Source organism: Manis javanica, chromosome 1 (assembly GCF_040802235.1).
Source record: "Manis javanica isolate MJ-LG chromosome 1, MJ_LKY, whole genome shotgun sequence".
In the NCBI taxonomy this organism is placed as follows: Eukaryota; Metazoa; Chordata; class Mammalia; order Pholidota; family Manidae; genus Manis; species Manis javanica.
This window is the reverse complement of record NC_133156.1, coordinates 89,801,138-89,920,814: the sequence shown is the minus strand read 5'-3', so window position 1 is coordinate 89,920,814 and position 119,677 is coordinate 89,801,138. Positions and strand designations below refer to the sequence as shown.

Sequence of the window (119,677 nt, the reverse complement as noted above, 5' to 3'; positions counted from 1 at the left end):
CATTAAATTAAATAGAATAATTTTGAAGAGCTGTTTGACAGTCCTGTTAAGGCTTGAAATTTTCATTTAGAGACCCTGTAAGAGACCTTAAAGCCCTGCAAATTGTCCACTGTGGCCCTTGCACATTCTTGTCCACCACAACTATTGCTCCCTACCCTTCCTGATAGAAATCAAATTGCCCAAACAATGGGTGCTTATCTGCAGAAACAATTCCTCCTTCACCAACTGCTCCAGGAACTAGTTAAACTTGCACTGAGACTTCTCCTGTCCTATATTTTCAAATAAAACTTTAGTCTAGTAATGCTATGGAAATGTGCAAATGAGTTTATTAAAAAGTTAATTCTGTTTTTCATTAATATATTGAACACTTAAAATATGCAATCCAGGCTAGTTATTGTAAAATCTTTCAATTGAAGTTTGATACTTCTAATGGTTAGACTCAGGTTATGGGCTTGTGCAGAAAATTCACAAAAGGCCTTGTGAATTTGACTTGCCTTATTATTTGATCACAGTTTCTCCACTATAAAGTTATAATTTTACCCTTGGAATTAATAATTATTTTATGAGGAGATACTTTGAGAATATATATATATATATATATATAGATATATAGATATTCTTAAAACTTTTGCTAATTAATTTCAGTATTCACTGATGCTTCATGCTTCAGTCATTATTAGGATGATTACCAAACAGTGATTTTCTAATTTCATCATTCCTTGTATATTTATTAGTTTTCTTTCTACTATAAGGGGAATTTGCCTACTAACCCATTTATTTGCTTATATCTGTGAATTCATGGATTCTTGTTTTAATCAAATGCTGTAATACTTTACTTATTTCAGTGCTCAAACTTCCTCTGATTTGGCCAATGGGAGCCCCTTTAGTCTGGCACTTGTATCATTTTGGCATGTTCTCTTTAATCTTTGAGCACTCCCTTACTTTTTGGTACAATGAAATATTCTAGTTTTGTATTATCCTTTTCCTTCCCAAATGTGGAATCAGTCATTTCTCCAAGACACCCTGTTGCCTTTTAATGGAGAACAGCATCTGGAAACCAAGAGCTGTGCTAAAGGTGTGCTCTTTGCGAGTGGGCTATCATTGTTTCTAGGATCTCTCACCAAAAGTAGGAACTAGATATACACACATACATAATATACATTTACACAACTATATACTATATTGATTCATGTGTTTGGCTATAAAGCCATGAGTTCAGAATGACTACTTCCAATTCTATTTTCCCCCCTTCCATAAGATTATGGGTAGTACCACTTGTCACTACCACCAGCCTTAAAAAGTACTATAGTTTTTAATTCTTGCCAATCTTACATGAAAAATGGTATCTCAGGATAGTGTTTGTTTTTGTTTTTACATTTCTCTTATGAGTAAGTTAAAAGTTGTTTCTTATTTTGAAGGGCCACTTTTACAACATTTTTGTGAATTTGAATTGTCTGTCATTCTCAATTGGGATTTTGGTCTTTTCCCCTCAATTTTAAGAGTTCTTTATATATCAGAGATGTTACCTCTTTAACTGTGTGTGTCACAGATATTTTCTCCCACCTTGTCAATTGTCAAATATTTTGTTATGGTGTCCTTTGACATGCTAAATTTATTTATTTTTATTACTTGTGGACATCAGGGCTACTGATTTCTGCATGGTAATTTATATTCTGCCAAATATGGAGGGTTTTTTTAAATGTCAAATTCATCAGTATTTTCTTGTATCTGGATTTTGAGTCATAGACTTTCCTTATACCAAAGTTATACCATGTTTCCTTCTGTTATTTGTATGGCTTCAGTTTTCACATTTAGATCTCTTATTCATTAGCAATTATTTTTGCATATTATGTGAGATATGATTTCATCTTTTTCCAAATGGTTACCAGGAATCCCAGCACCACTCACAATGACATTAAAGAAGTCCATTTTTTCCCCAGTGATATGAGATGCCACCTTTATCTTATTTACTTAGGTGTATTTCTGGGCTTTCTGTTCTTTCCCACTGGGTCTATGTGTTGACTCCTGCACTAGTACCATACAGTTCAGTTACATAGGCTTTCCAATATGTTTTAATATATGATAGGGATAGTGACTCCTCATAGCTTTTGATTCCTAATGTTTTCCTGGATATTCCTGCATGTTTATTTTGTCATAATAACTTTTAATATCAACATGTCCAGCCCCATAAAATTTTATTGGTATTTTTATTGGGATTGCATTAAAATTTACAAATTAATTTAGGTATAACTGAAATATTTATGATAATAAGTTGACCTATCTAAAGACAAAGGTTGTCTTCCTTTTATTAAGGTCTACTTTTGTGCCTTTTAGAAGTATTTAAAATTTTTCCTCGTATCACTTTTGTGATTTTCTTGTTAAATTTATTCCTAAGTATTTTATCTTCTCTGTTACTATTGAAATGGGTTTTTTCCTACCATTATACCTTTTAACTGGTTATTATTTGTGGACATGAAAGTTACTGATTCCTGTATGATAATTTATACTCTGCCAAATATGGAATTATTTTATTGTTTTAGTTAGTTTAATCATTAATTTTTTTAAGGGTTTTCCCAGTATATAATATTAATAAAAGCCATTCCAATCAGAAGATGCAAAAATTGGGACTGAAATAAAGGCTACTCCAAACTCACAAATGGGTATAAAAATTGTTAGGTGGGATGCTTGGAACTCGAGGTATACTTTTTACATATAAAAGATACTATGCATAATTACCTGGTTGCATTCTAACCCACACAAATCCTATTTAGCCTGTAGTTAAAATTTAGGAATAAGGAAAAGACCGACGATCCATAGAGGAACATAATTGTTTACAGAAAAGGAAATGTAAAGGTTATTAAATATATGAATAGATGTTCAGTATCACTCAAAAAGAGAAATACCAATTGAAGCCTCAGTAATCTACCACAAATAGCAGTGATAATTCACTACTTTGGGTGTATAAAGAAATAAGCCCTCTGATAACATCAATCACAGAAGTGAAATTTGTATAATCTCTGAGGGGATCAATTCTGCCTATCTGTTAAAACACATGTATACTTTAACCCTGCAATTCCAGTTGTAGGGATGTATCCTTCAGATACAATGTGGGAAATATCATATGCATGAAGATACTCATTTTCACCTTACTTTTATCAGAAAAAGGCAAATAATAGGGCCCGCTCAAATTAATTATAGGCTACTCAGTAATCATTTAAAAAGGCAACAGGGAATTGCAGACAGGGACAGGATAGTGACTAACTTTCACCATATCCTTTATGCCTACTAAATTTTAAACCCTATGCATATATTATCTATTTCTAACAATATTATTGTTAATAGTAATAACAATTTAGACAGAAAGTAAAATGCATCGTAAGTGAGAACAGAGTGTCAAAAATAAATACCCCAATGACTATGTGTATAAAGCCCAAAGGCTATGCACTAAGATAATCATGTAGATGCTTTTGTCATGCCTTTTGATTCTCTGGTTTACAGGCCCCCTGGTTTTTGGCATGGTACTAACTGGCTATAAGCTCTGTTCAGAAGTCAGGATAACTATTTCAATGATTCTCTCAACTATTTTGTTTCTGTGTCATTGAATATGATAAATACTGCTTACAAAGTCTAAGCAATTTTAAATACCTTATCTCTAAATGTTTAATAGTTAGGGTAGAGATAAGAATGGCACAAGGTCTTTCTTCAGAGAGAAAACCTTAAGTTCACTAACTAAATGTGGTAAATTGTGGTTGTTAACTCATTGCTCCATTTCTACCCTGCATAGTTCAGAAGAACAAAGACTTGACCATCAGAAAGAATACCCAAACTTTGTTACTTGAGATGCCAGCTGTTAAATTATTTCCACAATACAGTTAGTTTTGGAAACTAATCTAGGATGGATTTGTTTCTACCATATCCAGTTAAGGGGGAGGGGGGTCTTCTTAAAAGCCTGTAAGGTCATATACTGGACTTACAGATGAGTGTTCTTGATGTCCATTTACTAACTTCCTATTGTTGCCAGTAGTTACATGCATAAGGTATAGGCAATAACTACTATCATTGCTAACTGCTATTACTGCATTAAGAATCATCAAGGTTTCAAGCATGTAGAAAGGTAATTCTCTGTAAGGAGCATCTTTGTTTATTGTTCATTTAGTGTGTGTGTGTGTGTGTGTGTGTGTGTGTGTGTCTAGAGGAAAAGGGTGAGATTAAAAAATGGAAGATTTCTTTTAGCTCTAAAATTCTTCACATTCTTCAGATTTCTAAAATTGATAGTCTGGGTAAGAATGGCTACAGCCGACTCAAACTGAAACTCCTTTGACCCCCCTCATCCTGCCCATTGCTTATCACCTTCTACCTCTAGATATGACTAGATATGAATAGAGAGTAGAAAATAGTACCACTCATATAAAAAGATTTTGGCACAGCAATTTTTGGTACACAACACAGTATACAAAAGTGTACATAGGTCAGTGACTTCTCACAACGTGAGCACACCCATGCAACCACCACAGAGGTCAAGAAACAGGATGTTGGCATTGGATTTTGTCTCATTTCTACTTTCTTTTCCTTATTTTTCACACAGCTTGAGCCTTAGTATTCACACAATATTTATTACATGCAACAGCTGAACTGCATTCATCTTTTCTGTATTGAACTTTTTATGCTGAATACCAATTTCATAAACAGTTCTATGCTCTTTCCAACCATGCTTAAATATCTCAAACCAATGTGAACAATGTATTAAAAAGTCATATTGTATGACCAAAAATATAAGAACCTTCTCTTACTAGATAAGTGCAGTTAATTCAAGTGTTTTAAAAAGTGAAAAATGTACATAGTTGTTTAAAAAGTTAAGTTAAAAAGGCACAGAGTGAAAAGTTTCAACCCCTCCCCAGGAATACTTGTGTTACTCTTCCAGAGATAGTCTACACAGATATCAATACAACTTAAATATTAAAATGTTTCCTGTTTGAAACTAAATAACACATTGCAAATTGTAATGCACCATCTTTTAAAAAATAATAATGAAAATAGCCATTTTAAATGTGTCAGCTCATCCTAGGACCTCCCTCCATCCTGGTAGCCATGTTTGCATCTCTTGACCTGACCCCTTCGACCAGGGCTGAGCGGACTGCATTAGTGCCGTGTGTTAGTTATCGTCAGTTGCTATGCAATCCATTTCATGATCTTCCTCTCTCTGCTCTGATAACAGGGGTGCCAAATCCACAAAGTACATGTCCCAGGTTCCTTTACCTACTTGGCTCACAATATTTGTGTTCCACTCTCTTCATTAAATTAGTAAAAGAACACAATTGTTTTTTTTTTTTTTTTACTAATCATGATGAAATAAAATGAATAAGGATGACCAGGAAGAAATGCAGAGTGAAAATTTTCTCCTATTAAACTTTGTGCTTATAATTATGCCTGTAAAAAACAAATAAAACTAGAAATTAAATACTATTGTTCAAAAAAAGCAAGGTTTTTTTAAACTATATTGATATATTTTTGAAAAAGGAAAATACAGCTACATAGTGGTCTCTTGTAATAAAATGTTCCATTGTCTGTGAATAATAAAGTCACCTTTTCTGTTTTTTTAAGCCATAAGCATTGCAGTGCCCTCACTGAAATTTGTCTTCTTCACATACTGATATTCAATAGGCAGTGTAGCCAAATGTGTCCAGTGTTCTTTGCACATAGTCGGTTGAAGAATATTTTTTAAGCTTTTAATTTCAAGTTTCTTTTACATGAGCAACAGATGTACAAGTAGTTAAGAAAAGACTTGAATATAATGGTAAGTTGGGCAGCGATTCATAAAAATCTCCTTTTCCAATAAACTCCAGAAATTTAGTATACTGTCTTTGTTTCTTTAGGAGCAGTTACAGCGAGTTTCAAGTGTCTCTGTAGTTGAAAATTTTCCACAATTATCTGTATCAGAAAATTCATCACATATTTTTATTACATACGGTAAAAACTTCTGAAATTTTTCTTCATCTGCTCAAATCAGAGAAAAGGACCAAATGATAACAAACTTTGACATTATCTAATCTATTCTTTAGAACAAGTACCCAAAAATTGGTGAGAAAGGTTGAGGGACTCAAACAGTACTCTGCTGATGTCTTCTAGCAATGGGAGACCAGCTTCTTTTGTTGGCATTCCTTGAGATTTTGATTATGTGCTCTAAATAAATGACTTTTCCCTTAGATTTTTTTATTGCCTAGTTAATTGCCTTCTCCACAATTTCTGGGTACTGCCCCTTTGATTAGAGTCTGATATATTTCTTTTGTATATAATTTGTCCAATCACTAAAAAACTACTTAGATAACTTAAATTATACCACTGGTGTAGGATTATATTTTCTTAACCATTTTGTAATTTTAATAATGAACAATTTTAAAGAGAAGAAATTTTAATTTGAAAAATACTATTCAAAGAGATACTTCATGTATGAACTAAAATTTGCACTTACTGAACACAATATCACATCTCACGATTTGCCCTGTTTCATAATAAACATAATAAACATGTAATCTTCAAGTAATCATGAAGAATGACAGAACTGAAAGAACTCAGCTTCTGCTTCTTTATTTTTACCATCACTCTGCTGTGTTATTTCTAATCCACTGTTAAAATGTTAGATAACTAGCCGAGTCTGTGTTAGGGCCTATGGTATTACTAGTTCTCTCAATTAATTTTCATGTTTATTAAGGTAATAAACAATGTTTATTAAGTGATAAAAGTGCTAAGTTGAAGTAGATAGATTATCAAAACATCAGTAATTACAACAACTAAAGACTCAGACTAAAAAAGTGTTCGGTGGGGAGGAGGATTTGCACAGTGGAATAAGCAGAACCAGTAGTGAATGGTGTCACTGAGCCTACCTCCAGACTTCCTGCTACATGACTTAATAAATAATTGCCTAAACTGCTGTTAATGGGGTATTTTCTTACTTGCACCTGGAAGCTTCCTAACTGACACCATTTATAACTACCTTATTAGGAAGCTGCTCGTGGACACTGAGATTTCATGTTCCCTGTCTCTAACTCCTTACCTCCTGCTCATTTTCCAGTGCTGTCCGGCTTGTGTCTTCACCAGTCCCCTGAAATAGTTCATGCCAGTGACACCAACAATGAGTTGCTTACCTGAGGGGCACTTGCCAGCCTTTAATCTTACCTGATATCTCTACCTTCTGAACTTTTGCCCTCCTCTCTTCCTCAAAATGTTCTCTCCCCTTGGCTTTCATGATACCTGTTTGTAACTAATTAATACCTGTTTTTGTTTTCATTGTTTTTTTTAATCAAATGTTTGATTTCTCTAGTCTGTGAACTCCACAAAGTCAGGCACCATGTCCGCTCACTGCCTTTCCAGTGCCTGGCCTATAGTGAGTACTCATCAAACATGGGTAGATTAATGAACACTTTAGTAAGGAGAGCAATTACTGATGGAACTTTAAATACAGGAAAGGCTTTAGTAGATGATCCTGCAGGCTGTGCTTGGTTCGTAGCAGAACTGGGAAAAGCAAGGCTTCTGGCTTTCAGTTCAATAGTCTTTTTCCCACCCCACTGCCTCTATGTTTCATGGCATCCTAATTCTTCCCAAAACCTGTACCTGGAGAAAATATAAGTAATGCATTACCCTATTATAATTCATAATGTAGCTTCTTAAACTACTGAACTTTTCTGGAGATTCATTAATGTTAGGGAGAGAAGCAAAGGCAGGATAATAATTTGTATATGAAGATTCATCAGAAGAAGGGAATAATTAACTTGAATTTTGATTCTCGGCTTTATTGAGATTTTGGCTAAAAGATGTTATAAGTATAGCTGAAACTTTCTTCCTTTTATAGCTGCTGTGTTTCCTAATAATGCCAGCCTTTCCTTTTGTTCGATTCAGATATGCACAAAATCCTTTCAGTAAAATTCCAGAATTGAATCTGTTGCTATTTAGTGTTCCACACAGCATACTTAAAAAAATTTTTTTTCCCCTCTAATCTTTCCCATCACTAGAAAAGTAGAAAGACATAGATTAGTTAGAATGTGAACATTAGCAACGTCACACCCATAAAGGTTTGGATAATGTGCTGTCTGCAAAGTGCTTTTGCCGTTCCAAGCAGCTTCCCTAGCTCAAGGCAAGAAAGCACCTGTCACTCACCACCACATTCCTGAGGGCACTTTTCTCTCAGCTGCAGACACAGACTTCTGCACACCACTAGAGTACTTTGAAGCACACTGGTTTTTGCTCTTCACAGCTGACTCTAATCCTGGGCCCATTCCTTTGAGGCTTCTCTCAGCCTATGATTCACTTTCCACAGCTAGTGGTTTTAGGGAGGTTCTTTTTAAGTCTTCATCTAAGAAGTGGGTGATAGGCCATCAGGAGCTGAGAGCTTCAGGAACTAGTTTCTCACTCTGTCAAGAGGACTCACGACCCCCAAGGCTTCAAGGATTCACTTTCTGAGCTTCTTTTCAACTTCAGCTTTTAGTGCTAATCAGTTTAGCACTAAACTCTGATGGTTCATAGTTCACATTACCACAGGAGGAAATATGGCTAAGTCAGCTCATCTTCCTGTGGCCAGGTTGGGCTGCAGGTTGTTGGTCAGCTTACGGATTGGCTGATGCCAAACCTGGTACTTGCACCATTGTCGGCAGGGGAAGTGCTGTGGTGACTAATAGTTCCCCATACGACACAAAGGAAGGACTAAGAACACCTTCGTAAGGAAATCAGGAAGTAGACTTCTTTCATATTGTGGGTGTGGTTTCTTTAAACATTTAATATTCATCTACATGTTCTTTTTGTTGATCTGTTTTAGCCCTATATTAACTGCATGACATGAATGCAGCATTGTACTTTCATTATTGCTTCTTGTTATTATAGTATCAACAAAATCTGAAAGAGTCTATTTTGAAGAGGAGGAATCCAGAGATGGAAAATAAGTGTCTTAAGATTATAGGGCTACAAAAAGGCAAAGAATGAGAAACGGGATCTCCCAATTCCCAAAAGCCTTTAACCAGCACCTAATAGCAGAACTGAGATGCAGGGTCTGGATAATTTTTTTTAGATATAACTGACAATACAACATATTTCAGGTATACAACATAATGATTTGATAAATTTGTATACACTGTGAAATGATCACCACAATAAGTCTAGTTACCATCTATCACTGTACAAAGTTACAATTTTTTTTGGTTGCAATGAGAACTTTAAAGATTTACTCTTAGCAACTTTTAAATATGCAATATAGTATTATTAACTATAGTCACCATGCTGTACATTGTGTCCCCAAGACTTATTTTATAACTAGAAGTTTGTGCCTCTTGACCCCCAATGCTTCGTCCCTTGGCAACCACCAATCTGCTGAGTTTTGTCTGTTCATTTGTTTTATTCTTTAGATTTTGCATATAAGTGAAATCATATGGTATTTGTTTTTCTCTGCCTGACTTATTTCACTTAGCATAATACCCTCTGGTTTCATCCATGTTATTGCAAATGGCAAGATTTCATTCTTTTTTATGGCTGAGTAATATTCTGTTGTGTATATATACACCACATTTTCTTTACACATTAATCCAACATTGGACAGGTTGTTTTCATATCTTGGCTATTTTAAGTACTGTTGCAATGAACATAATGGTGCATATATCTGTTTGAATTAGTGTTTTCATTTTCTTCAGATAAATACCCAGAAATGAGATCATTTTTGAGGAACCTCCATACTGTTTTCAATAGTGGCTGCACCAAGATAATATTCTTGATAATTAGGAAGTGTTTGTTGAAAAGGGGGCTTCCCCCTTTTCCCATGTTAAAGGATATACTAAAGAGAAATAATTGACAAGTTAAAGAAGTCTAATACTTTATTACTTTTATCAAACATTTAAACTGTAAATTTGGTATCTTTGCAAAACATAGAAGTTAAGAAATTACTTTAAAATCTATTCTAATTAGAGAGTTATGTTTTATAGGCAGCTTTATACACCAAGAAAAGTTCAATGAATGTGTAAGAAATGTGTGTATATAAAAAATTATAAATGGTAAACCACTTTTTAAAAAAAACACTGATTCATTCAGTTGACTAAATCCAAATAATATCAAGAAATATATCGCAGAATTATTTCTAAATGGATTTTTTCTTTGTTGTACACAGTACTAAGGGCAAAGCTGGCAGCTCCTAAGCTCTTGTTTGACCTGCTTTGTCAAATGCTTTGTGAACTGGTAGTCAGAATGGCACATTTGATGTCAACTTGCATTAATTTTTCCCCAAAGAGAGGTGTTCAATATTCAAACTGTGTTTCTACTGGCACAACCTACTTATGCTTCAGCTTCATTTTGGAAGGTTTACAAGTACTGCTTCCTTTGGAAGATTCTGTAATTTCTTTTCCAATTTCTCTTCTAAAACAACCTTTGAAAGGAGAATAATGATGCCCCATAAAATTGCTTTCAGGGAAATCATTAAAAAACTAATATTTCAGAGAATTGAATAAAATATATCAATATTAAATTTCACTATTTGCATCATAGATATGTGATGAAAATTTAGAACTACCCCTTATTCAACTAATATTTCCCAATAAATTAAATCCATCAACAGTATTACATTTGTATTTATATAAAACATAATTTATTAACTTGCTTTCAGCTAATAAGAATCATAGGCATATGTCCTAAAGCCATAGAACATCCTCTAATTCTGTTATAATGATGATTGTATACCAACAGCACCTAAATGGTTTCCTGATTGAGTTTCATAAACAGCAATATAGAGTAATAAAAACATTCATTTAAAATTTCTTGATTTGAAAGAATAAGTAAATCACTAATCCATTGTTCTTTCTTGCTTAGGAATTAAGAAAATGGTTTTATTAAGACTCTAAATCAAGATTTTAATGATATTGAAATGAATTCTTCATCTCCCCTATTCCTGCAGGAACCAATTATACTTTCGAGTACAGTCATAAATCAACCAAAATTCAATTGCCTTTCGGAAGGTCTTCTTCAAATTTTGTCCCTCCCACCTTTTTTCTGAAGCCGGTTTCTGGTTGGTTCCGTCAATACCAAGGGTTCTTGTATGACAGTTGCTGGGTAGTTTCTGCCTAATAGCTCAACTTCCATTTGTTGTCCTACTTTACTTAGCTCTACAGGGACATACGCGAAAGCCAGACTCTTCTGGATGCTGTAACTGTAGCTTCCAGATGTCGTGTTGCCGACTACCTGAGAGAGAAGACCAACAATCCTCAGCATCTTGGTCACAGTTTTGAGCTCCTTCTCTCCAGAAGAAAACACTTAAAATATAAGGTTCAACTTAAAATCTGAAAGTTTTACAATATGTTCTCTGTGGGGACAACACCAGGAAGAAAACCACTTTTTTCTTAGAAGATTAACGAAGGTTCACAAATTATGAAAAATAATTCTCAAAGTACACATCTATATTAACTTTGATATTTCTCACTTTTAAATAGTAACCTGGCTTCTTAATACCTGGCACTATTTTGCTCTGTTTCAGGCTAAGACATCTGATAGGAGGGAGACTAGAATATTTTCACTTTAAACTTAAAAACAATTCTCCTCTATCATCAAACTAGCATGGCAAATAAGGATAAAAGGTAGGAATACCTAAAAATCCAAATGCAAAATTAGTCAACGGTTCCTGTTTGAGTTTAGAAAATGGCCTGTCAAAATAGTGCAGAATTAAACTATTTATTAAGATATCAATAATCAATGTGAGGTAAACATTCTGTATGAATAGATAGCATTTAACAATTCCTGGCAATTGCTAGGCACTTACATAAATGTTAATTACACCTTCTCTAGCTCTAGCGGGTATAAAACATTTTGCTAGACATTCTAGAGAATAAGTAGAGGCCTCATGCCTACCCTCATGAGCTTCCAGCCTAGTTGAGGAATTAACAGAGATACAAAAATACATAACCAAGAAGCCACAGCAGTAAACATAAGTAAGCCAGGATTTTCTCTACATTTTGAAGGTGGGTGGAATTAGTTGGGTAAAAAAGGGGGATGAAACTTTCCAGGATGTTGGACCCATGGACTTCAGCAAGAACCACCAAAATTAGAGAGGACAAAATAGGATAACTTCAATGGCAAACCAGATTAAAATACTGAGTAAGGAATCAAGATTGAGGAGATAAAAACAAAAATATCTATGTAACAAGCCTGGCTAGAAAGTAAGAGGATTAGTGGAAACCAGATCTAAAGGTAAGGATGAAAGAGAAGGAAAAGCAGCGTAAAATGCAAAAAAATTATGATACAGAAATGTCAGGTTAAAATTCCACATTAAAAAAAGTAAAAGGAAGACAAAAGCAAAAGATGATATATAACTGCACGAATCCTTACAGCCTTGCTGACTAGCGCAGCAGGCTGCTCAGAGCTGTTACTCAGAAACATTCACGGGCATGATTCTGCCTGGTGATCTTTCAGCTATCTCAGCAAAGAGCCTGCCAACAGTCTTATTATAGCATGCCTAGTCTTAGGTGCTAACACATTTATGAATTAAACACAGACTCCTATCTCTTTAGCACCGGTTTGTAATTATCTCAGTGAAACCCCAAATCAGATATCATTTCTGAACTTAATATGGTGAGAACTGGTTAATTAAAATAAACAAAAACAAAAACACAAGAAAAACCAATACAAATGCTTTTCATTTTCATTCAGCATTCGTAAAAGCTTCTCCTTGACAGATTATTAACCACCAAAGTACTGCTGAGATTAACACACATGCTTAAAATGGCTTTCCTACTGTAGATCATAATTAATTGATATACGGTAGGGATTTGGGTTAGGGAGGTTGGAATTTTAATCATTGACTTTTGAAATACTTTCTTGGTAACCTTGGTTTCCCTTCCCAGTCTGTAAAACAGACATCTGCTCTTGCAGCCCTGGGAAAGTTAACCTGACATGCGTGGGCATCTTAAGAAAAACAGGAAGAAGCCTGAGCAGGTCTCGGCCAAACTCCCAAACTCACTGGGTCAAAACCCTACAGTTAGTTCTCAGACTGCAGGCACCATTGCCCCAGGTCTTCCATCTCTCAAAACCCCAGGAGTGATTCATCCTACAGTTATTTACTCATTAGTAACGTAAACAAATAGCATATTTATTTTGTGAGTGCTGCATTAATAATATTTACTGAATGTTTCACTTTCTGCTAGATTACTTCATTTCTTCTTTAATTTCTAATACAGGGGTGAGTAGCCCAGAGTACTTTAGAAGTCTGGCCTTTCCTTTTATTTTATTACTAAATCTCCAGGAAAAGGTTTCCCCTACCATTAATTTTATACTGTTGTACCTTAAAATCTCCCAGTCAATTAAACTCATTCCTTCTTTTTGCTCAGTGAATTGCAAGAACGTGTCTCTATCCTCTGCCTAGTGGATTCTCATTCTCAAGTCCTTTGTTAAACATTGGCCTTCTTTTTATCAATGTAAGCAATCCTCATTTATTTTCAGCCTTTTCTCATTCCTCTTTTAAGTAGGAGGCTTGAGGAGGCCTCTACTGGCAGCAGAGAATATGGTAAATAGCCTTTGAGAGGAGGTAACGTAGTTTAAGTCAGATGATACATTGTGTTTCTTTGGCTGTTCCTGTGTGTTTTAGTTTATAAGTAATGAAACAGAAGATTTGCTAAAGTCTTCAAAGCCTCTTCTTTAAAACTTACTCCTCAGCAAAACTGCTTTTGTTAACTCGTGAAAGCACTTTTCATGACCACCCTTATTTTTAAAAATTAAACTTTATTTAAAATCATAATCCCTTCCTCCAGCAGTGCCCATCTCCCAGTAGGACTTCATTTTTCCCCAGGGTACAAATCACCCTTGGGCATGCCATTTATTTTATTTATTATGTTCATTTCTATCTCTCCCTCCTCAGGAATGTAGGCTCCATGGGGGTAGAGATTCTTGCCTGTTCTGTTCACTGCTGCATCCCTAGAACCTAGATTATCATCACCATATAGTAACCACTCAAATTTGTTGAGTAAATGAATAAATTTGTACCACCATCTCTAGCACTGAAAATATTTGCAAGAATAGGATAACAGATACCAAAGGCAGTATAAATCCATACAGTCAGGAAATAAAAGCAAAAAGCATTTCATGTCATTCCAGACTATAAAGAGGATCAAAGAGGGTCATCTGCATGATAAAATCCTAACTGTACTAAACATCAGAGAGCAGATACGCTGATACCAGAAAATTTAAAGAATATATTATTAATAAAGGAACCTATAATCGGATTAACAGCTCTGTAAACAGATGGCATATAGAGGAAAAATATAGCATGTAAACTCAGGACACAGATACAGCAAAAGAAATAAAATTCAGCAATGAAACTTGGGTGTCTAGGATCCCCCCTAACCCTGACCCTATTTTGATGTATAATTGACATGCAACACTGTGTAAGTTTAAGGTAGGTTTCCAGGTTTTTTAACTTTAATTTGGGTATCATCATATTGAAGATGGCTAAAAATCTGTCAGTTCATCATGGCTGATGTGGGGTTGTATAAAAAATACTGTAACATAACCTCTCTATTCCATGGCCAAGTAAAACAGAAAGTCAGTGGAAGGGTGCGCATGGACTGCATTACAGAATAAGAAAGTTGGATGAGAATAGAGTGAAAAATGTAAAACGAAAGATGAGGGTAGGGAAATAGACTGTTTTTAAAAAATTACTAGAAGTAGAAAGAACCTTAGGCATTAAGTTATCCAGTGGCTTCATTTTATGGATGAGAAAACTGAGGCCCGGAGAGGCTAAGATCAGATCAAGTTGTTAGTTAACAATGGAGGTTGTTATCAGTGAAAATTGCGAGCAAATCTGAAGTTGAAAGAACTTATGAAGAAAAGAGAGCTGAACCAGAGATTCCGGGCAGAAGGAGGAAGGGGAGGCAGTGACATAGGAATGTGGGGTAGGAATGGCTCAGATAGAGCAAACTCAGCACGATTAAAAGGGAGGTGTTTAAGAGACAGCTTGACGAGTGACAAATCTGGGAAAAGTCTGTTGGCTTCAAAATGTCTAATAACATCCATGGGCTACTCAAACGTACAAGAACTGTGGGCATAATTAAGTGCTAAAGAATTCAGTAGGGCATCAGCCGAGACAGAAAAGAGCAGATTGGAGTACTCACCACAGCTTAGAAGAAAGGACCAGCATTGCAAAGTCCATCTATACCTGGGTCAGAAATCAGCTCCATCAGTCACTAGCTGTGTAACCTCAAGCAAATACTTCACCTCTCTGAGCCCTAAAACCTCAGCTTTAAAATAGGATGATCATACATATCTGGGAGGGGAGTTGTAAAATTAGATGACAAAGTACATGAAAAATACTCAGCACATAGCAGGAATTATGTAGATGTTAGTTCTAATCAAACTGACTAATGCCTCAGCTCAAATGGCCATTTCTTTGCTAATCCAAGGCTGAGATTTGAGGCCACTGGCTTTCTCCACCTCTAGGGCTCTTCTTGCTGCTGAAGAGGTAAGAGACATGGAAATAAATGATAATTGGTTGCTGCACATGAGAAAAAAAACACTGACACAGAATCTCCGAGTCTCTGGGTATTGACAAGCAGACCCTGTTCACTGCAGAACAGCTGTTTACATGAGCTTTGATGGCCCTGTGCCTGCCCCATGGTCTAAGCTGACCATCCTGCACCTGCCCAATAACACCAGCCAAAATGCAGCAAAATCCTGAAGCAAACTGAGTTTTACAAAGAGTCATAAAAAGTGGAAGAAATGAGTTAAATTGGGAAGTTACCTGGTTTTATTTAACATCAATAGAGACAATGAAAAATAACATTCCAAAGTGAGAAGAAGGTAATTTTACTCTTCTTGAAGAACCAAATAGTTTCTACTTTTCACTTTATTCTCTAAGGTTCTACCCTCTACTGTCATAAATGCTTTCATTTGGAAATTTTTTTCTGCTTATGGAAAAATTTTTCTTGCCAAGGTTAGAATGCCCTCTTTCTGAAATTCACCTGAGAAGTTAAATCAGAATGCTAAATTCCTTATTTGCAAGCCATTTCTTACATTCACCTATATGGATGTGGTGAGCAAATAGATCATTTTACCCTCCAAATCATACTTTCCTTACTGTGCAATGTATTTCCGGTCCTTGGGTTTATTTTCTTTAATCAAAGCATATAGCATTTTTCAAAAATAAGCATTTCATTTTCCTTTCAGTTGATCTCTGTTTCTTGAATATCAGCTCAGAAATAAAAATGTATCATCCCACCAATAGATAAATAAATATCAAAAAACTCTAAAAGGAAACAGAGAGAAGGAAAGTTTCTGCTGCAGAAGAGCCGCAGTGGCCCCAGGCCATGCGCCCCTCAGCACTCACCTTGCCCTCATACCAGATGCTTTCATTTCCCTCGGGATCCACATCATCCGTTGCCAAGGTGAGGCAGACCAGTCTCCGTTTCAGCCCCTCGGCTTTAATCTGTCTCAGTGCTTGCTTTCCTATGAAGTCGGCTGGCTGCAGGAATCCAAGATAATGATGATGAATGAATGCTCAGACACTGTGACAAGGTTAGAGATGCAAGCATTTAAATTTGCCTTTGCTATTTTTCTTGCCAATTACACATTGAATAAAAATACAGATTGGATCAAACGTCTAGACAAATATTTCTTAGTCCTCAAATGACAGTATCAGCCACCTATTTCTTCAGAATAGGTTTGACTTAAGGTAATAACTTGTGATAACAATTTTTCCAGAACCACCTAGGCAGAAAAACAAGGCATGGTATTGCGGTGGTGGATTATGAAAGTGACCCTTGTGTATAAGGCTCTGTAATGATTTTGGACAAAAGTGCTGGCTAGCAGTGAGCAACATACTACTCAGTTTCTACCCAGAGTAGTCTTTTACAAGGGAAATTCACTTATTTAAAATGTGATGTCAAACAACCTCAAAATGCTACATGCTTTTTTTCCTTTGTAGTAATAGTCCGGGGAAAGTATTAACCTATTGGGTTGTACTCATTAGTTCATTCAGGAAACATATTAAGCTCCTACTGTGTGGAAGGCATCAAGCTAGGCCCTGTGTGGGTTAGAAAATCAAGACACAGATATTTTGATCAAAGAGCTTATTCTCTTAACAGTGCGCTTTTCAATTTATTTTTCTCCTTCCATGCAACACATGACAGATGACATTCCTATGCCTAGTATGCTCCCCTGGGCACACTCAGGGTTATTCCCAACATAGTGCACGTGAGTGAGAGTGACAGGGTTACGGGGATAACCTTGAATCAATTCTTATGCATTAAAAAAAGTAGGAATCATGCGAACTTCAGGATGTTCACATTTATTAGTAACACACCTTACAATGAACAGGTGGGCAGTGACTCCTCAGTGGAGATACTTAGCTAATAAAGGAGAAAGAAACTCTACCCAACCAGAAAGCCAGGAACACTTGGTAAGTTTGAAAAACTAGTTAGAAACCAAGAGCAACAAGAGTTCAAAGGCGGGAAGGCTGACCCAGGCAGAAGGGCCTGGAAAGGCTTCCATGTTAAGTGTGCCCAGACAACCAGCTCCCATCTCATGGGGAAAGATGGGAATTTGTGATACACAAATCACATCTCTGTGAATGAGATTTGGTTAGAGATTACAATGTACAAAACAAACTTCTTGAAACAGTTCTCAGAAACAGACTGGCTAATCTTTGAAACAAAAGAAAGGAAACAACACCTTTAATATCTTCATTGGCCAAAGAAGAAAGGAAACATTTCACGACAAAAATGTCCTCTTCCACCAAAATCTAGGATTTATACAGCTTCTTCTGTGCACAAAACATTTAGGATTGGCTGTAATAAGTCTCTTCCACCTCTTGGTGAGGTGACACAAGGGGTCCTTACACACCCTCGGCCTGAGGACGTCCCTCCTCCCCAGTTCACTCCTTTACTGACTCAGAACTTCTGGGATAAGCCCACAATGAGGTAGGATTTCTATGAATGTTGCAACTCTAAACTGTTGACCTGCACAAGCAGCTAAAGAAAATTGCCATTGGCCAAGGTTATAATAATTGCAAAAAGAGATTTCAATTCCTTTCCCTTCCCCTGTAAGGTCCAGATGGTGAGAACTGACTATAAAGCTTTATTACAAAGCCAGATAAAAATTCAAAGACGACTGGACCCTATGCGACTTCAGACAGAACTACTGGGGCGAAACCAAACAACAAACCCACAGGATGAGCTTGATTCATTTGAATTCACATGTAGGATAAATTTCTGATACCAAAAGTCATAACAAACTGAAGTTCATCACCATTGAAACATGTATCTAACTACAGAAGAACTCTATGACAATTTTTTTTACTATCTTTTTAAAAGAACTTGCTCTCATGGATAAATGACAACGAGGGGTGCTCTGAAGATTTCTTGTCTATATAGAAGTCAGTAACTACAGTAGAAACAAGCCACACTTAATTGTGTGGAAAAGCACTTACAACAATACTGAGCAGCCAGTGCACTACACAGTGCGATTTGAGGAGTGACAGGAGATCCAAAATAGTTTCCTTATCGCCTGTAATGGAATCTGATCTTCACCATCAGCGATTTATTTAGATCTTGAAGGTTTTGGGTCTTCCTGAGTCCCTACTGAAGAATTTTCTTCCAAATATTTACTCAACTGTTATGCCCTACTGTGTATCAGATCTGTGTTAGGCAGCGGGAATTCAGAGCTAATAGAAGGTGGTCTTATAGCTTCTGTGAGGCCCCCGAGGAGTTGTGACCACTTCTGTCCACATAACAACATCTCCAATATTGAAGTTTTCTCTCCTCAATGTTTTAACATATCAGAGGAAAAGAGCATAATTTGGGGTTACTCAAAATATGGTAGAACATGACACACAATAGCATACAAATCAGCCATACCAGCTTGAAATATGACTATGTTGTTTCCATGTGCTCCAGGAGAGTGTAAAAATCACAACATTTGGTAAATTTAAAGCGAAGAATGTCTAATGTGTGGAGGCAGAAGTGCAAACAGCTGCCATGGTAGGGGTACACACAGTCAGACTCAAGGAGTGCAATGGGTATTCTTCAGGGTGGCAGGATGGGGCTGGGACAGCATCTGTCAGGAATAATTTCATAGAGGAAGTAGCTCAAACTGAGCTGTGAAAGATGAGGTTCATAATGACTATTGTCTGCATAGCCTTTTCCAAAAGTCCTTGAACTTCCCTTATTATTTTATCTTTACAATAACCCACAGAAGATGGATTTGGGGTCTAAAAGAAATGAATTAACTTGGTTAATCAGCAAAGTGGGTAAGAACCAAGATCTCAGAAATCCCAGACCTGTTCTTTTCATCTACTTTGAGCTGCCTGCACAGAGCCACTTAAGCCAACCCCTGCCATACCTTTTGGGGGGCTGTGGTGAAAGCTGGCTACCATCAAAGCTTTCAGAAATGGGTCCTTTTTGGGGTGCTGGAAGAGAGTAATGGGGCAGGCAGTGGGGCTGGGGGTGGGCATAAGATGTGCTAGAAGGGAAGTCTAGCAATTCCTTTACAAAATTCACAACTTTACCAAAGTCGAAGCAGGAAGAAAAGGCATCAGCTAATCACAAGAAACCAGAAAAGGTGGGGTGTCCCCTTTAGAAGAGAATAACTAAAATGATATATTCAGCAAAAAATAAATAATATTAATAAATAATATTCACAATTAAGTATTTGGTATGTGCCAGATACTATGCTAAGTACTTTATATTCATTAACTCATTTTTAATCTTCATGGCATCCCTATGAGATAAATAATTTTACCTCCACTTTATAGGAGAGAAAGGCCCAACAATGCCAAGACTCTTTCCTGAGGCTCAGTTACATGGGTACATAAATCAGCACCTTTAGATTTTATCTATGTTTAAATGACTGTACCTATCATTGGTAGTATTTAGTAAATACTCTAAAGAATGTTTCTGTTAAGTTATTTCTAGGTAGCCTGAACCTATTTTGAATGACATCCATTATTTTACACAATAATATTTTTGTAATATGTGATAGGATTTTAAATGAAATCTGACATCTATATCTGTACATCCCTGGATTAGGAAGTTATTTTACCAACAGTATCATCCTCAGACATGAATGAAAATAGTACTCTAACAAACAACAAAACTTAAATAAAAGTAAGGAATACATACTTAAAAATCTGCCCCTCAGAGACACTTCTCCCCTCCCAAGCTAACCTATACCTGACTTGGGACAATTTAAAGTGGGACAGTGGTGTTTCATCCTCATTTTACTTGGTTTTCCTCCCAAGACTGTAGATTTTACTCTAGCATATAGCCATTACTTATAAATTAAAGAGGAAAATGTGTTTAAAGGTAAGTGCTGTGATTAAAATTGTTGCTATCGGGATGACCCGAGAGCAGAGATATATTTCTTTAATGAGTCACTGCAAAATTAACTTATAAATACCTGTTAACATCTTTGAGAAACATAAATTTCTAGAGCATTAAGACTATAGATTAAATATAGTCTTGACTTATGTTTTTCAATTTATTAACTTTATAAAGTAATAAAAGCCATTAAAATGACCACTTGTATTACATACTAAATATAACATCCACTTAGATGAAAAGATTAAGATTTTAAGTGAAATATAATTACTTGTCTCTTATTAGCTCTATTAAAAGCACACATATTAATTACAAAGAGCACATGGAAGTGAAATAAAATTAAGCCAGTGTGTTTTTTATCAGGATTCTTAGGGCAATGGAGGGCTCTCAGATGGGCAAAGTCAAATTTGAGAGCAGCAGTGGAGGGAAGGTTCTGATATGGAGACTCAGGGTAGTGGAGTCGCACAGACCAGGAGAGAAATGATTAACACCTAGTTTTGGACCATACATTTGGAGTCCATGTATTTGGAGCCAAAACCCATCCGAAAATTCAAAGAAGTCATCAACTGAATTTGATTTTTTGGCCAAAATCCTTGTAAACTAAATATCATATAAGGTTCCAAAGACATACGAGAATCGGTGTAACATCCTGGGTCCCAAGAAAGCCCCCCAACTTAGGTACCAGGCAGAGAACTGGTTGTGGAATCATGCTCCTGAGTTTCAGGCATGAAGAGAGTTGTGCAAACACTCACTGGTCACCAGTTACTGTCAGTGACAGACTGGGAATGAAAATCCAGGTGACAGACCTCTGCCATTGTCCTTCCATACTATCCTGAAAAGTTTCTCATTTAAAATGGGGCTCAGGGATGATCATTTAAAAACAGTCCTGATGAAAATCCCTTTGTAAAGCATGTGGCCATTACTATCCTACCGTCTATGTAAGCCTATGGAAATCTTAACTTTTTTGGTCATCGTTGAATACCAGGAGCCTTTCTCACAGTCAAACGGATAAAAGCCATATACTGGATTCAGTATTTGGAGGAACAAAGCAACTGATTCACCATCCCATCGAGCCAAATTATACCATTATTCATTTTATATTCACATAATCAGAATTATAGAAGTTTCTAAGCAGGCAGAGAACTTCATATGAGAAAAATAAGGCCCAAATTTAATGGTCTTGCCTAAAGTGACAAAGTGAGTTAGCACCAAATCCGGGCTTTTCAACTCTTGATTCCTTTTTCACTATGCAGGTCTTTGTAACATTCCACAGACATTTATAATAATCACAATTTCAATATTTCATTATTAGCAAAATGTTAAATTATTATTTTAGCAACTCGAGTCTGTTATTATTGGCTGGAAATAAATACTCCCATATACATATAGTTTTCATTCTCTGCTCTTGGCAAGGTAAAAGAAATAATTCATCTAGCATTTTTCTAACCAAAATGATTTAATCAGTTTAGTATTCCTTCTCAAAAAAGTCTTTAACACAAGTAGAAAAGTGACTCTATTAGCTAAAAGAGGTGGGGATAAACAGAAAATATCTTAAATATTATTCCCAAGCCAGACCAGTAATTAGGTTAATTAGCAATCAAACCAAACTAGACTTTTCAAAACTAAAATAGTCCCCATTACATGTGTTTTATGAATTTTACTAGATTCAATATTAAAGAGAATATTTATTCTTCAGTTTCTGAGGCTAATGATTCAAAGGAAAACTGGCACTGACGTGTGGCATTCTCAGAGGTAGTTTTATGTTTAACTTCATTAGCAACACTTAAAATGTGGAGTTTTCATAAGAGTATTCATATCTCTAGACCAGAGTGAAGAACAATTGCTCCATTTGGTGTTTGAAGAATAGCACTCAAGTCTAAACACAAAGTAAGTAATTATTAAAGGAAATAAGAAAAACATGAAGAAATGAGGTTTCAATAGGGACCTAATATCCTTCTTGCTGGGGTGTTCAGAAAACTCAAAGGATTTTATCTATAGCTGCTTTTTTCCTGCAAGATTTTAGATTAAATTAAAAAAGTTGAAGGGAACTAACATTTATTATAGTGCCAAATGTTCTTTACCTCATCTAATACTTAAACTTAAGACATAGACTATTTTTTGCCTTACAGATGAGAAAACTGAAGTGCTTATAGGTTAAGCAACTTTTTAGTTTTTAGAACCAGTAAGCAGCAGAACCATGATTCAAACCATTCAGCAAATACTTACCTGTACTAATTATAACTCACAGTGCTGGCACTAAGAATTATCCACTTCCAGAAGCTCACACTGTAGCTGAGGGGGCAGCCAGTATTATGGGGGGTGAAAGTACGGTAGAGGTAAGTACAGGGTGCTGTAGAAGAGGGGTTCCCAACACTCTCCTGGCTTTCACTGCCACCTCTATGTGAATGATCCAAATCCATACTTTCAGAGCAGAGGGGTCCAAACCACGTGCTTGGCTGCTGTCTGATACTCTCCATTTTGCTGGCCCATAATACCCCAACTCCACAAGCCCTTTCAACCTCCCAGTCACATCTCACCTGTGTTTCCTAGTTTCCTAGTTTATTAATAATATCCTAGGTACCCACTCCTTTCACATACAGTCCCTCATGTGGTCTCCAACCTACTTTCTTAATATTATTCATACCTTTCTTCTCCATCCTATGAGAACTGCCTTAATTAAAGCCCTGGATTCTCTCCACTGGATTTCTTCAATAATTAGGAAAGTGTTCTCCCAGTCATCAAGATAATTCCCTCTTAATCTGTCTTCCATCACCACAGTGTCACTCCTTACTCAAATCCTTCAATGGCTTCCCAGTGTTTCCAGGATACACTCCAAATTCCTTGGTCTGGCAGAACCTTCATGATAAGGTACCAGTACTTCTCCAGCATCACATCTTGACACTGCTTTCAACAAGAAACTATTTGCTTGGCATCTGCTATGTGCCAGCCTTGAGCCCTGAGCTAGGTGTTGGGGATAAAATGGCAAATGAAACATATTTTTATTGCCACAACCTGTACTCAAGAAGCTTACATTCCATTCAAAAGAAAAAGAAACAAAATAATTGCAAGATGTAACATGTCCTATAAGGACATAACTGCAAAATTTCTTTTAAAAATTATCAAACAAAATTCAACAATATAGAAAAAGATAATGCATAATTACTAAGTAGGTTTTAACTCAAAAATGAAAAGTAGGATTAATATTTGAAAATTAATAAATGTAATTTACCATATAACAAAGTAAAAAAGAAAAACCATATGATTATCTCAGTAAAAACAGAAAAAGCATTTGTCAAAATCTAATATTCCTGATTTAAAAACAAAACAAAACTTTTAGCACTGGGAATAGAAAGGAATGTCCTCAACTGGATAAAGAGCATTTATAAAAAACCTACATCTAACATCATCCTTAATGATGAAAGCATAGGTGTTGGGGATAAAATGGCAAATGAAACATATTTTTATTGCCACTCAATGCTTTCCACCTAAGATCAGAACATGATGTGGCTGTCTGCTCCCAGCACTTTCATTTAACTTTAAGTTTCAAACAGTTGAAGTTCTAGGCAGTACAATAATACAAGAAAAAGAAATAAAAGGCATGCAGATAGAAAAGACAGAGAAAAACTTTATTTTTAAACAATATGACTGTGTAGAAAATTCAATGGAATCTACAAAAAGAACTACAAGTACTAGAACTATTCGGTGAGTTTAGAAAAGTTGCACAATACAAGATCAGTAAACAAAACCAATGGTTTCTATATACAACAAACTTAAAATTAAATTAAAAATACCATTTACACTATCAAAATATGAAAAATTTAAGGATAAATCTGTAAGAAGATATGTAAAACTGTCAACTGTAAAAATTTTTGAAATTACAGATTACCTAAATAAATGGAGAGATACACCTTGTTCATGAATTGGAAGTCTCAAATCGACCTATAGGTATGATGCAATTCCAATAAAAATCCCAGCAGCTTTTTTTGTATAAACTAAAAAGCTAATTCTAAAATTTGTGGAAGTTCATGGAAATTCAAAAGACACAGAATAACTAAAATAAGTGGAAAAAAACCCTATGTTTCAGAGGTATCACAATCTGATATAAGCTACAGTAATCAAGACAGCATGGTATTGGTATCAAGAAAGACAAATAGATCAGTAGAACACAAAAGAGCTCAGAAATAGACAAAAATATATGGACAACTGAATTTTTACAAAGGTACAAAGGCAAGGCAATTCAGAATGTAGTCTTCAAATGGTGCTGGAAATAATTGGATATCTATATGCTACACAACAAATTTCAATTCATATGTCACACAAACATTAACTAAAAATGAATCAGAGAGTTAAATGAAAAATAATGACAAAACCACTAGGAGAAAACAATAGAAGATCTTTGTAACTTTGACTTAGGCAAAGATTTGCTAGATACAACACCAAAAGCACAATCAATAAGAGAACAAATTGATAAGGACTTTAAACATTCAAAAATTTTAAAATTGTGCACTTTGAAAGTACCTATTAGACAAGTGAAGAGACAGAAATCAAGGAGTGGTAAAAAATATTTGCAAAGCTTGTGCCTGATATAGGACTTATACCTAGAATACATAGAAAACTTTTGAAACCCAAAGAAAAGAGAAAGGAAAAAAACTACAAATGAATAAGAGAGTTGACTAAACAATTCACAAAAGGAGAGATAGGAATGGTAGATAGGCACAAAAAAGATATTCAACATCAAGTGATTAAGGAAATAAAATAATGATAAGAGGAGATTGGCTTAAAGATGGCAGCATGAGAAGTGAGATAGAAACCTATTCCCAAAACCACATACAATATGAAAATAGAGCAAATACAAATAATCCTGAAAGGACAACAGGAAAGAAGGCTGTGGAAGACTGTCTACACCTAGGAAACAGAGTAGACCTCTTGGAAAAGGGTAAAGTACCAAAGCCTTGATCTGGTGGGACCCAAGCCTACCCCCACCCCAGCTCACCAGCAGGAGGAAGAAAAACAGAGTGGGAAGGAGGTGGAGGCCTAGGACTGCTGAACACCCAGCCCTGGAGATCGGCTCTGGGAGCATGAACCTACATTATATGGTCCTCTGGAGATTAGTGGCATTGGAAAGCTAAGACAGGCAGAATATATGGAGAAACTGAGATTCCAGCCTCTTGCGGAGAACAGGTACCCACAACTGGTTGCTCTGAGATAAAAGAAAGGTGGGCACTCTGAGAGATTTCCTAACAGCAAGAGGGCTGCTAGAGGGGCAAGGATTGCACAGAGTTTGCAGCTCAAGAGAAAGAGCAGGTGGACAAAATTGTCCTGGTGCACTCTGCCCATAGGGTTGGGAACTTTGAGGAGCTTCAGGTGCTCCATTCCCCTTAGAAACACAGCTATGAGGACCCCCACTGCAATATGCAGCCTGCTGCACCCTCCTCCCAGCCAGCAACAGCTTGTAAACCAGATGCCCCCACCATTGTGCCAGGCCAGCCAGCCAGCAGCCCCACCAATGGCAGCTACAAGTGCATGGTAGAGAGGCTCCTCCCTGCAAGTTCAGCCCACTGACTCTGGCAGTAGAGGCAGGCACTACAGCTGGGAAACAGGAAAGAGCTCTTTCCCCCCAGCAGGCACCAGGGCTGCTCATTGGTAACCCCCACTATTGCTCCAAGGGTTCAGCACCTACAGAGAATAGAGCTTTTGTGCACTTGAGGGCGCCACATACAAATATGAAACAACAAAGGAACCTGCCTCAAACCAAAATCTCACAAACACCACACAGAGGACCAAGTGAAACTGAACTCACCAATCCTTCTGAAAGAGATTTCAAAAGAAAAATGAGAAATATCCTCATGGAGCTACAGAAAAATATTCAAGAACTCAGGGATGAATTAAGGAATGAGATACAAATGTTGAAGAACACAGTATCTGAAAGGAAACATATAATAGGGGGATTTAAAAGCAGATTAGATGAAGTAGAGGAGGCAGTAAATGAAATAGAAATAAGAGAACAGCAATACAAAGAAGCAGAGGCCCAGAGAGAAAAAAATCTCTCTAGGAATGAAAGAATATGGAGAGAACTGTGTGACCAGTCCAAACGGAACAACATTTGCATTACTGGGGTACCAGAAGAAGAGAGAGAAAAAGGGATAGAAAGTGTTTTTGTGGATGCAGTTGTTGAAAACTTCCCCAATCTGGGGAAGGAGATAGTCTCCCAGTCCATGGCAGTGCACAGATCTACCAACCCAAGGGACACAAGGAAGACAACACCAAGACATATAATAATAAAAATAGCAAAGACCAAGGATAAGGACAGACTATTAAAAGCATCCAGGGAGAGAAAAAAGATCCCATACAAAGGAAAACCCATCAGACTATCATCAGACTTCTCTAAAGAAACCTTACAGGCCAGAAGGGAGTGGCATGACATATTTAATGCAATGAAGCAGAAGGACCTTGAACCAAGAATACTCTTCCTAGCAAGATTAACATTTAAATTTGAAGGAGGGATTAAGCAATTTCCAGATAAGCAAAAGCTGAGAGAATTTACTTCCCACACACCAACTCTACAGTGTATTTTGGAGGGACTGCTCTAGAGGGAAGTGTTTGTAGGGCTAAATAGCTGTCACCAGAGGAAATGAAACCACAGTACAGAAAGTAGACCAATTAATTACTAAGCAGATGCAAAATCAAATCAACTACCCCCAGTCAGTCAAGGGATAGACAAAAAGTACAGAATATGATACCTAATATAGAAATAATGGAGGAGGAAAATAAAAAGGAACCTTTAGATAGCTTTTGTAATAGGATACTAATGAGTTAAATTAGACTCTTAGATAGTAAGAAAGTTACCCTTGAAACTTTGGTAACCACGAATCTAAAGCCTGCAATGGCAATAAGTACATACTTCTAGATAATCATCCTAAATGTAAATGGTCTGAATGCACCAATCAAAAGACATAGAGTCACTGAATGGATAAAAAAACAAGATCTATCTATATGCTGCCTACAAGAGACTCACCTCAAACCCAAAGACATACACAGACTAAAAGTGAAGGGATGGAAAAAGATATTTCATGCAACTAACAGGGAGGAAAAAGCAGGTGTTGCAGTACTTGTACCAGACAAAGTAGATTTCAAAACAAAGAAAGTAACAAGACACAAAGAAGGATGTAACATAATAATAAAGGGGTCAGTCCAACAAGAGGATATGGCCATTATAATTATATATGCACCCAACACAGGAGCACCTACATATGTAAAACAAAACCAACAGAATTAAAGGGGGAAATAGAATGCAATGCATTCATTTTAGGAGACTTCAACATACTACTCACTCCAAAGGACAGATCAACCAGACAGAAAATAAGTAAGGAGACAGAGGCACTGAACAACATATTAGAACAGGTGGATGTAAGAGACATCTACAGAACACTCCACCCAAAAGCAGCAGAATACACATTCTCCTTATATGCACATGGAACATTTTCAAGAATAGATTATATACTAGGCCACAAAAAGAGTCTCAGTAAATTCAGAAGGATTGAAATTGTACACACCAACTTCTCAGACCACAAAGTAATGAAACTAGAAATAAATTATGCAAAGAAAACAAAAAAGCCCCAAACACATGGAGGCTTAACAACATGCTCCTAAATAATCAATGGATCAATGACAAAATCGAAACAGAGATCAAGAAATATATGGAGACAAATAACAACAATAACTCTACACCACAAAATCTGTGGGATGCAGCAAAGGCTGTGCTAAGAGCAAAGTATATTGCAATACAGGCCTATCTCAGGAAAGAACATTCCCATATGAACAGTCTCAACTCACAATTAATGAAACTAGAAAAAGAAAAATAAATGAGGCCCAAAGTTAGTAGAAGGAGGGACATAATACAGACTAGAACATAAATAATAAATAAAATTGAGAAGAATAAAACAATAGAAAGAATCAAGGAAAGCAGGAGCTGGTTCTTTGAGAAAACAAACAAAATACATAAACCCTTAGCCAGACTTACCAAGAAAAAAAGAGTCTACACACATAAACTGAATCAGAAATGAGGAAAGAAAAATCACTATGAACACCACAGAAATACAAAGAATTATTAGAGAATACTATGAAAAATTATATGCTAACAAACTGGATAACCTAGAAGAAATGGACAAAGAAGAAATGTATAAAGAAGATGTGGTACATATACACAATGGTATATTATTCAGCCATAAGAAGAAAACTAATCCTACCATTTGCAACAACATGGATAGAGCTAGAGGGTATTATGCTCAGTGAAATAAGCCAGGCAGAGAAAGACAAGTACCAAATTATTTCCCTCAATTGTGGGGTATAACAATGAAGCAAAACTGAAGGAACAAAACAGCAGCAGACTCACAGACTCCAAGAAGGGACTAGTCATTACCAAAAGGGAGAGGTGAAGGAGGCTTGGTGGGTCGGGAGGGAGAAGGGGATTGAGGGGTATTATGAGTGGTACACATGGTAGAGGGTGCTTATGGGGAAGACACTGTGGCACAGAGAAGGTAAGTATTAACATCTTTGGCATCTTACTACGCTGATGGACAGTGACTTCAATGAGGTATAGGGGGACTTGATAATATGGGAGTATATAGTAATCACAATGTTTTTCATGTGAAACTTTCATAAGAGTGTATATCAGTGATACCTTAATTAAAAAAAATAAAATAAAATCATGATAAGATACCACTATATATTTCTTGGAATAACTAGTGTTAAAAAAACTGACCATAACAAGTGTTTGGTGAGGCTATGTAAACTGGAATTCTTATGGGCTGCTGGTAGGAAGGTAAAAAATAAAACGGTACACACTTTGTAAGACAGTTTCTTAAAAAGTTGATATAATATATAATTGTCATTTTATGCAGCTATTCCACTCACAGGTATCTACCCAAGAGAAAAAGGAAGGCATATATCCATAAAAATAATTGTACATGAATGTTCATAGCCATTTTATTTATAATAGCCCTGAGCTGGAAAGAACACAAAAGCTTATCAACAAGTATATAAACAAATTGTGCTATTTACATACAATGGAACCCTACTTAGCATAAAAAGGAATTATTGATACATGTAACAGCACATGAGTCTCTAATTATCCTGGGTGAAAGAATCTAGACAAAAAAAAGGTATATATTGTATGATTCCATTTATATAAAACTAGAAAATGCATCAAGAGTGTAGTGTGACAAAAGTTCCTTGAGAATATGTGAGTTGTAGGGAGGGCGGGAAGGTAGGGATTACAAAGAGGCATGAACAAACATCTGGGGGTAAAAAATATGTTCACTATACTCATTGTGGTGATGGGTTCACAAGTGTATACATGTATACTTTATGTCAATTTACTGCATGTTTAGTTAAGCTGTTAAAAGAAAAACAATCAAAATAAAATAGGTTGCACCTTGTATGCAGCACCCCAGGAACCCCAGCCCATGCCCAGTTTGGCTCCAGTAGTTCCACAAGGCCACAGATTGTGTGGAGTGTTCCAGAACCCCCCAGCCTGAGTCCACTTAGTTCCAGCCAACCTGACACGGTAGCCCCAGCACAGAGCACTCAAAGTAACCCAGCCTGTACCTACTACAGCTCCAGCCGGCCAGCCAAAGCTTCCAAGCACAAACAGTCTACACAGGGGAAGTCCCTACACAAACCATTCCTTCAAGACTGGGAGAGGTAGCTCTTTCACCTCATACATAGAAACAGTCACAGAAAGTCAAACCAAATGAGGAGTCAAACAAAATATGCTTCAAATGAAAGAATAAGACAAAACTTCAGAGAAAGACCTAAATGAAACAGCTAATCAGTCTGATAGACTTAAATGTATTGGTTATAAAGTTACTGGACTTAAAAGAAGAAAAGATTAATTCAGTGGGAACTTCAACAAAGAAATAGAATATACAAAAAAGAAAGAATCAATCAGAGTTGAAGAGTACAATAACTGAAATGAAAAATACACTAGAGGGAATCATAGCAGATTAGGGGATACAGAAGAATGTATCAGCAGTCTGGAATCCAGTGTGGTGGAAAGCACTCAAGCTGAACAGCAAAAAGAATAAAGAATTTCTTTAAATGAGGATAGGCTAAGGGACCTCTGGGACAATAATAAATGTATTAACATTTGCATTATACAGGTTCCAGAGGAAAAGAGAAAGGGGTGGAACACTTATTTGAAGACATAATAGCTGAAAACTTCCCTAACCTGGAGAAGGAAACAGACATTCAGGTCCAGGAAGAACAGAGAGCCACAGATGAACCCAAGGAGGTCCACACCATGACATATAATAATTAAAATGTCAAAGATGAAAGATAAAGAATCTTAAAAGTCACAAGAGTAAAGCAACTAGTTACACACAAAGGAAACCCATAACACTATGAGATGATTTATCAACAGAAACTTTATAGGCCAGAAGGGAGTGGAATGATATATTCAAAGTGCTGATAGAAAAAAAAAAAACCCCTACTACCAAGAAAACTCTACCCAGCAAGGTTATCATTCGCTACTGAAGGAGAGGTAAAGAGTTTCCTAGGCAAACAAAAGGTAAAGAAGTTCACCACCATTAAACTTAGCCATATATGAAATATTAAAGGGATTTCTTTAAGCAGAAAGGAAAAACCATAACTAGAAGAAAATTATGAAAGGAAAAATATCTCAGTGGTAAAATCAAATGTATAGTAAAGGTAATAAATCATTCACTTAAAAGTTAGTATGAAGGTTAAAAAACAAAAGTAGTAAAACCAATTATATCTAAAACTTAAGGAAATCACAAAATAAAAAGATGAAAAGTATGACATCATATACATAAAATGTGGAGGATAGGGAGTAAAAATGTAGTGTGTTGAATTTGTTCAAAGTTAAATGACCAACTTAACATAGACTGCTATATACTTCAGATTTCATAGCTGAACCTCATGGTAACCACAAACAAAAGACCTATAATAGATACACAAAAAATAAAGAGAAAGGAATCCAAGTATAAAACTAAAGAAAGTCATCACTCACAAGGGAAGAGAGCAAGAGAAGAAAGGAACAGAGAAGAACTACAAAAACAACCAGAAAACAACAAAATGGCAATAAGCACATACTTATCAAAAATTACTCTAAATGTAAATGTAAAAAATTACTTGGAATGTAAATGTTCAATCTAATGACATACAGTCACTGATTGGATTTTTTTAAAAGGCCCATCTATCTGCTGCCTACAAGAGACTCACTTTAGATGTAAAGACCCACATAGACTGAAACTGAAAGGGTGGAAAACAATATTCCATGTAAATGGAAGTGGAAAAAAGCTGGGGTAGCAATACTTATATCAGACAAAATATACGTTAAAACAAAGACTGTAACTAGAAACAAAGAAGGTCATTACATAATGATAAAGGAATCAATCCAGCAAGAAGATATAACAACTATAAATATCAATGCACACAACATAGGATCACCTAAATATATAAAGCAAATATTAATAGACATAAAAGGAGAAACTGAAATCAAATGAATATTCATATTTGACCTGATTGTTTATAGTTCATATTGCGTGATCAAAACCAAAAGTTTCTGTGATGACTGCTCTTGTACTACTCACCATCTAAGAACTTATTCACTATGTAAGAATTTGTTCACCATATAAGAACTTGTTTGTTATGCTTCAGAAGATTGGAGACTGACGAGAATTAGGCTTGGGGTGGATTAATGATTGTGCATTGAGCATTGACTCCCCTATACAGAATTTTATTGTTGTTAACAACCATTTGATCAATAAATATGAGAGATGCCCTCTCAAAAAAAAAAAATTTTATCAGAGATATATCCCAATTTTGTCATAGACTATGAAATGATCTTAACAGACCATAACAGTTTCATCAGCAGAAGTATTCTTCTCAAAGTTAAATATTATCAAAAATTATTTGCAATCTTGAATTTGTCAAGAGCAACTCCATTTTGCTTTCATTATATCAATTTGAAAATAAAGTTGCTAAAAGTATAAAATTTGAAGGCATAATAAACTTGCAGAAAGGCAAACCAAAAAAGTCTATGCTCAATCAAGATATTACAATAATATAGTATTTTATTCATTTTTTATATAAATTATGACATCAAAATATTTTTTACAATTTTAAAACTTATGTATCACTATTCATTCCTTCTATTATATTTCTTAAGTAAATATTTTTAAAGGTAAAATCTTCATATTGTACTATTTGTAGAAGTCCTTTCTTTTCAATTCTTGAACAAGGGTCCCATATTTGCTTTTTGCAATGGAACTTAAGATAGTACAACATGTTTCACACACTTCTGTTTATTCAATTATCTGTATTTTATGATTAAAATTTTCACTTATAGGCCAAAAAAATAAAAAAATAAACACAACAATAAACTGCCTTTCACTCCTAAAAAAAAAAAGGAGAAACTGATAGTAATACAATAATAGTATGGGACTTTAACACCCCACTTACATCAATGAATAGATCATCCAGACAGAAAATCAATAAATGAATTCGACCATATAGACTTAACAGATATATACAAAACAATCCATCCAAAAGCAGCAGAATACACATTCTTTAAAGTGCACATGGAACATTCTCTAGGATAAAGCATGTTAGGCCACAAAACAAATCTCAGTAAATTTAAGAATATAGAAATCATACCAAGCATCTTTTCCCATTATAACAGTATGAAACTTGAAACCAATTATGAGAAAAAAACTGGAAAAAAACCTACAAACACATGGAGGGTAAACAACATGCTACTAAACAACCATGGTCAGTGAAGAAATCAAAGAGGAAATAAAAAAATATATGGAGACATACGAAAATAGAAGCACATAAGTTCAAAATCTTTGGAATGCCACATAAGCATTTCTAAGAGGAAAGTTTATAGCATACAGGTCTACCTCAGGAAACAAGAAAAATCTCAACAAATCTAATTGTACACCTAAAGAAACTAGAAAAAGAACAAAGTCCAAGGTTGGTACAAGGAAGTAATAAGGTCAGAGTGGAAATAAATGAAACAGAGCCTAAAACAATAACAGAAAAGATCAATGAAACTAAGACCTGATTCTTTGAAAAGATAAACAAAATTGATAAACCTTTAGCTAGACTCAGAATAAAAGACGGAGGATTCTAATAAAATCAGGAATGAAAAAGCAGAGTTACAGTTGATACCATAAAAATATAAATGATAAAAGGATTACTATGAAAAATTATATTCCAGCAAGTTGGACTATGTAGAAGAAATGGATCAATTCCTAGAAACATGCCATCTTCCAAGATTGAACCAGGAAGAAATAGAAAATCTGAGCAGACTGATTACTAGTAAAGAAAGTTGAATTGATAATCAAAAACTCTCAACAAACAAAACTTCAGGACCAGAGCACCTCACGGGTGATTTCTAACAAACATTTAAGAATTAATACCTATCCTTCCCAGGCTATTCATAAAAATAGAAGAGAAAGGAATGCTTCCAAAGTCACTCTACAAGGCCAGCATCACCTGAAATGAAAACCAAAGATACAAAGAAAGGAAAGGGAAGGAGAAAGAAAGAAAGGAGAGAGAAAGAGAGAAAGGAAGGGAGGGAAGGAGGGGGGAAGGAAGGTAGGAAGGAAGGAAGGTAGGAAGGAAGGAAGGAGGGAAGCAAGGAGGGAAGGAGGGAAGGAAGGAAGAAAATTACAGATCAATATTCCTGATGAACCTACTTGGAAAAAAAATACATGAAAAGGATCACTCACTATGACCAAGTAGGATTTATTCCAGGTATGTAAGGATGGCTCAGGATCCACAAATCAATGTGATACACCACAATAATAAAGAATAAAAATCATATGATTATCTCAACAGATGCAGAAAACATTTGACAAGATTCATCATCCATTCATGATAAAAAAACTCTAAACAAAGTGGGTATAGAGGAAACACACCTCAATATAAAAGCCATATAAATGAATCCACAGCTAGCATCACACTTGATGGTGAAAAAACTGAAAGCTTTCCCACTAAGATCAGGAGCAAAACAAGGATACCCACTCTCACCACTTTTATTCAATATAATATTGGAAGTCCTAACCACAGCAATCAGACAAGAAAAAGAAATAAAAGATACCCAAATTGGTAAGTAAGAAGTAAAACTGTCACTATTTGAAGATGACATGATACTAGATATAGAAAACCCTAAAGATGCCATCAAAATACTATTAAAACTAAATGAATTCAATAAAGTTGCAATGTACAAAATTAATATACAGAAATCTGTCACATTTCTATATGCTAATAATCAACTAGCAGAAACATAAATTAAGAAAACAATCCCATTTACAATAGCATCAAGAAAGAATAACATACTTAGAAATAATTATAACCAAGGAAGTAAAAGACCTGTACTCTGAAAGCTACAAGACATTGTTGAAAAAAATTGAAGATGACACAATAAGTGGAAAGATACCATGCTTATGGATTGGAGGAGTTAATATTGTTAAAATGTCCATATTATCCAAAGGGAGTCACAAATTCAATGCAATCCCCATCAAAATACCAAAGTCGTTTTTCACAGAATTAGAATAAAATACCCTAAAATTTGTATGGAACCATGGAAGACCATGAACAGCCGAAGGAATCTTGAGAAAGAAGAACAAAGCTGGAAGTATAATGCTCCCTGATTCCAAACTATACTACAAAGCCATAGTAATCAAAAGAGTATAGTAGTAGCACAAAAATAGAAACATAGATCAATGGAACAGTATAGAGCCCGGAAATAAACCCAGACTTACCTGTCAATTAATATATAACAAAGGAGGCAAGAATATATAATGGGGGAAAGACAGTCTCTTCAATAAATGGTTCTGGGAAAACCGGACATCTATATGCAAAAGGAATGTAACTGGACCACTGTCTTACATCATACACAAAAGTAAACTCAAAATGGAAGAAAGACTTAAATATAAGACCTGAAGCCATAAAACTTCCAGAAGAAAACAGAGGCAGTGAATGAACTCTTGGCATCAGCAATTTTTTTGCTGGATGTCTCCCCAGGCAAGGGAAACAAAAGCACAAAGTAGACAACTGGGACTATACCAAACTAAAAACTTCTGCACAACAAAGGAAACCATCAATAAAACAAAAAGGCTAATATCTAAAATATATAAAGAACGCATACAACTCAACACCAAAAAAACCCCCAAATTAATCCAATTTAAAACATCAACAGAGGATCTGAACATTTTCCCAAAGAATACAAATAGATAGCCAACAGACACATGAATAGATGCTCAACATCACTAATCATCAGGGAAATGAAAATCAAAACCATAATGAGATGATAATTCATACAAGTCAAAATAGCAAGAATCAAAAAGACAAGAAATAACAAGTTTTGGCAAGGATGTGGAGAAAAGGGAACCCTCATGTACTATTAGTGAAAATTTAAATTGGTGCAGCCACTCTGGAAAACTGTATGGAGGTTCCTCAAAAAATTAAAAATAGAAATACCGTATTACCCAGTAATTTCACTTTTGCATATTTATTCAAGGAAAACAAAATTGCTAATTCAAAAATATATATGCATCCCTATGTTTACTGCAGCATTATTTATAATAGCCAGGATATGAAAGAAACCTAAATGTCTATCAATAGATGAATGGATAAGGAAAATGTGACACACACACACACACATATATAATGAAATATTACTCAGCCATATAAAATGAAATCTTGCTATTTGAGACAACATGGATGGACCTAGAGGGTAAAATGCTAAATGAAATAAGTCAGACAGAGAAAGACAAATACCATACGATTTCACTTACATGTGAAGCAAAACAAACAGAACAAAAATAAACTCAGAAATACAGAGAACTGGTGGTTGGTGTAGGAGTGGGGGATGAGGAAAATAGGTGAATGGGATAAAGAGGTACAAACTTACAATTATAAAATAAATTAGTCACCGGGATGAAAAGTAGAGCCTACAGAATATATTCAATGATATTAAAATAACTTTGTATGGTTGACAGATGGTAACTATATTTATTATGGTGAGCATTTTGAAATGTATGTAATTGTCAGATCACTCTGTTGTACTCCTGAAATGAAGTGTCTTATGTCAACTGTATGTCAATAAGAAAATTTTAATAAATGTATAAATAAAATAAAAATGAAACCAATGGGTAAAGATATAAAGAAAATTAATAAAAATTAAAATAAAAGCAATCTGAAGAATTACTTGAATTCCTTCCTAGATCATGGTTTCCCTAGACTTCCAAATTATAAAACAGTCAGCTAACCAACATACTTGATTAAGCTTTTAGGGTAGACATAGGGGACTGTTTCAAAACAAAGTTGCATATATATGAGGATAATTATTTCATGGCTGTTAAGTTAATATGCTCTCATAGATGCTGCAGGAATGATAAACTATGTCTCAGCCTAGGTTTTACTTCCTTCTTTCTTTCTTTTCTATCCTTTCTTTTTTTTTATCATTAACTGATGGAAATGAAAAAGAGAATAAGAACGGCTTAATTAAAATAACAAATTACATGGTTCATATAGATAACACAGCACCAATGTCTTCAACCATGCTGCTAGCATTGTTGGGCAGCTGCATCTGGTGAGGTCTCTCCCTGTGCACTAGGTGAAACCTCAACCTGGATGGGGGAGGGTTCTTGACTCTGATCAAAAAGAATTCTCAAACAGGTCAGACGAGTGTAGGTGATAAATTCATTAAAGTGAGAGTAGCAACGAATGGCAACAGCTGTGCAGTCAGCAGAGCGCAAGGAAGAACAGAGGGAGGAAAGGGAAGCTCATTGAACTCCTACTCAGCAATGGGCAAATCCCTTGCCAACTCATCACCTGGCATCCAGTGTCCACTTGAATCTTCCTTGACATGGGAACTAAGCCTCTACCACCCCAGGATTTGGGGAAGTTGCAGGGCACTGGATGGAGTGAGATTCTGTTCTCAGAACTTCCCAAAGCAAAGAAAGGAAATTTTGGGCAGGCAACAAAAGAGCACGATCGTACAGCTGCAGTACTGTCCAGGTTACCCAGGTGACGAGAACCTGCAAGTCCAAATCAGAGATCTCAGTAGCTGCCCCCCCACCTGCCTGAAGGAGGGCAAAGAGTGAAGACTTGTGCTTAAGCCTACAAAATTGAATGTAACAGCAAAGTAACTATAAGAAAATAGTAATTTATCCTCCATTTACCCCATGGTCCCAAGCACATAGGCCAGTGAGAATTTTGCCTGGGTTTACCCCGCCTTATCTCTAAACATCCCAACCCTCCCCCAGGGAAACAGGCCTAGCAGATCCACCACAATAAAAGGCACAATGCTTTGTACCACGCAGCTGCTCCCTCTCTCTCTTTCTCTACCCCCCCACCCCCGGGGGCAGCCACTTTCTCTTTCAGATAATAAAATCTCTTGCGTGGGCCCGTGTCTCCTGAGTCATTCTGGGTAAGGAGTGTCGCAGTGAGATACCCTTTCATTGGGGCCATGACTTCGGATGAAGCTCTCCCATTGACTTTGCTCTTCCTCTGGGAACCTAAGCTGCTCTGGGAACCCTCACTGTTCAGTCCTCCTCCATGGGCTCACCATCCATTTCCCCAGTCACTTGTCTTCTCACCCAACACCGGCCTTCGATTTGGTGAGCCTCCCCTTCATGGTCAACTTAAATGTCCCTTGGGAACCTGGGAAGTGACTGTTGAGTGTCCGGCACCCCCAAGGGCTCCTCTGGGACAGGGGTACTCCCAATCACGACTTTCACAGTCATGGTTGATCCCCATAGTTGGCCCTTCTCTGCCTCCCCATGGTGAGAATCCTTATTCACTGAGGCCTGGTCTCCCTTTATCTACGTATCTACTCTACTCGTAAACTGCTGGTACCAGGTACCGAGCCTCCTCGGTGTTTTTGCCTCAACCCCGCAGTTAGAGATGGCAACAACCCCCCTAACTGTGCCTGGTCTTCTCTGTGACCTTCTCAATTGCTCAGGGATGCCTCAGTGACTTCTGAACAGTCTCGTTCTCACCATGGGATCTGGTCCCTCGGTTCCCTCAGATTCAACACTAGGGTGCTTACTCAATAACCTAAAGCCCCTCCACCTCACTCCAGACCTCAAACCTTTTCTGCTTGTTCACTACTGTAATGAGATCTGGCCACAATATCCCTTGGACAATCAGTCTAAGTGGCCCCCAAATGGTTCTTTATATCCTAAAATTCTCCACAACTTATACAACTTCTGTGAGCATACGGGCAAATGGAAAGAAATCCCATATATCCAGGCTTTCTCCTACCTCTGAACTAAGTCCTCTCTCTGTCCCCCCTGTAATCCTAAACACCTACTACTTGCCTTAAAGTCCTCATCCTCCAACAAACTAGATCCCACTTCATCTTCTGATTCTGACTTTGACCCCGCTGACAAATCCCCACCCTACCGACACCAAATCCCCATGGCACCTCCTCTTTCTCCTCCTCCTCAACCACCCAGTCCGCACAGTGCCGCCACAGAAACTGCCCAGCCTCCTCCCCCTCAATCCCCACCCAGTTTCCCACTACAAGCTCCCATCAGGGGTGGGGCAACAACCTCGCCTCCTCTACCACAACCAGTTTCCCTCCCATCCTGAGATCCCCTACCAAGTCCTCCTGTCACTTGTTCTCAAACCCAGATCCTAGCCCCACTACGGGAAGTAGCCGGTACAGAGGGTGTCACCCGGGTGCATTTCCCTTTCTCTCTCTCTGACCTATCTCAAACTGAGAAAAGATTAGGCTCTTTCACTTCCAACCCAGCTACTTATATGAAAGAGTTCCAGTGCCTAACTCAGTCATGTGATCTTACCTTTCATGATATTCACATGATCCTATCCAACACACTTTTGCCCGAGGAGGGTAGGCGAGTCTGGGAACAGGCTAGAACTCATGCTGATGAGGTTCACCAAACTACTCCAGCTCATCCAATTGGTGCTGAAGCAGTTCCTGACCGAGACTCTAATTTGGACTATATACGGCAGGGGGAGTCACCAATCAAGATCAATTCATCACCTGTCTCATGGCGGGTCTCAGGAAATCAGCCAATAAGGTCACTAACTATGAAAAACTCAAGAGATTATTCAGGATAAAACTGAGAGTCCCTCTATGTTCCTAGACCGCCTCACCAAAGCTTTTACAATATACAAACCTAGATCCCGAGACTCCAGATGGGAGACAATTATTAATGACCTACTTCTTCACCTGGAGTTTCCCTGACATTAAGGCTAATCTTAGACGTCTAGAGAAGGGACCTTAACTCCTCAGGCAGAAGTCCTGCAGTGGCCTTCAAAGTATATTGGAAGAGATGAAAGGGCCCATAAACAAAAATATCAAATGATAGCTAAGGCCTTTCAACCTACACCAACCACTGGTGCTCAGATATCCTCACCTCCTAGGAAGCAGCCAGGAGGAACTCCTGGTCCATGCTTCAAATGTGGTCAAATGGGTCATTGGGTCAGAGCCTGCCCAAATCCCCAGAAGCTCCCCGGTCCATGCCCTAAGTGCCATCAGGAGGGACACTGGGCTGTTGACTGTCCTCGCACACTGAAAGGTGCCAGGCCATCCAGCTCTAACACTCCACACATAGACCTTCTAGGTCTGGCAACTGATGATTGAGGGGGCCCGGGACTCCTCCACCCGACCACTACCATCACTGTACAGGAGCCCAGGGTAACCACTGTGGTAGTGGGTAGGCCCATCTCTTTCCTTTTGGACACCAGGGCCACCTACTCAGTCCTGAAGGAGTTTTGGGGACCTACCTCCTTCTCACAGTCCTCTATAGTCAGGGTAGAGGGCACATCTCATCAACCTTTACAAACTCCCATGCTTCACTGCATCTTTAGAGGCATTGCCCTCGCTCACTCCTGTTTGGTGATTCCCCAGTGTCCCATCCCCCTTATGGGAAGAGACTTATTACACAAGGTTGGAGCTTCCATTACTTACATTTCCAGACCACGCCTCAACCCCAACTCGCCTTCAATCCCACTTTTACTCGCCCTCCAACCTGCTGCAAGCCCACCTCCCTCTCCTTTTCTTCTGTCACCCCATCTGGTCAACCCTGTAGTCTGGGACACCCTCACCCCCACTGTCGCCACCTACCCCCCAGTAATTTTCAGACTTATAGACCCTGCCTCTTTTCCCTCTCAACCTCAATTCGTGCTGCCCATCAAGAGTTTACTGGACCTGCAGCCAATTATCCAGGAACTTTTATACAAATGGCTACTACGACCAGCCAATTCCCCTTTCAATACTCCTATACTGGCAGTTAAAAAGCCTAATGGTTCTTATAGGCTTGTCCAAGACCTAAGAATAATTAATGCAGTTGTTGTTCCCATCCATCCTGTGGTCCTTAACCCCTATACTTTATTGTCCACCATCCCTGCTTCCACCACTCACTTTTCTGTCCTTGACCTCAAAGATGCATTCTTCACTATCCCCCTCCATCCCGACTCTCAAAATCTATTTGCTTTCACCTGGACCAATCCTGCTACCCAGACTTCTACTCAATTGACCTGGACAGTCCTTCCCCAAGGCTTTAGAGATAGTCCCCACCTTTTTGGACAGGCTCTAGCACAAGACCTCAAATCCCTTACTCTCTCGAGCTCCACCCTCCTTCAATATGTAGATGATCTTCTCCTGTGCAGTCCCTCCCTACAAACCTCTCAACAGGATACTATCTTCCTTTCAAACTTCCTCTCAGAACATGGCTATCGGGTTTCACCCTCCAAAGTTCAGCTGTCTGCCGCTCAGGTCACATACCTGGGAGTTCAGCTCTCCCCAGGCTACAAGGCCATTACCATAGACAGGAAAAAACTTCTCCAAACCATGCCCATTCCAAATAACAAAGATGAAATTCTCTCTTTCCTGGGTCTTGCTGGGTTCCTTCATTCATGGATGCCCAGCTTTTCACTCCTGGCTGCCCCCCTATATGAAGCATCCCGAGAACCTCTCGCTGAGCCCCTCTTAACATTCGTGTGGCTAAGCCCTTCTATAGACTCCAGCTGGCCCTTCTACAAGGCCCCGCTCTGCACTTGCCTGATCTCACACGTCCCTTTTCTCTATATGTCTCAGAAAGGCAGGGCTTTGCCCTGGGAGTTCTGGGACATATGTTAGGACCCTCCTTTGCCCCAGTTGCCTATCTTTTCAAAAAACTAGATCCTACTATTTGGGGATGGGCTCCTTGCCTGCGAGCCCTAGCAGTGGCTGCCGTCCTCATTCAAGAATCCAAAAAACTCACCTTCGGGTCAACCACAACTGTTTTCTCCCCTCATCCTCTTTCTGAACTCCTTACCTACAAAGGCCTGCAGACTCTTTCCCCTGCAGGATTCTATCACTTCAGGTAGCCCTAGTTGAAGACACCTCCCTCAATTTCAAAACCTGTCCTCCCCTTAATCCCTCCACTCTTCTTCCATTACCTCCCGATCCACAGGCAGGATCACACCCCCCTTCCATAACAGTTTACAAACTCTAGATGAACTCCTACCCTGTCCCTCCCACATTCAGGAGGGTGCCCTTCCTCAGGCCACATATACCTGGTTTACTGATAGCAGTTCCTTTATCCATGAGGGTGTTCGATGGGCAGGATATGCCATTGTCTCTCTGGACAAAACTATTGAGGCAAAGCCCTTACCTCCTAACACTAGGAACCAACAAGCAGAACTGATTGCCCTTACCCGAGCCTTCACTTTGGTGCAGGGGTCCTCTCTTACTATCTATACTGATTCTAAATATGCTTTCCATATCCTGCTATCCCATGCAGCAATCTGGAAAGAACGGGGACTCCTCAACACCAAGGGCAGCTCTATCACCAACGCCAAACACATTATACCACTGATAGAAGCCTCACATCTTCCAACAGCCATAGGCCTAGTGCATTGTCACTCCCATCAGTCAGATCAGTCATCCATCTCCCTTGGTAACAACAGGGCAGATGAGGCAGCCCGAAAAGCAGTGTTAGTCCTTATAATAAGTGCCCTTGTTCCAAGCCCTAAAAAATCCATTTCCGCAACTACTGGCCCGCCTTCTACTGAAGCCATACTCTCCTACTTACATCACTTATTCCACCCTAACCTCCAATCTTTACAACGCTTTCTCAAAACTTACCTGCATCTTTCTCATTCAAAAACTGCCTTCCTCAAAACACTCACCACTTCATGCTAGATCTGTCAAAAAATTAATCCCAACTCACCTTCTCGACTACCTACCTTTCCTACCCATCAAGCACAAGGGCTCATTCCAGGGACTGATTGGCAGCTCGACTTTACTCATATGCCCCCAGTAAAACGCCACCGGTATCTTTTAGTACTGGTAGGCACATTTTCAGGATGGGTTGAGGCCTTTCCCACAACTAACAAATGAGCCCAGACTGTCTCCAACGTCCTACTGTCTGAAATTATCCCACACTTGGGATACCTACTTCCTTACCATCAGACAATAGCCCCAAGTTTATCTCTCAAATCTCCCAAGCAACCACTAAAGCCCTTAATATTCCATGGCATTTTCACATCCCCTATCACCCACAATCTTCAGGTAAGGTGGAAAGAACCAACAGAACCTTCAAATCTATCCTTACTAAATTATCCCTGGAGCTCCACCTTGACTGGATAAAACTCCTCCCCTTGGCCCTACTTCGACTCCCGGCCTTGCCAAAAAAACCTGCTACACTTTCTCCTTTTGAACTCACATATGGCCACCCCGCGCTTCCTCCAGGTCTCAACTCTGAACCTCCTATCCTTCCTCCTCATCTTGTCAACCCTTTACTTCAACACATTCGCTCTCTACTCTGGCTGACCTTTATACACAAAAACCTCAAGACCCCACTTCTCCTACTTTTTTTTATCACCCAGGAGACTCTGTGCTCCTATCCCCGCCACACCAAGCAACACCATCCCTAACTCTCAAATGTCAAGGACCATACACAGTAATCCTTTCCACCCCAACTGCAGTTAAACTCCAGGGTCTTCTCCATTGGATACACAACTCCCACCTTAAGCCGTTTGTCTCCCCTTATTCCCCTCCCACCAAATCTCCCACAGGTTCCTACTCCTCCACCCTGACAGGACCTCTTATTGTCCGCATTTCGCAGCACTCATCTCCACTTCCACTCATCACTGAAGAAGTTTCTGCCAGCACAGAGTTCTAAGACCTCCCTTACAACCGCCATGCGTCATGCTTCAGGATTGTTACCCTAGTCTCAACAAAAACAGATTGTTGGGGGCTACCCCAAGAGTTTCTGGTTTGGGGGTGTGGGGGTAAAACTGCAGTACTTCCAGAATCTCTCACCTGGCTTTAGTGCATCTGCATACCAATAGGTGTTTTCCAAGGGATGGAGAGAAGTAGACCATCTACATATCAACAGGTAATTACAAGGGCTTGCAAGGGTTTATCTGGACCAGAGAGGAGGTTGGGTGGGGCTCTCTTCTGCTGCAGCCAGGTCAAGAGAGACACAGGGATGACTGCTTGTAAGAAATAAAAGGGTTTCTTAACTTTATTTCTCCCTTTGACTGATTTCGGTTTTAGAGATATTTTGCCCGAGGATTTTCCCCCCAAAGTTGCATCTGGCAGTAGTCAGCAGGACCTCTGAACCCTAAATCTGTCTACATGGGTGCAACCCTTGGCTGGGCTGCCTCTAGAGATAGGGAGGAGGCCCCAGTGGCTGCAGTGGTAGAGGGTGCAGCTTTATTTGGGAACCCCCTATATGTGGGGCTTCCAATTGGGGAGCCCCTAGTGGGGAATTGATCTAGGGTAAAGCACCTCCTAGAATGGAGACACCAGAAGCTGCAGAATTAGTCCTCCATCAGATAGAAGATTGCTTAGAGGCCCTGAGTGGCCATGTAGCAGGTAGCATTGTCGTTAAGATAGTGGAAAGTGTTATTGAGGAGAGAAAGAGGATTATCAAGGAGAGCGAGAAGATTATTGAGGAGAGAGAGAGAGAGGGTTATCGAGGAGAGAGAGAGACTTCGACAGGACAGACACACTTCAGCATCGCTTGGAGAAGCTAGATGATGACCTATGGATGCCCTTTAGGAAGAGAGACAGTTATTGAGAGGACGGGTCATGCTTCTGGAAAATTCCTTAGCAGCAGTGAGGGGGGGACAGCAGGAGAGTCCATGTTGCAGAAGGTCGTGGGGGAGGTGGAGGAAAGAGCGGTGCCTTCAGCTCTGGAGATGGTGGGGGAGGTGTTGGGAGAGGATGCGGGGGTGGGGCTGAGGGCTGATCTGTTGCCAAGGCCACCGCCAGAGACACCAGCCTCTCCTGTATTAAAGACCCACCCAATTGTAATTAAGAAAGTAAAAACACAACAACCACAGGCTCCTGAGTGGGAGGAGCTGCCCCCTCTCCAGGTTGTGGAGCACTCCATAGTCCACACCTATACCCAGGATGAGCTGGTGGACATGAGCATCAGGTATTGGCAGAAGCTACTGGAACCTCTGCCTACATGGCTTTTGCATCTCTGAGATATGGGGGTGCAAAACATTGCCATGTTGGGTTCCGAAATGAGTAGACTGGCTTCCCTGATGATTCACCCTTCTCTCCTGCAGCAGTTGCAAAGTGCTCGTCATACCTCAGGGAATCGGGTGCTTCTGGATTGGCTGACAGCAGCCATCAGGGCAGTTGGCCTAATCAGGGTGATTTACCATACTTACCCACTAGCTGGAAAATGTATGCAGAGCTCCAACAGGTGTTGCGGGATTTGGGCATGAAAAATATCATCTATAATATGGACTCCCAGGGCCCTGATGAGGAGTTGTTCACTGTAGGAAGAAGAAATCTGGTGCTCCGTACAGCTCCTCCATCCCTCTTTGGGTCTCTAAGGACTTTTCTTGACCCCCACATAGGGCAACCCATAAGTGAGGCTACTAGTACTTTAACACATCTGGGCAAGGTTGAAACAATAAGAGCCTGGAAGGAAGTACAGGCTATGACTGAAAGGAGAGGTGCAAAAGGCCTCATAAAGGTCTTGAGGATCCAGATGTGGGTTGATTTGATAAAAGCTGGGGTAGCGAAAGAAAAATTTGGTGGGCAGCCCAATAGGATCTTATTAGAACTGTGGCACCAATTAAGGCCAGAACAGCAGTTTCAGCCACTGAGGTCCAGGACATGGAAGCCAGAGGCAAAGCCCCATGTCTGGCCTGTGTCCCTGCAAGACTTCCTGGGGGACAGTTCTCAGGCTCCACCTGGGCCCTCATCCCCACAAGATGATGATTGGGCGTCACAGTTCAACTGAAGGAAGGGTCAAGGCCCCCACCTTGGGGGACGTGCTGGGGATCAGAGGCCACATGTAGAATTAGCAATTCAGTGGTCCCCTGTGAATCTACAATGTGTCCTGGCACTGGTGGACACAGGAGCTGAATGTTCTCTGATTGATGGCAACCCTGAGCATTTTCCTGGGATCCCTGTTGTGATAGATGGCTATGGGGGTAAAGCAATTAGAGTGGAGAAAGCCCAAATCCCATTGGAGATAGGGCTTTTACCCCCAAAGAAGTACACTGTGTACATTTCTCCTATCCCTGAATATATTTTGGGGGTAGATATCCTGCAGGGCCCATGGTTACAGACCACTGCAGGTGAGTTCAGGCTGAGGGAAGCCTGTGGTAAAGGCAGTATTGAGGTAAAGGCTAAGCACCCACCTGTAGCTCTGCCTGTACCTAGGTGAGTGACAAATACTAAGCAGCATAAATTGCCTGGGGGGCGCAAGGAAAACTGGAGAAACTCTACAGGACTTGGAGATGATGGACATAATAAAGCCCACTCATAGTCCTTTTAATTCCCCATTGTGGCCAGTGAAAAAGCCAGACAGCTTCTGGTGTATAACTGTGGACTATAGGGAATTGAATAAAGCACACCCCCTTTGCATGCTTCTGTCTCCTCAATAGCAGCCCTTATGGACACACTAAGTCATGAACTGGGGACATATCATTATGTTGTGGACCTTGCTAATGTTTTCTTCTCTACTGACATAGTACAGGAAAGTCAGGAACAGTCTGCCTTCATGTGGGAAGGCCTGCAGTGGACATTCACTGTCCTTCCACAGGGATACTTCCACAGTCCCACCTTTTGTCATGGACTTGTAGCCCAGGACTTGGCATGTGGAAAAAACTTGAAACGATGCAGCTGTATCACTACATTGATGATACTATGCTCACGTCTAATTCTCCTGCAGATTTAGAAGGGGCAGTTGCCACATTGCTTTAACATCTACAGGAGAAAGGATGGGCTGTGAATAGCACCAAGGTTCAGGGACCTGGTTTGTCTATAAAATTATTGGGGGTTATCTGGTTGGGTAAAACTAGTTATTCCTGAAGCAGTCATAGACAAGGTACAGGCTTTCCCTACCGCTACCACTGTGGCAGTATTACAAGAGTTTTTGGGTCTTCTAGGCTACTTGACAGTGTTTATCCCACACTTGGCAAAAACTCTGAAACCCTTATACTGGTTGGTATGAAAGGGCATCAGATGGGACTGGGATGAGACACGTGCAGCTGCTTTTACAGCTACTGAGTGAGCAGTCAAGGTTGTGCAGGCCTTGAGTATAATGGACTCATCAAGGCTCTGTGAGCTAGATGTTCACATAACCAAAGATGGTATGGATGGGGTCTTTGGCAGTGGCTTGAACAGACACGCCAACCTATTGGATTCTGGTCACAACTATGGAAAGGAGCAGAGGTACAGTACACCTTGACAGAGAAGCAACTGGCTGCTGTGTACCACATCTTGCTGGCTACAGAGCCCATCACTGGAACAGCTCTGACCAAGGAAATAAACACCTATCTCATCGCGGGGTAGGTGCAAGACTGGACCCAAAGGCCATGGAGTCACATGGCACAGACACCTGCACTGGCCAAATGGGATGCATATTTACAGCAGCATAGCACCCTCTCTACTAGCCCCTTAAATGGAGAACTCCATCACATACTAGGGCCAGTGATATATACCAGTGGATAGTAGGAAGAACTTGCTTTTGAGCCATTGGTAGCCAAGAGTTCTTATCAGGAGGAAAAGCTCCATACCTGAAGATGTTTGGTTTACAGACATCTCCAGTTGTGGGCAGCCCCCAAAGTGGAGGGCTGTGGCTTTCCATCTTAAGATTGAGACAATATGGGTGAAGGATGGAGAGGGGAAGAGCAGCCAATGGGCTGAGTTGTGGGCAGTATGGCTTGTGATCACCCAGGAGCCCTCCCCTATAGTTGACTGCACTGACAGCTAGGCCATCGATTAGAGCTTGACCCTGTGGCTACTGACATGGTATCATGCCAACTGGATAGTTGGTCACAGGCCCCTTTGGGGGCAAGAGTTGTGGCAAGACCTATGGACCTCTGGTCAGACTAAAGCTATTACTGTTTATCATGTGACTGGCCATTTGCCTTTGGCATTCCCAGGGAATGATGAAGCAGGCACACATTGGCCTGGGTGCATTGGCTAGAAGGAAAGCCTACCTCTGATATAGCCCAATGGTTACATCAGCGTTTGTTGCACATGGGGCAAAAGAAAATGTGTGTTGCAGCTTGTGGGTGGGGCTTGCCATTGACCTTTAAAGAAGTCAGCAGAGCCTGGGAAGAATGCGTTGTGTGTTCTAAGAGGGACTTACACTGAGTCCCGCAGCAACATGGGACATAGTAAAGGGGCCGATACCCCCTGATAGCCTGTATTGGGCCTCTGCCCATATCAGAACGATATCGCGATGGCATAACTTAGGTGGGCATGGCTATTGGCCTATTGGTTGCTTTTCCTGCATGTTGTACAGATCAGCACACCACCAAGAGGGGCCTGGAGCATCTCTTTGCAGCCTATGGCCAGTCGCAGGTGATTGAGAGTGATCAAGGCACCCACTTTACTGGACATATGTTACAAGAATGGGTGCAGCAATAAAAAATAAAGTGGAAGCTTCATGCACTATATAACCCTACTAGGGCAGGAATGATTGGTACAATGTTTTGTTGAAATCTGGCCTGAAGTTGGACAGAATGGCATTTGAATGAGAAGCCCCGAAAAGGAGCCTTGAGCCTTGTGGATATGCTAACACACATTGCTGCCTCTCCCATACAACTGTATGTGTAAACCAAAGAGGAGTTATTGTAGTCAGGATATGGCCAGCAGAGCAACATCCTGCTGTCAGCCCCTACTGCATTAAGTCCTGGAGACACTGTTGAGTGGACTGGGCATTTTGACACATGAACCAGCGATGGCTGGCCCTTCTGGCACCTTGGGGAAAAGGCCTGGAAGCTGGCCTTGCGTGTATTGCTGGAGTAACAGCAGAATAACCCCCAAAGATCAAGGTAGTGTACTGAAAATGTCCAGGAGGTAAGAGCATCTTATGGGGAAGTTTTGTTATACCTTTATGGTCAGTGCATGTTCCTCCTGTAACCCTATACATTGACCCATCTGTAACTCCCAAAGAGAGGGGGATGAAAGTCTGGTATACTTGACCAGGATGAGATCCCATTCCTGCCACTGTCCTACCACAGGACCACTCTCTTGTATGCATCCTACCTTACGGACAAGATTTGCCTATACTGGTGTCATTAAAACATGTATCTTATCATCCTTTAGGTTATTTTCTTCTACAGTCCTTGTGGCCTGGCCCTGCCCCCTGGCTGCAGCTGCGGCGTGATTGCTCTAAACTCCCTACCTGCCCAGCTACTGCCTGCCTATGGAATGGGCCAACTATGGACTTAAATCTACCTACGACTTTGAACCTAGCTGAAGCCTCTGGCTTGAGGATTATCATTATTTTATTGCTGTTGCTCTTTTATGTTATTATGCTGGTTACAGTGCTCCAGTTTTTTCACACAGGGGCCATCGCAGAAGGTGTGGAATATGTAGATTGTGAAGCGAGATTTCTGGAGTGGGGGACTATGGGTAAAATTGCAATATTTCCAGAATCTCTTGTCTGGTTTTAGTTCATCTGCATATCAATAGGTATTTCCAAGGGGTGGAGAGATTTAGTCCATCTACCTATGAATAGGTAATTACAAGGGCTTGCAAGGGTTTATCTGGACCAGAGAGGGTGGGTGGAGCTTTTCTCTGATGCAGCCCAGTCAAGAGAGAGATGAGATGACTGTAAGAAATAAAAGGGTTTCCTAACTTTATTTCTCCCTTTGACTGATTTTGTTTTTAGAGGTATTTTGCCCCAGGATTTCCCTCCTCCCACCCTGTGGAGTTACAGGGTGCTACATAGTAATTTGCATTTCTAACAGATTCCAAGGTAACACTGTGAACCACATTTTGAGAACTATTGAGGTTAGGGTATCAGATATTTTTTTTTTAAAGTTCTGTAAGCTAGTGATACTCAGCCAGTTGAAAATCATTGATCTAACACAGTCTCAGTCTTTTCTACAATCACCTGGGGAATTTAGAAAAAAAATACTGATCCTGATTCCCTTCAGAGGTTCTTTTCAAATTGATCTGGGATGTAGCCAGAGTCTTGGGCTTTTTTTTTTAAAAGCACAGTGTGATTTAAAAGAATCATACTCTAGATGATTCTAATGTGCAGCTGAATCACTGAGCATTTTCTGCCCCCTTGATTCCTAATACTATTTACTTAAAATTTCCCCAAGCTAGTTGGATACCTATACCACTGTAACATATTAGAAATTCCTTTCTAACTTGTCTGTGAACAATGATGTATTTCCGTATTTCCACTTTTATGTTTTAATAATGCTAATACTTTTGAATTCTTAGGATGTGGTAAACCTGGTGGTAAGTGCTTTATCTCTTTACCACTTTTTTTATTTTGCTTTGCTTACTGAATAGTTATGCCTTATATAATTTTTCCTCCAGGAGAGGCCCTGTATATACTAGAATCAACATTGTTTTGCAACTTGTTGTTAATGTCTATCACGTTATATTTCTGTATCTACTGGTTAGAAGCCCAACACAGGAAAAGAGAGGGAGAGAAACGAGAGATGGGATGATCTTATAGAAAAAAAAAAAGTTTTTCTGATTTGTTTAAACACATTACACTTAGTACTTGTGAATCTTGGATGGGGTTCTCTAGAAATGGATGAAGATTCAGTAATTCCAAGGGGAAAATTCCAAGAATACTTATGATTCCATCTTAAGGCAGCTGATTTTCCTTTTGCTAATGATTAATGCATTTCTTTCATTTCCAACCAAAAAAAAAAGAAGCCACTAATTTTTTTCCTAAAATGTAACTTCCTTTGGAACAAATTATAGTACCATAAAGAACAATGATATGGTTGTTTCAGATAAAGGGGTTTTAACTGAGGTGATTTTTAAGTATATATTTATCAGGATCACAGTTGTGGATAACACTTCCTTTCCGGGCCCTATGCTCACTCTCCACAAGGTGGCACTGTTGTACACAGCTAGACAATATTCCTCATAGCAATATTTTCAGAATTAACGTTAAGAAAATTTCCTGTTTTAGTTCCTGAAATATATCAATTGTTTCAAGCTTCATGAGGTCTGAGAGCCATCAGGAGTTATATCTTTAACTTGTAGACCTGTGGCTTAGCAAGGTGTTTAATAAATGGTACTTAATCAACGTTCGTTAGACGGATAAATGTGCGCGTGTATGTCCCATGAGCAAAAGCCCCGGGGGGACTGGAGGCTCAAACAACCTAGGAAGTAAGGAAAGCAAGTGCCATGCACCATCTTTATTTGCCATCTAAGATTTCTTCAATACTCCATTTTTCTTTTCCCTGTTTTTATACTGGTTTTGACAAGAACACTCACCCTAATGCAAGAGATGGCCCATGTCCTCACCTACCCATTTCCCTTCTTAAAATGGGAAAAGCAGGTATCTGATCCTACTACAGAACACAAAATTAAATATAACAAAAATGTGACTGTGGGAAATATCAGTTAGTAAAATATAGCCATGCAAATCCTATGATATGTGTTGCCAAGAAAAAAAATTCCTGAGTAGTTATTCAAGGCTTGATAAACCCATGATTGGAAAGGACCTTGCTGGGAAAACTGGTGGTGGGAAAGCACTATGTGATGTCAGAGTTCAACCTGGGCTCACATAGTGACTACACCTAAGTCACTTTACCTCCCTGTGCTAGTCCTCAAATGAGGAGGTGGACCCTGTAGTGGTACTGTGTACTCTCACAGCTTGCATCTCTATATTTTTCTTCATTTTATGACTTATATGATCATTATGTAAACACTTAAGGAATAAGCAGAGAATTTTACATGTTTGTTTTGAAAGGAAAGAATTGGTTTTAAACAGCTGTAAAATGCCAGGGTTTTTTGTTTTGTTTTTTTTTGGTATCAAATATAAATATTCCTCTGATTTTTTTGGTGTCAAATATAAATATTCCTCAGTTTTCACATACCATCAATTTTCCAAAGCAATATGGACTTTCATTATATTATTCTTTAGAATGTTGTATGAAGTCAGCTTGAATAACATTTTTTTGCCCAGGATTTGAATGATCAAGTTACATGGTATAGATTATTATGTTAATATGTTTTTCAGGAACCTGTTTCACATCATAGACTGCTAGGAAACCAAGATAAAGGTCACCAAATAGGATCTAAATAAAGCTAATATAACCTCTTCACCTGTCTTGGAAATTAGCAAGCATCACTATAGTTAGGTTGATACCCACTAACTACTAGACTCAATGTAATTGAAAAAGACTGGCTCAGTTAGGTCCAGGTCCTTGTGCTACATAGACCTTCACCCCTTGAAAGCATTAGAAATTAACTTTGACACCAGAATGAGAACCAACAACTCAGAAATTATTTTTAAAAACCCCAAAAATCTAAATCATTATTAAACAAAGAACTGAGATCTGAGCTGAGCTTTGGTTGTTGAAATAATTTAAAGGAGCTAATACACAATTCACACCTGCTTATAGTTATTAAAGGGAGTTTCAAAAACCTATTTTCAATATAAAGAGATCATTTATTCATGCCTTATCCTCAAACAATAATACCCAAACACTGAAGCAGGAGTCAGTTATATATTTACCTATTGGTGACCAACACAGAACTTTAGTGCTTTCAAGAGTCAGGCCATTTTCATCCTCATTTTAAACAACTAAATAAGACTTCTATTATCAGAAGGAGCAATCCGCTGCTAGGGTCTGCCTGAATTCCAAGCACCTGCTTTCTCAGGTCTGGAGGTAGATGGTACATCATAAAAACAGAAGTCATGGAGAAAATATTCCCTTTAAAACCCTCTAGAAAGTTCTTTTTCCTGAAATCTAATACTATAAATATACATGTTTATGTTAATATCTTAGCCTAGAATTTGGAAACTGATGGAAGGGCATTTAAAAAGTTTCCTTAGCCTGATTTGAATACACATGTTCATACATTTCCATAGGATGGGAAACAGTCTTTACTTTAGCTTATTAGCACATAAGGTAGGTCAGTTTATTTTTGGAATTCCAGCAAGTATACTAAACAGCAGCAGCTGCTGCCCCCTCCCTTCACTATTACTGCAAACTGCACCTCTATTAAATGATCTTATAGTAACTAAGACACTGCTCATGGGTGTCTAAGTTAGCTCGGGGTGCTATAACAAAATGCCATAGACTGGGTGGCTTAAACAACAGGAATTTATATCTCACAGTTCTGGAGGTTGGGAAGTCCAAGATCAAACTGCTGGCTGACAGAGTTCCCCTGTGAGGTCATCTTCCTGGCTTGTAGACAGCTGCCTTCTCACTGTGTCCTCACACAGTAGGCTCTGGTCTTTCCTCCTCTTCTTACTAGAACACTAATCCCATCACTGGGACCCCACACTCCTGATCTCATCTAAACCTAATGGCCTCCAAAAGGCCACGCCTCCAAATAGCATCACATGGGGGCTAGGGCTTCAATATATGAGGTTTGGAGTGACACAAACATACAGGCTGTAACAATGGAATAACCTCGTTTATATGTATTTGTAGTACCTGTATAGATGATCTAGACTTTAATAAATAGGCTACATAATATGCTTTTCTGTAGTAATTATGTAGGGCGGTGCGTCTCAGACTTTAGGGGCATCAGAATCCCCTACAGCTCATTACAGCATCTTGGAGACCCCCAGAGATGCTGATTTATTTGGCCTGAGGTGGAATACAGGTGATGCTGTCTGCCTGAGGGCCACAGTTTGAGAACCACTGATGTAGGAGTTCCTTTTGTTTTTGTTGTTGTTTCTAAAACTATTATTTTTATAGAGGCACATACAGTAAAATGCACACATCTTAGCATATAGCCTGATGAATTTTGACATGTGTATATATTCATATAACCATCACCCAGATTAAGATATCAAACATTCTCACTAATTTTTTCCCCCTTCACCTATTTGACCCGTCCTTCCACTCTCCTCCCTTATGGCCACCATCAGTTTGTTCTCTTTGTCTATGAGTCTATTTCTGTTTTGTTTCTATTTTTTCAGATTCCACATTCAAGTGAGATCATAAGGTATTTGCCTTTCTCTGTCTGACTTATTTCATTTAGCATAATACCCTCTGGGTCCATCCATGTTGTCTCAAATAGCAAGATTTCAATTTTTATGGCTGAGTAATATTCCATTTTATACACACACACACACCACTTCTTTATCCATTCATCTATTGATAAACATTTAAGTTGCTTCCATATCTTGGCTATAATGCTGCAGTAAACATAGGGGTGCACATATCTTTTTGAATTAGTGATTTTGTTTTCCTTGGGTAAATACTCAGAAGTGAAATTACCAGGTCATAAGGCATTTCTGTTTTTAATTTTTTGAGGAATCGCCATCTGTTTTCCATAGTGGTTGCACCAATTTACATTTTCACCAACAGTGCATGAAGGCACCATTTTTCCCACATCCTTGCCAAAACTTCTTATTTCTTGTCTTGTTGATATTAGCCACTTTGACTTGTGTGAGGTGTTACATCATTGTGGTTTTGAGGTCCCTTTGGATACTAATATCAGTCCTGATTTTAGCTTTTGAGCCTCTACTGGCTTCTCAGTAAATACCATTTTATGTTGAATGCATTTAGAACGTGTCATTTGCTATACCTAGATGTTATGCTATATACAAAGGTGCTTAATAAGCAGGTGGACAGATCTGCTAAGGTGAAGCTGCTTGGTCTGTGAGCACCCAGGGAGAGTCAATTAATGCAGTATGTCAGTCAGCTAATGTGTGACTTCCCAAGTCACCAGGATATACAAGAATGGCTGCTGACATCTTATCTTTACTAATTTTTATCTTAGAATTTAGATTTAGTCTTTATAGTTCCTGGAGTCTGCTCTCTTACAAGCACAGTGCAATAGTTTAAACTAATACCAGATTTTTACTAAATCTTAGTATGAAGCACTTGAGCAATGCTTAGTACTTACATTCAACTCATTTATCCTGTAATCACACTTGGCTAAATTTTAAAGCATAACGCTGTCACAGAACAGCATTATCATTTTAAGGTTTACTTCAAGTACTCTTTGGAATGTAAACATACCTTATTTAGCTTCACAAAGTATTCCAATCCAGCTTCCAAGGGATTTGTATCACAGTTCATCTTAAAGGGAAACACACATTTAAAAATCTAGATGAGTGCAAATCATTTCAGTAACATCACTTCCACATATTATTTTTTTAGGGAAGGGAACACTTTTTGATTTTGAGTATAGATTCTGAAAAAGGAAAAGCATTGATTGGTCTCTAGTTTTTTATCCAAAACTCAGATGTTATTTGAATAGCAAATTACAAATTAAAATGTAGTTTGTTTCTGGGGCTCTTTTATTATAATTAACATCTGAAGGATACCACCACATGATGTTCCTTCCAGAAACAAAACTTTCATATGTTCTTATGTAATAACTGTACATAATTGGGTTTTGAAAAGTTATCAAGTAATTTACTTAAAATTAGCCAGGAATCTGGATAAGTAGAGGAGAAAGCTGTTGGCAGGAAAGTGGCTTCTATAGAGTCCAGGAAAGGGAAAATGAGAGGTTGAATCTCAATCTTTTCAAATACAGATGAGTAACTACAATATACTTTAAGCTGGAACAAAAGCCACTATTTAGGGCTAGACCTGAAGTTAGGGCTTTTGTTGTTGTTGTTGTTGTTGTTATTATTATTATTAGTCTCTTTCGCTGCAAGAGAACTATTTTAAACTGTGTAAAAAGTAGCCAAACTTTTTAAAAAGACAATATAGCACTCATATAAACGAGATGAGTAATAAAACTTGTTTCACATTATATAAAATCTCATCTCATATTTCCTAATCAATTTAAGCAACTCCAAATTATTGTTTTCTGCCCAAAGTTTCAGAATTTCTCCAGGAAAGAAAATAAAATGAAGCACAGAAGAGTGATTGCTGTAGTAACACTAGAGGGCGTGCTAGCACTGCTGGGAAATTAGAGGGACCTTGGATGGAGAAAAGCTCTTAGGAGGTGGTATGAGAAAATAAAAGGCAGAGGGGTGGGTGGAGAAAGGCCTAATTCCCAAAAGCTGCTTCTGCAGCTTCATTCCTTGGGGAGGGTGAGGATGGAGTTGTCCCCTCCCTCCCTGCAGCAGCCTCTTCTAAGGTCCCTGTGGCAGGCTGAGAATCCCTTAATAGAGCACTTCTCTTGCAAAACAGCAATCTGCTCGGGGTCCTTGTTCTTTCAATGGCTCCAGGAGGCTGCTCCCACCTCAAAGCCCACTTGCTTCTGCCCATAATCTAAATGCCCAGGGATCCTGCCTGAGCTTTCAAACTCACCTTACCCTCCAATTAAATTCATTCTATTAAGTGCTAGCCACTTTATAGTCTATCAATACTTGTAAGGTTATAAGATAAAGATTATTTCCATTTTATAGAAAAGTAAACAGAGGCACTGGAAGGTTAAGGCCACATAACTCGTATGAGGTAAAGTTCAAACTCAAGGGACCCCCTACCACCACCACTTTCAAGTACACCTTTTACCACTGTCCCATATCTCACTCTCAGGCCTGAAACCTCAATGTCTTCCAAGCAGTTAGGGATGTGACAAAATTAAGGCATCCAGAGACAGCCTGTCATACAGGAGACAGAATAGTTTGAACCACAGCATGCCACTTCTGTATAACTTCCAGGCCACATTATTTACTATTTCTTAGTGTAGAATAGGTATAATTAGGTACCCCCACTCCCAACGTCTTGCTCAGGAATCACCAATACCATCTTTACGGAGAGTTGAGAAGGTAAATTAAATCATGCATATGAAAATAGTATGTAATTATACAAATAGAAACCCTTAGTTCCCATTATTAATGGTGGAAGTAGGCTTGATCAACACATCCTAGACAAACAACTCTGTTCCTAAGAAAGACACCTCTTGTTGCTATTTATCCAAAAGGCACACAGTAAGAAGAAAATGAGGGTAGGCAACATGACAGAGGAGGAGGAAGCCTTTGAAAGCTGGCCCCGCCCTCAAATCCTGAGGGGTAGGTGATCACAGTTCCACACACAGAAAGAATGCCCAGGGTTCTTGGCCAAGCAGGAGGAATTAAGGCAGAATAAACATTGTGTCATAATTCCACTGGACTTTCAACTGGGAAATTTAAGAGAAAAACCTCTTCCTCTAATTAAAAAAATTAAAAAAAAAAACCTCTAATTAAAAAGAGTTATCTAAAAATACGTAATTTCTCTTTCAGCCAGAGCAAATGTTAATGCAGTTGACACTAGCCCTTCTACAAAAATCAGATACAATAAGCATAAAATTTTAATTAGCATTTCATTTAAAGAGCATTTCAGACCTCTGACCCCCAGGCTCTGAAAGCTTTCTCCAGTCTTAAGGCATTCATGGCATATGTTCCAAAATTGTCAATTCCCTCCTCTTGGCCTGCATTCATGATAACATCATAAAGCGTCGTGGAATCTTCTCGTCTGTGGTACAGCTCCCAACCGAGCTCACCTGAAATAAACCCACAAGTGGCACACTAGAGTAAGATCAATGATTACTAGGTCTAATGTGCATTAGCTGAAATATATAAATAGTGGAGAAATTCCATCTATGCAACATAAACATCGTTGAGATTGAAAAGACTAGTTCATGAAAAAGTTGTAACAAAATGCACTGTAAAGGAGGCTGTAACATCACAGATGCATTCATGCCCAATCCTGTCTTCCATGCAGAGAGTGGTATCTAGGACAGCTCTTCTTATGACACAAAAGACTAATGCAGGAGTTAGTCCTGACCCTTGGCCTCAGCTTCATAATGTTAAGTGAGTGATTAGCATGGCATAGTTTATCAAGGTAGGGGGTTCAAAGTTTAGATACCTAAACCCCCAATTCTTTGCCCCAAAATAACAAGACTTAAGAATATAGGCAATTAACATTCAAATGGTCTTCACTGTGAGATAGCCATAGTATTTAACAACCACCACCTATGTGCACACACGTGCGCACACACACACACACACGTGTGCACGCCACCATCTCCCTACTTGGTCACTTCATTCACCATTAAAGCTGTGGGCAAAAACCAAAGAAAATTAAACCCAATCCAAAGTTAGTTTAGTTTTTATTTTGTGTATGTTTTATTCTAGTCACCATTTTGCCAAGGTTAGATGGAGGAAGGGTGGGGAAAAGGCACAGCAGAAGCCCAAGGAAGAACCATGGCCTTCACACATGTTCTCCTTATTCCCCAGTGTTGAGGGCTGGTGGGGTGTTTTACCAGGACACCATCAGAATGTGAGCAACATGGAATTGAATGAATGCCTAGTCACCAAGTAGTCCTTCTGTGAAATGACAAGAGGGTCTAGAAGAAGTCAGATGTGAGCCCAGAGCACGAGTGTTGAACTGAAGAGCAATTCATTATCTCTGCTTCAAATACCTACTATGCACAAAGCCTAGATGCTATATGAAGACTTCCCTTCAAGTCTAGAAGGAAAAACAAATAGTGGTAATGCTTTAAGAGAGGTGCCTGATACAAGATGATCTCTATGGGAGATACTATCCAAGGGAGAACATTCTGAACATTCCCAGATAGCCAGCTGGACTGAATATTCTGTCAACCCTTCCAAACATTCCAACGGCATCCTCCTCCCACTCTTTGATCTTCCCCTCTGAATGGTAGGCATCTATGGGATGGGAACAGCAAATGGAAATCTGTGGAATGACTCTCAGACTAAGAGTAAATAGACAGAATTGTCGTAAGATATGCACAGGAGAAATCTTCCTTCAAAGTTATACCAACAATGTGAATGTGGATGTGTGTGTGTGTGTGTGTGTGTGCATGTGCATGCATATTTCTGGTAGCTTCTTTTAAATTTTAGAGACCTACTCTTAAGTTACTTTCCAATTCTTACCAGTGTACGATATCCTAATTGCAGTGACTGGAATGTTGGAAATCTTTAAAGACTTGGTTTGAAGAAACTTGAAAACATCATCCTGAAGATCCTCAGAGGTCAGTTTCTGAAGGACCTTTCTTGCATGTGGTCCTGCAACTCCAAGGACTCCAAGCTCATCAGTTATGTTTTTAATTTGAACATCATACCCACCTTTGACTGCCTCTTCTTCAATCCATCTGCATTTGAGTCATAAACATTGTGTTAAATCTTGCTTGAATAATGTATATTGGTAACATATTTCTCTGAAGACATTTTCTTGTCTAGAATTACCTGAAAGTCCCCAGAGTGTCATTTCATATAATAACCTAATTTTTAAAGTTGCGGAAACTGAGTCCCAGAGATGTTAAGTGGTTTTCCTTAAACAACCACTTATAAGTTTGGGGGTAATTTTTCACAGCAAAAGGATCCTTTGATTTAAATGAGCTATGCAACACAATTCTTCTAAATAGTGACAGCCCTGTTGCATTTAAACTAATGATTCAATCTTCCAAAATTAATTTCAACTCAAATTTTCTCTAATACCTGTGTACAGGAGGCACATTTGTACAGCTAAAGGTTAATAATGTGCCTGCCACCAAACACATAACTGCTTTGACAATTATAAGGAAAAGATAAAAATTCTGAAATAGTTTTAATTTCCAATTCTTGATGAGTTATTGGAACCCAGTTATAGTGTTTGTTTATAATTTATTGAGCAGTCCCTGGAGCTATACAAGTCTATCATTAAAATGATCATCTGGTTTTACACAAATCTAAGCTACAAAGATGGCTCCCAATATATCCTGGATTAAAAGGATATAATCTGCATCAATTTACAACTAGAGTGATTGTCTGTCAGAGTAAGACATTTACTAAACAATAATATTCCAAACATTTTTGGAATACTAAAGACTACAGGTTTTTTAGTAGACTAAATAGTAGACTAAAGGTTTATGTGAAACATCAACTTGGCAGGTAAACAATTTAGATCCAGCTGTGGGCCAGAGAGCACAAAGCATGATAATAGGGGAAGATAACCCAGGGAGACAGTTTACGGAAGTGAATTGAATGTGGGCATCAGAATCAAAAGGACAGGCTTGAGCAAGTTACGAAACCCAAACTTCAGATTCCTCCTCTGAAAATGGGAATGATGTATACCTTTCAGATATATCTATTAAAAGAATTAATTGAAATAATGTGTAAAAAGAGTTCTGACACATTGATAATGCCTAATAAATTTGAGTTAATATTATTAGAACCAGTAAGCCCTCTGGATGGATTACCATTTGGAGGGGATTGGGGTTAAGGTCTCCCACTTCAGATAATTTCTTATAAAAGACATGAAGTTCATTTGAAACAGTAAGGTTTAAGAATTGAAGTTGTACTTTAAACTTGAAGAAAATCTCAGTGCAAGGTAGAGTCAATACATAATCCATATAGTTTTCTTACCGGGTGTGCACTTACCTAAGGTCATGAAGTTCTGATCCAGAACCAGTTATTAATAGAAACTCCCCAGGACACTGGTGAGAAACAGTCAACTCAGCATACACTCGACCTTTTGGTGTTAACATGTGACTTATATTTGTAAAACCCACCTACACAAAAGAATTTAAAATTACCTAGGGATGAAATAAAAATCTTATGTGTCCTTTTAACACAACATGGAAACAAAAATGTGGATGTCAACAATGGAAAAAAACAACTGAATCTTATTTATTATCAATTGTGTGGACTACCTATGAATTTAAACCCAAGATTAACTTTGAAGTTCCTAGTTTAAGTGATCATTACAATTATTTGTCATAAAAATTACACTTCAGTCAATTTTGCACTTTCTATTGACACAATTAACCAAAGTCATAAGATCCCTGGATAATTCATTCAACAAAAATTTTAATTTGAAAATTAGTATGAATACTCTTGGTCAGTTGAAGAGTTCCATGTTCATACAGACATCACTGGGTGGACTAAAATATCATTTTTTCTTTTCTTTTAAATGAGAAGATAGGTAAGCAGGCCTGAATCCTGGACCTTGTACCCATACAAGGTTATTTACCTTTGGAATGACATTTGCAAAGAGATGGTCCAACAATCTAATGGAGTCTTGGCCTTTGATGTTAAACTTGCCAAATGGTGACAGGTCAATCACCCCTACTCTTTGCATAACCTGTTTATACTCAGAGCCCACAGGCTCAAACCAGTTTGTGCGATGAAAACTTGGCCTGAAATAAATAATGTTTTTGTCATAAAACAACTGTCATTCGTTACTGAATATGGATATTGTAATAAGTTTATTCATCTAGAAAGCTCCTTTAGGAAAAAAAATGCAACCTAAAATTCTGTTCAGCAAATCATATATATATATGTTGAAATCTGATTTTTTAAGGTTATTCAACCATCCCTTTGACCTATTTCCTAGTGAATGAAGTATTAATTAATTAAAAAATAAGATAGGCCATGTGGACTGTCAGATCTGGAAGAGAACTTAGAAGTCAAGTCACCCATCCTGTGGTTTTCAATCTTGGTTGCATATTAGAATAAAATGCTTGGGAGCATTTTTAAAATACCAGTTTTTTAACCTAATTAAACCAGAATATATGGGGGTGGAGCCATCTTCTCCACTGCTTCTCAAACATGCATTCAAATACAAATCACTTATACTTGTGATGTAGCAGGCCTGGGTGGTGCCCTATATTCTGCATTCTAACAGGCTTCCAGGTGATACTCAAGCTATTGGTCCCACCTGGAGGAACCAAGGACCTGGTCCAACATCTTCATTTTTTAGAGAAAAGGCACAAAGTGATTTCCAAGGCCTTTGCGTTAGTTAATGACAGAGTTTGGCCTGGAAGAGAGATCTTCTGGCTCATTATGCAGGGTCCTTTCCAATTTACAATATGGACTTCTAATATGGTATTTTAACTTCAGAGCAGGATACTAAGTCTTTGAAATGAGTTTTCAGTAGTTTAATTATTAAAATAGTAGAAGAAATGGGCCAGATCCAAATAGCACAAGGTAAAGAATTGATCTGGCATTTATCTAAGTAATTTAGGAAAAAATCAAACCAGTATTTTGCCTCCAGATGATTTAAACTGGGTGGCTACAGAGACCAAATTCATTAGTCAACCTTGCCCTGTATTATACTTTGCACCATTTAGATCTGGTCTTACAGTAAAAATCACAACCTGCTTAAATATGACAAGTCAAAAGCAAAGGTAACTTAATTTCTAGATTTGCTATTTCTCTTGGTTTATCGATTCTTATGAGAAAAAATAAATAATCACTATTAATCCCAAGTACACCTATGGCAACAACTTCAGAGAATTCAGAGAATTGTTTTAGTGATGTGCTTTATGTTTTCACTTAACCTACAATGCTAAGTAAATGATCTTTTCCCCTCGTGGGGAAAATTGAAGTTCCTATGGCCAGGATCCTCACCTCACCCTAAACTACTTGATGATGTAATTGGCCTACTGCTAGGCTAATGCTCTCACAGCCTGGACAATAAGCTATTATTGACTGAGTCACTTTATGTTCTGGTATAAACCTTTTTACCCCAAGAATGTTCTGTTGTCATTTCTTGGTCTCACTGAATCCATACTGAACTTGCCCAGGGCTGAAACCCTCAGGCAAGACACCCCTAATTTATCAGCAATGCATAATTTGCATGAGTCAGTGCATACACACTAGAAAGGGGTTGTTTTGAGCTATTCCTTGATAAATAGAAAAACCCGTATTTTCATACTATGTGATTTGACCAGGCATCCTAAACCAGAACAAACCTTTAGCAGCCCACTGAGGCAATGTGGGGATCAGAGGGGTTGGGGAAGTTTCTCTGGGCCAAGTGGAAGCTTCACCTGGGCTGGCTGTAGGACTCTCAAAGCCACACGGATCCTAAATATGGGCCAGTGTCATGTGGGATAGACTAATGCCTCCACTGCCAGAAAATGATGTTTATAGGAAAATGCCCCATACTCTTTGGGATAGGGTGGACTGATGGGGTGGGAGGGGGAAATGGCTCTTCTCTGATGTCCCTCCATTTTACCTCTGAACTTTTGTTCTGCAGTCAGAGCCCCCAGGGGTGAAGTCACTCACCTGTACCCAGTGTCCTGACCTGGTTTGTAGAACCAGTGTGGCTGCTCCCAGCCTGCATGGAACCCCATGGAACACTTTGACTCCAGGGTTTTATAAAGTCCACTGACACGCTGAGTTGGCCTCCCGGCAAACCGTTCTTCTTTAGGATAACCAACTGAAAAAGGAAAACCGATACTCTAAATAGCATATCACCAAAACTATAAAATACTTTGAAGGGATCCAGAAAATGAAAAATACAGTACTTAACATTTAGAAGCATATACATGTGTTCAACTTATGTAAAATATGGTAACTAGATTTATTGTGGTGATGGTTTCATAATGTGTATAAATGTTGATCACTGTCGAAACTAATATAATATTGCAGGTCCACCATACTACAGTAAAAATCTTTATGTAAAAAAAACCCCAAAACTGTCATTTATATTGATCATCAAAGGGTAAATATAGATTTAAAACTTAAAATCACTGATATACTCTACACACTAAATATTTGCATTCACATAGGTTCCTTGTAGTTTAGAGGCACAATCATTTTTAGAATTCCTAAGCATTCCCACCACAATGCACAGAATAAAAAGTAACTAAAATCAGTGGCTCTGCAAGTAAATTTTGCACACACTTTGTAGACAACAGTATCTTTGCACTTTACCAATATTGTTGGATCCATATGACTCTCTTGCTTTGGCTTCTGTATACTGAGTTGTTGTCCATTTGCCATAGCGATTGGGATCCAATTCTATCAGATCAAAAGGAGGCTCTCCATGCAGAATCCAGTCACTGAGATATTTCCCTACCCCACCAGCATGGATTATGCCATATCTTTCAAACACAGAGATAAACATCCTGTTACAAACGACTAGGTAATTTATGTTGTTTCCAAATAATGAAACATGTCCAAATATTTTACAGGTCCTCAAAACTGGAGGGTTTTGTGCTCTTTGGAACATAAAACTAATATAATCTGTATAATCATTCTTCAAAGAATACATGTATAAGGCATCCAAATTAAATGTGCCTGATTTGTGAGCTAATTTGCTTGCACAGCTTCAAGAGATGCATAACTATAATATTTTCTACAACTCTTATGTAGTAGAGTCTCACTTCAGGAAAGTAGGAGAAAAGAAGTAGACAGATGTGGCTGGTACCTTATCAGCCCTCTTGAGCTATCATTATCCTGACTGTTGGAACCTTGCAGGAGAAAAATGTACACTGTAGAGTGGCTCGCCATTTTACCATCTCTTCTCAGACTCTAGTTAGTTCAGGTCCCCTTAGGCACAACGTCTCTGGAAGGATCTTGGGCCTACATAATGGATCTTGGGCCATTTTCTTAGAAGCATTCAGGAGAAGAGGTACTCACCCAGACACTTGTGTGGAAGAGGGGGAAAGGAGCATTGGCCTCCGTATTTTGCAACTGATAGGGTGGTTGGTGGGGAGGGTTCGTTTGTTTTCTATTTCTATATGAAGATGTCTTAAAACCAAGGATATGACTGTTGCAAATAATTTGGTATCAGAAAGAGGGATTACAGCTTAACACTGGCCTGTGCAGTTCTACCTACTCACTCTTGTCTAATAAAGGGCTTCACTGTGGGTTTATCAGTGGTTTAAGTCAAGAGAAGCTTCTAGGGAATTGGGTGAGCATGGAGTCATGGGTAGACTAAGAACAGGAGCTACATGAGCATATCTGGAAATCAAGACATGTCAGTACCACAAATAACAGCAACATAACAGCCAAATCATGAGTTGGGAAGACCTTAGCAAAGACTTTTCCCACAAGATACCAGTTTGGCTTTTTCATTAAAATGAAGACCTAAATTTGTTATAAAGATATTTCTCAAGCAGAATAAAAAGCAATGAATACTTCTCTGGCCACAGGTCATCCAAATAACCCACAATCTTACAAAGTTTCAAGAAAGCAAGAAATACATGCTTAAAATGTTTATTCACTTCCCCAGGCCCAATGTATAATATGCAATAGTTGCTCTTTTTGAGAGCTAAATGTCCTCTTTACATGACCTGAAACTGTATACAGCTTCACTGACATTTATTGGATCCTTATCATTTAGTGGGCATTGTTTTCACCAAAGAGGTACCAGCTGATTTATTCTTTAGCAACTCTATTTCACCAGTGAGAACACCAACCTGCACATGCCCACAGGAGTTACATAAAGTCACACAGCAACACAGAGCAGAGTCAAGATATAAACTCAGTTATCTGACGCTCGTGTCTCCTCTGTTATTGGACTTCTTCAATAGTTCTCAATCTTTTTTCAGCCAAGACACACATGACAGGTAGAATTTACATCCTTGACAGACTCCCTGACAGAGAGCCAGGGTGGTGCTGTGGCTTGCTGCAGACTCACTACCACGTCACCATGCTCTTCCCCTTTCAACAGTGCACAGGGGCAAACAAATGGGGCAGGAGATGTTATGTGGAGATAATCCAGAATAAAGTCTAATTTATTTTTTAAAAGTAAATCCTTACAAACTTCACCTTCCTAACCATTAAGAAATTATATGTAAAACACCATATAACTGAGTATTATGAAACATCTATTTTTATACTGAGAGCCCCAGGTTTAGTAGCTAAAAGTATAAAAGCATGGAGTGAGAGAGATCTGGGTATGTTTTTTTGTTCTGCTCCTCCAGCTGTGTGACCTTGGGCAAGTGGTGTAACTATCCTGAGCTTTAATCTTCTAATGTACACACTTTCTTTGTGGTGCTGGTGGAGAAATAATTGACAGGGCATGAAAAGCACACAGTAGGCAAGCAATACACGGTGGCTGTTTGACCCTTATATGACCAGCAGCAGAGTATCCTCATGCCCAGCTGGTAAGATTTCCATGAGGAAGTAACGTGTGAAGTGGGAATGGAAAGGAACTTGATGAGCAAAGTCCTTCTCCTGTCTCCGGCATTCATCTGCAGAACCCACTTCTTTCCAGTGGCCCAGCTGTTAGGCTTTTGGAGTGTTTGTGTCTGCTTTTTACACTAACTCTGTTAAACTGTCAAGTGCTATCTCTTATAACATTCTCCCCTCTTTATATTCGATATTTATAAACTTTTCTAAGCTAGGAAAACTAGATACGATTCAATAGAGTTCATTAAATATTTGGGGGCCCGGTTTGTCACCCAGAAGCATAAAAACGTGTTAGAACTGTGACAAAAGTAAAAACATCTTTGACTGAGGGTAATCTGTGAGTAAAGTAAATGCACACTGGCATATAAGTAGACAGTTTGTAGATTCCCCAAATTATCTGGACTGGCAATACAAGAATAACCAACAACGTTGAAATGCAGATCCCTGGGCCCCTCTCCAGACCACTGAATCAGAATCTATAGGAGTGGTGTCTTAGAATCTGTTTGCTTGTTGGTTTTTCAATTTAGTACATCTTTCAGAGATTCTAGTGACAAATGACAGGAATTTCATAGATAAGATGTAAAGGAGGATGAAACACATGTAAGCATCTACCCACAAAGCTGAGATTCTGCTTTTTTAACATGTCTCTCAGATGATCTGCTGCTCAGCCAGGGATGGTATGGGAACCACTGGCCTCCAGAACCAGGGAATGGATCACTGATATAAGCCAGGAGAGGTAGCCAATGTTAGCATTCTATCATAATACACAAAGAAATATTTTAACAATTTCAACTTTTAGATAACAAGAAGTCTTTTTGGTTCAAAACAAAAATGCCATAGAGAGTGAGGCATGCCCACCCCCAACCTGTCATCTTTGGTATTCAACTCCCAATGTTTGCAACCTGGAAAACTGCCCAGAACAATCAGGGCAGGAGTCTAACATCAGATCAGCCCTATGAAACAGATACATTTCTAATAAGTAACTGGTGTTCTAAAGAAGGCAACTTCCTAATTTCCTTAGCAAGTAGTAATAGGTATTCCATTAAAGTATAAATAATCATGAGGCCAAGGATTCTGTCCGCTTATGGTCAATGATCCACATACTGGTTGACTAAATCAGTACTTCTGTGAATAAGCCAATTTCAGAATTAAAAATAGTAAAATACTTCAGAATAAATTTAGCAAAAAAAGTGCAAATGAGCACCAAATCTATATAATTGTACCTCTTATCTCTCAGTCCCCACTGCTGTTTCTGTAGTTCAGACCTAAGCCTCTACCGTATTAGCAGAACAGCTCCCCAACCAGTCTAGACCTCCGCTCAGACCTCACTGCTTGTTCTCAGCTACAGCCCAGTTCCTAGCAGGGGAACTTGACACAGAGCTGGCAATCATTAAATATTAGTTTAACAAATGGCCATACAAAATGGGGAAGGAAAATAGAATATTAGAATATGTGACATAAGAGTAAAGTGGGTTTGATATTCACCAAATTAATGGGACAAATACTGGAGATGAAACATCAAACAGGTAATGGAATCATAAATAGTAAGCAACCCGAGGAATCATGAAGAAGCAAATCATGTTGTGCAAGCATGAATTATAGTGAAAAATGCATCAGATACTTTATACGTTTGATATTTTTGAATCATCTTTGTCACATTATGTTATGAAAACATGCTTGTAAAACTGGGGCAAATTGACCAATCTGAACATACATAGCATGAAAAGAGACACAAGTAATGGAAATGGCTGGAAATAGGCAAAGAGAAAATTCCAGAAACATTGTCCTCCTGTGTGCTTATCTTTAAAACCTATATAAGTGACTAGGCCATTATATAGTCAGGAGCTTCAGACTGAAATTCTTTGTTCTTCACATTACACTGGTCATGACAGGGAGAAAATTCTCTGCCCCAACCCCATTTCCCATTTTTGGCCTGAGATTATGGGACAAAAGTTATCTAAAATACACAGCTCTTTAATAAATACTGAATTACATGGAGATACTCACCCAAAGCCTATAGCCACCCAGTAGTTTCTGACTCCCTGGTGGGGCCCCACCATGGGTAGAATGTCAGGAGAATAGGTGATAGGACCGTTGACAATATTGATGATGTCAGCCTTTTTCAAGACTGGAACCATTTCCATGGCAGCTTCCACATGTTCCATGATTCGGTCTAGATCAGACTCAAAGAGCTCCTTTCCAAAACCTGAGGAGACATGCCCCTGTGGTCAGGATGCCCACCACTGACAAATCCTCTCAAGTGGTTCAAGTCTTAATCATCTTACATTTCAAGTTGGCCTGTTAGGATGGTACTTCCTTATTTTTTTAAGCTAAACTTGATATTCACTATCAACAAATGGGTACACATGATATTACTGAGAATAATAATGTTATTTTTTTAAACAATAAAATCATTAAAGTTAACCTTTTTAATTAATACAAAATGTAAATCTATGCATATTAATAGTTTCCAATATTTAATCCAAATCATAATTAAAAAAAACAATTTGGTGCATCAAGAGAGATCTTTTATCCTTCAATTAACCATAAAAGTCTGCTTCATCTTCCCAGGTGAGGGCCACTGGGAGTTTACAAAGCCATGTCAGGATACTAGGGCTAAGTGGAAAGCTACTCTAGGATCTGGGATGATGGATTCTAGACCCTTTTAACTCTCAGCAGGGAAGGAATGGCATGGAGGCGCCTTCCTCAAGCTTGTTCCCACACCCATCTGAGCGCTGGAATTCCGTGAAAAGAGTCAGGGTCTTGGAGTACAATCACCTTCTCAGTCCCAAAAAGCACTGAGATTGAAAGTAGGGCCACAGATGAGCTTCTAAAAAAAGTCTCCACCAAAACGTGTGATTTCCTCATGCAGCAGCTAGCCGGCTTCCTGTTCCTCCTGTGGACTGTGTGCCAGGTCAGCCGCATGTTGGCTTGCAGACCACCAGGGCTGGACCAGGACATGAAGGCACCCAGAGCCAGCTAACAATATGGCTCTCTCTCCAACTTAAATTATTTAAATATTTGTTCAGCACTTATTTGGAGGAGAGGCTGCCAACTTGGTGAAAGATCAGAGAGGGAGGCTCTCAGTTAGAGGATCAGCCCTCCCTCTGAGACTGGAAGCTATTCTGCTCATCATACTCAATGTGCAGAGCCCACTCAGCAAGACTAAAGTTCTCAGCTAGCTGGCCCAGCATCTGTGGGAGGCAGTTTAGTGATCACTTGTTAGACGGAAATAGGTGGTCTTTGAGAAGTGAGAGGGAGGGATTCATTCCTTCCCCAAGTAATCAAAGTTATAGTTTTATAAAGTACAGTTCCCTCCATTTCTTTAGATTCCCTATAACATTTCAGTGCTCCAATGAAATTTTAGCTCCTTTTCTAGATTGTTCTAATTGTTGGTCTCCTTAGGTGAAAATGAAAAACAAAAACAGGTCCATTTCCCTTGCAGAACTTGACAGAGAAACTATAGCAACACCTGCTTTAGCATAGAGGGCTGGGCCTTTTCCACATCCACTTAAGTAGTAGCAGAGGGCTTCAGTTTGCAGAAACAACCTATCCTGCTCAGTCATAGACTCCAAGGATTTCATTCTTAACAGGTTGGATATCCTGTCTCTGATACCTGTTGTGTTTCCAACTGGCATAGCACAACAGCAGCCATATCCAAATCTGGGAACTAGACCAAGTAGGTGGGGTAGTAAGGAGAAAGGGGGAGGCAGGAGGTTGGTATGAGCTGGTAAAAATTACCTGGAGCCTTCCAAAGCAGCAGGGAACATGTTTCTTCACCTTCTACACTAACTGCCTCTTGTCTTTTTCCTTACTTTCTGCTGTGACTGTTCAAAGCGATAAGAGAAGAGAGCTTATCTCAAGCCTCTCACCACCAACATCTCAGTATTCAATAGTCTAGTATTATGGTGCCATCTTATTCCACAGCTAGACCCAGTCATAAAGAGGGTAAAACATGCATGTGTGACCTGAACATACATCCATTTGTTGAACCCACCTAGAGGGACTCCATTGGCAACCCATGAGTCCTGAACTTTCATTTTCTCCTGACTTTCATATGGACCAAACAAAAGCCCATCTCTTTCCTGTCGGAGATAATAAGATCCTTCCAGATCACGGAGCACAGGGAGTTCTCGTTTCAAAGCTTTTACTTCAGGTATAGTTGATGTAACAACATATTGATGCTGAACTGGAATGAGAGGATGCTCTAGTCCAATCATCTTACCTACATCACGAGCCCAAAATCCTTAAAAAAAAATCATTTAAAAGTGTCATTGCAAATATAAACGTACCACATCTGACATTGATATAGCAATTTATATTAAAATATTTAGAAGACTTCAGTACTCATGGCAAAGTCTAGAGAATGTCACAATTCTAAATTTTTTGTCATTGTACAATTGAATGGGGAAAGAAGAGACAATATTGTCCCAGCATTTTGAAGATGTCTAAAGAACTCTGTTCCTGAGAAAGCATTTTTCCCATAAGCAAAGGTGGACAAGAAAAAACAACAAAAAAGTTATTGAAGGAAGAAATATAAACAACCCAAATGTAAAAACGTATACATGTTGATAAGAAATACAGTCATTGACTGACCCCACTGTAGAACAAGGATGATCAGGCAATGGAAGTGGGTCCCATGTTGATGTAACCAACATAATACATAATAATCATGCATAATAAACCCTTACAAGTCAGTCCCTCCACCCCCAACCCCACCTCTCTCCAGATTGTTGATGCCTAAACAAATACAGATATGTTCTGTTAACTTAAAATATGAAAATGTATATACTTCGGGAGTGATCAAACATTTTTATCTGTTATTTTGAGAGTTTAATTTGAATACGTTTGTAAAGCCTTTCTTGCAAAGGGCAGGAAGGCACTAAGAGTCCAGTGCTGGAGGGGAGAGGAGCTCAGCAAAATGAGGGCTCAGAACCAAGTGGGGTTCTCAGAACCAATGCTTTTCACTTTACAGTGTGCATGGGGACTTTCTTCCCGGTGGAAGTGAATACTGTTTTTACCTTTGCAAAAGATGGAACCAGAGAAGTAGTGGCTGAAAGGACTCTTGATTCTCCCCAAGGTGATTTTTTCAAAATTTAGATAAAGCTAAGCTCCATCCAGAGAGGGAAAGAAATGTGCCCAGGCTCACACTGGGAGACCCTGGAATCATCATATCTTAGTGGTTTTCTTGCTGTAATCATTCAAGTGATAACAGAATCTTATTTAAGTTATTTCTTTGAAGGTTGCATTCTCTAAATTTTTAACTATTTGTGTTTTTGCTTTTTTTCAGAATCTAATGAGGAAGTCTCTGTCACCATGAAGTTCAGAGCTAGAAACAGAATTATTAATTATGAGTCGGTCAAGGAACCCAGATTATGTACTCTTATGTGCCAAAGTGTATTTCTATTTAGCTATCTAAACATCACCGTTGTGTTCATACTTGCATAATAGCCCCACAAATTGGTACCAATTTGCAAACCAAAAATCTTAACCTTTGGGCATTAGAACTGCTTGTTCATCTTTTAATAATTCAGAGATTTTATGATTTTATTTATTCTTCCTAATAGGGTGATATGAATTACTGACATAAGGACTTTGAGAGGGAAAATATAGTAAAGCCATGTATTCCAGTTATATGTACTAGGGCAGATTTAAAATATAAAAAGCTAAAATATTTAACTAGCAATCAAATCACTGCAGTATCCTCAATATACTTGTTTCAATTAAAAACATAAATTGAAGCAAATAAATTCTGTCCTATTCAAACATATTTTGAATTTCTGAGTTCTAATTACTTGCTTATTAGTGTACTTTATCATTAAAATAAAGTGGAAACATATGCTTAAGTATCATATAACTATATTACTTAAAACCCTGTAACAAGCCCAATACTTTCTTACCATGTGGTGGGGATGCTTGCTGGTATTCGCTTCTTCTATATGTCAGTCAAGTTAACCTAAATCATCTGGGATTACACACATCAGCCCCCTCTACATCACCCAACCACCAAGTTCAAAAGGGAAGAGAGAGGCAAATGTGGATATGGTAATAATGTACCATTATTACCTGATAAACAACTGAAGAGAATAGTCAATAAAAATGATTAGAAATGGCTTTCATTTTTTAAAAAATGCAGTTATTAATAGAAATAGAGTTAAAATGAAGGGTAAAAGTTCATGGACAAGTTTACCTCTACTAGAAAGTTTATACAATGACAATGATGGTACAGTGACATTCTCTAATGCAGACTATCAGGCAAAATTAAGCAATTCTTTCTGGCTGAACACTGGGCTTCATGTTGGTATGATCCAATAACATTTCTGATCTACCACATTAGGAAAATTCCTAAGTAAAATTTAAAAAGTTGTATCAGCCTTAATGAGTCAATTGGAAATGAAGTGAAGATAAACATTGATCACCAAGCAGAGAAAAAGCTTGCATCATAATAAATAGCTCCTTCCAATCCCCTAAGCTATACCTGAGGAGAGGGCTAGAATGAAGCAGATCTTGAAAGCTTTAGGTACCTAAGGCAAGTTAGACTACTGTAACCAAGAGGTCAGGAGTATCAGAAACTGTTCCTCAGCAATACTCACTCAGTAACAAGGCTACTACATTCTCTCTCCTGGAGGAGTACCTATAGAGTAGTGTTTCTCAGGGTGTTTTGCCTACCATCTGGTACAGACAGTACAGTACCTGGAGTACATATTTAAAAACAGCTTGTGAGCCTCTACCCAGAGCACTTGAATTAGAATCTTTTTGAAGTCTGGGAAACTTTCCAAGGTGATTTTTATTCACATTAGCTTGAGAACCAAGCTCTTTGAGAAGAAAGTTTACTAGGAGAATGGGTACTGGACAACCACAGAGCAAGCAAAAGAAGTTTGGTTCTCTTAACACAGGTACCAAGAAGCTATGGTAACCTGATGCTACTGTCTCCCAGACCAGGACTTAGACATTCAAGGAAATAATTATAGTAATAATGATTATTAATTTTTTTAGTGCTCTCTATGTGGTATACCCTGTCTGGGTGCTCTACATTATTAGCTCATTTACTAATTGTAACTTTTTGAGATGGGCACTATTATCTTTATTTCACAAATGAGTAATTTGCCCAGGTCACACAGTTGGTAATACATGTGTCTTTGGGCCAGAAAGCTCCACTGCCCTAGATCGTGCTGGGACACATCAACAGACACATTTTTCCTATTAGACTTTCTTATTCATGGATATCCTGAAGACTTAGCAGCCTTCTGTTATGACTCCACATAAAGAAACTTCTAGCAAGTTATGGTACAGTTGAGCACCTAATTGTGGCCTTTACATCTTTAAATCTTGGTTGTATTTCTGAGTTTATATCCTGAGCCCATATCCTAATATTTAATTAGATTTCAGAGCTGGCCTGAGGGCCTCACCTGAATTTGTGAGATATCGTGGTCTCACCAAGTACCTTTGGGGTACATTCCATCAGCCACACATCCTCAAATCGGGTTAGCATGATACCTTCTGTGGGTGGTTGCTTTTAGTCATAAAATTAATCTTTGTTAGCTTCAATTCTAGAAGGGGACATATCCAACTTTTGCCCCCAGTTACTGAGGCTTACCTTTTGGGGGCTTCTATACTTTAAGGTTATTTTGAAAACAGACCTACAAATAATCAAACACACTGTCCTCCACACCTTCCATAGACTACTAAAATGCAATCATATTTCTCCAGTAACTTTTGCTCAATGGAAGAGAAGAAACGGGGAGGAAAATGAAAAAAAATTGTTAGTCAGAGATCTGATCTGAATGAGGTGAAGAATTGAAAATTGAGACAGGATAATTCTTCATATAATTTTCAACATGGAGTTGCCTGGAGTTGCCAAGAACTGAATATGGGAAAGGGGATAGATGTGGCTGGGTAAAGGCTTCAGGAGTAAAGGACAAAGAAGGATGTCTGGAGAACAGCTTTTCTGGTACTAGCCTGGGAAAATAAATTCCAGGAATTAAGTGCCCTGGAATAGTAAACACAGGGTTATATTATAAACCTAATTCCAGGGATTTGTTTTTCCCAGGCCAACACCAGAAAAGCTGTTCTCCAGCACCTGCTGCCTTTACCCTCCCCTGCCGCGATCACACCACAGATTGTACAGCTGCATAGAAAACTTCATCTGGTAACCAGTGTCCTGAGTTTAGGTCAGATCTCTTTGGGAATTATTCTTTCTCTTCAATGCTTCCTTATTTCTCAGTTTGGGGTTTGAAAAAAATATTTTATTTACATAACTATGTAAATAAAAGTTTATCATTTTAGGAAAATAATAGGTGAATGTGTCTGATTAAGATCTCGACATTATTTCTCAAAATACCAGTGGGAATGTGTGGCTGTTTGAAGCACAGTGTTGAGAAAAATGGTGGAGTTTGTCCATGCCCATCTGAAATGAGTGCAGTGATTGACTAGTACTGTCTGCCATGGCTGCTGATATGGGCATCTGGAGGATGTTTGTTTAGTATTTTCTTTCACTATGATAACAGTCAAATGTTTATAGGGACTTAATTTATGAGACAATAAAGAAAGTCGCAAGATTACAAAGAATCCTTGGTATGTGGGGAAAAAAGTATGAGTGATTTCATTACCTTAGATCTTCTACAGAATTTAGATCAGTGGTGCCCAAGGACCACTGGAGTGAGGGGTTTCAGATGGGGACTGTGAGGGTAGAGGACAAATGAAGTTCAAAAACAAAGTGTTGTTTTATGCCTTTGCTTTTATTTTTTTGGCAAGTCATTTTACATTATTTTGAATTTCAAATGATAATGAAGAAGGCTAGGATTTTTATGCTTTTCAAATGGGAAGTATGGATTAGAAAGATTCAGAAATACTAACTTAACCTCTTAAATATTGAAGACATTTCTTTTTCTAGAACCACTCAAAGTGTTTTGTTAAATAAAACAACATCAGTCGTAAGTTACAATATAGAGGAAAGAATCTTAAGGGTCTCAGTTTCTGGCATGCCCTCATGGCATATCATTTCATTTGTTCTGATAAATAATAAAGATTGTTTTCATTTTATAATTTAAGCAAGGAGACTCAAAGAGCAGACCACAAGAAAACCAGTTGCTGCTTCATGCTTCTTTCATATTTTATCTAACCATTATGAACTATAGGTAAGTATAAATTATTAACCCAGTTCAGGCCACACAAGTGTCTTCATTTGCAGAAGAATTTAGTTTTTTATGTGCACTAGTTGAAAATGCTTCATGGGCAAATGGCCTATTAGAAAGTATATTAACTGAAGACTCAAAAGACCCAGGTCCAAGTCCTGGCTCTGACATAACTAACTGTGCCACTTTGCCAAGTAACATGACCTTTCTGGACCTTGGTCTCCACAAATGGAAAACGAGTGGGTTGTTAGATTATCTCAAATATCCCTTTTGGCTTCACTACTCTGAGTCTAAATTGTAACACAGCAATCTAAAGAAAAGATTATGAAATATGTTTCATAACATTCTGAAAGGAAAAGGGGTAAAAGTTCTGATGTGTGTCAAGTAATCAAAAAAGGATGAGAGAACACAAATGACTCGATCTGCCCTAAAAAGCAAACTGAGAACAAGGAGGATGCTCATGCATTTGAACACAAGAATGTGGTCATTATAAAGAAAGAGTGAACATGAGAAGGAAAAAAGAAGCAAAATTTGGCAGAACGTGATCTGGAGCAGAAGAAAACAGAGTGGAGAAGAATACCAATTTTCTGTGGATAACCAAGGACAGAGTAGTAACACACACCACGAGCAAAATGTTGGAGGGAGGGCTTTGCAGCTTAGAAAGAAACAAAATGTTCACCTTGGGAGCATCACACTGTTTCGTAACAATGTTCATGGTATATTTACATTACTTTATGGTTAAACATCGTATTTCTCGGTCACTTAAAGAACCCACTAATTAAAAAAAAAAGAGAATGTTTACCTGCAGCATTCACAATTCTATTTGCTCTCATAGATCCCTGTGGTGTTTCAACATCCCATGTGCCATCTGATCTGGATTTCAGAGAAGTCACTGGTGCAGGATATTTTAAAAGTGCACCGTATTTCCTAGCCCCAGCAGCCAGGGCCATAGTGAGAGAGTAAGGATCAATGTGACCATCTCCAGGATTGTACAGTCCAGCTAAAATCTAAATCAATCATAAGAGAGTCAATATTCAAATGAATATATACTAATTATTCAGTGTAACTATATCCTGCTGTCAAATGTTCAGTAAAGCAGGACTTTAAAAGTGCAGCATGGTATCAGATTGATCAGTCTGCATTTCTTTCTTCCTGTATCAAAGCTGAAACTGAGGCAAGACTCACACTGAGAGTTAAGCAGAGTTAGGTTATTTGATAGAGGCTTGCAATCATCTCCAATATCCATTCTCCCTCCCCTATTCAGTCTGACAGCAATGGATATCGAATGTTTATTTAGATACATGGCCACTAAGAACAAAGAATCTCCAATAGTTGGCAGCTATTAGATTCATCTGAAAAGTAGAACTATTACTAAGTTTGGGTTAATGAAATGCAAATGAAAGTGTCACATGGCAGTGTCCATGAACCATTAGAAAAAACTGGCATATGCCCTTTGTCCCTTCTTCTGTGTCCCTTCCTCCAGCCTGCTGTCTGAAGTGCAGACATGATGGCTGGAGCCCTAGCTGCCTAGTGGAATAAGAATACAATAGTTACACCTTAGAAATGACAGAGCAATGATCTCAAAGGTGACTGGTTCCCTGAAGTCTTCATGGAAAAGAGCCACTGTTCAAATCCTAGGCTGCCAAAATGAAAGATAAATAAACTTCTATCTTGTTTAAGCATTAATATTTTGGTTTTGAACATTTGCAGTCAAATCTAATACTAAGTGATCGATTATTTCTATTTAATTATTTAATAAGTTCACATATTAAATACAGATTGTTGTCAAGAAAGTGTATACTTGCTTCAGCCATTCAACAACTAATTATTGAATACCTACTTTATGCTAGGGCTTCAGGCTCTGTACTGTTGGGGAAACACAGAAGAATGAAACTCAGATGAAACAAAATGATAGAGTAGACACTGAGAAGTACTATAGTTAGGTCTCATCCATTCAACAAAAATATATTGAGCACCAAATATGTGCAAGGTGCTTTTGTCAAGTGTTTTTTCTCTATCTATTGAGATGATCATGTGTTTTTTGTTCTTTATTCTGTTAACGCAGTACATTACATTGGTTGATTTTCAGATGTTAAATCAACCCCACATTCCTGAGATAAATTCCAGTTGGACATAATGCATCATCCTTTCTGTATGTTGCTGAATTCAGTTTGCTAGTATATTGTTAAGGATTTTTGCATCAACCCTCATAAAGGACATCAGCCTTTTTTTCCTTGTGATGACTTTGTCTGATTTGGTATCAGGGTAATACTGGCATCATTGAATGAGTGGGGAAGTGTTCACTTCTCTTCCATTTTTGGAAGAGTTTGTGAAAGAATAGCATTAACTCTTCTTTAAATGTCTGGTAGAATTTACCAGTGAAGCCATCTTGTACAGGTTTAGTTTGTGGAAATTTTTTTTTTGTATCATTAATCTACAATTATATGAAGGACATTATGTTTACTAGGCTCCCCCTTTCACCAAGTACCCCCCACATACCCCTTCACAGTCACTGTCCATCAGTGTAGTAAGCTGATGCTGTAAAATCACTACTTGTCTTCTCTGTGTTGCACAGCCCTCCCCGTGCCCCCACCACACTATACATGCTAATCGTAATGCCCCCTTTCTTTTTCTCTGCCCTTATCCCTCCCTTCCCACCCATCCTCCCCAGTCCCTTTCCCTTTGGTAATTGTTATTCCATTCTTGGGTTCTGTGATTCTGCTGCTGTTTTGTTCCTTCAGTTTTCCTTTGTTCTTATACTCCACATATGAGTGAAATCATTTGGTACTTGTCTTTCTCTGCCTGGCTTAGTTCACTGAGCATAATACCCTCTAGCTCCATCCATGTTGTTGCAAATGGTAGGATCTGTTTTTTTCTTACAGCTGAGTAATATTCCATTGTGTATATGTATAGTTTGTGGGAAATTTTTAGATACTAATCCCATCTCTTGTTACACGTTTAGTGCAGGAGATTTTTTATTTCAATGGAATTCATATTACTGTAGACTTCCAAACATGACATTGATTTGGCATTCCAAATCTAATTGATTGGGCATCCTGCCCCAGACCCAAAGAACACTCTGCTCACATATCCCCACTGCCTGTTGCCTTGAGAAAAATCCATGATGATGAGGACTTCCAACTGAGCATCCCAAGAGTGACATATAAACAGCTATAAAACATATCCTTACTAGTAGCAGTGATGGTATTTCAATACAAACAATGCAGTGCAAAACCAATCTGCTGCCACACTGTTGTCACACAAAACTACAGACCAGGAAGGGCCAGCAGCCTGTAGAGACTCTCAAAGGCAAACCACCCCAGCACCCAGATCAATGATACAAACCCCTGGGGTTTGAAGATACTGCAGAAGTCATTAGGTAGAAACATAAGCCTCTGCTCCCCTGGACAGCCCCACCTGGTACACTCAGGAAGCATGTACAAAAGAGTGAGAGAGCCTGGGTGCAAATCTCTGCTCCAGCTCTTTCTAGCTGGCTGCGCTTGGGCCCACTATGGAACATTATGCTGCAGTTCCGTTTAATATTAATGTATATAATATTAGTGTGAGGATTCAGTGGTCTTATGCATATAAAGGGCTTAGCAAAGCACTTGGTATCGAACATGTGCTGTAGTGTTAGTCACTATTGTTATTCAAATGGGATTATCACCTAGCAAAAAAAAAGACATCAAATCCCCAAGTGGATTCTCTCAACCAAATTTGGCTAAAACTGTATCACTACCTAGTATAGAGCTTGTTAGAGAAGTACAGCTATGGGCTCGGGGATATTTGTGTAGCAACATACACAGAACTTCTGAATTTGAATTTGTAAAAAATTTTACTAAGTTTTTTTACACACATATTTATCATACCAGATTATTACTTTCTCTGCAGTTCTCTAACAGAAGGTTTATGTACAGAAACCCCTAGATATGGGGGACTCAGTTATAAGAAGGTATTGAAAATATTTCCTTAGTTGTCAAAAGTAGAAAACTAATAAGATTTTTATTATGTTTTCATATTTCATTTAGCATACTTAATAGCCCACCCTGTAATATACCAAAATTCCAGCATTAACCATCTGACTTTACTGTTAAAATGTGTGTGTAAAATTTTTCTACTTTTAATTGACTTCTTAAAATAACTTTTTCCACTCTTAATTCAAGTCAACAAATGACTTAAGACAAATACCTTATTCATGTTGAGTAAAGGGAATATCTCTTGAATTTTTTCGGGTTCAATAATATACTGTTCCGTTGCATGCCAGCCAGTCCGAGTCATTTGATATTTAAATTCGTCTACTCTTACAGGAGTTGTAGCAATCCTGATACTCCCTGGCTGGTGGAATCCTACTACCTGTGACAATAATGCCAATAAAAACACACACATAAATCATTAGTTGGCCCCCAAACACGGTTCTCCTCCAGCACAGTGAAAATGCAGATGTACAAGAAAAGAGATTGACTCTGCAGTGAAAGACAGAACTACGTGCACAAATTTTCTTAGAACCAAGAGATGTGCCCTGAGCTCAGCCTGACTGGTGGGTGGGGAAAATCAAAGATGGCTTCTCAAAGTGTGTGACCGCAGGGAAGGGTGGAAGGTGGGTGCTGAAGCGGCGGCCAGAGGGAATTTTGTCTCAGGCAGAGAGGCCAGCACATTCCAGAATTATATGTGAGTAAGAATAGTTGAAGCCCATGAGCATAGCAAAGAGTGGCAAGAGAAAGTGGCAGTGCTCAGCTGATGAAGGCCCTCCTCCTTTGGCCTTTGGCCTGTAGACGGTGGGAAGCCCTTGGATGGGTCTAGGCAAGAGGAACAGCATGAACAATTTAAGTAAACTTTAGTCTTAGCCTATGGATGGTCTTTGCTGTCACTTTATTTTGAGAGTACTAATAAATATAAGTAGAAATAAAAATAAAAGTGAGAGTTTTTCATGAAGTACTTTTTCAAAGTGATGTGATAAGCTGGCAGGCTCTGTTCTCAGATCCTTTGCAATCCAGCTGTGACAAGACTCTGATTTTTTAGTTTCTAGATACAATGACTGACCAATAATGTTTTTGAAAGCTGCTTTTTATTCTTCATTTAAAAAAATCAAGAAGAGTGGTTGATTTCCCAGGTAATATGCCTCATGAAATTAAATTGATTAGAAAACAAACTCTAGAGATTCTCACCTTAAACTCTCATCAGATTTCTCTACTACTTAAACATTTCACATGCCATTGCTGCTACACACAGCTATACATGACGATATGTCAAAATCCTCCAGAAATCTCACGAATTTCTGAGAAACTAACCTCGAAGATAAGTTAAACACAATTACCTGTCCAGTTTCTTCTTCCAACTTCTCATAAAGTTTGATGCTATCATAATGTATTTTCTTCAAGTTTATTCCAGGATGAAAGTAAGTTGTTAAACCTGCCTTGAAAGTGGGAAGGAAAGGAAATACTGAAAAATAAATTAACGTTCTCAAAATGTTGATAGTGTATCTATTAAGCAATAATTACTGCTGAAAAGAAACTGAGTGGCACCAGCCAGTCTTTCAGGAGGAGAGCACAGCAAAACCAGTTTGAGCACACCCGAGCATAACGCTCATGGCAGTTGTAAGATTCTCTTTGACCTACTGAAATAACGTGAGAGCCAGCCAACGAATGTATACATTAAGTCCCTAACAGTTACTAGGGAAAAGATTGTTTGCAGGTTCCAAAATGGGATGATTTAGATGAGAATTTTAGGAATATATGCTAGTGGGAAGAGTGTGGGGAGTTGGAACACACCATGGACTCAAACCAGCCAACCATGTGTGTTCAATAAGGGAGAAGGACCATGGACTAGCAAAGAATTTTCCTGGATCCAATCCCTACCATTCTCTTAAATGGAGCAGCCTCCCGTTCCCTTTCCTGAAATTCCCAAACTTTAAGAATTGGAGAATTCCTGAGAATTAGAGTCTGGGTACTGGTGAGCAGAGATTTGTCAAAGTTTAACCTGTTTGATGAGCAGGATTGTATCCCACAAATAGTTGTGGTATAAATACTTTTTAATTACTGTCCGGAAAAAAATATCTACATTGTAGCATGCCAAAATCCCTTTTATCAACTCTGGCAGATGCAATGCAGTATCCAGACAAAAAATTCTAAGCAATTATATGAAGCAGATTCCCCTAATTAAGTGTTTGGGGCCCCATTTTGCCACTAATTTATCCTGGAAAGCTCATCAGAACACAATCTGTTCAAAATAAAATATGTTCAGGGGTAGTTGTAAGGTTCTTCTCTGGTGATGGGAGGCATTTGGTTCTCCTAAACTCAAAACCACCCCGCTTAAAGTTCATCAATCATTCTTTATGGAAGCATTTGGACATAGGCACATCTGGGTTTCATTTTTTTGTTTATTGTTTTTAAGTAAAACCCTGGCCCGGCTTTCAGGTTTTCTCATAGCACAAGCCCATCCTGATGGAACTGTAAATTGGGCGCTTTTGCTTTCAAACAGTCCATTCTCCTTTAGATGCTTGTTATCTAGTGTGCATATGAACTTTTCTAGTCCAATAATAAAGAATCCCTGGCCTTCAGGCATCTGCTAGAGAACTCAGTTTTGTTTTCCATGTATCTCCTGTCAGTTGAGAAGATTGTTATTCATGAGCACTGGCCTAGGGTTCTGTTCACCATTCATTCCTCAAGATTCTCCAAGCTTAGCCTGGGTTAAGCCAGAACACCAGAAAGTTATATCTATAGTATATCAATCCTCTTCTTCACCCCAATAAGCTATTTTCATAGAATTATAAGTTAATGATTCCTCACCTGTAAAACTCACATGGGTTCATTTCTATAAAATCATTATTCAAGATATTTAGCTCAGTGTACTTTGTTTAGGAAACAAACTCCTCTAGAAATTCCTGGTCAAGGACAAGTTAGTCACCTTTACTGAAATAGCATATCTATTCCTACTGAACAAATCATATACCCTCACTTCCAGATTTCACAGTCTGATTGAGGTTATGAAACTTTCATACATGAAACAATGAAATCAAGAACATGTTTATAACCTAACATATGACCTAACAACTAAGAGAAGTAAAAGAAGAGAAGATGCAAGGTCACAGAAATCTTCAAGGGGGACAAGGAAAGGACTTGCCTTTGACTGAAGGAAGAAAATGATGATGGTCGATAGAGAAGATAAAAGGGGTAGATGAAACACAGACATGAGTAATCATTAAGAATTAAAATGCTTTCAACAAAATAAGCATTTATGAATCCTTGTTGACATAAATAAATAAGTAAGGAGAAGGGAAAGCTCTCCTTGCTTACAGTAGACCAACAATAAGTATGAAAGGAATGATGGAGTAGAAAATCATCTATGAACACTAGAGATGCTCTCCCTATCTCTTTAGTAATCCTTCCTCCTCTTTCATGAGCTTCTATAGCCTTAAGAAGCCCAGTAAGTGACCTCAAGACATCCTTCACCCCAGTGGCTCTGTGTGGTCACATCCAGAAAAAAAGTTTGAACTATCCCATAAACCTGTATATTTCTTTATTTTCACATGATATATATATATATAAATATGCAATGCTAATGCTAATGGAGATCATAAAACACACAAAAACAACTCAAAATGCATTAAATAGTTTAAATAATTTTCATTTTACTGACTGTGTTGAAAAGCTTCCAAATTTAAAAATTTATTTACTGTGTAGAAAAGCTTTTGAATATTAAGCTTATTTATTAATATTTCAGTAAGGGATATATGATTAATATACTATATTACTAAAATACAAATATTGAATTAAAACAGCAATTGGAAGGCCTGATTCTGGGTTTCTTTTATTCTGAGACTGGTTTGAATGGCTGTGACAGCAGAAGCAGCCACCTTAGACAAAGATCTAAGTGGGAGAAGGGCACTCTCCTGGCTGTATCCTGCATCTTGGCATCACCACCTTCATCCCAGCACCTCCTACACAGAAGTTTAGGTTGAAATTTCACTATTAATATTTCATGTTCTCTTGCCCATCAGTTATTATTACAAGGTAATTGGAAAGTACTGCATTTTTATATTTTAAGTAAACTGGTATATATCCCATGGAAACTCCTCATGTGGAAAAAAATGTAGGTGGGTTAAAAAAATTTTCTCTTGCATATATGAATTTCTCTAAGTGATATATATCATTTTGGCCAGAAAACCTAATAATGACACCAGCATTTCCAACCATCCCTTTTCAAAATGCTCTCTTCCCAACAGGACTATTTTGCAAAAAAGCAGCTATTTCTTACTGTCCCATCATCTTTACTTTGAAAGGATAATATTCATTTTTTTTGAAATAATACAAATTTCAAAAAGTATTCAAAAATATATTTTGAAAGGACTGTATTCATTTTTTCTATATGTGTCTACTATGTGGAAATGACTGGCCACTATTTGCATCACTACAAAGGTCACCAGGTTTGGGACACTTGGTCTTTTGTAAATGAAAACTTTGTTTCACAACTTTTTTTTTTTTTATGGATGTTCATAACTTTATTCACTCTTAGTCCCAAACAGGAACCAAGCCATGTGTCCATCAACAGGAGAATGGATTTAAAAGTTGTGGTATGTTTTACAATGGAATATGATTTAGCAATAAAACAGAATGAACTATTGACTCACAACATGAATGAATTTCAAAAACATGTTAAGTCAAAGAAGCCAGAACACAAAAGAGTACAATTCTATTTATATGAAGCTTAGGAACTGGCAAAACTAATCAAAAGAAAACAGTGGTTGCCTATGGAGAAAGTGAAGAGTGGCTGGAAGAGGATAGAAGGGAATCTGGGATAAGGGAAATATTCTGATTCTTGGTAGTGGTGTTGGTTTTAACAGGTATTAACATTTACTGAAGTTTATTCAATTGTATATAGATTTAGGATCTGTGCATTTTTCTGTACCAGGATTACCAGATAAAATAGGATAACCAGTTAAATTGAACTTTAGATAAGTTTTTTTTTTAATACAAGCATATCCCATTCAATATTCGGGACATATTTATACAGTTGACCCTTGAACAACACAGGTTTGAACTGCATGAGTCCATGTATATGTGGATCTTTTTCCAAAGATATATTGGAATTTCTTTCAGAGATATGTGACAATTAGAAAATACAATTTTTCTAGCTTTGTTGTAAGAGTATAGTATACAATATAATTACAAAAATATGTGTTGATTATGTTAGTGTTGAGGCTTCTGGTCAACATGGGCTATTGATAGTTAAGTTTTTGGCAAGTTAAAAGATATACATGAAGTTTTGACTGGGGGTGGGGGTCAGACTGTATTAAAAAATGATTGTTTATTTGAAATGGAAATTTAACTGGGTTCCTTTATTTGCTAAATCTGGCAACCTATTCTGTATGTAATTTAACTTCAATTTAAATAAAATTGTGAAATTAAAAGTGTGTATTATTCATCAGAAAAAGGATGAACATATTGTTTTTGGTCTACTATCATGAAATCCCACTGTTGGTCAATTAAAGTAGAAACACATGAACTTTACATACATTTGCTTATTTAGTAGTTTTTAGCTCTTCAATGCTATTATTTTTTAGTGCTATTTTACATTATCATACAGTGAAACCACCTCTATAAACTAGACATAGAACAGTTCCATCACTCAAAGAAATTCCCATTATCCCTTAATATTCACCCCTTACCCACCCCATAACCCTTGGTGACCATTGATCTGATCTTTACAGTTTTGTCTTTTTGAGAATATTGTATAAATGGGACTGGCTTCTTTCAACACAATGCTTCTAAGATTCATCCAAGTTATTGCATGTATCAAAAGTTTGTTCCTTTTTATTGCTTAGTGTTCTATTGTATAGAGATACTACAATTTGTCCATTCACTATTTCAGAGAGATTTGAGTTTCTATTTTTTAGCTACTATGTATAGAGTTGTTAAAACAGTCACAAACAGGTTTTATGTAAATATAAGTTATTTCTCTCAAGTGGATACCTAAGAGTGGGATTGCTTAGTCATATACTGTATGTACATTTAATCTTATTAGAAACTGCCAAAATGATGGCAGAATGGCTGTATCATTTTGCATTCTCACTTGCATTGTAAGAGTTCCCATTGCTCTGTATCTTTGTTAGCACTTCATATTGGCAGTATTTTGCATTTTAGCTATTATGATAGGTTTATTGTGGTATCTCCTGGCAGTTCAAAGTCCCATTTCTTTAATGGTTAATGATGTTAAACATCTTTTCACATGATTATTTACCATTTTTATTTCCTATTTAATGAAGCATCTGTTCATGTTTTTTGCCCACTTTTCATTTGGATTGTTTGTTTTCTTATGGTTAAGTTTTGAGCATTCTTTATATAATTTTCTCAGCACAAGCTCTCAGATAAGTGATTTGCAAATATTTCCTCCCATTCTACAGCTTATTTGTCCTTTTATTCCCTAAACCATGTCTTTGGCACAGCAAAAGTCTTTTGTTTTGATAAAATCCAGTTTATCAATTTTTCCTTGTGTGTTAATACTTCCAAGAACCCATCATCAAACTGAAGGACATGTAAATTTTATCCTATGGTTTCTTCTAAAATTATTATAGTTTTGAATTTTTATTTAGATCTGTGATACATTTTGGGTTAATTTTTGTATGAAGTGTGAGTGTATGTAAAGGTCCACTTTTTTTCATATATATGTTCCACAACTCTTTTAATTATTGTTATGAGATAACCAACAGAATTCCATGTAGTACTACAACCTCAAGGCATTCTGTCTTCCTTTAATCACAAATTATATCATTTAAAGCCCCATTTCTATAAAATTACTCATAATTTATATGATATCCTATGGCATGACCTGCTATATGTCATGACAGAATGAAGACATCACAGGTGAGAGCTACATAAAGATTAGCAAAACTTAATTTGTGTCTTACATTTTTAGACTAAAAATGATAAAAATGAATAGAAAGTTCTAATACCATCTTCTGACATGCCAAATGGATTGTTTTACATCTTTAGTTCTCAGTCTCCAAGACACCCACTTGGCACCATCCCTGGGGGCACTCTCCTGGGGCCCATGCTCCAAGTCTGCTTCTTGCTCCATCCTCTCCCCTTTCCTTCCATCCCACATGAAATGCTCTGTATTAGGAGCAGCGTCATGAGCTGACAAAGCAGTCTCATTGAAATATAGCAAAACCTCAGGATTTTTGGATTTGTGACTCCATTTTTAACATTCACTTTGCAAGCTCTGCCTTCCTCCCTAAGTACCTGATTCCTGCACTCTACAGACATGTTTCATCTCGAGTATATAAGGCTGCCTTTATTTTTGGAGTCTGCCTCTTCATCTGGCTCCCCAATCTGCCACATTCTCATATCTGCTCCAAATAGTTCTGTGTTAAAAATTCTAATATGTGGGATTTCTTCCGATTGCTCCTCAGAGTGAGGCCTCCTTAACTTGAAAAAAGTCCTAGAATCAGCTTCTTTCCCTTTTTTCTTAGGGAGCCAAATAACCTGGCTTCTGATGCCCGAGTCCATCTTGAGGTCACACTGCATTGATCTCATTTTATAAACCATGACATAATACCTTGTGCATAAGGCAGAATAGTGCCTTTTCCACTCACTCTGATATCTCTTTGCTTTAGAAAAAATTATTTCACACAGTCAATATTTACCAAGAAGCTATCATCTTTGCCTACTTTTTTGAAAAGAACTTGGGTTCAGTGTGTGTTACTTTTTTTTAATTCATGGGACATCTAAGAAGTAGTAATTCATGGAATCCAGTAGTCTACTCTAAAATGTAGGCCACATCCAAACAATCAAATGTAAGTGAGCAGATAATTAAAATATTAAGGTATACACCCTTCTTAACCATCCAAAAGTATTAAAAGGGTATAAGCCTTCTCTCTCAGGATATGTCCACTTGCCTGAATTTCCCTTTCCTACATGCTCTTACCCAGACAGCCCCATGGCCCCTCAATAACTCTGCTCATGTGTCACTTTTGTGAAGTAGTCTCTTGACTCCTCTGCCTCCGTCTTTCTTCATCCCTTTGCCCTGCTTCACTCTTCCTCGTGGCACCACTTGCTCTGGGCATTGCCTGTGTGCTCTCCATCTGCCCCACCATGCTGTGGCTCCATGAGCACAGGGCCTTTGTTTTGTTCACTGCTGTGTCCTCACCTCCTGGAACAGTGCTGGCCTGACACAGTGTAGACTCTCAGGAAATATTGAAAGGGTGGCTGAATGTCCATTAGGGAGAGGTTATAGTAGAGGTATAGGAGAAATGAAGGCTTTCTCTCACATGAGAACATGAAGCCTACATAGAGAGTTTAGTTCAGGGAGTGGAGAAGAGACAGGAGTGCTGGGGCTTCCCAGTCCCCTCCCTGCAGATAGGAGGAAGCAAGCGGAGGGAGAACTGATGAAACAAGAGGCAAGTGCACCCATGAAGACTCAGAAATTACACTCAGGGAGGACCAGGTGTGTGGGCTGACTCCCAGATGGATGGATGACAGGGCAAGAGGGAGGGGACAGAAAGGAGGGGAGCTGGGCTTGGGGCGGTGTTTCTAAGAACCTCTGTTCAACCAGCAGGTGTGGTCTGACTGTGACCACTTGGGAACCTGGGCAAAAATCTGGGTCATAATCTCCCCCAAACTCAGCTGGAGGCAGGCAGCCCTTTAGTGTATGACCCTCTACCCCCATCCCTTGGGAAGGTCTGGATATCACATGGCTCCTAAAAGAAGTATTCCCCCTTATCTCAGCAGAGGAAATCTAACAATGGAAAGGGACGATGAGCAGCGGTGGGTCACTGCCCAAACTTCCTCCAAAAGAAATCTGTACCAACAGTTATGAGAGCTGTGTCAGTCACTTCATTTACCTGAACAGCTTTCTGTTTAAGACCAATTATTGTGTAGCTCTAGGACAATTATATATATATATCATTAAATATTTGAGATTTACTTGGTGGTATGTTTTATTTAAAACTACATGAAAGCTATGTCACATGTTCTCAGCCCTCATAGTTAGGTCCTCATGAAGGCCAAGCTGTTGTCTCACAGAATTAAAATCATACATAAATAAAAGTAAGAGGACCGCTAAACTCAAGTGAAGGGAGTAAGAGGTAAAGGTCTTGGGCCTATATTCAGGATCACCCAGCCAGTGTCCTTCGATACAAAAGCTAACATCTACTAAACATTTACCATGTTTAACAACTTTACATATATTAACTCAGTCTTCATCACAACCCCCTGAGTAGGTAGATACTATTACTATTCCCATTTTACACATCCGGGAATGGAAACGTCATCAACTTCCCAAAAGTCACATGGGTAGAAAATAGCAGACCCAGGATTTCAATCCAAAAGGCACATGTTTGAGATGATGATACACCTCAGATGTTAATTATGCCCTGGAAGTACACCAGTGACATTTACAACTGCATTTGCTAACACTGTTGGGAACCAGCTCACTCTAAAGAGCTAGTGTGCAACTGTGAATGGGAAGGAAGCTGATGGCACTAGTACACGGTTCAGTGCATGTGTCAGTGCTGAGGTGCTTTTCTTACTGCGTGCCAGGTAGATCCAGCAGTGAGCTCAGATTTCTCCAGGAGGACCACATCTTTCATCCCCGCTTTGGCCAGGTGATAAGCCAAACTCACACCAACACAGCCACCTCCAATTATCACTGTTTCTGCTCTGTCTTTCCATCTTGTTTCTGCTGACAAGGGAGGGTTTTCCTCTCTGGAAGAAAAAAAAATTTTTTTAACGGTAGCTTTAGTAGGGTATGGTAGCTATATTTTTTTCTGACTAACGTGCTTCTTCTTGCTTCTTTGGTACTTAACACCTAGTGCACCATTCTATATAATTCTGGTGCAGATAACAAACATAGCTTAATTGAAAGAGTGACTTCTTTTTCTCAAAGACTTTAGAGAATATTTTTTCTTAGTCTATTTAAAGAGCACACTCACACTCATTTTATACCATGAAAAACCATAATCATCATGAAGTTCAGCATCTGTAAATCTTGGATCACTTCTTCCCTTCAGTGTTGCCCAGGCGAAGAGAGAGGGAGTAAAATGCACTTCTTCCCTTAACTTCCTCTCACCGTCTACATGCCTCTCTAATTATCATTATTGCTCAGTGGTTTAACTTATTTCTTTGCACGGCTGTCTTCCTAGCTGGATTGTGAGCTTCTCCAAGACATACTGGAAAAAGGAAGCTGCAAGGCAAATGACATATACACACCTGTGTTTGTTTACACATAGACCGTCTCTGGATATATACAACAGACACTGTTAACACGACGGAGGAATGGGGTGAGGCAGGAGAGGCTCTGCACTGCGACCCCTTTGGTGGTTGCCCTCTGTACATTTGTGCATGTATAAGAAAGTGTAATAAATGAAGTCATCCGAATGCCCATTTCTCGGTCCGAGGCGCCCCTAACCCGGAGACTGCCTCCGGCCCTCGCTCCCCGCACCCGCAGCCCCGCGCCGCGAGCCTCGGAGCAGGCCCGGCCCCACTCACCTCCGGCGGCCGCAGCCGGAGCGCGGGCGGCCCGGGCAGGCCCGCAGCGGGAGGCTCGGCAGCGTGAGGCCCCGCAGCCGCTGCGCGCCCGGGCGGAGCATGGCGAGGCCGAGCCCTGGGCGCGGGCACCTGCTCCGAGGCCGGCCGACAGCCTGCGGCCGACGCGGGTGGCGGTGGGACCCTCCCCCGGCGAGGGGCGGGCTCCTGGGCCTGCGCGCTCCCCGGACCCGGCGCCCTCACAGCCGCGGCGGGATGGCAGCGGCCCGAGGCCCCGGGGCCCGGAAGGTGAGTTTCCGGGAGCCCGCGAGGCGCTCGGCCCTCCAGGCGGCGGGGCGCCCACCCCAAATCCCACCTCGGCTGAACTCTGCGGCCGCGCCAGGGCACCTGGACGGCCCAGGGCCTCGGTTTCCCCGACGGCGAGTTGCCGGGGATGAGGAGACTGCATTGGTGTGAGGATTAGATAACACTCGGGTGACATTTATTGAGCCCTGAGGCGGTGCCCAGCAGTGCGCAGAGAACTCTACACAAATCATTTCCTCTTTGCAATTATTATCCCGTTTTTACAGTGAGGAGACTGAGGCTCAGAGAGCCAGTCGACCAGCTCGGGGCCACCCATCCAAGTCCAGGGTGCATCGGCGATTTGAAGTCTGGCTTCGGAGGCAGAGGCTGCGCTCACATTTTCTACCCGCAGGGCTTCGGCTGAGCCGCCCCAGAGCTGCTTCCCTCCTGTTTGGGGAAGGGCGGCAGCGGGCCCTGCGGGCCTCAGGCTGGCCTGAAAGGAGTCCCGGGCGCTCACGCTTCCAGACCCAAGGTGGGGGTCCGGGTGGGGTGCGCGGGAGGCTCTCCGCCTCGCCCCACCGGGCAGCCCGGGTCTCCAGGCTCCTCCTCTCCGTCCCTTTCCCCGATCCGCTCGCCAGCTGTCGGCATTGTCACCCTATTTCTATGCGGGTTATGTACGTGGTGGGAAGAAAGGGTGACAAAACAAAATTAGGAAGGGCGCAAACTTGGATGCAAGATGTCCCCAAGGCCACTCAGAACAAGCCACCTGTGCCCCGTCATTCAGAAGAGAAGGTGAGGAATAAAGGGGCAATATACACAAGGAAATGACTGATATATACTAAAAAGTTAGGAACAACAAGATGCCAAGAATGGTAGGTTCCCTGTGTTAAAGTTCATCCACTCAGTAAGTTATTAGGCAAAGTGCTTCAAGTTACAAAAGGAGATGTATCACAGAGTGACCCCAACTATGTAAAAACATTTATATACACACTGTAAGGAAGGATAAAGTAATGGCAATAGTTACATAAGATGTGGAATATGGGTTTAAAAACAACAAAAACATGTTTTTGGATATGTTTTTCTGATTATAAAAGTAAAATATGGGCATTGAAGAAAATGAGCTTAATAAAAAGATAAGCAAAGAATATTGTGCTGCTTTCCCTAAACTTTCTGTAATACTATGTTTCACTTTTATTTACAGATCTTGTTATTTCTTAAGTTTTTAAAAATATGCTATCCATCATATAATACACATCAAAAATATGCAATCTATCATATAATCCATGTTAGTGGGAAGCTAATCTCACCTCTTTTGTTAGCTAACAGGTACATTTCAAGAATTCATTTAATTGCCACAGGCCACACTTCCACTTGCTTCGTTAATTTCAAAGAACAGCCCTGGTGGCATTTAAGGCAGACGGGAAGATATTTTAGGCAGACTGGATCTCTGGCAGCCTCCTGCCACAGGGTAAAGTTGGTCTGCTCCTCTGTGTATGAATAGTAGTGGCCACATCTTGAATCCAGAGATCTAGATGCTGTTATCTGCAAAAGGGGGGAATAAGTGCCTCTCAGAGCTCATTACCAGATCAGAGGCAGGTTCACTGCCAAACTGAAAAGGAGGATGAAATGAAAATATGAATGTACTGCAAATTAATTTACATTGCTCTTTATTTTACACAGTCCTCTGTCACTCAAGCACTGTCTTTAGATCATACTGGTGTAGTAATTAACTGAGGTGTTAAGTATAGCAGTGAAGAAAGGGCTGAAGCATGCACTGAATTTAAATCTTGATCATTTAGTTCTTTTCTAATGGCTGCTCAGAAAACTGGCAAAATTTTAAATGTTGGACAAACATCCAGACAACAGATCAAATGTCTTACCTTTATTTGGTATCATAAAGACACAAACTATGCACTATAATTTTCTTAAAACCCTTGTTAATTTTGTTAAAGAGTGCCCCTTTTTTTTTAACTCCTCAAGACAAAGCTTGTATTGTAGCACATGTGAGACATATGACATTTTCAAAACAGTCTTGTCTTCCTGCTAATTCGGCATAGTGTATTAAGGGCCTACTTTTTGTTTGATGCTGTATGAAGTGGTAGTGATACAGACCAGTGAGATATGTCACCTGAACCTCAAGAATCTTACAGCCAAACACAGGTGACAGGTAGGTAACCAGATACTGCAGTCTAGGTGACGGATGCAGGAACAGAGGGTGTTCGAACTTAAGCAGGACACAGGAGAGGAGGTAATCACAAATAAGAGTAGGTCAGGCAAGGCTTTGTTCTGGCAGTGATGAAAGATAGAATAGGGTGGGCTGGAGTGAGTTGGAGACCATTTCAGTAATCCAGGAGCAGTGAGGATAGGAGTGACATGTATGAGACGTGTTAAATAGATATATTTGGTGTAACCCTGCGATGGATTGAATTCAGGAGTTAAGATACTAACTTGTAATACCCCAGTTGTATGCCAATGTTTTTCCCCTCTGGAATGTGTACTATTAAATTTGATGTGTTCTATTAAGTTTGAATGTTAACATGGATGACTTTGAATAGAAGTGTGTTAGATTTTCAGGATAAGCTTTTATACAGATGCCTGTATCTCGGATTCTTCTGCATTCCTCTGCAGTATTTATTACATTGTATTGTGATGATTGTTGACTTTGGCTTTCCTCAAGGTGACTAAACTTTGAACTTCTTGAGGGCAGTAACTCTGTCTTATTCCAATGTTTATCCCTCTTACTAGAACTGTACCTGGCACGTAGGAAGGTCTCAATGAAAGTTTAAAGCTTAAGTTCTTTTTTATATTTCAAATGTACCAAATGAAAAGAACAAATTGCATTTTATAGAGGGAGTAGAGAAATAGGTGAGAATTGTAAATATTAACATTTCTTCCACATTCAGCTAAAATTCACCTTTAGATACAAAATATAGAAAAATAACCAGAGTCGGGAGGCCTCTCTGTCAAAATAGCATTTATGGTTAGCACAGCTAACACAGCTGTGTTCCGTTCTCTTTTCTCCATAGAAAAATAGAGAAGTTGTGGATTTAGTGGCCTGGTACTTAGCCTGCAGAGCAGCTCCTAATGCACCTCCCTGGATTGCAGATGTGACTGGTTAGAAGGGGCAACTGGATGCTTCCCCTGCCCCCCCACTTTCAGTCATGTCTCTGTGTCCAGCTGTAGGCAGGGCAGAAATAAATGGGCTTTGTATTTTCAATAAAACATTATATCTTCAACTGAGCCTTCTGTACAAAAGGCATAGGGATCGCCATGGGAAGTGTTTGCAGTTTTTTATAGGATGATCATGGAAGTCCTCGTTGAAAAGGTGGCTCTGGACCAAAACCCTGAAGGACGTGAGGGGATGAGCCGTGCAGGTTTTCGGGGAGGCGTATTTTAATGGAAACTGTAAGCCTTGGATAACTGGTCTGGATGCAAACTTTTTCAAGTTATGCATGGACTGAATAGAAAGATGGTAAAACAGAAAGAGACAAGATTAGGAATTTAGAAGATCTAAAGTCTGTTTTTTTACTTACTTTGCTCTGTGATCTTGGGCAAGTCACTCAGCCTCTCTGAAACCGTTTCCTCATTTAAAAAATGGGAGTAAAAGCTGTCTTCCCTGCCTGGCTCACAGAGTTGTTGGGAGTACCAAATGCTAATATGTACATGAACAGGCTGGAAAATGTAGGGCATGATGGTGAAACATTGTATCCATTAAGATTATGTTCAGTGGTTTACACACAAAAAAAGGTTTTGTTTTGTTTTTTTACCTAACAAGGTCAAGCAGTCCATGGCTGCTGCAGCTAATCTAAGATGGTTATTAAGACACCAGACCAAGCTGTTGTTATCAGCCTTAATGTGTTGCTTTCAAAGGCGTGGCTGTGAGATGACTGCAGTATCCAGGGCTTATGTTGACAATCCAGTCAGCAAGTAGAAAGGGTGTCAAGATGGGAGGGAGTGAGCAGCTCTATCAGAAAAGCAAAGCTTTCCTAATGTTCAACGGACTTCCACCTGGGTCTCAATGGCCGGCACTGGGTGTTACATGGCCACCCCTGGCAGCAAGGGAGCATGATTTTTTTTTCTTGCTTGGAGATGTTGTCTCCCCAGACAAAATACATTAGCAAAGGAGAAGAGAGAAAATGTTTATTAGTTAGGCAACTAGCAGTGTCTTCCACAAACATGTTGAAAAAAACAAAATAATTATCATGGAATCAGCACTTTCACTATAATTTGACTCAGTTAAACGGTATTTGAGAAAAAAGCAGTCACAGCACTTTACACAAAATAAGCACATAGATTGTTTTAGAAATATAGTATATGCAATCTTTCTGAAATACTCTTAGACACTGATGATTTTAACAGAACTGGAGCTGTAAGAACACAGAACCATCTTTCCTAAAATTAGTAATACTTTTATGAAAAAAGAAAGTCTTAAGTGATTTTTTTCCTTCCTTTTCTTCAGGGTATTTTGGAGCGTCTGGATAGTGGGGAGGTTGTAGTTGGAGATGGCAGCTTTCTCATAACTCTGGAGAAGAGGGGCTACGTGAAGGCTGGGCTCTGGACTCCAGAAGCAGTACTGGAACATCCAAATGCAGGTCAGTGCCAGCGTCCCCCACGAGTGTTTATAGAGTGACATTTTGCTTAAATATGACTGGGAGAAGGTCTTTACCTATATAATAGGTAGTGTTATAAGGACTGTTTCACTTGCCAAATTGCTAAGATGCAGAGACAGTGACAAGTACATGGCTGAAGCATATAGAAAAAAATGGCCTTTCCCTCTCTCTCCCCTCCCCTCCTCACCACGCATCTTCATGTCCAGGGATGCTAAAATATACATCTTAATATTGGTTCCATGAATAGTTACCTCATAGATATTCAAGAGTTTCCATAAAGTAGTAAAACTCTTATTGCTTCACAGTCATCCTTCTGGCTAATTTGCATATTATATTATAACAGTGTGTTTGGTAAGGATGATTAATGGTAACCAGCAGCTTAACAGAGCATAGACAATAGACAGCCAGTTCTGTTGGGGACACGGAAGATGAATAAATAAATACAGTTTTGCATCATCCTCCTGGCTGAAAAAAACAGTTAGAAGTAGAAACTGTGACGGGATTGGTTAGTACATCACATTGGAACTTTAATTCTATTCTTACTCACTTTTGGGTTTGCTGTCCTATATTCAAGTGGAAAATAAAGCCAAAGAATGAAATGGTTGAAACAGGATGCAAGTTGGAAATGGGACTTTTGATTCACTCTGTTTTATTCCTATCTGCACAGTGTATCCCAGAAACCTGGGATCTTGTCTTGGTTCTCCCACTGACTGACTGTGTGACCTTGGGCAAATAGTTTGACTCCTCCAAAGGTCAGTTTCTTCATCTGTCACAAGAGGGCATGACATGGGCTTGTCATGAGGACTCGTGAGTTAACCTGTATGAAATGCCCAGCATATCATAAGAACCCAATGGCCATTATTACTGTTTCATCAGACGCACTAGAGTTATATGGCAAGACGGAGTTTTGTTTCTCTGGTGCTTAGTAGGAAGTTTTTATCTCATCCAAGAAGAACTTGTTCTTAATTTTACAAGACCATTTTTGCTAAATCAGGAAGGAATGTGCTGAAATAGCAAGGATAAAGATTGTGTGGAGGGGAGATGAAAAGAGAGGAAGGATTTTTCTGATAGCCAGGGAAAGCTCTCTGACTGCATCTCCCTAGCTGCTTGCTATGGAATCAATTTCATGTGGTGCCACCCATTTACATTCTGTCCACCACAAGAATATCCTGACTCTACTTAGAGTGCTCTCCAGTGCTGACTGTAAGTAGACCAACTACATCCTTCATGTCACTGGCAGATGAATAAACTCTCTCTAGACCAAGAGACCAAGGGACCCTCGGCCAACCAATTTAACTTCTGCATGTGACTGCGCCGGCCCAGTTATGGCTCATCAGCAGGACAATATGAGGCTACTCTAAACAGCTCCAGTTTGGTATGGTCTCTGCCACGTCCTGTCCTTGAACTCTACTGACCCTTAATCTGCAATTTTTTATAAGTACTAGGTCTTAAATTGTGTCTGATTGAAAGAGATGTGAGTCCAAAAGCTACTGCAGCTGAAAATACTAGCTTCTGTGATTTTAATTTTTTGATTTCAATTAAAAAAACAACTACTTTGTAGTTCGTCAGCTTCACATGGAATTCTTGAGAGCAGGATCAAATGTCATGCAGACTTTCACCTTTTCTGCCAGTGAGGACAATATGGAGAGCAAGGTAAGCTGTAATGTGTGGGCATGTGGTGGGAGGGGTCAGGGATCATCTATAATAAAAACAACCCCTGGATGGGAAGCTATGGAATTGACCTAATGTGTTACTTACATGTTATTACAAACTCCACATAAAATATTAATGTATGTATTCTACACAAATGTGCTTTTCTGTCTTTTTAGGTAGGGAAATACAAGAGAATAGGACTGTAAAGGCTAGGCAATTAGAAGGACAGTTATCCTCCTGTGCTATTTTTTTTGTAGAGAAAGAACATTTAATAGATGCCCTTTTCACATTCTTCTTTTCTGACTTGTCCATATGGTGACAGGGTGGTCTTAGAAATACAGCACTGAACTAGGAATGACAAGAATTGGGTTTAATACGCAACTGTCCCACTTATTGGCTGTATGACTTTGTACAAAACACTTAACTACATGAAGCATTGGTTTGCTCTGTGCAAAATGGAGATAACTATGCTTAAACACAGAAGGGTGTTAAGAAAAATGAGAAGAATGTAGAATTATTGTGAGATATTCTGTAAATGAGGGTGTTAATACTCACAAATGTTAATACACATTTAGTCATTCAACCAACCAACATTTACTGAATACCTGTTATAGTCCTTTCTCTATGCTCAGTACAAAGATGATACAAAGGACCAGACCCTATTCTGAAGTGGCTCACAGTCAAGTATGGGAAGCAAACAAGCAAGCATATACTAAAATCTAGTGTATTAAGTACAATAGTGGTAAAAACACTGGTAGTAAAGCAAACGGTAGCCAACACAGCTGGTCTTCTCTAATTGCTGTTTAAAACAGCAACTTGTGCTCACCTTACTTGCTCATTGCCCCCTTTCTTGTATTATATTTTACCTTTAAAATGCCAAGCTCACCATCTGAACTCTTGCTTTCTAACCTCAGTGGAAATATGTCAATGCTGCAGCCTGTGACCTTGCCAGAGAAGTGGCTGGCGAAGGGGATGCTTTGGTAGCAGGGGGGCTCTGCCAGACATCAATGTACAAACACCACAAGGATGAAGCACGAATTAAAAAGCTTTTTCAACTACAGCTAGAGGTTTTTGCCAGGAAAAATGTGGACTTCTTGATTGCAGAGGTATGCCTAGTGTCACAGAGAAGGGATTGATTTTATTTTGACAAATGTAACTGCATGGTCTTCAACTTTCATGAGGTTATTGGACTGCTTTATACCTTCATTTCCTCCGTGTAGAGGATCAAAGGTTTATGTAAGTGCACCACAGTCAAGGCCAACATTCTCTCATTTGTACACTAGGTTCCCTGTAAAGGCAAAGGACAGACCCAGGAGAGTTCTAACTATAGCCTTTGGTTTTCTTCTCAGTGGCTGTAGCAGCTGCTTCTCAGAGGCCCCTCCAGTATGGAGTGAGAGGAGGGTGATCCAGGGAACATCCTTGCTGAGGGGAGAGGCAAGGATGTGTGTAGGGAATAGAGGCTGGAAGGGAGGTAGGTGACTGCCCAGGTGATCCAGGCCCCCCCAGGAACACTCGGTGCCGTGTAGTTTCCTGTCCTCCTCCGAACATGCTTTGCCCTCTCCCATCTCTGCTTTCACTCATGCCAAAACACGTGGGTGAAATTTTGAAGTAAGAATTGGTCACTGATTGGACATGAAGGCGCAGAACATTCTCTTCCTTCCACCTCCAAAAATTAAAAACCCCTTGTTCTCCATTTCCCATCACAGTTGCTGTCACCTGTAGTTAAGCTCTCAACCTAAGTCTTTACCCCCAACAAGGACAACAGCCCCCCAACCGGTATTTCCCCAGTCCCTCTACTGAACGCATGGGCACCTTGCTTCGCAGCTCTCCCAAGGCTCAGGCCCCAGACTAACCCATTTGGGAACAGGAGCACAAACTCTCCCGTGTGTTCTCCGAGCTGAATGGGAACTCAAGTTTGGGTCTTAAGAACCTTGCTTTTGACAATCTCTGTCATTCTTCACACATTGCTTCAGCAGAATCTGTTTTTAAGTTAAGAAGGAAGAAACGGAGATTTCTGCTGACTTTTCTCCACTTACCTAAGTTCAGCTTTTTGACTGTGGCACTTAAGGCGGTTCCTGGCAGGTACCCCTGCAAAGGCCATGGGTTTATCACACAAGCTGTCCTGCCCACCATCAGCAAAGAAACTCAGTAGCTATTCCTTGCTACTCTGTTTCTCAGTGTTCCCATCTGGGGAAATAATCGTATTTCTTCCTATTTCATGGAGCACTTATGAATATCTAACTACAAGTGAATATAAAAGAACTTTGAAGTATAAAGCATGATAAAATACTCACTTTTTCAGAGATTACCCCAGGTCCATAAAAGATGAGTCCAAAATTTACCAGTAAAACGTTTGTTCCTTCAAAATTATGAATTTAAATACTCAATTACTTTAAAAAACCTTTGTGGGTTTTTGGTATGTTTTTTGTTTTTTTTAGCAACATCATCTCACTGAATCAATGACCTCTGAATGAAATCTATCTTTGCTAAAGAAATTAAAACACTCAGAAAGTGATCCTTTAGTCAGTCTGACAGAGACACATTCCTTAGCAAGTTTTACCACATATTATACATACTTGGTAATTTTTTGCAACATTTGCATTCTATCACTCAAAACCTGCTTTATATTTGGACCAATAGAAAAAGTGAAATCTCTCTTAGTATTTTGAGCATGCTGAGGAAGCAGTGTGGGCTGTGGAAGTCTTGAAAGAATCGGGTAAACCAGTGGCAGCTACCATGTGCATAGGCCCAGAGGGAGACATGCATGATGTGACACCTGGAGACTGTGCTGTTAAGCTGGTGAAGGCAGGTAATTTGGAACCATAACGTGATAAACAATTCAGTTATTCTTTGTGAAATTTAACAAAAGTTGCTTACTATTGTGAGAGCAATTCAGAAATAAAAGAATTAACTGGAATCGGTTACCTTGGGAGGTGGAGTGGGAGAGCTAATTTCCAAGGCACCTTCCAACTATCAAAAAGTAAAATAAGCAAATGAATAAGTAAAATGAAGAGGTCTTTATTTCTTTGCATAGGGGCTACGATCGTGGGCGTGAACTGCCGATTTGGGCCAGAAACCAGCTTGAGGACAATGAAGCTCATGAAGGAGGGCCTGTGGGCCGCTGGGCTAGAAGCACATCTGATGGTGCAGTCCCTGGGGTTCCACACGCCTGACTGCGGCAAAGGCGGCTTTGTGGATCTCCCAGAATATCCCTTTGGTATGCTCAGGCTCAGGTTGGAGGTCCTTGTGCTTTCTCATCATGACAAAATGCAAAACAGCTATAATTAATAACTATGGTACAGCCTTACAATGTGAGACTGCATAAGACAAAAACATCCAATAACCTAAATGAGCTATCTGAAGAAAGCATAATTATTTTAAAAAATGCCATTAGAGCATCTAACATTTGAAAATGGGGACCATAACAGAAATGCTGTCATTATTGTGTTACAGGACTGGAGGCCAGAGTTGTAACCAGATGGGATATTCAAAAATATGCCCGAGAGGCCTACAACCTGGGGGTCAGGTACATTGGCGGTTGCTGTGGATTTGAGCCCTATCACATCAGGGCAATTGCCGAGGAGTTGGTCCCAGAAAGGGGCTTTTTGCCACCAGCTTCAGAAAAACATGGTAGATGGGGAAGTAGTCTCAATATGCACACCAAACCCTGGATTAGAGCCAGGTAGGAAATTTTAAATGAACGTTATTATTTTCCTCTAATCTCATCTCGTTTACTGTTATGAACACTATACATACACATGGCAGTAAAAATTCAAAAGGTATAAAAGTGTATAAAATGAAAAGTACAAGTTGCCCCCCCACATACCAGTTCCATTCCCAGAGGTAATGACCTGTTTTCTATTTGTGTTTTGAAGTCTTGTACTTCTGTTGCTTATCACTTTTAAGCAATACTTACTGATAACCCTTTATGAAAGCTGAGGCATTTAAATCACATAATACTCCTCTTTTCTACCTATTCTCCTTTTACCAATTTTGACTTATACATTTTTATTTCTTCTGTAGGTTATCTTTGTAAGTTTGAATTTCATTTAAACACCTATTTCTTCATCAATCAATATAAGGTAGTATCTCTCCATTATACTCTCTGGAAAATAAGAATTAACTCCCTCTGATTCCCCTATTTTTCCTTCCTATATCCCTCATGGCTTCTTTAATTTATGCCCTTAACTTTTACACCATCAAGGTTTATAATCATTTTGTTCTGCTCTGTAATGATAATTAAGTCCTCCAAGCTTTGTCTTTAGGTTTATTATAGAAATATAAAACTAGCAGATAACATTCATAGTATTATTATAATTGTCATATTAAACAAGCAGACTCATTAAATAGCATATTAAAAAAGCAGACTCGTTAAATAGAATCAGAAAGCAACTGTATTTTTGTCTCCCTCTGTCTCTTTAAACCTGCTCAGTGGGTGGATTCTTTCCTCTGTTTGAAAATACTGACATGCCCCAGGGATTATTGGGGTACTCTTAGGCAAGAGAAATCCCCATGATCACTTTACTTAGGAAAGATAGTCTTAATTCAGTAAGTAATACTGTTGAATTCCATGTAAAATCAAAATTTGGAACACATTAAACTTAAATCTTCTGTTTTCCAGCAGTACCTTTAATAGGCAGGAAACTAGGGAGGCCAGCCTAATCTTCTCTGGTTTATGCTTCCAACCTTCCCTTCCCATCTTGCTAACAATGGTTTCAGATCTTTTCAGATTCAAAGTGAGAGAAAGAAGGGGAATATATTGTTAATACCTGACTGACACCCTAGTAGAAAAACCCACATCCTCTGGGGCTGGCTGATCTCCATGATTCTACGTAACCCCAGATTTTAAATACTCCCAAGCTGGCATTCTCTCTCCCTTACTAAGTTCAAAACTGAGTAGAGGAAATTTTCACCCTTCCTCCATGCAGACAAATTGATGCTGTGGTCTGAACCCAATTTAACTGCACTCTCTTTGTTCACAAAGTAGCTGGCCCATTGGTCCCTGTGATCTAATTTTCCAGTGTAGAGTCAGGTGAACCATCTGACTGGCTCTTGAAACTTCTGCAGAGTGTCCATCTTGAGACTCACTTTAATACCTGATCTCTGACTTATCTTGTTGCCACCAACAAAATTTTCAGCCTCATACCATAGCACACTGATCATTTTCTAAACATTCACTGCAGAACCAAGAGGTAAGCATGGAACAATGGGGAAAAGAAATAATTCTATTTTAAGAAGAAACTTGCACCACTTGTAGGAGAATGTTCCAAGCATCAAGGTCAAACTGATTCTCTTCTCTTCTGTTTCATCCATAGTCCAAATTTGTATCACATTTTAATTTGCTTCATACTTGGACTGTGACTGTCTTTGTACAACATTTGGTTTCCTAGGAACTTCTAACTAACTTCCTTTTTCACTGTTGAAGGAAGGATGACAAGCCCTCACCTTCTCAAAGGTCTTCCAGTTTCTAAATTAACATAATTTGTTACTATCAGTCACTTTATGATTGAAGACATTTTTCTGTGTGTGGGGACCTTGAATTAGTGGTCTGTTTTTAACTATCTCTGACTCTCTCTCTCCTCTCTCTATACAATGACATCCCTTTCCATATTCTAGAAATGAGTCACAATCTCTGTTGTCTCCTCCTCTCTGTTCAGTGCTGTTATGTATTTAACCCATTTTGTACCTCTTTATTCATTTCAGTAGGATTTAGAACAGTCTTCATTTTTGAACTGTAAAAACTTCCCTAACATAAATTTATTTAGATTGTAAAAGTAGGCAAGAAATCATTTATCCAAACATTTCTTCTAGGGAGTATGGGTATTTATCTGAGAAGATGGATTTTTTAAGTATCATACTTAGAAAAAAGTACTTAATATAAGTATAATTAAAAAGTGAGGAGAGCATACTTTGGTGATGATTAAAATAGTTCAAATAAGGGAGAAATGGCTAATTTTAATTATTATCTAGGGATCTTTAAAATTTAATTACAATTAGAGATAAAACATTATTCTGTAGAATAAAGCCAGATATTTCTTACATCCTGAACTCCCAAACATATTGATGTCTATAAAGATTTGAGATTACACAGAAAACTTTAGACACCCCAGATTTCTGACATTTTCATCATCCAAAAATACTAATTCATTGTTTTGTAAGTTAAGTGGAAAAAACTATAAAAATATATTAACACAAAATCCTGTGCCCAAGGACCTTTGTACTCTTCTTTCTTTGTCTAAAAACAGAACAAATTCTGACAAAGTAATTTGTATTTCGTTTTGGTTACTTTTGAAGAATTATACTTTGTCTCATTATAATAAAAACCATCTTTACATATTTGTCATTACATTGAAATATTGACTAGGACTAGAAGGACCTGGCTAGAAATTTCAGAATAATGTAATTCACAAAAACATGTAAAATTTGAAGACAGTGTTTTTTTCCAAGAGGTGGTATGAAACTCAATGATTATTATCGAGGATAGAAATGTGAGAAAGACCTGGGCATTAATGGATACGACATAGTTTTTCAGTCTATATGTTGAAGTTCCAGTCTATATGTTGAAACTGAAGTTTTACACTAACCTGATCATCCACCAAGCTTACATGAATTTGACAAATACATATGTGTGTGTGTGTGTATACACACTTAACATATATAAATACATATAACATATTGGACTAATAAAATAGATATGAATCTTTTAATTAATTTACTACTCTTTAAAACACAGGGCTAGAAGAGAGTATTGGGAGAATCTGCTGCCAGCTTCAGGCAGACCTTTCTGTCCTTCACTGTCAAAACCAGACATCTAAGAAGCAGTGAAGGAAAACACTGAAACAACAGAACAGAAGGAAATCCCCCACAAACCGCATCTGGATGCATTGCCTTTATCTGCAGCCCACCCTGACATCTCCAGTGAGCAGGCTGCAGGCCCTGCAGCTCAGTCCCCGAGATGAGGGTTGCACTTCCGCTGCAAGGAAGCATGAGCTGGGTGCTGGCGAGGCAGAGATGCTTACAAAGACCCCTTGTCCTTGCCGTCCAGAAATGCTGCAGTACATTCTTTTGAAGTTCATCAGGGATAGCAAAACTTGTCATTTAGGGTGAGTTCGAGTTTTAAAAATAACCAGAAGTCACTGTGCACCAAACCTAGTGATTAATTCAGGTAACTAAGAAGGTGCTTGTGGAAGATGGAGCATTCTAAACTAAAGTAATGAATCTGCTTTTAAGTGATTTGTGTAACTCCAAAGGCAATCCGAAAAGAAGAGATACAAAAAATGTTTTGAGCAATGGCAAAATTATTGAAATAAGTGTATAACCTCCAAAGTATTACTTCCAAGATGATTTTACTTAAAGGCATTAGGTCCTAGAATTTTTTAAAATGTATCTTTACAGTCACAAATAGCTAGATTATAAACTATTAAAGAAAAAGGACCATGTGCTGTGCTTCTTGCATATTTCCTTAAAGTATTTAGCACTGTGCTAGGCATAATAATAGATGCTCAATGAAATGTTTATTGTTGATTGTTTAAAATAAGTAAAAACAGTTTTAGAACACCTTTTTAAAAGCCAAAATTCAAATTTATTTCAATCTTATATTTTTTTGACTTATGTTTGTGTTACTTGCTATGGGCCAATTTCTGTTTTTTCAAAACAATGTATCAATTTTGACAATAAAATTAAAAATAATTTACCCTTTATAGTTTTTGAATATTTAAAATGTTATAGACTCTTTGGAATAATGATAACAAATATTTATTACTTATGTTCCAGGCTCTTGCTTCTCTCTTTGATAGACAGATGATAGGTAGGTAGATATATACATATATAGATATATAGATACTTATTTGACCCTCACAGGAATAAAAGAATGAGATAGTCTGTTTAACACAGTTTGTATACGAGGGAACTAGGGTGTGAAGAGTCTAGGCAACCTGCCTGAGCTACACAATTAGTAAATGGTGGGACTGGGATTTGAATCCACATGTCTGGCTCTGGAATCCATGTTCACAACCACTATGCTATACCACCTCTGTCAGGTACACAGCTACTGCATTTATCAGAGTCTATCCAAATTTTTCTGTTGCAAAGTTTCATGTATTTTTATCGGCTTTGCTTAATATGAATCAACCCTTTAATCCTGGCATGCTTGTTTCTGTAGACAACCTCGAACTCATTAAATGTTGCTACTTCACCCATAATATACAGTCTCACCCTGTTGGAAATTAGAGAGTCAATCATTTACAATCATCTCAAGGCTATAGTGGTCCTTGAGGATGATCAGTCCAAACCACAATGTAAGTGCCTGTACATCTTTGCCAACATCCCCAACCAGGGCCACCAGTCTCTGTTTGCACCTTTTGAAGAGCTCACTACCTCTCAAGATTACTTATTCTTTTTTATGATACATCTCATTCTTTCAGAGTTATTCCACATATTAACCAGAAATGTTTTATCAACAACTTTCACCCATTGGCCCAAATATTAGACTCTGAGCAACCATAGAACAAATTTTATGGTTTCTTTCATATGATAGCTCCTCAAAAATATAAATATAGTTGCTGTGGCTTCCTTATACTTACTCTTCTTCAAAGGCATAGGCTTTTAAGATGGGCCTTGACATTTACTAGCTGAGTGACAGTTAAGTTCTCAGTCTTTATTTCCTCATCTATAAATGAAGATAACAATGGAACCATCCTCATTGGGGTGCTATGAGGATTGAATGAGATAACAAGCTATTTAGGAACAGTGCCTGGCACATAGTAGGCACTCACTGTACATCATAGAGTGTAATATAACGATGTGGCTTGGTTTCATCCTCATGGTGACTTGAAGCCACACTTCAGCTCAAAACCTCTGCTTAAATTTAGTACTTGGTCTTAGACACCACACTCCAGGAATGGATGTTTACATAATAACACCTTGCTTAGTAGATTATGTGGACAGGAGTACAGAGCATTGCGTGAAGAGCAAAAACTAAGGCTGCACAGGGAAGGGGAGCCATCCTTCACTTTTAATCCCTTCCTTGGGTCTGCATCAGTACAAACTAAAACTTTCAGCCAGTTTCCTAAAAGTTTAGAAGTGGTGTAACAAATAGATTTGAATTCTATAGGATAGGTAGTAAAGAAGTGCTTTTAAATTTAGGTCCCTTGGCCCATTAAAAATGAAAATCACTAGAGGACCATATATGCTAAGAGTAGCTTATTTAAACTTTAGAAAGAGTAAGGTCATTCATCAGTCTTTCAGATTGACATTTGTGATATACATCAAAAAAATTAAAATATATCCTTCAGAATTTGTTAGAGGAGTGACATGGATTGAAGGATGTGAATAAAGAAAACAATAAGGAAGAATGAATTTGAAGAAGATATGCAGACCTAGAATCACAGATGAGACATGGCATCAATTAGCCTAAGCAGTTGTGTGGTTACACTCACTTGATGAATTAGTGTGCAGCCACTGAAAATTGTATTCAAGAAGAGTATTTAATAACTGCATTGTGTGTACTGCTTTGATTGATGACTTGTATTCTGAGCATTATTAGTAAGACAATAGTCAGAAATATGCAGGTTTCATTTTGGGCTTCATAAGTGTCATGCTTGAAACAGGATAGTAATGAGTTGGAAGTTGACGAAACTTCCAAGAGGCAAACAGGTAACCAATAAAATAAAGTCTTTAAAAGATAGATTTCCTACACTGAAAGACTCCAAAATTTATACAGTGATTGGATTATATTTTAGAGAATAGTAAAAACATATTAGGGAAAAGTATTCAAACCATGTAGTTCTAACTCCAATTTAATAATTGTGCCCCAAAATGAAGCCAAGTATGCTCAGTCCTTCACTCTTATTTACCTTACACTGGCAATACTAGACAATACATTTAGATACATAAAAATATTGTAAAAGTAAAGATAAAACTATTTATTATGCAGATTAAATGGTTATGTAGCTAGAAACCTAAAGATCATCTTGGGGCATGGGGAGGGGGTGCTCACTTACATGACTGTCATTCAGAACTCCACTCCACTCCATTTTCTTGGGCTTACAGGTGTTGTGAGAGGAGGATGTATCTGGTTAGGGACCAAGCAAGGCCTTAGGGTCAGCACTACCATCATCGCTCTTGCTTGACGATCACTATTCCACCGTAGGATCTGATGCTGTCAATCAGATGCCCCAGGAAGCACATCTGGTAGAGATGACATGAGGTGCCTGGTAGCGGGTCTGTAGGCAGTGACAGAGGGTTCAGGCAGCCTCTAAGCCCTGACACACTATCCATTCATGTGGTAACTTAAGGCCCAATTTTACTCTTCCCTTCCCAGGCAGTAGTCCTCTCCTATCTTGGGCAACTTCTGGGGATCAACTTTCAGCTCCTGTGCCCGCATGTGCACCCCATACTGCCTCCTGCCCACTTCCCCCAATGCCCACAACCTTTTACATTTTCTGAAAAACCCTCTTTTCCTCTGGTCTAAAACAGGATATTAGATGAAAATCAATGGAAAAATGAGACCCAATTTCCTAAAAAGTACCCTTACTGGAGGTGGGGAAAATAATTGTTTTACATCTTTCCAGTGCAGGAAAAAACGGGGAAAAGAATAATAAGTTTACAGATAAAAGCAATCTGAACTAATACCCTGGCACAACTGTTTGCATGCATTTGATAAACCAGAGAAGACTTTCTTTAACCTACAAAGTAGGAAATAGATTTCCTTAACCTATTAAATATAGGAAAGATATGCGACACGTTCAAAAGTTGGTAAATGCATGTCGAAATAACAAGATATCTTCTTCTTACCTATCATTAATAATACCTTGTATTGATGAGGAGAAAATATAATACCATATATAAGTTTTTTTTGTAGAAGTGTAAACTGGCACATACTATTTAGAAAACAATTAGGCTATCTATCAAAATTTAGAATTCATACACCCTTGAACAAGCAAAGTCATTTCTAGGAATGTAACCCACAATTATTTTCATATTTGTGCAGAAGCACATGTCTGGAAACCACCAAAATATCCATCAATGAAATATTAGTTAAGTGCATTATGGGACATCTACGGAATATAGGAAGTGGCACCATTAAAATGAATAGATTAGATCAACATTTACTGAAATGGAAGAATCTCCTTATTACATGGCTAAGCAGAAGTATGCTCCCATTGTAGAGAATATTTCCAGGAGGAATGCTTCCTTCCTGTGAAAGGGAGACTAAGTATGGTGTAGAAGGACACCTTCTTTTCTCTGATGCTTTTCTTAATGTTTAAATCTGTTAACATGGGTAGTTACTATTACTTTTTCAGTGAAATAAATTAGTTTTTAACTTCATATCAAAATTTCTAATTACCAGAGGGAAAATCAGATTTCATGAGTTTCCGGTTGTGATACAGAATGAGAAATACTGTATCACCCATGATGCATACCAGCCAAAAGTGCCTGAGTGGAATCTAATTAAACCTTTAGATTTCACTTCCAATTTAGAGGAAATGGAGATGATATAGGAACAAAGTAAATAACACTACAAGGAAGCCATTGGGTGAATCATATATTCTACAGGACAGCTGGCCTGGTCTCTTCCAGAGGTCATCTATATAGAACAAGCCAATGCAAAGCAATCCATGGGATCCTCACTTTGACAGACCTGCCATAAGAGACCTTTCGGGTACAAACTGGGAACATTTGAATGTGGACTGGATATTAAGGAATCAGAATTAATTTTGGCTATGTAGGAAAATATTCTCACTACTTAGAGATGCATACAAATCTTTTAAAATGTTGAATTACTACTTATAATTTACTTTAAATATTTTAACATATAAAAGTAGTTTTCTTTTAAAGCAAAATTTCTACAGGTTCTGAGTTGGTAGGGGGAAATTAAGAAAAAGGTAATTGTAAAAGGTTAAGAATGATAATGTCACTAAGAAAAACTGGCTTGAACTAGCTCTTGCCAGTTCCCCCGCAGGTGTTTACTGTACTAGAGAGTTACCAAGAAGAGTAGATGGCCCTCTGATAAACCTGCTGTCCTGCGTATGAAATCAGCAATGCAGACTAGCAAGTAGCTGGCATGGAAACCACCATAAGGGATCGAAGAGATGTGCTGAAACTGAGGGGCAAAGTTCAACTGGAGAAACAAATCCCACTTCCAAATGAGCATAGCCAGCATTTGATGCCCTTATGCAAAATCATAAGCAAAGTTAAGCAACCCATTTTGGCTGTACAATCAGCTGCCTTGAAAATGAGCACATATTTTGTTTAATCAATAATGAAAATGCTGAAAAGAGTTTCAGATGGGTGCAATTTTGCCTGGTATCAGAGATATTTTATTGGAATCTTGAGCAAAGTAAATGAGGCATGCTGGCTACACCATTGCTGGCACTCTGGCAGTCACATTTCATTCCATCCTTTTATTTGGTTGGAGCAGAAAGGAGAGAAGAGAGAAGGAGAAATAAAAGTTGCATTTTTCATGATAAAGATCCGAATGAGCTGGCTTCTTCAAAACAGTGAAATTGGAGAAGCATCATTCCATATGATGGTGACTACTTACCTTGAGGGTTCTGTACTCTCATACCAATTATATTCAGTCACTCATTCATTTATTTACTAACTCATCCTTTTACTATGCAGATAACACTTACTAGTGTCTGATCTATGGTGGTCACTGCACTACCCCTATGTGCTTCCACAATACCCTATATTTATCATGACTAAGTACAATGTAGTTTTAATATTCCCTTGATCATTGCTACTTGCTTGCCTGTCCAATCTTTGAGGGGGCAAAGAAAATAGCTTGATAATTTCTGTATTCCCAGTTCCTGGCACATTGTAGAACTCATAAAAGATGTGTTGAATGGAGGAATGAATGAGTGAATGAATGTATAAACCATGCTAGGGTCAAGGGATGCAAAGACGAATAAAGAAAGTTGAATTCTCTTGCCAAAAATATTTTGAAGAACAAGTGCATGATGTATGATAGACCAGCATCAATTGTACTGGTCAGAAGAAGCTGAAACTTGAGAGACTGGTGGGAGGACACAGGGGAGCATCAGAAAGTGAAATGGCAGGCTGTGTAAGCAGAATGGCTGAGGAGCAGCCCCAGTGAGGTCGAGCCTGGAGTAGATGGGGAAGCATTAGGAAAGAGGAGAGAGCTGGGACTCATGGCCATTAGCAATGGAAAAAAGTGCACGTTTAAAAATGCATCATTGCCATTTAAAGATGGAAATAGTTTTAAAGACTGAGAAAAAGTAAAGCCAACATGGCCATTTATTTAACTGTTTCTCTAAACTATAAGTGTCAGACATAGTATTCCAAAATACTTTCAGTAGCAGCAAAATTGATAAATCATACTTTTCTGATTAGGAGACTGAGAAATATTGGTCTCCCATTCATGAAAGTTGGGCTTCTTTCCTTGATGAAGAAGTCTTACAGGTGGCAGTGATGAGCAGGTATATCTATATGTTCTGATTTTAGGGCCAATAAATCCCCCTCCCCTCCCCTTTAAAAATACTTATTTCTCTTAACCTACTTGCTCATTCATTCATTCTACTCAACAAATATTTATTAAGACTGTAATGTAGCAGATACCTTTCTAGGTGCTGGCTCTACACAGGGTGACCAACTGGCCTGATTTGCTGAGGACAAACCCTGTTTTAGCACCGAAAGTTGTGTGTCCTGTGAAACCCCTCCCTCCTTGGCCAAAGTTGGTCAACTAGGGCCTACGTCACTGAGATGAAGCTGACATTTAGATACAGAGGGCCTCAGGAAGCCATTACTGAGAGGGTTATTTTCATAAAAGACCTGGAGTAAACATGGACAATGGCCACATGATTTGTTGAAGAGAAGAGCAGTCCAGAAAGGTCTAAGCCTGAGGCAGCTAGCTTGCCCTGAGTGTTCAAGGAAGAGCTAAGGAGCCAGGGCTGCTGGGGACACAGTGAGGGAGGAGTAGTCACAGATGAGATCCGAGAAATAAGAGAAGTCAGATTATGTGAGGATTTGTGAGTTTTAGCATGGATTTTGGCTTTTACTCTGAGATATATGAGAGGGCAGTGGAGGGCTTTGAACCAGGGACAGGATCGTTTTGACTGTTGTGTTAAGAATAAGCTACAAAGAAGTAAGAGCAGGGTCAGGGAGGCGTAGCTTTAATTAATGTTTCTGAAAGTTCTAGTCCTTCTCAGCTGTGCCCAGGAAAACTGAGGGAAAGGCTGTGATCCATTTGGGACTCAATTTAATCTTTTGAAAAAGTGGGGGGGGGGTCTTTATTCTATCCTGGTTCAATTGTGCCTACTGATTCTCAGTTCCATAATGCAAGGGAAGCAGTTTCAAACATGACGAATATAAAGGGTGTTATCTAAGTTGAAACTCTCATGTGACACAAACCTTCTGCCATAGGGTCGTGTGAAGGCTGTGCAGTCTGGGGCCACCCACCTGAGTCTGAATCTCAGCTCAGCTGCTTACTAGCTAGGTGGTCTTAAACAAGTGACTTTGCCTGGGGAGGCCCCTTGCTTTCCTCATCTGTAGGAATAAGAGCTGTGCCTACTCTTAGAGTTGCTGGGGCAATTCAATGAGTTAACACATGTGCCTGGAGCAGGGTAAGTACTCATTAATGTTAAGCGTTCTTATAATTATTAAGTCATACAAGAATAGATGATGTTCAGCTTTAAAGCAGATGTGAGCATTCAGAGATGGGACTTGTGTCTTACTAATCACCATACTTTCAGCTCTATGCACAAGATTTGTTGAATGAACAACTGTTACTAAAGCAACAGTCATATTATCTTATGAACTAAAAGAAATTGAGTTTAAGAACAGATAATTTGAAGATTTTGTTTGACTTGGAAAGTAAATAATTAGATCCTAGATACAAAAGAGATTATTTTGGAAATAAACTTTATCAACCAGTGTTCTTGTATGGCAGCAACAAAGCCCCTTCTATCAAGCTTAAATATGAAAAGCATTTATTAAAATTTATTCAGAATTCACAGAACCTCCTGGCAGGCCAAAGTCAGGCTAATCTGAATGAGTAACACCAAAACCAGTCCATGGGCAATGCCACTGCTGGCATTGGATCTAAGGACCCCCCTCCCTCACTGCTGCCTGGGCCTCAACCCCTGCCAGAAAAGGATGTCCCCTGACACCTACTCCATCACACAGCTTGCTTCTCACTCAGACTCTCAAGTTCATGTGTCTGATTGGCAGGGCCTACGTCATAGGCCTGCTGCATCCTAGCTGTCAATAATCCTGGGAAGGTGAGTTTTTGAAGGGCTCTTACCTCAGGAAGGTAAGACTCCTAAAATGGGAAAATACCCCAAAATACAGGAAGGATATTCAAAAATTGGTAGACAGCCAAACAACATGACCATATGAACAATAGAAATCAAATATTCAATTGACTCGAAATACCCTTGTGATGTTATCACATCAGAATCTAACAGTATGTATGACATATATATATATCATATCATTAACTGAAGTTATAAACTGAGATTATAAATTAGAGATAATGATTGAAATAAAAAGTAAAAAGAGGAGAAAAATCTAAGCTTTCTAGAAATGTTAATGACCATGAGGATCTGATTTAAAATAGAGTATTTACATTTAACTCTTAGACCTGTTCAATTTTTGTTCCAGATTTTCTTTCAAATTGAAGACTAAAATAGAAATAGAGCATTTTAGAGCCCAAGGAGAATAGCTCTTCTGGTTCAACTCTGTTGTTGTTGATAAAAGAAAATGGAGGCCCAGGGAAGTTCAGTGATTGACTCAAGGGGTCATTGTGGAAAAGAAATCATGTTGAAAGGCCAAATAGTTTTATTGCTTTTTTCAAAGAATCTTTTTGCAGAGCCTCCCTCAGCACAGCAGGAAAGCAGGATTTGATCAAAGGGCCCAGGTCTTGGCTTCCTTCAGCATCCAGGCAGAGAGGCTACATCCACTTACTTTGTTCTTCTGGAGAGATTTATTCCTGCCCCTCCCACGCAGGCCGTATCCCCAAGCCTCAGACATGAAGAATGAGACAAATAAAACTCATTTCCACAGAGGCCATAATGTTGAAAATACTGCTCCTTTTTCCCTGATAAATCAAACAACAAACTGAGCCTTTTGCTCCACAAATCGTCTCCCTTTGTTGTGGCATTCGTTGGACAAATACTTACCAGAGGCCAACTTTGTGTCAGGCACTATAGTAGGCAGTGACCTGCATTTATCAGCATCCGTGCTTTAGGGTGAATCTGAGGAATACGGAAGTTTGCCCCACCTAATGGAAGTCTCTTCTTTAACGTGCGGTAGAAAAACCCATCAGCTCTTGTCACCATAAGACAGTGAGTGATTGTTACAGGAAGTAAATAGCCTTTGGAAAACATGTTCTGATTCTCAAAAACATTTTAAGGAACAGAATAGAACATTTTAAGGAGGATATAAGGAAGAAAATTAATTAGCTAATTAATGTCACTAAAGGCACCCAGGTGCGTTCTCTATCTCTATAAACATCACCACTGGATGGTGGGAAAGGAAGACTAAGAGGCGACAGCAGCAAGAGCCTGGGGCACCCAAAGAACCTGTTAAAATGTTACTTGGCACTTTGTCTATACAGTATCAATTGCCATAGGACAAACTACTCTTTGTGTTGATGTGGCCAAATGTTAGGCAATGGGGTGAAATAGTAAAAAAACGAGATTAGATAACAAGTAGGAGACCGGTGTTCAAATCCCAGCAGCTCTAATAGAGATGTCTGTGATCTACACAAGTCACGGAATCACTCTAAACCCAAACATCTTAAAAATAATTGGAGAAGAGTTAGTAAAAAAGGTAAACCATGGAATGGGAGAAAATATTTATAAATAATTTATCTGACTAGGGTTAATACCCAGTATATATAAAGATCTCCTACAACTCAACAACAACAAAACAACCCAATTAAAAAATGGACAAAGGACATGAATAAACATTTCTCCAAAGAAGATATACAGATGGCCAGTTAATATATGAAAAGACATTCAACATCATTAGTCATTAGGGAAATGCAAATCAAAACCACAGTGAGATATCAATTCACAGTGATTAGATATAAGAAGTGTTGGCATGGAAATGGTCAAACTGGAAAATTTTGCACTCTTGATGGAAATGTAAAATGGTGTAGTTGCTATGGAAAACAGTATAGTGATTCCTTACAAAGTTAAAAACAATTATCACATTATTCCACTTCTGGTTATATACTCAAAAGAATTGAACAGCTATTTGTATAACCATATTCATAACAGCATTATTCACAATAGCCAAAAAATAGAAGTAACCTAAGTGTAAATAAACAGATGTATAAATAAAATATACAGAAGGGAGCCAAGATGGCAGCGTGAGTAGAGCAGCAGAAATCTCCTCCCCAAACCACATATATCTATGAAAATATAGCAAAGACAACTCTTCCTGAAATAGAGACCAGAGGACACAGGACAACATCCAGACCACATCCACACCTGTGAGAATCCAGTGCCTCGTGAAGGGGGTGAGATACAAGCCCCAGCTGGGCGGGCCCCGAGGGCCCCTCCCCCCAGCTCCCAGCAGGAGGAGAGGAGTCAGCAGGGAGGGAGAGGGAGCACAGGACTACTGAACACCCAGCCTCAGCCATCCGGACCAGAGCACAGACACAGTGCATGCGTGGGGTACTGGATATTAGGGAAACAGGGCAGCAGGACCAGTGAGTGGGTGCCTGAGGTCGACGCTGGAGAACAAAGAAACGGGAGCGGCCCTTTTTCTCTCTCTTTTTTTTCCTCTTTTTTTTTTGGCGAGTGCTTTTTGGAAGTCTTAAAGGGACAGGGACCCCAATACTAGGGAAACAGGGCAGCAAGAACGGTGAGTGGGTGCCTGAGACCGGCATCTGAGGACAAAGAAAATTGTACGTTTTTCTTTTTTTAAATTATTTATTTAATTTTTTTCTTGTTGTTGCTGCTGTTGTTGTTTTGGTTTGGAGAGTGCTTTTTGGAAGTCTTAAAGGGGCAGGGCAGGACACTTAGTCCAGAGGCAGGGAATCTGGGGATCTCTGGGCACTCTAATCCTCTGGACAGCAGGGAGCACGGAGGCCCCTTACAGACATAAATAGCCTCCCAGCCGCTCCCCCTCCAACGGGGCTCCACCATTTTGGAGCAGCAGCCCCAGCCAGGCCACGCCCAGAGCAACAGCAGAGATAAACTCCATAGCAGCCGGGCAGGAAGCAGAAGCCCTGTCTGCATACAGCTGCCCAGCACAAGCCACTAGAGGTCACGGTTCTCCCAGGAGAGGAAGGCCACAAACCAACAAGAAGAAAAGCTCTTCCAGCCATCACTCTTACCAGCTCTGCAAACTATCTCTATCACCATGAAAAGGCAAAACTACAGGCAGACAAAGATCACAGAGTCAACACCTGAGAAGGAGACAGACCTAACCAGTCTTCCTGAAAAAGAATTCAAAATAAAAATCATGAACATGCTGACGGAGATGCAGAGAAAAATGCAAGAGCAATGGGATGAAGTCCTGAGGGAGATCACAGATGTCAGGAAGGAGATCACAGAAGTGAAACAAACCCTGGAAGGATTTATAAGCAGAATGGATAAGATGCAAGAGGCCATTGAAGGACTAGAAACTGGAGAACAGGAAAATATAGAAGCTGACATAGAGAGAGAGAAAAGGATCTCCAGGAATGAAACAATACTAAGAGAACTATGTGACCAATCCAAAAGGAACAATATCCATGTTATAGGGGTACCAGAAGAAGAAGACAGAGGAAAAGGGATAGAAAGTGTCTTTAAAGAAATAATTGCTGAAATCTTCCCCAAACTGGGGGAGGAAATAATCGAACAGACCATGGAAATACACAGAAGCCCCAACAGAAAGGATCCAAGGAGGACAACACCAAGACACATAATAATTAAATGGCAAGGATCAAGGACAAGGAAAGAGTTTTAAAGGCAGCTAGAGAGAAAAAGGTCACCTATAAAGGAAAACCCATCAGGCTATCATCAGACTTCTCGACAGAAACCCTACAGGCCAGAAGAGAATGGCATGATATATTTAATACAATGAAACAGAAGGGCCTTGAACCAAGGATACTGTATCCAGCACGACTATCATTTAAATATGATGGCGGGATTAAACAATTCCAAGACAAGCAAAAGCTGAGGGAATTTGCTTCCCACAAACCACCACTATAGGGCATCTTACAGGGACTGCTCTAGATGGGAGCACCCCTAAAAAGAGCACAGAACAAAACACACAACATATGAAGAATGGAGGAGAAGGAATAAGAAGGGAGAGAAGAAAAGAATCTCCAGACAGTGTACATAACAGCTCAATAAGCGAGCTAAGTTAGGTGGTAAGATACTAAAGAGGCTAACCTTGAACCTTTGGTAACCACGAATTTAAAGCCTGCAATGGCAGTAAGTACATATCTCTCAAGAGTCACCCTAAATGAAAATGGACTTAATGCACCAATCAAAAGACACAGAGTAACAGAATGGATAAAAAAGCAAGACCCATCTATATGCTGCTTACAAGAAACTCACCTCAAACCCAAACACAGGCACAGACTAAAAGTCAAGGGATGGAAAAACATATTTCAGGCAAACAACAGAGAGAAGAAAGCAGGGGTTGCAGTACTAATATCAGACAAAATAGACTTCAAAACAAAGAAAGTAACAAGAGATAAAGAAGGACACTACATAATGATAAAGGGCTCAGTCCAACAAGAGGATATAACCATTCTAAATATATATGCACCCAACACAGGAGCACCAGCATATGTGAAACAAATGCTAACAGAACTAAAGAGGGAAATAGACTGCAATGCATTCATTTTAGGAGACTTCAACACACCACTCACCCCAAAGGATAGATCCACCGGGCAGAAAATAAGTAAGGACACACAGGCACTGAACAACACACTAGAACAGATGGACCTAATAGACATCTATAGAACTCTACATCCAAAAGCAGCAGGATACACATTCTTCTCAAGTGCACATGGAACATTCTCCAGAATAGACCACATACTAGCCCACAAAAAGAGCCTCAGTAAATTCCAAAAGATTGAAATTCTACCAACCAATTTTTCAGACCACAAAGGTATAAAAGTAGAAATAAATTCTACAAAGAAAACAAAAAGGCTCACAAACACATGGAGGCTTAACAACATGCTTCTAAATAATCAATGGATCAACAAACAAATCAAAATAGAGATCAAGGAATATATAGAAACAAATGAGAACAACAACACAAAGCCCCAACTTCTGTGGGACGCAGTGAAAGCAGTCTTAAGAGGAAAGTATATAGCGATCCAGGTACACTTGAAGAAGGAAGAACAATCCCAAATGAATAGTCTAACATCACAATTATCGAAACTGGAAAAAGAAGAACAAATGAGGCCTAAAGTCAGCAGAAGGAGGGATATAATAAAGATCAGAGAAGAAATAAACAAAATTGAGAAGAATAAAACAATAGCAAAAATCAACAAAACCAAGAGCTGGTTCTTTGAGAAAATAAACAAAATAGATAAGCCTCTAGCCAAACTTATTAAGAGAAAAAGAGAATCAACACAAATCAACATAATCAGAAATGAGAGTGGAAAAATCACGACAGACTCCACAGAAATACAAAGAATTATTAAAGACTACTATGAAAACCTATATGCCAACAAGCTGGAAAACCTAGAGAAATGGACAACTTCCTAGAAAAATACAACCTCCCAAGACTGACCAAGGAAGAAACACAAAAGTTAAACAAACCAATTACGAGCAAAGAAATTGAAACGGTAATAAAAAAACTACCCAAGAACAAAACCCCGGGGCCAGACGGATTTACCTTGGAATTTTATCAGACACACAGAGAAGACATAATACTCATTCTCCTTCAGTTTTCCAAAAAATAAAAGAGGAGGAAATACTTCCAAACTGATTCTATGAAGCCAACATCACCCTAATACCAAAACCAGGCAAAAACACCACCAAAAAAGAAAATTACAGATCAATATCCCTGATGAACATAGATGCAAAAATAATCAAAAAAATATTAGCAAACAGAATTCAACAGCATATCAAAAGGATCATACACCATGACCAAGTGGGATTCATCCCAGGGATGCAAGGATGGTACAACATTCGAAAATCCATCAACTTCATCCACCACATCAACAAAAAGAAAGACAAAAACCACATGATCATCTCCATAAATGTTGAAAAAGCATTTGACAAAATTCAACATCCATTCATGATAAAAACTCTCAGGAAAATGGGAATAGAAGGCAAGTAGCTCAATATAATAAAGGCCATATATGATAAACCCACAGCCAACATTATACTGAACAGCAAGAAGCTGAAAGCTTTTTCTCTGAGATCAGGAACAAGACAGGGATGCCCACTATCCCCAGTGTTATTCAACATAGTACTGGAGGTCCTAGCCACGAAATTAGACAAAACAAAGAAATACAAGGAATCCAGATTGGTAAAGAAGAAGTTAAACTGTTACTATTTGCAGATGATATAATATTGTACATAAAAAACCTTAAAGACTCCACTCCAACACTACTAGAAGTGATATCGGAATACAGCAAAGTTGCAGGATACAAAATTAACACACAGAAATCTGTAGCTTTCCTATACACTAACAATGAACCAATAGAAAGAGAAATCAGGAAAACAATTCCATTCACAATTGCTTCAAGAAGAATAAAATACCTAGGAATAAACCTAACCAAAGAAGTGAAAGACCTATGCCCTGAAAACTACAGGTCACTCTTAAGAGAAATTAAAGGGGACACTAACAAATGGAAACTCATCCCATGCTCATGGCTAGGAAGAATTAATATAATCAAAATGGCCATCCTGCCCAAAGCAATATACAGATTTGACGCAATCCTTATCAAATTACCAGCAACATTCTTCAATGAACTGGAAGAAATAATTCAAAAATTCATATGGAAACACCAAAGACCCCGAATAGCCAAAGCAATCCTGAGAAAGAAGAATAAAGTAGGGGGGATCTCACTCCCCAACTTCAAGCTCTACTACAAAGCCATAGTAATCAAGACAATTTGGTACTGGCACAAGAACAGAGCCACAGACCAGTGGAACAGATTAGACACTCCAGACATTAACCCAAACATATATGGTCAATTAATATTTGATAAAGGAGCCATGGACATACAATGGCAAAATGACAGTCTCTTCAACAGATGGTGCTGGCAAAACTGGACAGCTACATGTAGGAGAATGAAACTGGACCATGGTCTAACCCCATACACAAAAGTAAATTCGAAATGGATCAAAGACCTGAATGTAAGTCATGAAACCATTAAACTCTTAGAAAAAAACATAGGCAAAAACCTTTTAGACATAAACATGATTCACCTCTTCTTGAACATATCTCCCTGGGCAAGGAAAACAACAGCAAAAATGAACAAGTGGGACTATATTAAGCTGAAAAGCTTCTGTACAGCAAAAAACACCATCAATAGGACAAAAAGGAACCCTAGAGTATGGGAGAATATATTTGTAAATGACAGATCCGAAAAAGGCTTGATGTCCAAAATATATAAAGAGCTCACATGCCTCAACAAACAAAAAACAAATAATCCAATTAAAAAATGGACAGTGGAACTGGACAGTTCTCCAAAAAAGAAATACAGATGGCCAACAGACACATGAAAAGATGCTCCACATCACTAAGTATCAGAGAAATGCAAATTAAAACTACAATGATATATCACCTCACACCAGTAAGGATGGCTGCCATCCAAAAGACAAACAACAACAAATGTTGGCAAGGCTGTGGAGAAAAGGGAACCCTCCTACACTGCTGGTGGGAATGTAAATTAGTTCAACCATTGTGGAAAGCAGTATGGAGGTTCATCAAAATGCTCAAAACAGACCTACCATTTGACCCAGGAATTCCACTCCTAGGAATTTACCCTAAGAATGCAGCAATCAAGTTTGAGAAAGACAGATGCACCCCTATGTTTATTGCAGTACTATTTACAATAGCCAAGAATTGGAAGCAACCTATATGTCCATCGATAGATGAATGGATAAAGAAGATGTGGTACATATACACAATGGAATACTACTCAGCCATAAGAAGAGGGCAAATCCTACCATTTGCAGCAACATGGATGGAGCTGGAGGGTATTATGCTCAGTGAAATAAGCCAAGCGGAGAAAGAGAAATACCAAATGATTTCACTCATCTGTGGAGTATAAGAACAAAGGAAAAACTGAAGGAACAAAACAGCAGCGGAATTACAGAACCCAAAAATGGACTAACAGGTACCAAAGGGAAAGGGACTGGGGAGGATTGGTGGGTAGGGAGGGATAAGGGGGGGAAGAAGAAAGGGGGTATTAAGATTAGCATGCATGGGTGGGGGAGGGAGAAAGGGGAGGGCTGTACAACACAGAGAAGACAAGTAGTGATTCTACACACATTTTGCTATGCTGATGGACAGTGACTGTAAAGTGGTTTATAGGGGGCACCTGGTATAGGGGAGAGCCTAGTAAACATAATATTCTTCATGTAAGTGTAGATTAAAGATAAAAAAAGAAAGAAAGAAAAGGGGGAATATTCCTTGATAGGATAAATCTAACTGTAAATCAATGATTAATGCATGCTCTAAATATCCTTAATTTTGATCACTTAAAGGGTGTCAGATGATCGACTATGGAGGTACACTTTTCTGATAATATTCCTTTCTCTTAAAAAAAAAAAAAGCAGTTCCTGGGTGGTGACCTCCAATAAGTTCTACACAATGGTATAAAGGGCATATCAAAGTGTGGGCAAAGGGTCTGTTTGTGTTTATACAGAGGATCAAAGCCTAATTTGGCTACCTAGAAAATGAACTAAGATATGATAGGAAGAAGAACTTCCAACATCAGCACTCTCTGGAAGAGTCATACCAGAAGATGATCATCAAAAAACCTCAACAAAGATCCAGGCGATGCTGCATTTGTAGCTGCATCCATCCCACCGG

At 38.9% G+C, this 119,677-nt stretch overlaps 2 protein-coding genes across 3 annotated transcripts; one reads left to right on the top strand and one right to left on the bottom strand.

Annotated features, from left to right (window-relative positions):
* Nucleotides 1-9,827: 9,827 nt before the first annotated feature.
* Nucleotides 9,828-89,298, bottom strand: DMGDH (dimethylglycine dehydrogenase). Its single transcript, XM_037000059.2, has 16 exons — nucleotides 89,166-89,298; nucleotides 88,208-88,382; nucleotides 79,997-80,095; nucleotides 78,871-79,035; nucleotides 75,485-75,689; nucleotides 69,546-69,794; nucleotides 67,556-67,754; nucleotides 63,344-63,513; nucleotides 62,693-62,846; nucleotides 60,657-60,822; nucleotides 60,065-60,195; nucleotides 58,580-58,797; nucleotides 57,026-57,183; nucleotides 54,765-54,824; nucleotides 16,334-16,468; nucleotides 9,828-11,205 (listed from the first exon to the last, which is right to left on the bottom strand). The coding sequence occupies exons 1-16, from the start codon at nucleotides 89,264-89,266 to the stop codon at nucleotides 10,990-10,992; spliced, it is 2,601 nt and encodes an 866-aa protein (XP_036855954.2). The 5' UTR covers nucleotides 89,267-89,298; the 3' UTR covers nucleotides 9,828-10,989.
* Nucleotides 89,265-103,405, top strand: LOC108398418 (S-methylmethionine--homocysteine S-methyltransferase BHMT2). 2 transcript variants are annotated; one of them, XM_017662405.3, is made up of 8 exons: nucleotides 89,265-89,450; nucleotides 93,904-94,036; nucleotides 95,616-95,707; nucleotides 96,622-96,813; nucleotides 98,369-98,516; nucleotides 98,742-98,924; nucleotides 99,161-99,389; nucleotides 102,441-103,405. In XM_017662405.3, the coding sequence occupies exons 1-8, from the start codon at nucleotides 89,265-89,267 to the stop codon at nucleotides 102,520-102,522; spliced, it is 1,245 nt and encodes a 414-aa protein (XP_017517894.3). In that variant the 3' UTR covers nucleotides 102,523-103,405. The 2 variants fall into 2 exon arrangements, with proteins under 2 accessions (XP_017517894.3, XP_073090846.1); XM_073234745.1 differs by lacking the exon at nucleotides 89,265-89,450 and adding an exon at nucleotides 89,994-90,236.
* The last annotated feature ends 16,272 nt before the right edge of the window (nucleotides 103,406-119,677 follow it).

What these genes read in the sequence shown, in the direction of transcription:
- LOC108398418 (XM_017662405.3), top strand. Translation starts at nt 89,265, where the DNA reads ATGGCGAGGCCGAGCCCTGGGCGCGGGCACCTGCTCCGAGGCCGGCCG. An exon ending in AGGACAATATGGAGAGCAAG is followed by an intron (nt 95,708 to 96,621) that starts GTAAGCTGTAAT and finishes TTCTAACCTCAG; the next exon opens with TGGAAATATGTCAATGCTGC. An exon ending in TGGACTTCTTGATTGCAGAG is followed by an intron (nt 96,814 to 98,368) that starts GTATGCCTAGTG and finishes AATCTCTCTTAG; the next exon opens with TATTTTGAGCATGCTGAGGA.
- DMGDH (XM_037000059.2), bottom strand. Translation starts at nt 89,266, where the DNA reads ATGCTCCGCCCGGGCGCGCAGCGGCTGCGGGGCCTCACGCTGCCGAGC. An exon ending in CTTTACTCAACATGAATAAG is followed by an intron (nt 75,690 to 78,870) that starts GTATTTGTCTTA and finishes TGATTGATTTAG; the next exon opens with ATTTTAGCTGGACTGTACAA. An exon ending in TCAGAACTTCATGACCTTAG is followed by an intron (nt 58,798 to 60,064) that starts GTAAGTGCACAC and finishes ACTCAAATGCAG; the next exon opens with ATGGATTGAAGAAGAGGCAG.